Source organism: Melopsittacus undulatus, chromosome Z (genome assembly GCF_012275295.1).
Source record: "Melopsittacus undulatus isolate bMelUnd1 chromosome Z, bMelUnd1.mat.Z, whole genome shotgun sequence".
NCBI lineage: Eukaryota > Metazoa > Chordata > Aves > Psittaciformes > Psittaculidae > Melopsittacus > Melopsittacus undulatus.
In genome coordinates this window covers 66,525,083-66,651,632 of record NC_047557.1, presented here as the reverse complement: position 1 = coordinate 66,651,632, position 126,550 = coordinate 66,525,083, and the positions used below count along the sequence as shown (strand labels likewise).

General features: G+C 39.2%; 1 protein-coding gene across 1 annotated transcript; it reads left to right on the top strand.

Moving 5' to 3' along the window:
• The first annotated feature begins 6,158 nt into the window (after positions 1 to 6,158).
• On the top strand, positions 6,159 to 63,277 carry KCNN2 (potassium calcium-activated channel subfamily N member 2). Its single transcript, XM_005144930.4, has 9 exons — positions 6,159 to 6,180; positions 6,417 to 7,546; positions 7,753 to 7,848; positions 27,654 to 28,072; positions 48,702 to 48,843; positions 53,421 to 53,531; positions 55,940 to 56,067; positions 60,700 to 60,769; positions 62,637 to 63,277. The coding sequence occupies exons 1-9, from the start codon at positions 6,159 to 6,161 to the stop codon at positions 62,922 to 62,924; spliced, it is 2,406 nt and encodes an 801-aa protein (XP_005144987.3). The 3' UTR covers positions 62,925 to 63,277.
• The last annotated feature ends 63,273 nt before the right edge of the window (positions 63,278 to 126,550 follow it).

The following is a 126,550-nucleotide window of genomic DNA, read 5'->3' as shown; positions in this document are numbered from 1 at the left end:
TCCAGAGGATAGGCTTCTGTGAGACATAAAAATCTAGTTATATTCAGACCAGGTTGAACACAGATGCATTTTTAATATTATGAAAATTAGTCTGAGAAAGAGATCCTAAGACATACCTTATAATAGTTACAACAGAGATTTCATAATTAAAGCTGGAAAATCTTTTCCATTTCAAATTTTATTTTGATCTTCCAAACAGATAAAGAATCTAAAATGCTGACCAGGAAGATACCATACCGTCCATATATTTCCCACTTATGCTTCAGACCACCGCAATGTAGAAAATGTTTTGAATGTGTGAAGTTGCAGACAGAATAAAAAAAAAAAAGTCCTCTGAGAAGCAGTCTGATTATCCTAACTTTTAAAAGCAGTCTACAGTGCTATATATATTTTGAAATGTCAGTTTGCTAATACAAGGGTTACTAATCTGATATATTGGGTTGCAGGGATGGCTTTTAGACAGATGGAAAGAAGTAAGTTTAATTCTATAGAAATATGTTCTGAATGGGATGATTTTATGGGCTGTGTGAAAGTCTTAAGCCCTTTCTCCTTAAAATTGGTTTTGGTAATTAAAACTGCCTAGCCCTTTCCTCAAAAACATAGTTCATTTTTTTGTTGAGTAGTATGAAAATATAAGGGATAAAGGAGAGAATTCAGAAAAAAATATACTTTAGAGAACGAAAAATTTATAAAACTTCCCAGAACTTTTTAAAATATCATTTAAAATAGTTGCTCATTGAGCTTATGAGGCCAGGGCCAGCTTCATGCACAGATAGCTTGAATAACTTGCTATTCTTCCACCACCTGACCCAGAGGTGCTGTCAGGTACTATGTACTGTCTCCTTTACAACAGGGAAGGGCAAGAAGGAGGGGTTATGTGGAGTGAAGAAAAGAAGGTGCTGCAGAAAGACCTACCTAGGAAGGAATGAGTGAGATGTGCTTCCCTTAGCAACTGCCCCATTCCTCTACCCCAAATTAATTTCTTGACCTAGCCATCTCATATATTAGAAAAACAACCACACAAAGATGATTAAGTGTATATTGAGTAGAAAATGGGACTGCAGGTAATGTAAAACTGGACATTGGCTTTCGTCTTTTCCCTGCTTCCATTTGTTCTGCAAGTGTACAAATTTTTCAAACTTAGAGATACAATTTCTGCAAACAGGACCATGACATACATTGATGTTTTGTGTGTATCCAAAAGGTTTCAGGTATGGCTATGACAGTAGCAAACAAACAGACTTCCATGACATGGGATTTGAATGTGCTGTGGAAATTATAGAGTCTTTCATGGTATCAGGACTGCAGAAACAAATAAAAAGCCTCAAGAAACAAAACTAAAAAGGCAACCTTACATTTTATACATGTTCTGAACTGGGAAGGCTACTGTCTGGAACAACCCACAGTGCATTTAAGCTTTCTTTGAAAGCAATCATACACACGACATATTTCCACCTGATAAAAGCAAAGTTCACCTTTCATGTTTTATAGACTAATAAGGGACCATGTTATTCAGTAACCAAGAATGCATTTTTTAAATTCAACACTGCCAGTGCAAATCTATAGTAACTATATTCTCATGGTAAAATGGAAGAACAGATGGAAAAAAAAGACTTATTTTTCAAATATAGGATCATAGAATAGTTAGGGTTGGAAAGGACCTTAAGATCATCTAGTTCCAATCCCCCTGCCATGGGCAGGGACACCTCACACTAAACCGTATCACCCTAGGCTTCATCCAACCTGGTCTTAAACACTGGCAGGGATGGATGGACAAATGAAATGTAATTATTTAGAATCAGTTGCTACCTGAATCAGAAATTACACATTTTATGGAGAAGAACAGCACTGCTAACATCTTCAGCTTTTGTACTACCAACTGTGAAAGGTATGATCTTATATTTAGATGTAAACAATGGCTCACTGGACTCAATAGATCAAAATTCTTCAAATAGTGGATTCTACAAAATTAAAAATGAGCCCTCACTCCTGATAACTCCGCCACACACTCCAAGTCACTCTTTGCTTTCACAAAGGCTGAAACCAAAATACTGCATGTCATTTCAGTAATTGCACTGAGTTAATGTTCTGTTACAAAACTGCACCAGTTTGTGAGAATAATAAAAAGTAGTCAGATTAAACACAATATAGTAGTCACCTGCTAAGCACCTGTACTGGCTGGGCAAAATAGCATTAACGTGATGCAATTAGCTAGCTAACAAATTCTTTGTAGGTGGCAGTATCCTTTGAAAATGAGAAAAAAGTAGTGGTCAGAAAGGAATCATTAGGTTTGTGTGATCTCCAAGTACTATAAAATATCCAGAAAGGATGGAAAAGTGAATTAAAGGGAGAAATACTTTCCCCAGCTGTTTTGTGAACCAAACCCAACACTTTTAACATGTTTAATAGTTTAAAAAGTCTTGCTAGCAAAGTTGAAAAACTCCATCCCTTGAGGAAAGTCCCTTGAATAGAGGAAATGTGTGCAGCAATCCTAGATACCTCTTAAGCTTCACTCTTATTAATTAAGACATCACCACTTTTGAAAACTTCGGTTACTATTTTAGAGCTGTCAATCCAGTGTCCTTATATTTTATATCTTACGTCTCCCAGATAATAGACAAAGGTTTTGAACTGGAATGAATCTTCATTGCTGGAGAAGCAGAAGTAAGTGAATATTACTGAACAATACAAAAGCAAAAGCAGAAAGCATAAAACATACCTCCTTCTAATATGGAGTTATACTATTTGCATAGAGTCATTATTTGGTATTACTTCTCCTTCCCTCACTACTGTGGCACATTATAAAAACTCTTTGAAGTGCAGGTACAGCAGGTGTGGGATTCCAGTTAGCGCATAAAACTATGTGACAACAGAAGTTGCTGGGGTGAACATCAGAGAAATCTGGTGGTTAAAAGCCCTGCCAGATGCTATGCAAAAGGTAAATTTACACAGGTGGCTCATATGGGTAGTTTCCATGCTATTGTCCTGGCAGCTGTACTGCTGTAATTTTTATTGTGGCATGGGTACCCTTGAATGATCTTGCTTTCATACCCGTGAATGATCACTACTGCTGCCAATGTCACCTCCACCTTTATTAATATGACCTTGCTTTCAGTGAGTGACATCCTTCTATATATAAACTGAGCTCTGTACTTGCTTGCCTTTTTAATTTTTTTTTTTTTTTTAACTGGACAAGGCTGTTTGCTTTAGGGCCTTCTAGAAACTTCTAGGCCTTGTGTAGAATATACTTTGAGTTCAAACTACCTTCACAGAATGGAATTTCCTAAGTTTTTCTCCTCCTCCCCTTTGCTTCCTTTTTGTTTCCTTCTTTCTACATTTTTTGACATTTTTATGAGTGCAGAATTCTCAGTGATTTTAACCAGAGTCTGGGTCTGGAAATAAGTTAACAGCTCAAGCAGCTTTCTAATACCTTTTATTGCAGCCAGATTTTAACTGGAGTAGGACAATAAATTAACAGCCAAAGTAGCTTTCTAATACCTGTAAGTTTTGTATCTTCACTGCATGTCATTCAGTGAGCTTTTCAAATGACGTCTCATTAGCTGTAACTTCAAATATTTTGTAATGTTTTTTTCCTTTCAGAAATCTAATTTATCCTGTATCTGTTGAGCTTCCTGTCCTGCTGTTGGCATAGTTTTGCTCAACAGTATTTATCTTCTTCTTTCACCTTGTGGGTTTAGAAAACAAATCTGCTTTCCAAACATCTCCAATAATCATCACTACCAAAGTAGTTCTACAGTAATTCTCTCTGTTACCTTATACAAAAGTGCACATGCACATTATGTGTATGTACACACACACATACACATGTAAAATCAGTCTCTTGGACAAACCAGCAGCAGCAAGAGCAATTCCATCCAGTATATAAAGAAAATGTAGGAAAACACCAAAGCCCCCAATCCCAAACAGATAATGCTTGTTTCAGAGGGGTTCATTGTTACCAGTTTTGTAGGATTTAACAATTCTGAGCTAACAGTGCTAATGTGTGATTAAAGAAGGAATATAACAATTCAATTTTAATGAAGAATATACGTTATTTCTGAAAACAAATACACTACTTTTTAAAAGTAAACTTCGAAATTATTTTACAAGGGAAGATGTTAAACCACATTTTTCTATTCTGGTTCATTAATCAGTTTCATAGAGAGGGAAATTTATCTCCTTAGCTGTGAAAATGCAAACTCTCAGTCATTCATATTTTAGTCCTTGAAACTATGGGGAGATATTCCAGGTTGCACAACAGAACTGAAAGAAAACCCTAGCTGATCAATTTTATAACATGCTGTGTGATTAGTATGACCTCTTGTGTTAAACACAGGAATATTATTTTTTTTTACTTGCATTATGCAAGAATGTCTGAAAGCTGGAAACAGCTCTCCTCTTGCCATTTCTACAAATCAACAGGTTAGCAGCAGTAGAGGGGCTTGTAAGTTTTATATGAGTTAGAAAAATAAACACCATCATTTCCCCATATAGAATAGAGCTTCCATATATTTTGGTCTACTGACATTTATTTTTTTTTTCAAAATTAAGATTAAACTGCAGGACAAAGCCTCAGTGACTTCTAAATCAAATATGAAGATTTACAATTTTCTTAATAAGCCTTTCATGGTAAACTAGGTCCTGAGGGTTTCTGTTAAGGAGAACACTTACAAGGTTTAAAGCAAACATTAAGGACATGGCATGAACAGAAAAATGATGATGAAACCTTTTCTTATCTAAATCTTTAACTAGTCCACAAAACATCTATTTTAACAGCACACTTGTGCAGGACTTTTATTTACAGAGTGATAAAAACCCCGGTTCCTTAAGATTCTCATTTTCGAAGAGACATTTGATTTGTATGTGTTTGAAAACACAGGCAAGAGAGAAACAGTGAGATGTAATTATAGCAACTAGTTTTTTTTTTCAAACAAACAATGGAATATCTGAAGCTGTGTCAAGCAGCCTGTTCATTATTAAAAATGTCTTTTTTCTTTGTCTTTGATGCTCAGAGGAACTGAGTGCAATGAAGAGCATCCAAATACACTTCAATGTAATTTAAAACCACAGACAAGTACTTGGAAAGTGCTTATCATTCACTCAAGAATGTGTGTGTGGATTTTCATTCACAACTTGGCTGTATTGGTCACTCTCTAAATAATCTATATTATCTATATAATCTATCAACCATGACACTTACTATATTATTGAGGGTTGTGTGTGTGCTGTATGTGCTTTATTTAAAGGTACACTTTGTAATAAATCTGTGGAATTTTATAGCAGAGTATATTTTAAAACTCTTAATACCTCACCCGTATTTCTAATCTGCAAGCCATTCAAGGGTGTAGAATTTCAGAGGAAATTGGATGCTGTGTTAGACATAGAAATTTTAAGGGCATAAGCTGTTATACTAGAAGGGCTTGGTGAGTTTTGTCAGTGAGAAGCTGAAGATGTAAAGAAACCTTTCACATTATCAATTTTCCCAGTTGATTTTTCAAGCTGCTTGAACAGTGCTGGAGAACTGGGAAAAAAGCCCCCAACAAACCCAAAACAAAGCCAACAAAACCGAACCGAAACCCTCCAACAAAACAAAACCTCTTATAATATCACCTAGGGGACAGGAATGGCACACCTTTAACAAGGTAAGTCACTTACCTCGTTCACGATTGCTCCCGTAAAGAACCTTTCTTTAAGTAAAGGCAGACACTGCCTGGTGGCAGACATTATTCTGCCACAGGGAGCTGCGGAAATGAATTATTTGGTGACAGCTGGGAGTGGAAGAGACAGAACGGCAGCTGGCGACCAGCGCAAGGACTGCACTGTTGAGGGGGAGGGACACGCAGCCACTCAGGGACACCGATCGTGTTCCACGGTGAAGCTCCAGCCGGAGCGGGGCTCCCGGGTGTCCCGGGTGGCGGCCGGCAGGCAGGGGCAGCCCCTGGCCCTCCCGCTCCCGGTGACAGGCGGAGACGTGCCGGGGCAGGCTCTCCTCTACTGGTCCCCACGGCAGCCGGCGGGGACACTGCCTCTCCAGGTTTGCTCCGGCAGCTCGCGGCAGGCGGCGGAGCGGAGCGAGCGAGACTCTGTGTTTTGCAGGGCGGCGGCGGCGGCGGAAACAGGCGGGAAGCGCTGCTGGACAGCTCCGGAGCGCGGCGCCCATGTTCCGACGACGGTGCAGATGTGAGGAGCGGGTAGCTGGGGAGCGCCGCCGCGAAGGCCCCTTCCCGGTGGGGGGACCCCCGGGAGCCCCAGGGCTTCCGCGGCGGGCGGGGAGGGGCGGGAGCGAGGGCCAAAGGCAGCCCTTACCTGCTGGCGCGGAGCGCGCAAGGAGGGGGGCTCCCCGAGAGGTGGGGGGAGGCGGGGGGACCCTGCGGAGCCCCCGCCGCCTTACGCCGCGGCCGATCCACCCCCATCAGGTGACGTGATGCCCATTGTTTTGGGTCCCCCGACCAATGGAACGCAGCGGCTGGATCCTACGGGTGCCGGGATGGGCCCCTCGTGGCGGCAGCAGGACTCTCCCCTGCCGACCATAACGCATTGCGCAGTGTGCACCACCGCCCGGTCCTCCTGCGGCTTTAACGGCACCGGTATGGACGCGCCGCGCCAGTTTCCGGCGGGCTTCGGCCCAGAGCAGCAGCAGCGCCCGTCGCACTGTCAGCAGCAGCACGGCCAGGACAAGCAGAGCCTTCAGCAGCAGCAGCAGCAGCAGCAGCAGCAGAGCCCATGCCTCCAGTGCAACAACTGCGCCCACTACGGGGCTGCTGCGGCAGCCGCGGGGGATAACCTACCTCTGCTGCTCCGCACCATCTCGCCCCACTCGGGCACGTTCCGGACTCATTCCTCACCGCTGTCTTCAACTGCCTCCTCCCGGCAGGGCAGCCAGCTGAACGTCAGCGAGTTCACCCCCTCCAGCTATGCCGGCGCGTCCAGGCAGCACCACCAGTACGTCCAATACCACCAGTGCCCCAGCTTGCAGCAGCAGCAGGCAGCGAGCCCCAGCAGCAGTATCAGCAGCGGCAGCACCCACCACTACCATCACCACCATCATCTCCACCACCACCACCAGCGCCGGGAGAGCAACCCATTCACCGAAATAGCCATGAGCAGCTGCAGGTACAACGGCGGCGTCATGCGGCCGCTCAGCAACCTGAGCTCGTCCCGGAGGAACCTCCAGGAGCTGGATTCTGAGTCGCAGCCGCTTCAGCAGCCTCTCGCCAGCCCCGCTGCCGCCGCCACCGCGGGCACCCCCACTGCTCCGGAGATCGTGGTCTCCAAACCCGAGCACAACAACTCCAACAACCTTGCTCTCTACGGCCCCTCCGGCCCTGGGCCTGGGCCTGGCCCCGGCCCCGGCCCGGGCAGCGCCAACAGCGGCGGGGGCAAATCCAGCAAGAAGAAGAACCAGAACATCGGGTACAAGCTGGGGCACCGCCGGGCGCTCTTCGAGAAGCGCAAGCGCCTCAGCGACTACGCGCTCATTTTCGGCATGTTCGGCATCGTCGTCATGGTCATTGAGACTGAGCTCTCCTGGGGCGCCTACACCAAGGTACCGGCAGCCGCTCCGACGGCGCAGCGGAGAGGCGACCCCGGCCCCTTACAGAGCCTAGCGTGGCTGCTTGTTCCCCTCCCCAACCCCGTGCCGAGGCGCTCTACCTCCGGCACTGAGGGGGTGCCCCGGGCCCCGGCATCGGGGTGGCGTCGGGCGGGAGCGGCCCCTTGTCGCTGAGGGATGGTGGTGTCTTTCTATTGCAGGAGTCGCTGTATTCCCTTGCTCTGAAATGCCTTATTAGCCTCTCCACGATTATCCTGCTCGGGCTCATCATCGTGTACCATGCAAGGGAAATACAGGTAATGTTTCCTTCTGTGGGTCAGTGACCGTTGCTGGAATAGCCTGGGGGGTAGGGGTGAGGTGGTTCCTCGGCGGGCATAGTGGTGGTAAGTACTTGGCACTTCTGACTATTCAGAAAGCAAAGTTATCTCTGCGTGCCAGCCCCAGGGAGAAACACGCTGGGCATGTATATGCTAGGAAGCTCCGCTTGCTAGGGACTCTTGACAGTGGTTATGCTATAGGATTGCTTAGCTCTGAGGTTATAACACTGTTGGTGACATGCCTGCTGTCTTCTGTAGGAGATGTACAGCAGCAGTCTTTTATTTCCTAATGGCTAAATTTCATGCTATGCATTTTCTCTTGATGGCAATGTTGTTTTCACTGTGCAAGATATGTAATCTTAACTGGATTGTCTCAGACACAAGTGTACTCTAGGAGAATGTTTAAGAGGAAAGAGAAGAGATAAAAAGTCACAGAATCATAGAATTGTTTAGGTTGAAGAAGACCTCTAAGAGTCCAACTGTTAACCTAGTGTTGCCAAGTGCACTACTAAACCTTAAATGCCACATCTACATGTCTTCTCATACCTCCAGGGCTGTGTTTTATATAGTGCTGCACAGCTGCTAAGATTGTGCTGAGAGAAAACTGCCAAGAAAGGTAGAGCTAAAGGTAGAAAGAATATAATGATCGAAGATGAATGAGTCTCACAAATACTGCCACAGGATCTCTTTAAGGGTCTTAGCTCTGACTTTAGTTGTTTTTTTTTTAACCAAGAAATAAATATTTGTCATTTCAGCTAAACTGAAACGTATAACAAATTTCAAAGTTTTGAGGGGAAAAATACCTTACTTGTAGATACATCAGTGCTTTTGCTTTTTCAGCTTCTTTAACTGAAAAATATCTTGAGCTGCAAGTGAAAGTGACAGCTTTCAAGGGCATAGAAGACTTTTCCTTTCCATGGGTACCAATCAGTTAAAAAAAGGATAAAATAGGAATTGCATAGTACCCTGCTTCTGTACAAATGAATGGTGTAGTTTCAATGTGAAATGGTACCATAGCCACCTACTTAGGGTAATGTTAGAGAAGTATTATGTTACTGAAGACTCTTTGCAAAATTGGATCCTGTTGTGCAGTCCTTGTACATGCAAAAGTTCTGTTCCTCGCTCAGAACCCAGTTTCTCTGCAGTAAGAAATATAAATATATTGAATGCTGTTTAATGGTATTGTACTCAATAAACGAGTGTTCTGGTGAAAAAGCATCTCTATAAACTCCTGGATAACTTATGAAGAGTTTTTTTTATCTGTGTAAAAATAAGCAAGTGGTGCTGCTGCAATGTGGGACCTGCCTTCTCTCGTGTATCTTCCCATAAGTGGTGCTTGAGGCATGAAGAGTGAAGCTGGGAAAAAGCCTCTCTGTAAACATTTGAATTACTCTAGTAATTTTCCAGAAACTTTAAATGGTAATTTTTACGCATAATAACCAAATAGTTGTAGGTCCCTGTATGCATTAGCTTATAATGGTTACTCTAAGATTTGTTTGTTGGTTTTGTTTGGTTTTTTTTTTCAGGTAAAGACTTACAAATTTTTAATTCTTTTAGGAGTGTTACAAATTAGAAAAAAAAGAAAATCTTTAAAAAGTTGTAATTCCGTTTTGGTTGTTCTTTTTAATTGATTGCTTTAAAGAACTTTCTCATGTATGTGACTACATGGAGGGAATTATGCAACCATGTGACTTAATCAAGGTTAATGTAGTTTTCAGTGCTGCCTGACAGCACTGCCTGTAAAACAGCAATACTCTATGTTTTAGTCTGAGAGACATTGAAAATTGCAGTAGTCACGGGAGGGCTAGGAGTGAGCTGCAGTTTTAAGGAGCTTTATCATTCATGTTGAAAAGGGAGTTCTCTTTTTCAAGGACCTTGCTAGATGGAGAGGGCATAGTACCATCCTTAGCTACTGGATATCTGATAGGTTTTTAATTTAGGTGTAGTCTGGTTTGTTCAGATACTTTACTTTTAAAAATAAGATGAAAAATGTGCAGAGCAAAAATTACATCTATCTGAGGTAGTAAATTCATGTTACACTTGACATCTGAAAACAAGAAGTACCTTAAAAATACTTTGGTTTAGGAATATACAGTGTCTTCCCCAGGCACAAGAAAATATTGTGTAACCGTGGTAGTGTAATGGTTTTGAGATAAACTTTAAAGCTGACAGTTTTCTGAAGGCACACATGCCTCTAATTCAAGCAAGTATCCTGCTGTGTGTAGCAGAATGAATCACTTCTGTAGAATCATGCCCACAGTTGTTTGGTTGTGTCCTGTGTTTGCTCCAGTTATTTGTCAACCCTGTTAAAGTTTGAACGTTCCTTTCTAATTCTTGTCTGAAGCATACTTAAACAGTGGGTGTAAATAAGCAGGAATTCACAGAGGGAAGAAAAATGCTTTATAGAATAGAAGAAGGTCAATATTATCTGCTTGCAGTGTTGTATCTTTCATACTGTAGTAGAAGCAAACCAACCTAAACATAAGTAAATTTTTATAACAAAGCATGAGACAAAACATGTTGAGAAATAAAAAGTTGACAGTTTAGTAATTATCAGCAATTGCAGGCTTAATATTTAGAAACTTCTGGTGACCTAGAATGTCGGCAAATGGAAATCCTCTTTCCCATTCTTTTCAGTAGTCTGTGACCTTGTTTTATTGGTAGGAAATCCAAACAGTCATGCTGCAAGCAAGTCAGTGGGGCATTGCCTGGCAGCACAGCAGGTGGCTCTAGTCATTCCATTAAGTGGAAATTAAATTCCAGATGACCTTGACTGTATGTTTTTCTCTGAAAACAGTCCACCAATCAGTTAAAACAGGGTTTGACAGTCCCAGATTTAAAGGAGTTGGGACAGAAGGCCATAAAGCCAGTAGGCATTCTTCCCAAGAGCCGAGAGCAATAATACATCATGGTGAGAGGAGTGAGTTTTCATTCTCAGCCTCTTTCCCTGGTTGAGCTGTGGTTGATAGGCGGTGACAGAGCTGGAGCACATTCACTTTCTCTGGGGCAGGTGTGGTTTCTGCCGTCATATTTTCAGCACCGCAGACAGCGCCGTGCGCGGCGAGCAGGGGCGGATTGGCGGGATCCGGACTGAATTGGACCGGACTGGATTTCACTGGACTGGACTGGATTGGACCGGCCCGGCACAGGCTAGCCGCCCTGCCACACCCGCACCCTCTGGCCGTGCTTTCAGTCTCGCTTGCAAAGCCTGTTAGCCACGTGGATTTATGTTTTGAGTTCCCTAGAACTTGCCGAGAGCTTTGCATCTGGTAGACCAGGGTCCCCAGAAGGGTGTAGCTGCAGTATTTAGACAAGGACAGTTGTATGGATGCAGTGATACTGGAAACGTTGAAGTATTTCTATCAAATAGGGTTTCAGTGATCACACTGTATTAGTTATTCTGTTTAATATTCTGCATAATGTGGATCTGCTTGAGTGAGTCCAGAGGAGGACCATGAAGATAATCAAAGGGCTGGAGCACCTCTCCTATGAAGGCAGGTTGAGAGAGTTGGGCTCATTCAGCCTGGAGAAAAGAAGGCTCTAGGGAGACCTTAGAGCAGCTTCCAGAGCTAAAAGGGGCTGACAACAAGTCTGGAGAGGAAGTTTTTGCAAGAGCATGTAGTGACAGGACAAGGGGGCTTTAAACTGAGGGGGAATTAATGTTAAATATAAGGAAGAAGCTTTTCACAATGGTGGTGAAGCACTGACGCAGGTTGCTCAGAGAAGCTGTGACCCCCCCATCCCCCATCTGTTGAAGGCCAGAGCTTTGAGCAACCTGGTCTAGTGTGAGGTGTCCCATGCCCATGGCAGGGGGTTGGAACTACGTGATCTTTAAGATCCATCCTTCCCTATGATTCTATAAGAATAAAGCGTGAACTGTAATTAATGTTAGTAGATGTGAGTTAGTGTTAAGACTAATAAAAGTCAGGTGAAACCAACTGGGCTTAAATGATAATTTATAGCTTACATTATCATTTTCATAAAAGAAGATAAAGATTACAAGCAAATTTTCTTCATATCCCTTCCTCTTGAAAAAACTTCTAATGAACAACAGTAATGATATTGAAGCTGTGAATAGCACAACCCCAAATCTGTGTTCTCTTTTTGGTCCATTATTATCATGCCTCTAATGCTGTTAAAGTCATCATGCTTGGGAGATAATGAAGTACATATGGCTCTGCCTCTGGTCTTGTGTGGTTATTGATTCATTTCTTTAGAGTAAGTGCCCTGTGTTTGGAAGATCAATGGGAAAAATATGATTCATCATTATCCCAGCCCAGAACAGGTATTTCTCTGTTACTCCAGTTGAGAGTTTGAAGAGATGAAGGATAAAAAGCTAAGAGGATGGTGTGATCCAATTATCATAATAATTTTTGATGTATAAATGATCCACTTCATGCATAAACAGTTTGTTACTTAATATTATATTACATAATTAAAACAGCAGTGTGGAATATGGTTAAAATGGTAGTGCCTAGAGGATTTGTTGTCCATTCCACATGTGTTTAGTGGAATTTGCTGTTAGATCAATAAATATAGTGGTATTTAAGAAAGTTTTGGGTGGCAGTTCACATGGTAAAGCTGCGGTTCCTAATTTTATTGAAAAATAGACCTCTCTGTCTCTCTCTAGCACTGCTGGAGCTAGAAATGCTTTTTAAGTACAAATTGTACTGGCACTTTTGTATGTTACTCAGAGCAAAAAGTTAAAGTTGAAATTCTTTGAGACTGCCAGTAGGATGTCTTTAATGTCTTTTGTTGGGCATTCCACTTCAGTCTGGTAGTTCTTGAGAGATGTGATTACTGGAGAAATATACCTGTTGGAGCACTTTTCTTTTGATGCTGGGCCTTTCCTGAATACCAGTAATTTAAATCCTGAGTAATGCTAACCTGTGCTCTCTGGGACAAAATCTGAACCTCTTTTTCTTCTCCCTGATAAGATGCTCGTGCTCATGGAGAAACATGAAAGCAGTTGGTATTTGGTAGAAGTTAGTAGTATTTTTTCTTCTGTATGTCAGTTGAGATTTCTAACGATTTCTAAAATGTTTGCTAGTTCATACTAGAACTAGCATGTGGAAAGTCTTGCAAACTCTAGAGTTAAGGTTAAGCTGTTGTTTTCACAGCAGAGCCTATCAGGACTCCAAGGAGAAAGTACCTTCAGTTCCTAGGTAGTTCTGAAGTGGTGGGAAAATAATGTGCTGCTGATGGATGTAGAGTGACACACTTTGAGTCTTCATTAACTTTATGGAAAGTGATCACAGTTGAGAGCAAGAATCATGAATCTTCTTTTCCCTGTTCCTGAAAACTTGAAGAAATGGAACAGGCAGTATCAAGAAACAGAAAAGAATGATAATAAATACATATCTTGATCTGCAAATAAATTCTATAAAGCATGGTAGCAATAAACACCATTTATGTGAGTTTCATTATCTTATTGGCATACGTGCAAAGTTCTGCAGTAAAAATTATGCACTCATGAGCAAATAGGAAGTTAAACTGCTTTACTATTTCTTGACTTATGAAGTAATGGCTATCCTGCAGGCCAGATTATTTGCTTTGCTTTCACTGGTGTGGTACATGTGCATCTCATTAGCATTAGCATCTTATTAGCTGTCTTGTTGGCAGTCTTAACTTGGCAGTCTTGTTGCTGAGTCTTAACTTGACTTGAAACATCAGGGATTGCACACACAGGCTGTAAAACTGCTGCAGAAACAAATTAGTTAGATTAAGAGCACAGAGAATGAGTATGCTGAATAACAGGTGAAAATCATTTAATAAACTTTGAATGGTTATTTTATTCTGATCTGAAGCCTGTTGAGGTTTAATGATTTCTTTCCTGTTTATTTTAATAGGCCTTGGATCAAGTAACAACAACTCACTGTGTAGCAGTTTTGATTCAGGGCACAATAGCAATGTACAGACTCAAAAATTCCCTTCTACTAATCAAGTTTAATACACATTCCATATTTGTATTGAACAGCAGGAAATCAGGGATTCGAGGATACCATATATGCCAAATTAATACCACTTTAGAGTATTTTTGGTTACTTAGGTTTAGTTCCATTCAATAAATTTTTGAAAAATTGCATCTGCAGAACCTGTGGATATAGGAAGAGATACAGGTGCCCAGTGTCCCTGAAATGCAGCACTGTCATGCATATGGTACATAAGGCAGGCTAGAAAAAACTTTAATGTTGGTCAGCATCCAAAAGGAACTGAAGCCTTTTGCACTGAAGTTACATGTAAAAGATGCCTCTATTTCCAAGAAGCTCCATTAGAATGTAGGAGGAGGTTGAACCTGATGCTCAGAACACTGAGTGATTGGCCTGGCTGTTCCTAGGACTATGTATCATTGTTATGGCCATTTTATTAATGAGGCTGTTAGAAGTTTATCAAGATACAGTAGTGCATAATGAACTGTGAGAAGGTATGTTGTTGCCCATGTTGGAGGAGAACATTTGTATCAGAGTTCAGATGCTGGATTTGTATTAATTGTGCAGCTTATCTGAAATCAACAGGGATACTGTGGTCTATAATCTTAGAGGTATTCCACATTCACATCTTAATGTGAAAGTATTGTATGTTAGATCCTTCAACTCTGGGGACTTCACAAAATTCTGCCAGGTACTGCAGCTCTGGTTTGCCTGAGTTTAAGTGAGTATGTGCCAAGTGTAGCTGAAGGCTCTTGTATTTCTGTCTGTTTTGAGCAGAGATCAGAACAGGAATGACTGCTGCTTAGGACTTGGGAGAATTAAAAAGTGGTGAGGAAGCTTCTAAGTGATTTCTGTCAGCCATTTTCACCTGTGATTTTGATGGTGAAAGTTGTTGTAAATCCCCTTACTAGAGGATAAGTTACCTCTCTGAGCCTGTGAAACTCCTCTTAAGATGTAAATTATGCCTAAGAGAAGAAGCTGTAACTGATCTTGTAATTAGCTTTTGGGTAAGATGGATATATTGGTCACTGTACAAAGTTTCTTCTATTAACTGGAAATAAACTGTAAAGTATGCAGAAAAGCAAGTAGTTTTGTGAGTAAGCTTCCACTGCTCTGTTCTGTGGAAAAGAGGAAAGTTACATATCAGGACAACACACACACACAAGTAATTTTATACTTTTTTTCATGTCTTTTTATTTTTTTTTTTCCCAGTAACATAAAATAAGTTACATTGAATGGAAAACCTCCCATTCAAAAATGTGATATGTGAAATACCTGTCTATCACAGTGTATTTTTAATGAAGTTGTATAACTTCTATTATGTAAAGTAATGGAACTCTGTTCCATTATTTTAATGAAAGCTACATTAAGTAGTTTCCTCTTACAGCTGTCAGAAGAACAGAAGAGATTATAATGAGAACATGTTTTACAGCTTAGAAAGAATTCTTGTGTAAAGGGAGTGATAAAACATGAACCTTTTAATACTTGAAAATGGTGTATCTGAACCCAGACCTTTGCAATCAAAAATGTTCAATTTTTATTATACATAAATACTGTGTATAATACTGTTTTAATACAGTTGCTGGGAATCATACATCTGTAAATTACTGATTCATTCATTTGTTCCCTCTTGAACAGTCCCTGCAATTTTGCTCCTTCATCTGTGTGAAAGCTGTCCTTAATTAACATAGTTTTATATTGACATTTTAAAATTGTCATTTTAAAAACCAAAGGATGTGAATGTTAGATACTCCATGAAGGAGTGAAGAGGCATGATTTCTGAAGAGGGATGTGTGCATGTTCTAAGGTTTTTCCGTATCTCATTCATTTTGGTGGGGACTGATGGACCTTTCAGAATTAAGTTACGTTTGAGGGAATACTAGACCTTTTTATGGCAGATGGAAATACCACTGTGAATTCCATAGAAAGTAAAAAGGAAGGGCACACCTCAAAGGAGGTGATCCTGCCCCTCTACTCTGCTCTTGTGAGACCTCACTTGGAGTATTGTGTGCAGTTCTGGTGTCCTGAACATAAAAAGGACATGGAACTGTTAGAACAAGTCCAGAGGAGGGCCACGAGGGTGATCAGGGGACTGGAGCACCTCCCGTATGAAGACAGGCTGAGAAAGTTGGGGCTGTGCACCCTGGAGAAGAGGAGGCTGCGTGGAGACCTCATAGCAGCCTTCCAGTATCTGAAGGGGGCCTACAGGGATGCTGTTGAGGGACTCTTCATTAGGGACTGTAGTGATAGGACAAGGGGTAACAGGTTGAAACTTAAACAGCAGAGGTTTAAATTGGATTTAAGGAAGAAATTCTTTACTGTTAGGGTGGTGAGGTACTGGAATGGGTTGCCCAAGGAGGTTGTGAATGCTCCATCCCTGGCAGTGTTCAAGGCCAGGTTGGATGAAGCCTTGGGTGATATGGTTTAGTGTGAGGTGTCCCTGCCCATGGCAGGGGGCTTGGAACTAGATGATCTTAAGGTCCTTTCCAACCCTAACTATTCTATCATTCTATGAAATATATTTTAAAATTGCGACTCTTTGTCTTTTTAAGAGTAATTTGATCTGTGTTTTTTGTTTTTTGGTTGTTTGGGTTTTTTTTTGGTACAGAAACATTTTTATTTCAAAATTTTTTAATGTATTTCTTATATAAAGAAACATAAAGTATTTATTAAAAGAAAAACATGCTCTGTCAAAGTGGCACCTTCTGAACTTTTTGCATATTAATACTGTAGAGCTATCCTGGTAAGTAGGGGAGCTCTGTGTCTGTGGGATAGACAAGCAGAATTGTATATTGAGTTCTAGTTGAAGATCTATCACAAAGCTAGTGAAGACTGTAGGAGCCATGAGGGTTATATGTAGAGAGTTACAAGGCTGTACATGTGTAATTCTTAAATACAGTTTGTCTTTCAAAACCACTTCTGTTGGTAAGGATGTGTCTGTAGGAAGCGACCAAACTTCAGTATTCAGAAGAAGGTACCAGAGGCAAAGAGGAGGAGTTTTTGCTTGTAAAAGAGCATATTTGAAATAAAAAATAATTGAGAGATAAATATATATGGTTTTATATCCATAGATTTTCTTGTCATCTGTGGGTAGAGAGCTTCCTGAGCTTTCTTACTGGTAGTCTGCAATAAATACTGTTGATGTGTAGCAGTGTGTCTTCCATAAATAGATACATATCAGTTCAGTGGTTTGATGAGTAGGTTAACATAGCCTGCAAAGAAGGAAATGCATGTATAACAAGCGTTTCTATTGTAATTTTTATTGTCAAAGGGAATTACCTGGACAAATCCTCACCTTTTTTTTCTGTCACTTAAGTGATGCTTTTACTAAAAGAGCTGCTGAGACTGGGAGGTAAAGTGCCATGGAAGTAATCTGGGAAAGACTTTGTAGCTACATTTGAAGCTAAGGTTTGCATATCTTGTAGTGTTATGCTGAGATCTGTCCTTTGTCATGTAAATAAGACACTTGTCATCCTGTTATGCCTATAATTTTAAACAGTTGTCTGCCTGCTTTAGCAAGTATGCCAAACACTGCAGTGTAAAATGAGTGCAGTGCTCCACAGTATGTCCCGATCAGATACTGTTGGGAATCTTTATGAAACATTTTATTCTTATTACAGTTGTTTATTCAAGCTGTCATACCACTGCAACATCTGTAGCATCACTACAGGTGTATGCAGACACACCTGCCTTGCCCCTGAGCTCTGACAGTAGTGTCTTCCCTCAGAATAATGCATTATGTATGAAGCAATGCTTCATCTTCAGTCTCTTAACAAAGCAAAGATTCATCCCAGGTGGTGAATGGACATTTGTTGTTTTGGGACAATCTTTGTGCTTTTAAGAATAAGACCTGTTGCAGCCAGGGAATGAGGCATCTCTTTAATTAAAAATAAAAATTGCATAGTAGCTTTGATTCAGTCTATACCATTGCATCCATAAAATTTGCATGCACAGAACTCTGATTTCAGCCTCAGAAGGGGGAGAAAGATTGAATGTTCAGGAGTGGATAGACAGCAAAAATAAATTATTTTTTACCTGAAACAGATAATAAATGCAACTAAGCAAAAATGGTTGCTGAGCATTCACTAATAGCACGTGGGTTTAATGAAGTTTTTGTCAAAAGTATTCTCACTTAATTTCTCATTTTTTCATCAGTCATGCACATTTGAGGTGTGTTTCGGCTTTAGAGGAGAATCTGTATTTGTGAATATCTTAATTAGTGGGATCTTTAGAGCCTTTCAATTTAGAGCATCATCCTTGTATGCTAAGGATGCAATCCTTAACATCTTTGTAACTATTAAAATACCTTTTCAAGAATATTTGGAAATTTTTAAACAGACATGAATAAGCTAAGGATGCTCTCTTCCTGGTTGTGCTGGGATAGCGTTAGTTTTCTTCATATCAGCTGGTACAGTGCAGTGTTTTGGTTCTAGTCTGAAAATAATGCTGGTAATGCATGGATGTTTTAGTTGTTACTAAATAGCACTTACCCTGACCAAGGACTTTTCAGTTTGTCATGCTCTGCCAGTAAGGAGGGGCATGGGAAGCCAAGAGGAAGCACGGTCAGGACACCTGACCCAAACTCACCAAAGGGTTATTCCATACCACAGCATGTCATGCCCAGTATATGAACTGTGGGGAGTTACCTGGAAGGGACTGTTTGCTGCTCAGGTCAGGCTGGGTATCAGTCGGTGTGTGGTGAGCAACTGTATTGTACATCACTGCTGGTTTGTTTTGGATTATTTTCCCTTTCCCCTTTTTAGTTTTATATTCTTTCCCCTTTTTATTTCCCTTATAATTATTATCAGTAGCATTAGTACTTTATTTTAGTTATTAAACTGTTCTTACCTCAACCCATGGCTTTTACATTCTTTCCATTTTGCTCAAGATAGGGGGGAAAGGAGGGATGTGAGCAAGTGACTGCGTGGTACTTAGTTGCTGGCTGGTTTTAAACCAAGACTGTGCTTTACCCATTTTTCCTTTGCCCATGGAAGGGCTCTCTGTGATAGCTGTAAAATTCAGTTTTGGCTGTGCAGGTACTACATCTGGAGTGTAGTGGGTTCATTTAATTGTAGATTCTTTCACAGGATACTGCCCAAGAGTTATTCTTGGGCTCTGCGTAAGGAATGGACTGATATATTCTTGTATTCTTGAGAAATTCTTGTCTGTCCACATTCCAGTATAGCAGAAAAGGTATCCTATGACAGCTTTTCATCTTAATGGTGTCATGGGTAAAGTGACTTCACATTAAGTCCACCTCCTTCTCATTCAGGTTTGGGCTTCATGGTAAAAGCCAATATTTTGCATTCTGTCATGATGTGTGCATTGTTACAGTTTAGAATAACTGGATCAGTGCTGTAGGATAGACCTGTGCTGGGCCTGATGTATTCCTAGTTCAGCTTCCATATGGTTTTAAGACAGTTTAATGGCAAAATATATAAAAAAACCCATAAAATAAATAGAATTGATGGATTATGCATGGCCAGTCTGCTTTCCACATGTGGTTGTCAGATAGGAAAATGTTTGGTTCTCCATCTTTATGTACAGACATATAAGAATAGATTCCAACCCTAACTATTCTATGATTCTATGATTCTATATTTGTCTACATCCCAGCATGAAAACAGGATGCAGCAGAGCATTTTAAGTGTGGCTGTAAGCTGGCAGACCATTCTTTTCCCCTGCCATTTGGCACTTGGAAAGAAAATACAAAAGGTCAACAAGTGTTTTATATCCAGCCTGTGATCAGAGATGTCAACTCATTCAAAGTTAATAGTTCTTGCATTTCATCTGTAACTTTTGCATGTATATTGTGGCTGGTATCATCCTGTGTTAACTGCTACACATCAGACTTTTTGCTGCTGTCATGTTGAGCATAATGTTTGTGAATATAAAGCTCTCTAAAACATTTTGAATAGAAATTTTATGTTTAAACTGTGGACAATAAGGGAATTGGCAGCACTTAGCTGCAAACTTGTTTCATGTATTTAGTCTGCAAACTTTTAGAAAAAGAAGTAGCTTTAAGGATAGAGCTTTAAGGACCTGAGAGTGCTGCTGTAAACTAGACAAATTTGATGAAGCTGTAACTTTCATGTAAGTAGTGAGACAGCAACAAGAACAGTGCATGGTAGGAGGTGTTTTATAGAATAATAGAATGGTTAGGACTGGGAGGAACCTTCGAGATCATACAGTTCCAAATCCTCTGCCATGGGTGGGCAAGCCTCACATTAGAACATGTTGCCCAAGGCTCTGTTCAATCTGGCCTTGAACACTGCCAGGGATGAGACAGCCACAGCTTCCTTGGGCAACCTGTTTCAGTATCTCACCACCCTCACAGTAAATAATTTCTTCTTTATATCCGACCTGTATCCCCCCTGTTTGAACCCATTATCCCTTGTCCTGTTGCTGCAGTGCCTCACAAAGAGTCCCTCTTTGGCATCCTTGTATGCCCCTCCAGATAGTGGAAGGCTGCTATGAGGTCATCACATAGCCTTCTCTTCTCCATGCTGAGCAGACAGTTTTCTCAGCCTGTTTGACAGGATGTACTTGGATTTGATTTTCTCTGAGGAGTTTGTTTTATTTTGTTTTTGTTTTGATTTTCTTCTGAGGAAGTAGCTGCAGTTGTAATTAGTAGTGATCAAGTAAAACAGTATTTTACCAGTAAAGAAATACAGGTATATAAATGCCTGTAAAGAAGCTCATGCCTGTGTTTATTTAAGCTGATACTGAAAATTGTCCTTCTTGAAGCAGTTTAAAGACTATCTGCTATGTGGTTTAGTCAGAAGCCCACTGTAGGCCTTCAGGGGCAACAGATGATAACTGAATAGTTCCTTTATTACTGCTCCCTCCCAGTTTTACTTACCAAGGTGAATTACAGAGACAGTTCTTGCAGGAATGTCTCTATACACGTAGGGTTAGTGTGTTGACTATGTTTCTTAGGATTTTAATTACGCAAGTACCTGTAACTCCACTCTGTTTCTGCTGCTGCCTAATTCTTAGTTTCCCTTACTTAAGTGGTTTTGGTTTAGGACAATGCTTAAATACTTAGATATTGCGTGCCTGTATTTAGTATTATTTTCAGCATATCCTAAATGAAGTTCCCACTTTAACTGTGTTTCTGTGAAAGTAAGAAAACCACAGGGACTGTACAGTTCCAGTGGTGCTGATGTGCGTTCACTCATTGTCAGTTAAATAAAAAATTATCCAGTTTAGAAACAAACACACAAACTTCCCAGAATTCCTGAAGTATTTATGTCATAAATAAACACTAAAGGAGGAGCTGAGAAGACAGATTCTTGTGTATATGATGTATTGCTACCAGTCAGCCCTTAAAAAAGATTTCTAAGTTTAGAGTCGCTGGTGAACTCCTTGGCAGGATGAACGAGTTAGCTCATTTGATCTAGCATCAGATTTGTTGTTTCTTCCCTCAACTTCTGTTTCCCCTATTCACTTGCAAAAACATTGCAAATGTCACCAGAAAATGCCACCTTTTTTTTAATTGGTTCCAGTTTTCCTAGAAGTAATGAAGTTGATCATCCTGAAGAGGGTGTGGCCTCTGTCAAGCTGGGAACAGTGACAGATGGCAGATGTTTTGGGAGATGGCATTTCTTCATGCAGTGATCTGTAGAAAAGATTGTTTTTAGTACTGAATGAAGTAAAAAAAAAAACCCTAACTGAAGAATTGTAAAATAATTTAAAATTAAACCATAAAAATATTGGAATGTGGACAGTTCTCCCCAGGTAGTTTTTTTCTGCAAGAAGGTTGTACAGTCACAGTTACTTTATTTCGGAGGTACTCGAGATGGGGAAAAATATAACGCAGACCATTAAGTTTCTTTGAAAATGCATTCTGAAAATTAGTTCTGTAAAATAGCATAGTTAGTTTGTGGTAAGTTGTTTTGTGTTCCTCATATATGAAGTTTTGAAATTGCTGCGTCAATGCAAAACTAAATTAATCCCTAACTTTGAAATCATTGTTTGCATCCCTGTATTACCAAGATCATTGTAATACTTGTAGGAGACTTGAAAGACCAGAAGTTTTTTAAGAGATTTTTTAGTTGCTGTATTAAGATTATTTTATTAGCATGAAAATTTGTTCAGTGGGGTAATTTTTTTATAGTTAGGGAAGTGTATAGGGAACCTGAGCATTTCATTGTATCTTTCTGTTTTAGATACAATAAAGTTGGCATAACTCATGGCCTCCTGCACTCTCTTAGCAGGGAGAGTGAGCCAGAGCAGCAAGAGCAGAAGGTTGTGTAGTGGCTGATGGAAGCTGAGATCTGAAAATGCTGTGGTTAGGTTAGGTTGGGTTAGTGCTGGAATGTTTCCTTAGGGCTGGCTACATCCAAATAACCTTGCTTAGTTCTTAGTTTCTTGGGGAAAAATACTATGGTTGGAAACTATCTTTTTAATTACTTCTCTGCCAGTTTGTGAAGCTGCTGTTCTGGATTGCTCTGGTCACCCAGTAAATACATTTGTTACATAGTAATGTAAATATTCTGTTTATTTTCTATAAAGACCTTGTGGATCAATTTCTAATGACCTATTAGAAAGTTTGTTTTTAACTCTGGATGTGGGAAACATTCTGGAAAATGTGAGATCACAAAGTGCTCATGTAATTTTGAGAAAAACATTAGCTTGCCTCCTCTGCTTTGCAGGCAGAAGGTGTTGGATGTCTTAATGACTTCTTGTATGATTAATGTCTGTTGTGTTGTAATTAGGATGAGGAGTACAGCAGCCCTCAGGAAATTCAGCAGGCTCTCCAAGGTTAAGGACAGGCCTTTAGATAACCTGTAGACCATTTGGTTACATGTCTTTTGATGATGGAAAAGGTTTTTTTCATCCCCTGGTTAGGTGGAACTGTGTTAAAGGCTTGAGATGTCTATCTCCTATCTCCAGATGGTTTTTAAGACTTTGTACTTGATGGGGTGCTGAGGGACAGTAACTTGGCTGCTTGGAGTATTAAGGCAAAAGCAGTATCTTCATCCTCTCTGAGTACCATAATGTTGTGGGATTTTTTGTTGTATAGATATTTGGGGGAATAGAAACTGTAGGAAAATGTCTGGTCAAAAATTTTGGCAAACCAAAAACCCCAGAGACTATATTTTGTTACTCTTGAATCATATCCCTGTCAGTTTTAGTAAGGTTTAAGTGACTCAGATATTTAACCATATTAAATTTGGATTTTAAAATCATACAATTGCAGAGATTTGTTAAGTCCCTTCCAGTACAGCGGAAGCTATTTTATCACTGTTTATTGCTTCCTGATTACTCCTGTGTTAACATATCCAAACAGTATTACAGCAAGGTAGTAATACAATTTTCAGATTGACTCTTTTACCTGGATTGTAAAGGCATTTATAGAAAATGGTTATTTTCCTTGTTCTTTGCATTCACCAACATCTTTCGATAATCTGATATAAATTTGTTTTGATATATTTATGAAAATAACTGCTCTCCTTTTGTTTTAAGTAGCTTTGAGGAGTCTCTGGTCTCAGCTGTCATTGTGTGTAGTCTGTCTACTTTGAATGTGTATCTCTTTTTCTCATCTGATGTTACATCAATTTAACAAAATATACATTTTGTATATATACAAAATATATATATATACATATATATATGTAAATATACACATTCCTACGAAAAAATCTATGATATTTTTATTTTCATGTTTTTTTTTTCTGTGTGGTACTACAAATATCAAGTTTGTTTGAAGTTAAAGATTCATTAATGTCTTAAATTTATATACAACATGTTGAAAATACATGACAATTTCAAGTGAGAACAATTTTTCTTATGTTTTTCTTATGGAGTGTAGACTTAATAAAGGTAAATCAGAGTTCTCCATTTGAAGAGCCTTGCAGAACACTGATGAAGTACTTGCATTAGATTTCAGTGCTGAATAATTATAAGACATTTGAAAGCTATGAACAGGCATAACATCTTTGACCTTGACTGGACTTTGGCCTTCTTTGTGGGGTGCAAGACTCAGTTTCATAGGAACAGTTTGCTCACTCTTTTGTTACATTCTATTTTTATTGCTACCATAATTCTCCATTCAAACAGGGAGTTGTATCTTGAAATTAATGAATGGTTATAACAGGATTGACTGAAAGCAACTAGAAGGGTGTATGCACGCTGTTTAAATTGTGCTGTTCAGCTGTTCCTTCTCCTTTATTTACCTTCCTCAGTTTCTGAATGTACTTAGTTTCTGAATGTACGTAGCCAAGCATGTAAAAATGCACAAATACATCTGCATCTTCCAAATAAAAAGTGAAACTTGCATTTAGTGGGTTGCATAATTACAAGGATATAAAATGTACATGAAAACCTGTACTAATTTCTCTGTTATCTTAGTATGTCCCAATTGAATTATTACTTACAGTCTGTTTCAGAGGCTCATGTTTGTTCCAGAGTGTTTGAAATCCAGCACAGTTTTATTTTAGAGGCACAGTATTGTAAGGAATTCTTCCTTATGAATATTATTTTGAAATGTGAATGTTTTTATGAAATAGGAATGTTTGTACTGGGTCTGTAGTCCATGGTGGCTTTTGGTGTTTTGTACCTTCCACGTTTTCGCCCCTTAATCGTTACATGTCAGCTGAAGATTGTATCACCTTAAAATATTATTTTCCTTAGAAGAAACCGGCACAACTGAGGCCAGGGGAAGTTGATAGGGATCTTCTGTATCTGCAAACATAACCTGTTCTAGTGAGCACTACTAAGAAACTTCTTTTTTGTAGCATGTTAGGATTTCCTCTGCTGGCAGGTGACTATGTTATCAATTATCTATTCCATAATGACATCTCAAAGTTTTTTAAAAACTCCATGATTAAATAGAATTATCTCCTATGAAAATTCTAAGATCAAATTTTAATTTCTAACTTGGTGTTCTTCCATTCTCATCTTTAAATTGAATTGTTTTTCTTTAATTGCCTTTCTGCATATAGAATTCCTTCTGAAATGTGTGAAGATGATAGGTAAAGAGGGAGGACAAAAGACCACTGCTTTTTTCAGCAGATTTTGAAATTTTCTTTTTAAATTAAATTTTCATACACTGCCAGTTTGATGTGTATTTGAGATATATCTGAGAATTAAAGCATTATCTCTGTTTTTAATTTATTCTTTTCTTTGGAAATCCACACAGCATTTGAGAGATATTATTTGATACATTATATATAGTATTTGAGAGGTTTAATGTAATTTGATATTATCTCTTTCTCAGTCAAGCTGGCTACTATTCATGTGTGTTCTGGGTGTTCTAAATATGTGGGCCTCTTCATAATCTAATGTAGAACTTCTGTGATAGGACTGATAGCAGTTACAGGCTAATCACAAGAATCAAATACACTTGAGCCTTTCTGTATGCTAAAAATTTGACCCTTCGTACCAAATAGTATATTTACTAAATGCAAACCAGCACTCCTTTGGTAATACATGCCTACATACATACCTAATGTGGCTTTCCAGTATCAGTTCACGTATCTAGTATCTGAAGTTTGTAGAATGACAAAAGGTGAAAGAAAGTGTATGTGCTCATGTTACATACGTTGAATTCACTGAGTATTTCTTTAGCTTAATTCAGCACTCTGTTTTGTCTTTAACAGTATGGTACTGCAGGAAGGTAAATATGGTGGCTTCACCTTGGCCAGCTACCAGACCTTCACCCGGCTGCTCTCTCACTTTTCCTCCTAAATAAGACAAGGAGAGAATATAAGATGAAAATATTAATGAGTTAATACAAGGATAGGCATATCCATTACCAATTACCAGCACTGGCAGGCTTAGCTGGGGAAAAATAATTTATTGATAGTTAAAAGCAGAGTAGGATGGCAAGAAACAAAAAACTTGCCCTGTTACCGTTTCCCATGCTCAACATCTCTCCTTTATTCCCAGCTCCTCTATTTTCTCCCTCATGAATGGCACAATGGATATGGGGAATAGGAGTCTGTCCATGACAGTTCCTCTCTGCTGCTCCTTCCTCCTCACACTTTTCCCTAGCTCTAGTGTGGGTCATCTCCTTGGTCTGTAGCCCTTCAGGATAAACCTGCTCCAGCATGGGTCCTCCTCAGGCATTAATTCTTGGAAGGAGAATCTGCTCCAGCATGGGCTCTCTGTAGGTTAGTCACTTCAAGAAATATCCACCTTGCTCTGGTGTGGGGTACTCCATGGTCTACAGTGTAGGTATCTGCTCCAGCATGGTCCTCTCCATGGGCTGCAGGAAAATCTCTGTACTGGTACCTTAACTACCTCCTCCCCCTTCTTCTCTGACCTTATCATTTCCTCACACATTTTTTCCCTAAGTTCTCACTGCCTAGATAGTATTTTGCACTTTCTTAAATATGTTTTTGCAGAAGCACCACCAGCTTCACTGATAAGTTCAGCTATTTCCTGGAGTGGAACAGCTCTGTCCTCTTCTCGCAGACACTACCCCTGCAGCCTCTCCAGTACAAAAACCTTGTTACTGACACCCTATACAGTAAGATGGAGGGGAAGAATGTACAGGGATGAAAAACAGGTCCACAAATACAGAAATCAGTTTTGTTTCTTACCATGGTTAACTTCCTTTTTTCTTTTAGTATCAGCTCAGCTACAGTAAACTTTATTTGTGTTTATCACTTCTAGACAAATAACTGGAGCAGTTTTCTGAAAGACACACTGAATACATTGGAAGGACAATGTAGAGGGTGGTTTTGATCTGTAAAAAGCATATACAGAGAGATCAGGCTTATATTTTTAAACTCCTGAAAGATGGAAAAGGGCAAAGGGCAGTGCAGATGAATGGGTTTTTTGGCTGTGTATATGTTCAAAATACTTTTGTTACATTAAGAAGCACATTGTGTACTATTCCTTCTCACCCATTAGTTTTGAATAATCTAATTTTAAACATCCTGCCAGAGTATTTTTATTTCCTCTTGCCTTTTTACTGAACAGGCTTGTTGAGATTCGAACTATAGTTGAAGTGATAAGAAACTGTTCTCCTGTTACTGAAATTGTATCCTCTTTTTCTTTATGGGTCATGTTCCTTGTTGTTTAGTATTTGCAACTTGTTGCATACCACTACACTCTACTAGTGACAAATACTGTTTGATTAAGTATTTATTTAGTAAATCATAAGGAACATAATTTACTGAACAGTGTGAAATGTTTCAGTACTTTTGTTCCTGCACGGCAAATTGAAGGCCTTTGTGAAAGAACCAACATGTGCATTAAATTTTCAAATACAGCCAGAATAGACATCCTCTGGATGTTTACTGGCCTTTGTTTTTCAATTTTTCACCATGAGATATATTTTTTAGGCTTTGTGCAGTTTCTCATGTAGTTTTGCATCCTACATTGATCTGTATTGGTGCCTGAAGCTTGAAAAAAGCTGGCATTATGCTACACAAGCTGATACATGGGAGTGCACAAGGGCAGGCTTAATGTTGCATTGTAGAAAGTATTTTCAGTTGTAATTTCAATATCCATTCTATAAACACTTTCACACTTCCTTAAATTTTTCTCAATTTTATGAACATAGAGTAAACAATTGATTTTGAAGGGACAAAGCTTAATTGATCAAGAGTTTTGTTTTCTCAAAAATGACAAAGAAAATATGAAGAATTCTTTGTAAATAATATATGAAAATTCAGTTTCATGTATAGTTTTTAAAATAGTGCATGAAAAATTCTGTTTGTCTTAACCAACATTATATTTCCCTTCATCATGACGTAGTAATGTTGTTTTCTGAAATGGCATTTTTATTTTAATTTTAGTGGTCATTGGCAGCTCTGAAAATTACGGTATTTTAAAATAGTATTATAACAAGTTTTTTTAATGACATACTAAAGTTAACCTTATATTTTATTATTTCAGTTGTTCATGGTGGACAATGGAGCAGATGACTGGAGAATAGCCATGACTTATGAGCGTATTTTCTTTATCTGCTTGGAAATACTGGTGTGTGCTATACATCCCATACCTGGGAACTATACATTTACATGGACAGCCCGGCTCGCCTTTTCTTACGCTCCATCCACAACAACAGCTGATGTGGATATTATTTTGTCTATACCAATGTTCTTAAGACTATATCTTATTGCCAGAGTTATGCTTTTGCACAGCAAACTTTTCACTGATGCCTCATCTAGAAGCATTGGAGCATTAAATAAGATAAACTTCAATACCCGTTTTGTTATGAAGACTCTCATGACAATATGTCCAGGAACTGTACTTTTGGTTTTTAGTATCTCATTATGGATAATTGCTGCATGGACTGTCCGAGCTTGTGAAAGGTAAGGTTGCTTTGTTTGTTTAGTTCTTTCTGTCTATCTTTCTATTTTCTCTCTTGTTTTTACTCTTCTGTTTTGGAGTCAGGGGACCTAAATACTTAATGAAATAGAGCTTCTAGATCCTTGATATTATGAATGTTGATTCTGTCACATATTGTCAGGAATGCTTTGCCTGTTGATCTGAAGGACTTCAGAAGTGACGTTTGTGCCATGCTATTTACTGTAGCATTGCAATTTGATATCAGTGTTTTAGTATAACTTTAGGCATGTTTGCTAAAACACAGTGGATGGATAGCATAAAATACCTTTAAAAGTAGTTGTTGATATTCTGCATTGATACTAGCTTTAATATATTTTGTTTGTAAGTTAAATTTTTTGAGGATGAGGTAGATAAAATAGCCATGTAAAACTCTAATGGAATATGAGGATTTTTTTGGTTGTTAGTTTTTGTTTGTTTGTTTGTTTTTCCTTATTTGAATTTGTCAAAAAAAAAGGAATGCAAAATACTCTTGGGGAGCTGGCAAGATCAAAAAAAAGGGAACATGCAGAACAATTACAGTAATACAATCTTTTTCTTCCACTAAAAATCAGAACAGGTGCATTTGAGAGGCAGATTTTCATTAATTTCAGGTAGTTTTCCTCTCGTTTCTCCTACAGACTTCAGTGTAGGTGAAGAATAAATTCCAATCAGTGCTAACAGCTTGAAATTTAATTTCTCAAACATAGCTTTAACAAAAAAGAAATGAGCTTGTGATTGGATGGGATTGCTTAGGAATATGAGATAGGACAATTAGAATTATTCTTTATGAAAGATTTAGTGCCTGGGACAACTGTTAGATCTGGAGTGAATTTCTCCTTGCTTCAGGTGGAACATCTTCAACTTATTGGAGGGTGTCCTGAGAAAAGGAAGGGAGATTTGGAAGCACCTTATTTCATAATGAGGAAGGTAACATGAAAGAGCATCATTATCCATGCCCCTATTTAAAATCTTATAGAGATAGCTTATGGTTTGAGGCAGGTGAATTGACCATTTGAATAAAGACTTCACTGTTTTATGGTCACCTGTCTGACCACTTGATGAGCATTGAGCTGAGGCAGAACGTGTCTTTCTCAGTGCCTTAATGGCTGTACTGTTAGCTCTCAGAGTACTAATTATAGCAAGCGGGTTGGTGAGCAAGGTATTTTCCAGGACTGCAGTTTAAGGTCATCCATAAGGGCAGAATGTAGTTCAGATAATGATGGTGGACAGCCAGATGAGTATAAATGTGTTGGAAGGGCTTCAGAGTAATCTGGCTGAGGGAGTTTGGGAGTAAAAGGTGGGAAAGTACAAGCTGTTGCTGTGCACACAATTCCAGAAACTGTTCTTGTTTTACTGCTCAGGTTTCTATGTTCGTTTTGAGAGGAGGATTAATTTACATAGGTTTTAATACCTGCCTTTTCATTGCTGGTATCAGTCTATTGCTGTCTGTCAAATGTGGGCTTCATAATGAAAATCAAAGTTTTTATTGGATCTAACTCCATAGGTGTTTGTGTTTATAACATTTTCAAGGCACACTATCTAGAGCACTTATGAATATGTTACTTCCATGTATGAATTATGAGCCCTGTAAGCAGATTACTTTTTGCAATTTCCTATACTGATCCTGTTACTGAGATAGCTCTGTGCAAGGTTGTCAGTTGTTTGTAGCTGTTAAAATAAAATACTTGGTTTATAAAAAATAGAAAAAGTAGAGCATTATGTCATTGAAAAGTGATAAATTTGCATTGCTCTTCTGGAGAAGACCTGTCCCTGCTGTGAGAAGCATGCTGCATTTCTAGGTTATGTAGAAGGTGGTCTCTCTTGCTCATCTTTCATTTTTTTCTGTGCAAAGGAAGAAAGTACCTTACCTTCTAAATGCACAACGTGGCATTAATGAGCCCATGTGTCAGGGAAACGTGAGCTGCATGTGCCCGTGTACATCCAGAACAACTCATGTCATGTACTTGGAGTTACTGTGGATTTACAGCAGCAGAACTGGGAACAGAAATGGGTTTTCTGCTTCCTCAGCGCATTTTTAGCATCATTTTTGGTTCTGTTTGTACCACTCTCTAACTTCTGACAATGAAGTCAGTTTAGACTGAGCAGTTTGTTTAGGTGTCCTTTTTTCTGCCCATCAGCTTGTGATATGCATTCTTTCCTTGCTTTAACAAAACCAAAACCAACCAACCAAAGAAACAAAACATACACGCACAAATCCATCTGTTTGTGAAGGTGAAGTCCTTTTCTGCTCTCTGCTCATTCTTGTTTTTTACATATAAGTAAACATCTGTCCTAATTCTTGGAAATACTATTCCCTCACAAAACTTCCAGTAAGCAGGTCACACGTAAAAACTGCTAGACAAATGTTAAGTATTTATTTGGTACAAGAAAGTGGAAGCATCTGCTTGTAATTCAGTTGTAATTCATGCAGGAGAAAAAAAAAAAAAAAGAAAAAGTTTCTTAGTTAATCTGGTTTCCTTGCAGTATGTGTTTAAATTCTTTGCTTGGCTTGAGTACCTTATCTTAGACTGTACACTGCACGTATAATCCCAAGGCCACACTTCACTACATTGGAAATTGCCTTTAGCAGTTTCTGCAGTGCCAGTGTGTGTATTTTTACTGATCGTTAAAAAAAACAACAAACAAAACGAAGACAAAACAAAAAACAAACCCACCAAAACCAACCAACCAGACCAAGTTTGAGTATTTAGTTTAAAGCCATTTTTAGCCCCCAAATACTGAACAATGTTGTATCTTTTTTTTTTTTTAGCCAGGATGTCTGCTTACTGTCAACAGATCAAATATTGTTTATGTATTGATAATGCTGGCTGTTTATCACAGTTTTTTACCTTCTCTTGGCTCACTGGATGTAAAAAGTACTACTGGCAGTCATGTTTCTCCAGCGGGGGCAGACGTTAACTGTTAAATATTCAGTACAGGAGTGATCAAAGATGACCCATCATCATCTTGACTTGAAGCTGTGCTATGAATGAATTTTTCTCTGCCTTCTAGCCTTAATTCCTGGTTTTGCAGACTGAGTATAGATTAACAGTAAATGGTAGGCTATTCTTTTATAACACTTATCTCTCAAAGCAACTCATAACTAAAAACTGATGTAACTGGTTGTATTTTCATTGGAAATGCTACTGACAGACAACAGATGTGTTGTTTTGTCAAACAGTGAAGGCAATAAGGCAGTCTGTCACAGAAATACATCAGGGAATGTCTGATATACATAAACCAAATCCAAAAAAAAAAACAAAAAAAGAACAATTGATCCAAATAAGAAATTGGTTTCCTAAGTGTATCTGGAAACACTAATATAAATGATGTTTTTTTCAGCTGCTTGAAAACAGTTTATGTGCATTTAATAGAGGAAGCAGGGGCACCTATTCTAATGTGTGTAAAGTTTGATTTCTATTCTTCTAAATTCATAATTTCCTTCTCTTTGGAACAATGTTGTTTGTGTATTCTCAGCAAAAGAATTTTGGGAATACAAGTAAGAACATATTCTTCAGTTTGTTTGGATTTATAGAATTTGCCTTATAGATACGGAAAGTAGTAATAACTGGTGCAATAATGGGTATAGGTCATCCCCTCACAAAAATTTATCAAGCCAAGAGAGACTGTTTTCTAGTCCAAAAATAGTAGACCCAGCTTGGGGGAAGGGAGTGCAAAAGACAAAGTTGAAAACAACCACAAAAACTGTCCTTGCTTACTTAAAAAAATATCTTCTTTTTTCAGGGTCGTCTAACTAGAGCAGGAAAAGTTTTGTTTAGGTTCAATTCCCTTTTATTTACAGGGGATTTATACATACAACAGTTGTATGAGAACACAGTGAAGTGGAAAAGCTCATGTGTGGTTCCAATGTCTCGTAAGAATGGTGAGCAAAGTGAAGACTGTTTCTCTAAATTCAAAAGGCTGAAGAGAATAAGAATACCTACAAAGGAGGACTTACCTTCATTCAGAGACAAAATGTCTTTTTTTTTTTTTTTCATTTTCTTTCCTATTAATCTTGAACCTGTAAAACTTAATTAAGGGAGCAACCTTTCTCCTGTTCAGCAAAAATGGCTGTACACACTCCAAATTCTTTCAGATCAGAGAGCAATTTAAGGATTTTTTTTTTAATTATTATTTTGTTACTGGATACAAAGACATATCCTATGGTCTTTGCATTTTTAAATGCAGTATTTAATTTTTTCCTCCCCATTTTAACCAACACCTTAAACTATTCAGAATATTTTGCTACTAGAGGAATCAAAGCTATTTGCCATAATTTCTTAAAAACAGTCCTTAGAAAATATCATACTGAAGCAGAAATCAATTTCTTATCACTTTAAAATAAATTTTTTTGCTCCAGTAGCTTAACACACTTGAAAAATGCACCTTGAAATGGGGATTTAGGCTATACTATTGCTTTTCTTTTGCTTCTTGATCTGGGTATCAGACCACAGTGAGGAGTTTGGGTTATGGCTGTCGCGTCAGTGCTAATGAATGGATGATATACTTGCTGAACTCTGACCTTAGACATTAGAGAATTTCCTTTATTCAGAATTTATAATTCAGTCCTAAAAATTCAAGTCTTCAAGGTCAATTACAGGGGATAGTGTGAGGGGAATTGCACAGTTTAAAGATGTGGTTATGTGGAGGAAAAAAGCACAAGGTTCTTTTTAAATATTTTACATATTCTTTATTTTCCTTTTCTGTGCTCCTTCCCCTTGCTGTCACAATACATGTAGGGTTTGGTTTTGGTTTTAGTTTTGCCTTGGGTAGTTTTTTGCCTTAAGGGGTTCAAAATCAGCTATAGTTTTCGCTACAGTTATTCTTTAGAGGGTACATGATTTGTAGCAAATTGGTTGTACCTGATTTGTAGCAAATTGGTTGTAAGTATTGTAGAGACATCATAGTAGTGGCCAGCTTATGCTTACAACTTAATGATGTAACTGTGCTCTTACAACTTCTGCTTAGTGTTGTAACTGTGCAATGTCCCAATATAGTTACCACATACATGGGTTGCCCAGATTGCCAGACAAATCTTTACTGTTGGTAATTCCTGTAGCTTTACATGTTTGCAACTTACTTTAGTTTTTACTGCGTAATTTGGTATTGTTTTGTTTATGCACAGTTGAAAAAGCCTTACAGTAAAACTACTTATTCAAAAGATCCCCAAGAGTGTTTCCTTAAGTACAGCTTGGGTATGTACAAAAACTGATAATCCCTATGGAAACATACAAAATTTAAACCCTCCGCAAAGTTTACCAGCAATTACAGAGAGCCCTAATTTTCTTCCATGCTGCAGTCCAGTGCCCAGTGAGTGGAAAGGTCCTATCACCAGCCCTTGTGGAATATTATTAAGATACCATGCCAGTATTGGGTTTAGAAATGGCAGCTTCCTTCTCTTAGTGGGAATATAAGAGGGCACATCTCTGCCTGCATGCCTCGTTCTATATTGCTGACTGTAAGAAATCAATGCTACAAGAAATAGGCACTCTCAAACTGGAGTGATGTGCGTGGCAGAGTTTAGGAAGACTTACCTTGATGTGACACCCTGGTGTCAGGCTGCGAGATGGTCTACTGCTGTACACAGGGGTCCCTGATGAGTCAGACCAAATGCTGCATCTGTTCACTTGCCTTCTGTTCCAAGGAACTCAACCTTAGAATTTATTTTTAAGAGGTTTTATAGATTAAAAAAGATGTTTAGGTAAAGAAAAAGTGACACAATGGTACAGGGAAGGACATTCGGCTTTCTAAATTCGTGCAAGTGATAAGGCTGTTCTCCATTTTGGCCCAAAACATAGAAAGTCTCATACCCTGATACTAGTATTTCTGTAAAGTTTCAGTGATATTTCTGGACTGAAACCAGACACCTTTTTCATTTTTGTTTGTACTGATTGTTGTGGTTTAACCCCATCTGCCAGCTCAGCCCCACACAGCCTTTTGCTTGTTTTCCCCTGGTAGGGTGGGGAAAGAGAGTCAGAAGAGTAAAAGTGAGAAAACTCAGGGTTTGAGGTAAAAACAGTTTAACAGGTAAAGAAAAAGCTGCACACACACAAGCAAAGACAGCCAAGGAATCCATTTACCACGTCCCATGGACAGGCAGATGTTCAACCATCTCCAGGCAGGCAGGCCTCCATCATCTGTAGTGATTACTTGGGAAGGCAAAAACCATTCACTCTGAACATCTCCCTGTCCTTTTTAAACCAGCTTAACATGCTGCTGATGACACCATATGGCGTGGGATATCTCTTGTGTCAGTTGGGGTCAGCTGTCCTTGCTGTGTCACCCCGTTCCTTGTGCTCCCCCAGCCTGCTTGCTGGTGTGGTGGGGTGAGGAGCAGAAAAGGCTTTGGTTCTGTGTAAACACTCCTGAGCAACAACAAAAACATCCCTATGTTATAAATACTGTTTTCAGCACAAAGCTAGAACACAGCCCCATACTAGCCAATACGAAGAAAATAAGCTGTAGTCCAGCCAAAACCAGCACACTGATATATTTTAAATGTTTTAATAAAAATACATTACACTCTAACATTTGTAATATTCTTTAGACATTTTTATTTGGGAAACAATTAGAAGGAATGCATTATGATTTTTTTTTTTTTTTTACAAAACCCTTGTTCTCCTTTTTCATCCCTCGTTAGCGGTGGGGGCATGTATGTGTTCCCGAGTTGTCAGTGTTCTCAGACACAGTGCTCCCTAACAGGGAATTCGGAATTAGGGCCATGATATGTGACATTCTTTCTTAATCTTTATAATGTTCAAGTGTTGGTGTGTGTTATCACCTACACTCATACTTCCAAAACCAGTGATGATATACTAGTTCAGAGCTTGTAGGCTGATCAATCAAGAACATTCCTGAATTAGAAAATAGAATATGAATCTACCTTCTTCTTTTTTTTTTTTCTCTAAAATAGACTGATAGGCAATATTTCTTTTTAAAACCTTGTTCTATGTTAAATGAAATCCATTGGTAAAATTCCTATAAGCTTCCACAAGTGTGGTTCATTGAGTTTTATAGAAAACTGAAGCTATCAGTGCAGTGTGAATTGGACAAGTATCTGAGATGATTTAAACTGCAGGACTCTGGGTCAGGGGTTGTCTTCTGTTCTGTGTTTGCACACTGCTTAGCAAAGTGGTATCCAAGAATAACACACATACGACATCGCAATAATAATAAATGTAATAATTTCTAGTGAGGAGGGGGCTATCACTTGGGAAAACTGCTGATGTTAGATGAAGACAAATGCCTTTAGTTTTGATACAGTGGTTTAAGACAAACTGTTCTGTTTTGATCAATACCAATCATGCTGACAGCTTGTGCTGAGAACACTGCCCAGGCAGGACTAACACCCTGCTAAGTGGCTTGTTTTCCCTACAGATACTTCGCTGCCCAAATTGGAGAACGGTGGGTGAGAGGCTCTGAAGCCTCTCTTGTGGAGGGGAAGCTGTGTACATGCCAGTCTGAAATGGGACCTTAAAACCCACTAGATAGTAAGGTCAGTTAATTATACTCCTATTAGGTGTGTGCAAACACTGTGCACAGCACCATGCTGTGAACATACATCAGGTTGAGTTGGAATGACCTGGCACTAAATTAAGGTCTCTGTACACTTGCTTGCTAAGCTTGGCAGCCAAAGAGACTCGTCATTACAAAGGTGCAATGAGAGTAAAAATTACTCCAAATCTCCCTGGTAGCAGCTGCCTCAATTGGGTAAGAGCAGAAACAGTAAGAGATGGTGTGCTTGCCATGGGGCTTACCGTCTGTTTTGGAACCTGATGCAAAATCTGTAAAAGCCACTGGAATTGCATTGACTTCAAAATCTTTGATGACAGAGCTTGAATGATTGCATCCTGACTCTGTAGTCAGGCAAATCATGCCAACTTGTTGAGATAAGCCTCTGGTAAAATCAGAAGTATCAGTTGTAAGGAATTACATGCATGTCTGAAAACAGGTTTTGCAATGCTAGGAAGTAGGGATGCATGGCAGAAAAAAAAATCTGCAACCATTGTTACTGTCATCAGCATGCATGAAAATTGATGTTTTCATCACCTTGGAATATCTATCTATGTCAGTATGCATTTGTATGAGAAACAGGGAGAAGGATGTCTAGCAATAACTATGAATAAAACACCTATTTTAGGGGGTTTATATTGTCTTGTTTTCAAAAGACTTTTTTATTCCATTAATTCATCAAATATTCACAAATAACTTTGACTTGTAGAAGACTACTTCCAGGATGAAAATAGCGGTTAAAAACAGTGTTTGCTGTCTTTGAAACAATAAAATATATTGTAACGCAGAAACAACAAATGACAGAATGATTAAAAGTGTAACTACAGGACAGATTTTTGTTCATATTAATGTTAATGTATTCTTCTGTCATAATCATGATCCCCTAGAAGTGTAAATAAATTATTCACTTATTATAAACTAAATAGAATTCATATTGTGGGTATGCCAGTATTGCAGGATCATGTCCTAGTCTTAGGAGTGCAATCATGTTAATCATTGCTTATTTTGTTATAATGATATAATAAGGCAGGCTGTGATCATCTTAAACAGTGTTCTTAATAATCATAAACTTGAATAGATACACATGTAGTTACATAGTATTTGTTGTGTCTGTTGGACAGGCTACGTTAAAAATATTTTGACTTGTAGGCAACTTTGGAGTACAAAGCAGAAAGGTTTTAAAAACATAGGAGTTGAGAGTTGTGTGGGCTTAACAAATGAACATGTTCTTTCAAAGATCAGGAATTTGTCTAAAATGATTAAGAAACTAAAACCTAGTATCTCTGTAATCCAGGGGTTTTCACTTACTACAGCTATGCTTTTGTTTCCTTGCCTGTAATTCTGTGACTCCTCTTTTGGGGTAGGTTGTTGGGCATCTTCAGCAGATGCAAAGAGACTTTGCAAGCAGGGTTTGCAGAACTTGAAAGCATGCAAGTAAGTTATCACTTACTAACAGACCTGAAATCTAGATGAGGTTAGTGATGTACGAGATTTAATGTCAGGACACTCATCACCCCAGTTAGACAGTAGGTGGTGAAGGTCTGGTGTCCACAGCAACCAGGGACAGTCTTTTGTTCTTCTGCATTGCCACCTCCTGCTGCAGTGCTGGCATTGACAGATAGGTGATCCTCCCTGGCCCCAGCCAGACCAACCAGCCTGACTGGCCTTCTGTTGTTTTTCTTTTTTTTTTCCCCATTAGGATTTCATACCTTTCCAAGATAGGGTGTTGTTCCTTCTAGTTATGGTAAAATTTAGTAATTAAGCCCCAAGGCATTGCTACCTTGTGCATACCCATTTTGGAGCATGTTCTTCATTTTCAGAAGATTAAATATTTGCACCTTGATGCTTAAGCAGAGTAGCTGATCTTCCATTTTATTTTGTCCTTGTATCTTTGGTTGGCTGTTTCTTTCATGGTATCAATAGCAGACCAACAACGATACAAAGGACACAGTTTCAAGGTAATATGCTTCTGGTCAACTGACCAAACAGTTAGGTAGAGATGTGACTAAAAATCTTTTAAAAAAATGAGGCTCAGCTGTCAAAACCTATACAGGTTGAAGCCTCAACCAGGTGATCTCATGCTATCATAGGCTAAGTCAGTTGAGCCATGAAAGTCTATGTTCAGGAAGGGGTGCTGCTTGAGTAACTGGTGCTAAATGATCTCAGAGTTAACAATTCTGTGATACGGAAGTGTAATTTTTTTATAAGACTTAAACCAGTGCCTAATTATTATCTTTAAAGTCTATGGTCTTTTTCACAAATGTGAAAGGTAATAATAAAAAAAAAACACTAGCAGAAGTACCTTGTCTTTGTTTGCAAAAAGGACTATGAGCCAGTAACAGTTTTGTGCCCTTAATTTGCTGCATGCCAGCTGACACATGCTGTCTGAAAACTTTTAAATTAAATAAAATAACCAGGAGTCAAAAGACATTGTTAGCTTAGCAGCTGTGTAAATGTTAAAAGTACTTGATGTAAAAGAAAGAAAAAAATACTTTAATTCCATTGCAGCTTGATGCTGATTGAAGGGAGAGCAGGATATTGGTTGAATATGTTTTGGCTTGTTTTCTACTGGTGCTATTTCTCTATCCATAGTATAGTATGGATATAGAACATGAAATCTAAAGGGCAGGAGCTCTTCCCTCAGTCCAGCTCTGGACTGAGAAGGATGGTATGGAAATATGGTATGAGAAGGCATGAAAGGTATTTTGGTTAATAATCAGTCAGTCGGACAAGTCAGTGGCTTTATTTTGAATTCAGTGTTTGGCTATATTTGGCAGTTTATTGTGCTCTGGCATGCAATCCTTGTCGCTAAACTGGAGACATAAATTTGATGGATAGGTCACACATCCATCAAAAGGGTGGAATAACGAATTGGCTGGATGGCCAGCTGCACTCAGAGAGTTATAGTCAATGGCTCAATGTCCAACTGGAGATGGGTGACGAGTGGTGTCCCTCGGGTCAGTGTTAGATCTGATCCTATTCAACATCTTTGTTGGTGACATGGCCAGTGAGATTTTTGCACTTTCAGCAAGTTTGCCAATGACACTAATCTGTGTGGTTCAGTTGATAACGCTGGAGGGAAGGAATGCCATCAGAGGGACCTTGACACGTTTGAGAGGTGTCCCATGCCTCATGAATTCACCAAAGCGAATGCAAGGTCCTACACCTGAGTTAGGCAATCCCAGGTGCAGCTACAGGTTGGTCAAAGAAGGGATTCAGGAAGCAGCCCTGCGGAGAAGGACTTGCGGATGATGGCTGATGAGAAACTGAACATGACCTGGCTGCAGTGTGCGCTCACAGCCCAGAAACCAACTGTATCCTTGGCTGTATCAAAAAGAGTGTGACCAGCAGGTCAAAGGAGATGGTCTTGCACCTCTGCTCTGCTTTTGTGAGATCCCACTGGAATGCTGTGTGCAGTTCTGTTGTCCTCAACAGGGACATGGAACTGTTAGAACAAGTCCAGAGAAGGGCCACGAGGATGATGAGGGGACTGGAGCCCTCCCGTATGAAGACAGGCTGAGAAAGTTGTGGCTGTTCAGCCTGGAGAAGAGAAGGCTGCGTGGAGACCTCATAGCAGCCTTCCAGTATCTGAAGGGGGCCTACAAGGACGCTGTAGAGGGAATCTTCATTAGGGACTGTAGCAAGAGGACAAGGGGGAACGGGTTCAGACTTAAACAGGGGAAGTTTATGTTAGATATAAGGAAGAAGTTCTTTACTGTGAGGGTGATGATGCACTGGATCAGGTTGCTCAGAGAAGAAGCGGTAAATACTCCACCCATGGAGGAGTTCAAGCCAGGTTCGATGGAGTCTTAGGTGACATGGTCTAGTGTGAGGCATCCCTTACCATGGGAGGGGATTGGAACTAGATGATCTTAAGAGGTCAGATCGTTCTCTGATTCTGTTGTGCATCTGAGGGGTACCTTAAACGTGGGTTTATAAAACACTGTACACCAACTGCTGGGTTTGCAGTGGGTTAGTGGTAGGAGAATGTGGAGTTTACTCTGATGTGGGTTCTGTTTCAGGCTTGCTTTTGATAGTTACAGAGGAGTGATGTTAATCTTTATCCCTCCTCTTTCAGCCACTGCATAGGTTTTCCTGAATAAACTAGATTCCTCAGTTGTGTAGACACTTGGTGTAATTGGATTCACCTGAAAGTTATCCAGAATGTTCTCCTTTCTGACCTTAGTGTCAGTCCAGGGGCTGAACTGCATTATTTCTGGGCATGCAACAGCATATGTGAGAAACGACCTTGCAAAAATGATATGCATTAACTAATAGTCTTCTAATAAAAATGATTTATCACTTCACTGAGTTTCAGAAAGAAGATACTTTATGTTCTAATTCCTTGCATTAAAGGTGATCTCTTGTGTTACTCTACATTTCAAGGAATGCAGCAGATGTGACCTGCAAAGCTTCCCACAACCTGAAATCACAGAGGTACAACATTGCCTGAAATTAAGTAGCGAGATTTCAGACCAAGTATTCATGCCCAAATATCTTTTCCTTTTGACTTTGTTTTTAATCATCCTATTTTTAGAAAATCATCATGCACCTTCTGACTAATGAGTTTCTAAAATTGTAATCGTGGCTTTTTAAACTTTGGTGTTAAATTGCAGCCTTTCACAGTAGATTCTTTCCAAGGTATTCAAAAGCAAATTATATGTTACATTTAGTTAATATACCAAAGATGCTTGTCAGCTTTCAGTCATACTTGCAGCATTCATTTTCTTCCTTTTCCAAGCATGCCAGTATTTAACAAAAGTTGTGCTTGATAATTCTTGATAATACTGCTTTTAGAGTGATATTTGCACCAACAGTTGAACATCCTTGTTAGCAGATCACATAGGTTGCCTTCCTCTTTCTCTGTGTGCTGGGAGGCAGAAGACCTGCTGACACAATCAGTATGCCACAGCAGAATGCTGTTGTCCTTCAGTGATTGTATTTCTGATATCAAGGAGTATGATTTCTCTTGAATTTTTTTTTTTTGAAAATGAGATCTAGCACAAATAGTTGGCCAAGAATCAGATGCCATGACCTCTGGTCTCTGCTGGAGATGCAACAATCTGCACTAGGAACTACACATTTGATCAGTTCATTTTTACTTTCCTTCAAAGGGAAACAAAAAATCAGACTAAAATAATGTTAGCATGGTCTTAATAGGGTCAACCCTAATGCTTTGCTGTTATTCAGGTAACCACAGTAGTTTTGCTTGTAGTATAGAACATTGAAATGAAGGTTTTAGTATACCAACAAAAGTATGTGAAATGTATACAAACAATTTATAAATTTATAAAAGTATTAAAAAGTGGAATTTTTAAGAGGAAAAAAGCATTATTTAATGATATAGAGGATGTTCTGTTTATTAAAGCATGACATAGAGAATCTGTCCTACAGTTCTGTTGTGACCTTGAACAAATTCACTTAATTTCAGTGTCTGTTCCATGCAGGGAATTGTGTTTACTGTTATTGTTTGCTGTGGTGTCCTTATACTGAAGAACAAAATATTTTGAATTTTCCTATTAAATTATGTTCAATTCCTATGAAATTATAATGCTTTTATATTGTTTAAAATTATTGTACTGGTAGAGATACCTCGCTATACCCATTCGGAGGCGCAAATGGAGGAGTGTGAAAATATAGGAAAAGCTGTTAATTCTGTATGCTTGCATTTTGCTTTCTCATGCTTTGGGGGAAGATATTCAGAAAACAGACTATCTCCTGCAGAAGGCTGTGTAGCTCCACTGCAGCTCTACGCCTACTTCTCTTAGTCACAAGTCCTGAACCTAGAGGAGAAATTGAAGCTGGGTGGCATGGGAAAGCAAGACTGTTGATCTCATGTATTTTCAAGGGATTTTAAATCCATATAAATGGAAGTCTCTGTCCTCTTTGCCTTTGGGATCTCATAATTAAATTTCTTGAACTCAAAAGTTGCAATCTAGAGAAACCTGATTTTTTTTTCTTTTAAAGATGGAAGATAATTTTACTTTTAGTCACATCTTTTCTTGAGTTCTGTGAAAGGTAGCACTCGGGTGTAGTTGAACTCTTGTAATTCAGTCTGTGTTAAATATAGCTTGTTTATAAGTTTTCATAATGTTTTGTAGCTGCAGAAATAACACTTAGGAATAAAGTAGTCTGAACTCTACAAGAATAACACACATCTACAGTTCACTGTTTACTCCTGTTTTTCCTCTCCCAAACTGAACATCTCCTGCTGAGTATCTCTGACTTGTTTATTCTTTAATGTCATGGGCTTTTGCTGACAATGTCTTTGACCTGTAACCTGGTGGTCATTACTCATAGGGTTAATGTTAGGTTTAGGGTTAGGGTTAGGAGTTAAGGTTAGGGTTAGTGTTAGGGTTTAGTGTTAGAGGTTAGAGCTGGGGGGAAGTCTCTTTTTGTTACCTTTTGTGATGCTTTCAAATATAATCTCAGTTACTTTTTATGAAGCATGGCAGCTGAAACAGTTAAGATAACCAGAAAAGTTGTAGCTCTGCAGTCACATCTGATGTCTGATACGTCCGCAAGGAGTTCTGAGACACCCAACGCGATGGAGCAGGGTGATTTCAAAGTCCCCCTCCTACAGCCTGGCAGAGGGACTCCTGAGGCTGTTGGCATTGACCAGGAACGTTGGCACAGGGAGGCAGGAGCTCCAAAGACACCGTGGGCGAGGGCCGCTCCTCTGCTTGGCAAGCGGAAGCAGGGCTGGGCAGTGTGCACCCTCCAGGACACCCGTGCCTACAGTGCCCTGTCTTCTCCAAGGCTTCCAGCCTTGCTCAGCAGCCAGCTAGACAGGCTGCACTTGGGGGCAATCCCTAAGGGACATATCCCTGGCCCCACATTGCTGCTCATTCTCAGTGGCATTTGCTCTCTCCCCTCCAGCATGCGCTCTGTGTCGCCGCACAGAGGCAGACACGGACATCTACGGGCCAAAACGGAATTTTTCCATGGATCTCTGCCCATTTTGCATCTCAGATGTCACATCTACAAATGACTGTGATTTTTAATGTTTGTTCAGTTGGATTCAATCTCTATTGTATATGTATAGTCTTGCAGAAGGCCAATTCTGCTGAGCAAATGAAAGGAGGACGATTAATAGCTCCTTAAGGGCAGCATTCTTCTCACTAGAGCTAGACCTGCTTCTGTACACTTTCCCGTGTTTCTCCCATTAGTTAGCTCATCTCATTTCTAGGGCCAATAGAGCACTGCAAATTTCAAGTTTTTCAAGTAGATTTCAAGTTTGTTTAACATTTCATCTTCCATCTCATACTCTTTGTTGCAAATTAATACTAATCATGTTGATAGCCTTTATGAACCATTTCACAGCCCAAGAAAGAGCTGGAATTAAATCTAGTTTGCATATCAGGCCAGCAGTCGCAAATTCATATGGTCTGGTCCTGCGCATCCTTAGTTAAACATGATTATGTGTTTACCTGCCTCAATCTTGACCAAAGAGTTAAGTATGAAAGTCAAAGCTTTTGGAGTTGGGGATACAAAACACAGCACTGCACCAGCTACTAAGGAGAAAAATTGACTGCTACTGCTAAACCCAGGACAATGCGTCACACGTCTACAGTATGATTTGCATAGAAATTACTAATAGGACAATCAATAGGCGTTAGTTAATTTCTGTTTCTTTAAAGGATTTTCCAACGTGTTCAATAGTTAGGCCTAAAACAGAGGAAAGAAAATCATTAACTGCATCTGTTATTTTTAACATACTATGGTGAAGGTCTGTTAAGCATTTTCTTTTTGGGAGCATTTAGCTGGGCAATATTTCTGTCTTCTAATCTGGCACTGCAAAGGTCGATGTGTGCAAATGAGGATGATAATGCCTTTACCATTATTACCAGAGTTAAGCGCTATGTACAGCTGTATTACATTTCTGATGGAACTATGATATTCTGTTGAGTTTACCTTGGAGAGACTTGTGGCAGAAGTTCGTCTCTTAGTTGATCATGTATGTACCCACTCAAGTGTAAGGCGTACAGCACGAGAGACACAGAAATTTGTCCTCTATGTTTATAACCTTTCTCAGTCAATTTACGGAGTGAATGAACATTTCTAGATTAACCACAAAAATTCATCCTGAAGGATTTTCCTATCCTTCTGACTGGATTGATGAAAAGAATAAAATTTAAAAATGGATATACTTTCTTTTTAAGTATTGACAGCCTCATACTGAACTTTCATACATAAACACAGAAGTCGAAAATATTTAGGTGACAAGTGCTTTCCTTGTTTCATTTGCCATACAGCAATATATAGTTATGATTTTGTACTTCATGTTTCATAATATTAAAGGTACTGACTGTCCCCAGTACATTACAAATAAACTGATAGTGAAATCTGGCACAACTTTCAGATGACTCTCAGAAGGACACAAAGTTTGGTTTTGAAATTATAAATATTCAATAAAATCTGTCCAGTTTCAAGTAGTGCGACTTAACAGAAACTAAACTCAATATGGCTTTTCCTTTTCATAAAGAAAACTAAAAGTATGTTTTAGCTTGAATTAAGTTAAGCATATGGTTCCAGCAGTGTTCATGATAGACGGTGTGAGTCTCGTGCAAAATCTGAAGCAGTCAATGGAAATTTTTTGCACCGACCACATGCTTCTGCTCTGATCCAGAGTTTGTTTAGAAAAAAAATCAGGTTTTATGGCCATGAGTTTTAACTTCATTCCGTTTTATGGAAGGCAATACACCAGCTTACAAAAAAACAAGATATTAAAAAATAGTAATTCGCATTTGAATAAATTAAATTAGTTCCATGAAAGAATACCTTCAGAGTACTCAATTTGTCAGAAAGCAGTCTCTTGAGATTCAGCATCATCTTTGCTGTATAATTTCCCCACCTTTTTTATCCCCGCTTTTTCAACATACAAAAGAAAGGCTAACATTTACCTAGTTTTGCCATTTTATGTCAGAAAAAAAGATGGGATTAATTTTAAGTCCATTATGAGTAATTCTATTTCTAATTTCTAAAACTTCTATTTGTGAAGACTTTTTTTCAGCGAACTACGTGTAGCTTGAAACTGATACTGAGAACTCTTATCTTTGCTACTGTTCGTCTTAGTAGAGTGCTGTATCACAAATTTAAAGTTTTCCCAATTCCCGATTTCCTAATACTTGTAGAATTGATTCAACAGATTCTCTTTAAGTTTCTTACACAATTATTGAATGCAGGTTTAAAAAAAAAAAAAGGTCAGATAACTGTTTCGAGGAGTTTCAGCAACTTTGATATCTTCAGATTATGTTTATAGATGAATGGCTTCTCTTGGAAAGATGGAAAATCTTTCTATCTACCATGACTGCAGACAAGTATACTGATTTAGCAGAGCATCATCTCTTCACAGCACCAGGAAAGCAAGACAAGTCCTGTACCAGTGGAGGTCAAATGAAAGTTTGGTGCCCTTTGAAAAAACAGCAGTTTGTCCTTAAACCTTCTCTGCTGGCAGGCTAGTCATTGCCCAGGCATTGAGAAGTAGATGCCTGACAGCAGCTAGGAGTCTAAATAATTTTATGCCTACAAACTTACATTTAGCTGCAGTTCATATTAGAGAATGTAAGTATAAAGTTTCTTAAAACATGCCATCTCACATTTTTATGTGTGTGTGTTGATTTCTCTTTCCTCTGCCCTCTTGTTTTCTTTTAGATTATTTTTCCATCCACCTTAGCTAACAGAATAACACAAGCTGCTTATGTAAAGATACTAAACATTTCTCTATTGGATTTATTAGTTTTCCATAAATAGTCCACAAATATACTTAATAGAAAAATCATGGACATTTTGACCCCTGAAGAAGCAATTCAGACAGATTACTCGCATCCATTACTTTTGGTTGGGTTCTGAACTGCTGATGTGAGTCTGTATGAAATCCAGACACGGGCCACAGTGTGTTGCACTTTCCTAGTGCTTTTTTTATGGCAAGAACATTTGTGCTGCTGTTCATAAATATTTGGGGGATGTCAACAGGCACGTCAAAAAAAAAAAGACAAGGAGTGGCATACACTTTTCAAGCTTCCTTTCTGATCCTTAACTTGTCAAGGCAGCCAAAATTTCTTCCTTTGTCTTTATTAGGAGTCATCTCTGCCATTCCTTCCATATTCCTTTTTTCAAACAAGAGGAAGTGAGAAGGAATAAAAAGACCTGTCTATTATCATCACCTGTCTATTATTTTTATCTGTGTTAACAGATGAAAAGCTGCCAGTACCTACCATCTAACTAAGACTAAAAAGGCACATCGTAACAGAATGGCCTGATACTGTGGGAGAGCTCTAATAGCTGCTTAGATCTATTAGTGTCTCAACAGTCTTGGCAAATTTCTGATTTAATGGGCTGAGCCTGTTTCCAGCTGTTATTAGTCTAAAAGTTTTAAGGTTTGACAGAACTAAAATCAGCCTGGATTACCACTGAAGTGCAGACTAGGAATTTCTGGATGATTATGGTAAAAGCATTTTCTTCACTGCAAAAAGGTTTTTTAGTTCTTTCCTTGAACTGTTCAAGAAAGCCAAAACAAAGATGGCAGTTACCAGAGGATGTCCATGGAGAAAGATAAACTGAAATCAAACTACTAAGTGTGAATTAATGTGAATATGGTCAAGTTTCATGTTATACTGAATTTTGTCCTAGTCATCTCTTTTTAAGATGAATATGTCTTAGGTGTCAGGATGTCAATGTGTGATAACTGTGTGCAGCTAAAAACATGATTTACCAAGTAAATAAGATGTCATCAAATATGAACATATTTCTGAAGGAAAGTGGTACTGAGAATCATGATACTGATAGAGAAGAAAAGGACTGCTGTTTGATAAAGAAGCTGGAATACTGCTCTGACAACCCAAGCCACTGCAGTATTGTCAGCTGAGGAATATATTTATGTCTTCCTGAGATGAATGGTAAAACTCCCACTCAGTTTGGCTTGGGAAGGAATCAAGCCATGCTATTTCTGCACAAATGTAATAGTTCAGCTATTTTTGGTTTTAATTGGAGTAGTTGCAGGATTTACGTATGCTGGTTAGAGAGCAGTGGATAATGGCATTTCACAAGGATGAGTATTGCCTAGTGAGTAGTAAGTTCCACCTGTACCACTCCCTGCCTGCTAGCACATTTCTTAGAAGAAGTCATAGATCATACTTATGCTTGTGTGACTTCAACCAAGGAGTTTTCTACCTTGGGGGAATAAACAGCTTTTCTAAATAATCCTACATTCTGCTGCTGTGTGAAGCTGGATGTAATCCAGAAATTCAACCTGTTTATAGCTGCCATTTTAATGCAGTGAAATACTAGCTTTTATCTACAGATGGCTGTTTCTAGTGTTTGTTTTCTAGTGTTTCTAGTGCATGTGTTAATTGACTAAGAGTAGTGGCTTTAAATATTTAAATAAATGTTTTGTAGTGATTTGAAATAAAAAACCACAAATAGCTATAAAAATAAAAACCTTTCTCAAACTGAAGTTTAATAACAAATTGCTTATTTTTTGGAATCTGGTTGGTAGTGGCTGTATTTTATTTTGTGTGGAACTTGCTGCAGAAATTGCTTCTTTTTCTTTACTTACCGAGCTTTTGTGTTTCTGAACTGTTCATAGAATGTTATTTTCCAGTCAGAGTTCAGCGCTCTCAGATACAGAGTGAATGGATAGTTTAGGAGAACTGCAGTTGAATTCTGAAGTGTGTCACGTTCCATCTGTCTTTCACCGTCTGACTGAATGAGATGTTGTGGATGCAGGGTAGCCTCATTCAGGCTTGAATCCCAAGTGATGGTGGTGCCTAATGACGTAGTAGAGTGCTTGAAAGTGTGTGCTGGCACAACTGTAATCTTACAAAAATCAGAAGGGTGTAGGCATGCACCAGAATTACCAATAACAGAGATTCAAAAATAATGAATGAGGTTGCAAAAAAAACCAAGGCAAAACCAATCCACGTCCCTATAAATCTGGCATAGAAATGATGGGATTATCGGGACAGTGACACCCCTCCTCCCCATCCCTCTTTTATATTGTCTCGATTTTACTCACAGATTTTTAATTTAAGAAATCACTCCTTCAACACGGATTTAGGGACTGGCTAAGATAATACCATTAGGGATCCAACAGCACAGATAGCTAATCTGAGGCTTCACAGCAGTTGCAGGGATTATTGCCACCTTGAGGCTCCAGTGGCTAACACAGATAGTCTCTGTTGCAGAGCTATTCTGGGGAGCAAAATTCCACCTGCTTTAGGCATAATAATAAGGCCTAATACCTAATAAGGCATTCTTCCCTGCACAGAATGAGTCTTGAGAACAGGTTTAAGACTAAAATGTGTCCGTATGGCTTCCCTGTTAATTAAGTATATAAATTATGTGAAGATTAGATTATTTGTCTGAAGTTCTTTTCTTTGAAGGAGAAAATTAATATATTCCACTAGAATATTAAAAATAAGACAACAAATGGCACATCAGGAAATTAGACCTAATAGCTGTCACTACAAAAAGAAGGTTTTGCTGTACAAAGATCTGTATAAAGAGTCTGCTGGTAAGGATCTTTTGTTGATGAAAAATACAATGCCATACTTTTCTATTTATCTTGGACACATAGAAGGAGAGGGCAGATCTTAGGTTGTCTAAGTAAGCATCTACAGGATAGTTCCTGATCAGATTTCTGGTTATAGACTTGCATTTGAGCCAAAGAGATGGAGATATGCTCTGCTGTCTGCTTGCTCACACATCCTTTTTGACTTTCATATTTGCCTCAGACTGCAGCAAGTGTAGTAGACCAGTGTCTTACGCTGCTGCAGAGGATTAGCAGGATTTACACCCCTGATGAAGAGATTTTATTAAATTATGAGGTTTCTGCTATTCTAATAACAACAACATTTTAATAATAATAAATATACTAAATTATAAACCATCTGAGTAGCTCTCCTACTGGTGCTGTGGTACCTTCTGTTTCTTTATTGCTGATATAATTTTATTTCATTTTTATTTATTTCCTTATAGCTGCTCTCAAAAAGGTAATAACAGGAATGGTTGTATGACCAGTTAATATGATTTCTTTCTGCCAGAAAAAAAAGTTTAATAAAAGTTTTCACAATAACAAAACCGTTTTCTTTTTCTTTTCAGATACCATGATCAACAGGATGTTACTAGCAACTTTCTTGGAGCAATGTGGTTGATTTCAATAACTTTCTTATCCATTGGATATGGTGACATGGTACCTAATACATACTGTGGGAAAGGAGTCTGTTTACTCACTGGAATAATGGTGAGTGTTTCTGAATTTATTCACTAGATATGAGATTAAGTTTGCTGCAATTAATTGCAAAATTTATGGTAGTCATAAAGAAATATTTATTTGCTGGCTTGTAGACTATATATACTTGCACCATTGCCATGGTCTTTCATTCCTGGTAAGAATAGAGAGTTTTCTTTAGGTAAAGTATGTCTGGAAAGTGGACCTTTTCACTCCCTCAGTGGATCCCAGAGGAAGTGAGCAAGAAATAAGGGAAATGCCTTCTTTCAGTTACAGGCGAGTATAGCCACATTTTTGTGTCAATTGCAGCACTAAAGACCACACTTCATTTCCAGTCCAGTACACCAAAACTGCCAGGGGATTTTCAGCTGAGACACTGACATGGAGTGTTGTTTTCTTTCACATCAATAGCACTCTCCAGGCATATATATGACCTCCAGGCAGCTGCAGAAATTCATTGCTGCCTTGTAAAGTTATTTTGGTACCTTAGCAAAGAAGGAACCAAGGGGAAATGCCAGAGGCATTTACTTAGAGTACTGTGTTTCTCTACTGACCAAATACTGTTTTCAGTGTAGCTTATCAAACAGTGCTAACTATTCTTTACCTTAGATAACCCTTCAGATGAAAAGTTGCAAGCACCTCTTTTTTGGTTATCACTAAAACTTGGCTTTTACCAGAAAGTTAGATGTAAATACTAGACTTTATAGGAGTCTGAAGCTGCAGTTTTGCAATCACTGTGTATTGCACCAGTGTGAACCCTCAGTCCTGGCACTTGTGAACAGTACAAAAGTCATAGTCTTGATTTAAACTCCATAGACTCACCCTCATTACATGCTTTGGGCAACATCTGCTTTTTCCCTCAAGCTGTCATGGCTTTGTCTATTTGGGTTTACCATAATGTAAAATTCTATGTGGTAGTTTTTAAATTAGTCAGCTTTGGTCTGGTGGTTCTGATGATAGCAGCAGAAAGCTCAGACAGGGCTGCATCAGTGAAGAGGACAAGGGACTGTGATTAGACTGCTGAAGGCATCTCAGCTGGTATATTATGCAGTAAGTACATTGATACGTTACATCAGCAAACCGCATCAGGATCTGAAGGAGAAAAAAAAAAGGCAAAATCAGGTCTCCTGCTACGATGTGTACTGTGTAATTGGTTAATACAGACCTACCTTCATTATTTATTGTTATTTACGTTCATATAGTGCTTCAGACTCTTAACATCTGATTCTGTTGATGCCAGTACTGTGTAAAGGTAGTACCAACATGTAGTCCAAGTTCCTGAACAGTTTACCATCCCCATATAGCAAAGAGAGTGGGGAACAAGGAGGTATTATGCAGGATCAAAACAAACGCTCTTGGCATACCAGCCTCTTAAGTATCTTCACTTGTTTTGCTAGGCTTTGCTGTCCTAAAAAGAAGGGAAGGAATTTGAAAGAAAACTATACACTAGCTTTGTACATGTTTCCAGGAAGCTTTTCCTAAGTCAAGAGACAATGCAAAAGATTTTTTTTCAAGGGGTTTACTGGGGTCATGAGAAGGAAGAGCCAGGAGTTACAAAATATTGCAACTGAGGGCAAATGTTCTATATGTGATGCCCTAGAGAAAGGAATAATGGAATCAACTATGGTTGTAGCAGACGCATTATAGATTAGAAGTTTAAATGTTGCAATAAAATTCTAGCTGTGGTGCAAACTCCACTGGAGACAATAGTAGCCATGGAGACATTATGAATATATGAAAGTACAAATGGCACAAAACTATTTTAGATCACCTTTTTGGCTGAGATGGCATAGTAGTTATCCAGTTACTCATTCTTAAACGGACTGTTCAGTGAGGTGGAAGTTGGTGGCTTTCAGATATATGTATCTAGCTGAAACTGCGATAGATTGATGAGGGAATGTTATGAGTATTCTTCCATTCTCTTTTCACTCAAATTTTGACACACTGGAAGTCCTAAGTGCCCTTAAACTCAGTGTGCTTACCAAATCAAAGTACACTACAATCTCTTTAATGCAAGAGGTGGACAGAAGGCTGACTAAAGATAGCAGATTCCAAGTAGAAATAATTACTGCCTTGTTACTTGAAAATATATATCTGCCTTTTTAATTTTTTTTATATTATGTATAATTCCCCTGAAAGTTAAGCAAGAGCTTGAAGCAGTGGTTTAGTATACTCATAACAGGAAAAATAGAATTATGCTGGAAATTATTAAGTACAGTAATCAAATATAAGACTTTTTTGAATTTTGTTCTCAAAATAGCCCTCCTTGCGGTTGAAATTAATGCCATAGTTCTTTTGCTGAGCCTAAGTAATTTTAATTAAAAATAGATGCTTCATTATAGTATTGATAAAAGAAAAAAACTGGAGCACATGAGCATAAATTAATTTAATTCATGCCACTGATTTTCATCTGAATCAGGATATTCCAAAACATGGGAAGTTTTATGCTTGTGGTTCTGCCATTTTAAGTAACTATATTGCTTCTACTTCATTTCTGCAGTTTGGAATAATAATAAAAGATCTTCAGCACTTCCCTTCTGTCATTTTTCACAGAAAGGAGACTAAAGGAGAGCTGTGTATTTCTGTGAAGGTAGGGCATACAGTAGAGCATCTCCTGACTTCTCAGAGGGCTTGATGGATTTCTGAAGTGCTCAGCCTTAAATCGTATTGTCCATCTTCTGCCTTTTTAACTCTTAATGATCTGGAGAAGCCAAGGAACTTACAGATCCATTTTGACTCACCTCATGGGGGGAGCAAAACTTAAAGTAGATGTCCACGAACAGAACAGAAACTGGAAAGCTTGGTACTGAGGACTGAATGGAAGAAGGAAATGCAGCAAAATAACAAGTGACTCATTCAAAGGAATGTTGAGAGCTCCTTGGGGATAGAAGCTTTGCTAGGTGAGAATTAATTGCAGAGAATTAGGTGTTTGTGAGGGAGCAGATGGATTTATTGGAACAATATACCAGGGAATGAAGAAATAATTGCTCAGAGTCTTTTAAAAAATTTATTGTGTGCCTCAGTAAGTAAGCAAAGAAAGCAGATTTTTTTTTCTCTTGAGGACACTATGTGAATAAGGGTTTCCAATGAGTTAATTTATTTTGCAGTCTCTATGTGTTTATTACCTGAATTTTATTGTGAAAGCTGGTTTCAGATATTTCATCTGGATTTTCTGGAGAGAGTAAGGCACTCATAGAGGTGGAAAATGGAGAAATAGAATCATAGAATCATAGAAGAGTTAGGATTGGAAAGGACCTCAAGATCATCTAGTCCCAGCCCCCCTGCCATGGGCAGGGACACCTCACACTAAACCATATCACCCAAGGCTTCATCCCCATATCACCCAAGGCTTCATCCAACCTGGTCTTGAACACCACCAGGGATGGAGCATTCACAGCCTCCCTGGGCAACCCATTCCAGTACCTCACCACCCTAACAGTAAAGAATTTCTTCCTTATATCCATTCTAAACCACTGCTGTTTAAGTTTCAACCCGTTACCCCTTGTCCTATCACTACAGTCCCTAATGAATAGAGAAAGAATGGAAGAAAGCTCTGAGAATGAAAATGTGGTAAGCTTCGGTGTACAACAAGAGATTGCTTTATACTGGACAGTAACTGATACAGGTGCAATAATAACTAGATTGGGGTGAAACTGCAAGTTAAACACAGCCCGGCATATTTCGTCTTCTTTTCGTACTTTTTAAAAAATAACTTGTAAAGAGTTGTTAAAAACAAAACAGAAAATAAAACTAAGGCAGCAGAATTTATTCATAGTGTAAAGTAAATAACACCTTTAGATGTCTATAATGTTGCTTCTCATTACCTTCTTCATTTTGGCATCCTTTGCTTTCCTCCCTGAAAAAAAAAAAACAACCACATTTAAATTTGTGATGGTGATAAAAGTGCTGTCATTTCAAAGGGACAGGTACGTAATGGCTTTGGCTCTTCTTGCATACATATACACAACACAAATTAGAAAATTAATTGACACTTTCCCCATCCAAGTTTCGAAGAAATGGTCTTGTGTATGTGTGCTATTTTATATTGTAATAAGCAGCAATGCTGTAAGAAAAGATCATTGAAGGACTCGGAGAACAACAAGGAAATATACTGAGTAAATACTAAATTTATGATTATTTTTACACCCTCAGAAAATGCTAAAAAGCTTTTTTTTTGTATGCTCAATACTAATCTAATTTTATTGCTTCTTTTACAATTGCTGTAACCTTTAGACAATTGTTAAAAACAGGGAGTTTATTTACTAACTGGTCTGGAGTTCAAAAGTGTTTTTATCTCCTGCTTTGTTTATGGACTACAAATGGGATGTGTTCAGATTTCCAGCCCCTGCAGGAAGAAAAACTGAACTTTTAAATGATGCTGCTCACGACTATTTTGATGCCTTGACAGACCAGCTGGTAATTACAGACTTTACCTATTACTCTGAACTGAAATAGCTTTAGCATGTTCACTGTATTTACCAGGGATGAACCACCTGGTGCCATACTTCTACAGCAAAAAAAGAAACTGAAACTAAAAACTGTGCAAAATGAAATAGTAACATCATGGGGGTTTGTTTTATTATTTTCAGGGTGCTGGGTGTACTGCACTGGTGGTAGCTGTGGTGGCAAGAAAGTTAGAACTTACCAAAGCAGAAAAACATGTGCATAATTTCATGATGGACACCCAACTAACTAAAAGAGTAAGTCACAATTTATATTCACAACTGAAAAGGATATGTGTGTTAATTTATTTCTGCATTTGTTTTAAATAGTCTCCTGCTCCATTATACTGAAATTTTTCAAGGGTGTGATTTTGCAAGGAGAAGGAATTGAATGCCTAAAGATTTTTTCAAAATTGAGGGAAACTGTGAGATACTGAAAATTTGAATGTGCTCCATAGAATATATTCTCTTGCAGCTGCAATATAATTGATATAACCAACAGCTAAATGCTGTAAAACTAAAGACTTATGTTAAGCTAAAAAAACTTCATGCCACATACGAGAAAAATATGCAATTTTTTTCTAGCAAAAAAAAGTGAAATGACTGATACAGGAATTACAAGCTATGAAGGGTGTTCTTAAGAAAAAGACATATTCATAGACTGTGAGTGAGACAGTCTTTCCAATTGCCTTTTGCACTCAACACAGGGTTCACTTAGCAGCACATAATTATTGAAGTGCCTTGAACAACACTTGTGGTTATTATTATTACAAGGGAATATTTTTAAATATACTCTAGAAATTATTAAATTCATAAAAAATATTGTAAATTTTTTCTTTTGAAATGTAACTTCACGTATTTGAATATAAATGAAATACAGTAACATTTGGGAAATGAAAGAATGTGGCAAATAGGCAATAAAAGTCCTATATTGAAATAAAACAGGTCACTGTTGAGGTTACAAAAAAATTAGTGGGATCTACACAGTCCTCTCAACTTATTTGATCTTCATTGTTGAGAAGAGCCAATGTGGAAAGGAGGGTCCTTACAACAGAACTGAGCAGAACGTCTCTCTGCTGATGGGTGAAGAGAGGTGTTGATGCCTGAGCAGGAAACTGTCTCTGTTCCAGCTGGGAAGGAGGTTGGCTGCCTAGCACAGGACCGTGCATCAGTGCAGTGCTATGCTGCTGCAGGTCCTCTGCTGCAGAGGGCTGTGTCATGTCTCCACATGCTGTTTTCAGGTTATGCTGGCAGGCTGCTCTGGTTGTGTTGGTTCCCTCATTTCTGTGCCTATCAGCACTGACAGCTTGTACCTCCTCTAAGCAGTCACGTCAGGAAAAGTCTATGGATGAGTGGGATGACAGTTCTTATGTAGGTACAAAGGTGTTTGACTTTAGTCCTCTATCTGAGCGTGTTGGTTTGCACTCATGTTACAGTTAGTTAAGGCCTTGTTGATACTAAACCACAAACAACCTGCTCATTCCTAACATGGGCACTTTTCTAGGGTAATCTGACAGCTGAGTTCAAACTGTCTTTCAGGGAAAAAAAGGGTTTTGTAAAGATTGACCAGATTTTGAGTCTGGTGTTCATTTGTGCCTTTTAAGATTTATTTTATTCAGCTATTCTTCACATGAATCTAAATATCGGTCTAATACTGTATCCAAGTGGTGCTTGGGTGGCTTCAAACTCCTGAAACTCAGAGAACATGAATAACAAACCTAGGGAACAAATCTGAGATGCACATCAGGTCACAAATTGATTGTGCTTTTACCAAAGGAAGACAAAGGTTCTCCAACACTTCTCCAGGGACAAGGTGGGAATCTTGCTCAGGAGAGCTTCTGCATGTCATTCTTGTGATGGCTTTCATTCAACATTGACTTAGCTCTGATGCTGCAGTGACTGGCATGATATAAAGTTGAAGGGAGAGAAAATACAGACTAATAATAATGACAGTTTTCCTTTGCAAGTAACTAGCTGTTCTGTCTTTAATCAACATTGCATTGAAGTTCTGTGGTGTTCTTAAGCATTCTGGAAAATTTTGGAGGGCCTGAAGAACTGTAGGTACTCTTTTACATTTAACATCCTATGGAAAGCTTCATTAAAAAAAATATCAAAGGACTTATGAAACAGAACACTGGCCATATTAATTCACAAGATCTTTTAAATCTCCTGGGAAAACAGTAAAAAAGAAACAAGAACAAAAATATCTATAAAAAAATGGAAAAAAGTGTGTTCAAACTGCTCTGGATATTTTAAAAGACTGTTAAATTTCTAAGAGATTGAAGAGGTACTAACCATAAATAAGAAAGTGAGAAATTTTATGATGCTATTAAGCACATTTTAATTTCTTTACCATATAGATAAAGCATTAGTATTTCCTTACTGTAATTTGTATTGCCAAAACCAGCAAACAGTGCTCCATCTTTAAGAGGGACAAATTATTCCTCAATGTAAAGAGAGCTGGTCCCAAGTTTGTAAGTAACTTGGAAATTGCTCAGCAGTCCCCTTGGTCCAGTTATGCTTTCTGCAGGTGTTGCACTTCCTGTGTATCCACTTCCCACAGTTAGGCAGGGGCTTAAGTGCTTTAGAAGCAGTTTATTCCAGAAAAGAGGAAACATGACACAATGCTACTTTTGACAGCCTGGTGTTTTTCTTTTATCAAACAGGTGAAAAATGCAGCAGCCAATGTACTCAGGGAAACATGGTTAATTTATAAAAACACAAAGCTGGTTAAAAAGATAGACCATGCAAAAGTAAGGAAACATCAACGCAAATTCTTGCAAGCTATTCATCAGTAAGTACTATTTTGCTTTGGCTTTTCTCTCCAGGTTTCTCTTAGTTTCTCTTTTCCTCATAGTCACTCTCAGTCTCCGTGTCCCATCCTGCTCCCTTCTGCCCTCCTTTTTCTCCCCGCCTTTATACTTGAAATTGCTCTTGAGGTTGTTTTTTCACTCAAGTAAACAATTACAAGGTTTTGCTATGTTACCTGTTTACAGGTAATTTTTAGAGTATGCTGGTTGTATGCTGGTTGTGTATGTGCACAGTAAAGAGAACTTGTTTGTGTTGTTTTAGAAGTTTCCTATGCTTCTTGAATTATCTAAGACTTTGCCTTTTGCTGCTGAGATGATCCTTTGCTGTTGCACATTTGCTTACAGGTAGTAAGATACAAGCTACAACAGACAGAAGAAAATGAAAAAAGTTTCATTAGTAGTAGATGTTTTAATAATTAATAATCAGAATGATGTGACAGAAGAGAGCCTAAGAGTAGGTATGTTGTTTTTAATGAAAAGAATATTCATCAAGTATTGTTGGATATACCCAACAGTTGCTTCTCTCCATCATATATTCTCAGTGCCTAAAATCAAATGTTGGTATGTCAGCTCTGACCCCTGACATGGGGAAAATGGGAGTACATGCCAACAGTCATTATGTTAACACCTTTGAGCACCTCTGGCAAGATCCAGATGAGTTCTTCCCCTCTATTGAAATCTTCCAGGGTTGAAAACCTGAGAATTGTAACCAGTTGGATGATTAAGCTGAATTACGGTATTGAGATTTTATAAGTATTCATCTAAAATAAGTAATACGTATCTGACATGAAGCACATCAAAACCAGCTGAATTGTACAATGATTTAGTTACTTTTCCTTGGACTACCTGGGAGAAAAAAAAAAGGGACTTTTGTCCCCAGGAACCATAGATACTTTTTGAGGAATGGTCAAGACCCATGCCTCAATTTGTCTACTCTATTCAATGTCCCCATCCAGCCTGAGGCAGCCATTTGTACAACCTATGCAAACAGTTCCCATGAGACATAGGGGAGATGTAGATAAATTCAGTAAGTTTAATTTCAAGCTGACATTTTGATAACTTTTCAGTGTGGGTCTGTGTCTGAGCCATCCTGTGAGGAGATACAAGGAAAGCATCCATCATGAAAAGAACACCTTTATGTCATTTTGCAGGAAAAACAGGAAGGAAAGGCCAGATTACCATATTTCCTGTTAATAAATTTAGGCTAACAGTATCTCCATTTCATAGCAAAGTTTTAAAATAATAGGTTGCTAAGCTCAAGATGTGAAGTATCCTATAAACCTTGATTAGTGTATTATATTTCGCAAACTTACAGGATTAAATGTTACTATGCTATTGCAGAAATACTTGAAGGAATAAAAAGATGACAAAAGTCAAGGCATTTTTGTGTGGATATAAAAAAGTATATTTTCCCAGTTTGGTTATCCTTCTTAGTTTAAAGGGTTGGGAGGCAGAGAAGAGCAGCAGGGGTTCTGGAATAGAGGATGGCATGCCCTGTGCATCCTTTGCTGGACTTTAATCCTTGATTGCAAAGGTTTTTCTTTATATTTTAACTTAGCTATTTATTTTGTGTGTGTGTGTGTATGTCTGTGTGTATGCATGTTCAGAGAAGAGTATGCATATTCAGAGAAGAATCTAAAAAGCACAGCAGGCTCTATCTGCAACATTGTATATCGTTCAAGCCCAGAAGAGCTTCACAGGATGTAAAGTGTTGTTCTGCATCTGCCTTAAAAATTCATTAATCAGGTGGGGTGAAGAAGGTGACAGCAGCAATTTTTTTTTAGCTGTGCCAGCCAAACTTTGAACAGCTGTTTTAATAATAAATTTCCCTTTATCCTTTAGTTCTATGCATCCCATTCTAAAAATTTTGTATTTAAACAAAAAACGAACAAAACCCAAATAACAAAATGAAACCAACCAACAAACAAAAAAAACACCCCAACCAACCAACCAAAAACAAAACCAGGATAATTTTCTAAAAATGCCGAAGAAAGTGCCATGGATTTTTGCTCTAGCACTTTTGGACTTTTCTCAAGTAGCTCATGATGTGTATGTCTCTTTTCCATCTTTCTGGATTCTTTGTTTTTTACTTGTCACCCTTCTTCACCTTCTCAACCATTTCTCTGGAGATAGAACTAAAAGGAATGAAGTTTCAGGGCCAGCTTTATACAAGAAACCAGAGCAGATCCTGGTAGCAGTATCAAACGTTCACAGCTCTAAAATTGCCCTAGAGCAATTTGCCAGCTAGTCTGGATCTTTTTTTGCTTCTCATATACTCTAAATGAGACGATGGTGAAATCATCACTCTAAATGAGAGTATCAAAAAGCACTCTGTGTATTATATGAATAGAAAAATCTACAGATGATAGTTAATGGGAAGGTTTGAAGCTGTTGCAGGTTGTAGGTTTCTTCATCATGAATGGAAGTGAGTTAGAGTCCACCTCAGGCAGTTGCTGATTGAAAGAAGTAGCAACTCCTTAGGACTCCCACCTGATGAATTGAGCTCACTGTGCTCATTTGGTTGTTTTAGTATATTTTACAGTTTGTTTTCTTTTGTTTTGTCTTTTTATTTCTACAAAATGAAAATAGAGCTCGGAAGTAAGTTGTATAAGCTGTTCCTTTCTAAATTTGCAGAGTTAACCACTGTCTGCATGCAAAAAATAGAGTCTTTATTTGTGAACTTCAGTGGTCTGATTGCTGCCATGGAAACGTGATCCAGAATCATATCTTTTGCTGTGATAAGTGAAGTTTCATATTAAGATGTTTAATATTTTTTCTTAATGAATTTAGGAACAAAATTCTGCCAGTTTTCTTTAAATCCAGCTGCTGAAGCTAAAGACTTGCCAAAGATACATTTTTTACAGTCTGTGGTAGGTAATTGGGCTGGTTATCATGAGGAATTACCATGTTTGTGTCAGCGTGTACTTGCATTGCTACAATAACAATGGATTTCTTGGTATTTTAAAATACTAATGGGCAAACAGATGAGTCAGTGAATGCTGAGAAACGCAGAAAACACTATTCTGTGAATTATTTGAGAGATGCTCACCAAAACAGTAGGGTTATCATTCTCCAGTCAAATCATTCATGCTTACCTTTGAGTAATTCTTCAGCTGTGAGACTGTAATGATATAACTGCATTCCTTGGAGACTCCTCCATATTTTTTACTTTATGATAGCTCCAGCTTATAGCCTCTGAATGTACCATTCCCACAATCTGCATTTATTTTGTGCTCTGAAGGATACCTCCATGGGAAGCAGTAAAAAGCTTCTGGAATGTCAATTTTATGTGAACAATTGATTTCTAGCTTAACAGTGTTATTTCCGTGTGTTTAAAAAGATATTTCTCTCTTCACAACGAATTTTCTCATGCAGGTTAGCTTAGATAAGAAAGAAAATGCCCTATAACTAAAGATGTGAAAAGAAACTTCCTGATTCTGGGATATCTCCAAGAAGGCTTTCTTTAAACTAGCTTTCAAAGTGACACCATCCCTGAGAAATAGGCAGATTATGCATTAGCAAACCACCTGCCACAAAATGCTGCCAAAATTATTTTCACTTGACAGCTAAGCAAATGCTTAGGTTGCTTGGCCCTTGAGGTACTAGTAGACTAATATCTTAACACACATTGTTTAAATATTTTTATGTTGTTTTTGAGAACTGCTGTTTCCTGCTTAGAACAGCCACCAGAAAACACATTGCAAGTCCAAGTGTTTCTGTGCTGGGAAATGGTGAGCAATAAATTTGTATGTAAGGAAGAAATTTCTTACTTGTGAAAATCACATCTACAAACCACTCCTCTGGAAATTAATCTGAAAAACATGAGCTTTGTTTTAGAGAACAGAAAAGAAAGGTCATGTATATGTCTTTCAAAGAATGTGCATGAATAATTATAATGCACAGAGGTAGGCAAAAAAAAGATAAAAATACATATTTTCTGCTTTTTTCATAATTTTTCAATGTTGTAGTTTAAATAATGTATTGAAAATGAATGTAGCGTGTAAGTTTAAAATGTAGTCATATTTAGATTCACAAATAGTGTGAGAAAATCCAATGTATTGGCAAGTATGTTGGTTATTTAGCTGCTGGTCAGATAGAAGTTCTGTTTAAAGTAATGAGAAACTCACTTATCACTGTATTTCCATTAGGTTCAAACACCTGCTAACCCAATCCATTTCCGACAGAACAGGGGTAATACCTGTATCTAGTCATGTAGGCATGGGAAGATTCTTGTTTGCTACAACATAAATGACAAAAACCAGTTTTCTATGTTTCTTCCTATATCTACTTGTCATGATACTGAGGCTTCAAGGAATGTTATGGCTTTCTTTCACATAGCCTGGATAAACTGTTATTTCACGTTTTGAATTCAACTTTGACTATGGCAAATGGTATTCTCAAGAACATCACATTTTCTTGCTCTTTCCTTATTTGCGGTGTTGAAGAAGCATGCTTCCCATTGTAGCAGGCACATGACCAATTCTGACTTTTCACAAAGTATGCAAGGCATTGTCCATGCAGTTATTTGCTCCTGTAAGTTTTGTGCATGCCCTTTAGAAATACTAATATGACCACTTGCACAAAAAAAAAATCTGACTTAAAATTCCTCCTTTTAGGTTAAGAAGTGTAAAAATGGAACAAAGAAAACTGAATGATCAAGCCAACACTTTGGTGGACCTCGCAAAGGTTAGTGGGCAATTTCTGTTGTTTCAGTGTTCATCCTTTCAAACTGGAGAGTCTGTAAGTGAAAATGTTATACATAATACATGCAAATGTTGTTAACAAATTTGCTTTTTGTAGAAAATGAAAATATGTGTGTATTTTGTGGTAATACCGGCTGAATGAAACTTCTTGTTTATGGCTCTGACCAAATTTTGAATGCACCTTTTTATATATATATATATTTTTTTTTTTTTTTAATTATTTTTTTTCTACATTTGAAAAGGATTTCAGTGTTGAGAAACTGATCTTGAGGGTTCCTGAAGTGACTGCAGTGGTCATGGTGAATGCTGAACTGTGAGTGAGCTGTAGTAGTGTAGTGCTGTGTAGTAGAGAGATTTCCCACCCAGTGATAGTGACTGTACTGTGAGAGACCATAGTACACAGGCTTTTACGCAGACTGGAATTAGACATTCTGGTTTTGTATTCTGCTTGTATTATGCAGTAGTGTCTTTAGACAAGTAAATTTAGGTCTGCATTTGTGTAAGTTTTTGTAATGAATAATAACTGCCAAAAAAAAGAGACTATTTGGTTGCAAACTGTGTCTACTGGTATTTCCCATTTATATAGTATAGTAACTACAGAGTTAGAGAGCTGAGGTGATAGTATTCCAGGTTTCACATTAGACCTCAGTATTTAACAGTTACTTTGATTGCAATTTGAGGCTACATTAGAGGTGTTAATGGTCCTTTCCTAAGGGCTTCTTGTACACCTCTTCATGTACCTTTCAACCCATCCTCAATTTAAAATGCATCAAAACAAAGATTAAATTATTCAGCGTTCATTCCCTTTTTGCTTTGGAGAACCACCTGACAACTTCAGTTACAAAAGTACGTTTCAGTCTAGTGCTTCTGGGAGCTGATAAGGACTTTTCAGATACTATTTAACATAGACTGTTTTGCTTTCAAGGGTTGTGCTAGTATCTTGAAATAAGGGGCAGAGAAATGGGTTATCAACACTCATCTGATGCTGAAGTGCTTTATACTTCAGGCTGAGTCATTCAACTAATTTTCATTCCCTTAGGGTGATTTATAAACTTCAACCAGTTTTTCTACTGAATTGCGTCCAGGTTTTGACTCTAGTTTAATCTGAAGTCTCAGTCTATCAGGAAGAAATTCAATAATTATTTTTAATGAGTTTCAAGTCTTTATGAAATAACAGATTTCATCAGAACAGATCACATTTTAACTGACCGCTATAACTTTTTAAATTACACCCTATATACTTGCTAAAACCAAACACTGTTTTGTAAATGGTGGATGTATTGGTGAATGTGGAAGCAGGGAAGCATGAAGTTGAAGTTTGCCTTCTTACACTACATTTCAAAAACAATCCACCCAACTCCTATTACTACTGTCAGTTCAGGAGTACCCGTTCAGTTTAAGGAGAAATCAAATAAACATTTGTGTACTGCTTAGAAGAATGAGGTTGTTGAAAATCAGAGGAAATACAGAAGAGACAAGGATGGATCACAACTTTGGAGCCTTCAGTCTCCTGGTGGCTTGCACAACTGACTGTTAACAAAGAATTTGTTTGCAAACAAATGCATGGTGCATTTCTAAGCACCTGACCTTCCAAAAAAGGCCTGGTCTTTTGCCTGATTCATTTATACCATAACAACTAAAGTGTTACTCAAAGCACATTGCATTCCTGTTCAATAAATTTAGTAGAAAGTTTATCGTGACTCACAACACTGGACATTGTTATAATATTTGTATCCTTTTTTTCTGTCTGTGAAGTGCAGAAGTATTTACAAACCCTTTTAGATTCATGTTGCTTGTTGAAGTATTTGAAAGGCTTCTCTAAACCTTTGGTTATGTCTTTCTACTTTCAGACTCAAAACATCATGTATGACATGATTTCTGACTTAAATGAAAGAAGTGAAGATTTTGAGAAGAGAATTGTTACACTGGAAACTAAACTGGAAACTTTAATTGGTAACATTCAAGCTCTCCCTGGACTGATTAGCCAGACCATCAGCCAGCAACAGAGGGATTTCCTCGAGGCTCAGATACAAAATTACGATAAGCATGTTGCCTACAGTGCTGAACGATCACGATCTTTGTCAAGAAGAAGGAGATCATCCTCTACAGCACCACCAACTTCATCAGAGAGTAGCTAGAAGATAATAAGTTAACCACAAAATAAAGACTTTTTGCCATCATATGGTCAATATTTTAGCTTTTATTGTAAAGCCCTATGGTTCTAACCAGTGTTATCTGGGTTCTGATGTCAGAATCCTGGAAACCTGAATATGCTTTAGGCCAAAATGAGTTTAAAACTCTTCTTTTTTCCCCCCTCCTCCTCTCAGATGCACAGTGAATGCACCTATTACTGCTATATTAGATTGTTCCTTCTGTAATTTCGCTAACTTTTTAATCATGCACTTCAAACAAGTTTTACTACTATAGTATATAATATAATAAAAAGGTTAATTTCTGCACATAGTTGCTTCGTTACTTGGACTTAACAATTAAAAAAAAGCTCACAATCAAAAGGCCTAATTATCAGCTTTCAAGAAGCAAAACTGAAGCCTGATAAGTATTTCTCAGTATGAAAACTAACTCTCTAAACTTTGCTTCCAGTGGAGGGGGAAAAAAATCAATATTATTCTGACAATGTCCTGTATACATATAGTCATTTTAAAAGGTCACTGATAGCTTCAATTTCTGAAGTAAAAATATAGTTTATCCTAAAAAATAAGTTATGAAGTATGCTATGGGTTTTTTAAATCATCATAGGGCTTTTGTTTAACATGCATTTGTACACACACAGATAATATATATACATTTATATACTTATGTATATAAAATTATTTATGCAATGCCCATGAGAAAGATCTTTTAAACTGGCTATTTCTAAAGGTAGTGGCATGCCAAAATGACAGATGAAGTCCTTTTCATTTATTCAGTTTTATAATTGTGCCAGGTAAGTATGCCCGGACAGAAGTATCACTTTCAAAATAGAAGGCTCACATTCATGCTGTTTGCCTCTTGAAAGTGTTAGATTGCGTCTTTCTCCACTCCATTTTTTGTGTATAATATTTCTGGAATGAATGACTGACACAATGAGTTACAGTATACACAGCTGTGTGATAGCAGCACAGTGTTTTGTATACATTACATTTGGATAGTCCCCATGGTTTCTGCTATGCAGTCAAGCTTAGCAAGACATGTCTAGCAATATTTCCAATAGCTGTTATAAAAATAACTGCTGTAGATTGGTTTTAAACAGTGGGATTTAAACAGTGGATTTAAACTTGTGGGATTTTATTTCCATGCACAAATAATAAGGTCTCCTGTTTTCTTAAGAAAAAGAAAAAAGGCATAGTGGACACATTTGTGAAAAGGTTCTGGCTGACATTTCACCTAGTTTATATTCTGGAGTAGCAAAACTAGGCAAGCTTAAATTTTCAGCATATGCAACTTGCATTCACAATTCCTAATTATAAACAGGAAATTACTTGACTTTATGACATATTTTACAGTACTTACTACTTATGAAATATACTAGTCCCATCCTCCCCCAGTTTACAGACAAGAGTGATAAGGACTTTTCAGATACTATTTGATATAGACTATTTTGCTTTCAAGGGTAATTCTAGCATGTTTGCTATACTAAGTAAAACAAGTAGGCATGGCTGACTCCCTCCAAGGAATACTACGTCTGCATAGAAGTAACTAACATGGATGTTGAATGAATGTTGATTGCTCCATGAGATATTGTGAGTTCTGGTCTGTAGCAACAGGCAGGGAAGACAGCAATGCAGAAAGTCAGGGCTGAGCCATGCTGGAGAAAAGAGAAGAGCTGTTCTCCACAGTACCCAAAATTCTCCAAACATACAATCTGAAAAACAGCAGACACTTTACGCCTATTTAAAATAAAGGATCTGCCTTTCTTGTATTAAAAGTTGTAACAGATAAATATAATCTATATCCAGAGGCATTGCTTGCTTATGAAGAGTTACCCCAACACTTTTTATATCCTTGAGAAAGATGATGACTTTGCAGTACTTTTTCCACTAGGTAAGCAGGACAGTTGCATGCCTTTGGAGTGCCTTGTTTACAGTGTGTGGTATGTTGTGAGAGGAAATAATAAGCCATATGCAGAGTGTTTGAAGTTCTGCTTTTGTTTTTATGAAGTTAATTTCCAAAGAAAAAGATGGATATTATATAGTACTAATACTGTGCTAGCCCAGTCCTAAACTACATGAGATTTTGAGTGGTCATGAGGCCACCTGCCCTACACTGCTGGCAGGATTAGAAGTAATGATTAATAATATTAGAATTTTATAGCCACATTTCAGAGTTCTTTTTCTGAAGTCTTTTCTGGGGGTTTTGTTCATTCTTCCATTGTTTGTTTTTAATTTAGAATATTTTCCCCTGTCATTGAATATGAAATGCACTTGCTGTAGCTTCAATACATTCCCTTTTGTCCTGTCAGCTTGAACAAGCTCTTTCATTGTTTACATCTTTTCTGTATTCATAAGACCTATTTTTAAACTATGTTTTTAAATAACTGTAGCTCTACATTGAAAATTCTTGCCGATCTGTCACAGTTAATGTTGAAGATGTGAAGGAGAAATGGTTGTCTTTGACTTCTTGATTTCTTTTACATGGTAGAATGGGAGCCTGAACCCACAAAATCCTTCAGCAGCTTTATGCAAGCAGGGCTGTGAGATGAGATACAGGAGAGCACAAAGCATATGGGTGTGATTTGCTTACTCCTGATACAAAAATCAGTTTAATCTTTCCTTGAGTTTTGTAATACTACAAATTCCATTACTGATTTTTTTATTTTCAAAGCTTGAGCTTTGTTCAGCATATGAGCTCACCAAAAGGAAAAAGTAGCATTATAACAGATCTCTGAAACTGCTTGTGTAGTTGAATGTAGATTTTTCTTTGAAAGATTGTTTAAAAATATCAAGGAATCTTTCTTAAAGTGTGTGCCATGTTTACCATGTTACAGTTGAAAAGCTTCATGTGCCTCTTGCTTTAGTTTTGCTTACAGGAAAATTCAGCTTTTGATTGCTATTGAGCTGCATTCCAGACATCAATTCCATTTGAGGCTTGTTGCTAATCCCTGCATTTTTAATGACACTTAGCTAAGATATCTTGCGTGAAAGGACTGAAGTCTAAGATTGCCAACAGGCTTATTCACCATGCTTAAAACTAAGTACATTGATTCAAACAGTAGTTTTTAGTTACGTTTAAGTTCCTGCAGGATTGGAATAAACAGATATTATACTTGCAAATGCTCTGCAGTTCTGCTTCCCCATAAAGATGGATCTGATACAGAAAGCTTCAATATCTAAAAGCTAAGCATCCTGTTTAGAAGCTCTAAATGCCTTCTGGAAGTCCATACCTTTCATTGTGAGCTTTTTAAAATCGTGACTCTCCCAGACTTGATCATCAGTAGAGGTCAAAGTTAGGTAGCAGGCATACTACCTCGCAGTTTGTAAGACTCTTTCCATGTCAGATCATATGTGAACATTCAAATTATATGCCACACACTAAAAGCATATCTAAGCATAAAATAATAAATGGTTTAAATATGAATGTCTAATATTCAGAATAAAATCTATTACCATGTCAGTACTACAAATGGAAATGGTCTGAAAGCTCTTTTCCCCTAACTAAAAGTTATTATCAATTTTTAGTAAGTTTCATCTATGGGAGGAGGATTTTCTAATTTGTCCGTTCTCACCATCTGCCAATTTTTTTTTTGCTCGTATTGTTTCTTTTTCTAGACTAAAGTCCTTAAAGTCCTTTTGCCCTTTTAGCCCTCCCCTCATGAAACAATATCAATTGGTAAAAAGAAGCCAGATAAAGAGGGGAAAGGGGGAAAGAACTAGCAGTGCTGTATCTCACTTTCAGAAACCTACCCCACATCAGCCTGTCTAAATGCTCAGGTAGAAATGATCACAGATTTTCTCTAACAGCACTCCTAGCTCTCTAGATAGAAGCCAGCTGTAGCACAGGAAGAGCACTGCCATAGCAGTACGGTCCTGAGGTGAAGCTTACACACATTCAGACCCAACCGTTTCTGTTTCTGGAACTTTATTAACACATAGTGAAATTCACCTGCATCTGTCAATCAGGGTTTATTGATCTCATCCTATACCTGTTATCAAAAGTGCAGAGAAGACTGAGCTGTAAAATCTGGTAGTCTTTTTTCTCCAAACCTTGTAATGAGTACCTGTGAGGATTTTGCCATCTCCATGACTGAGAGCATAAAGAAAAAGATATGCTTAGGAGGTACTTTGCAGTCAACCTCATACAGGCATGGCTCTGACCCAGCTGAGTGCCTTACCATCTGCATATCATCTCTGGTCCACAAATTTCATTCACTGTATTAGCACAGCACTGAGCAAATAGCCACCTCTAAAGAACAGCATGATGTGCAAGATTATTGCAATATACAGGAGAGTTGTGTTAATTGATGCAACTCTTGCTTAAGATTCATGGCTTAGCATAGTACCAAGCCCATTGCAGACACTTGAGTCGCTGCCATATTGCTTGCATACAGGTAGTATGGTATACGGATGGAGCAGATGCAGCATAGTCTGGACTATGGTGTGTAGATGTGCTCTGACAAAGCTAAAATGGGGGCAGTTGTCAGAATTAGCACAAATGTATATTAGACTATAGTGATAGAGTTGAAACTCCATTAGGCCAATAATTTTAGGCTTTTATATAAAGAAGATTCTCCTGCAGAGGACTTCAAAGTCTTTCTGCATGATGCATAACACAGCTGCAATGTGAGAAAAACTGTAAGCCACAAACATAAACCAAGGCAAGTAACCACATCAGGTGTCAAAGTGAAGTATAAAATGCTTTATGCTGACTTCCCTTACATTCAGATTCACTTAAATCAATTATATCTTCAAATATTTAGGAGAATCTAGACTTTTCAGTTATACATGAAGCAAGCCAAAAGCTTTTAGTTAGATTAAAAGGTTTTACTTTAAAATTATGCCTATTCTGATCTCTGTTTCCTTCTAAACCTGCACTTCCAGTAAGTCTAAAGAGAAGTTGCATGTTCTACTACATGGCTACAACAAAGCAAGTCTTTAAGTGGACGAACATTTCTAGTCCAGATAAATGATGAAAACATCATGTAGCACCAGGAACAGTAAGTTAAAACATTAAAGTAGGTGAAGCTACAGGCTTCAGAGCCTCAAGAGGTTAAAGGAGGTTTAAGTGAAGCCTCACTCCAGATCTGAAAGTCATGGGTATCAGTGAGAAGTAAAAGACTCTACAATTATATTTTCTGACAATGAATAGTAGGGACACACCGTGTTTAATACTATCACCTTATATGGAGAAGTTGTCAAGCAGTTACAGAAATATGAGGGCTGCTCATCACATAGAAATAAAGTAGGATTTTTTTAACAAAGAAAGAACTCCATATTTTGTAATAGAAATTAGGAGAAACCTGGAAGAGTTTCTGCTAGATTAGTGTTCCAACAGACCTGCACCTACCCTCCAGAAAAATTGCAAGAAATGAGATTTCAAGTAGTCTCAAGAAAAAAAAAATCAATGAAACGAACAAAAAATACATTGGGAGCAGTTTTGCAGATTCACTATTTCCCTTAAAAAAAAAAAAAGCAAACAAGCAAACAAAAACTACAAATAAAACAACAAAAAACAAACAAAAATACAAGTATATGATGTACTGAGTGGCACAAATCTATGCAAAATGACATGTGGCAATACTCTTCAAAGTGGCTGAGCCCAGATACCTGCTGGAGAAGTTAGAGATGTCCAGTGATTAGCAGATGAACCTGCAATGTGTAGAACAAGAAATCTGCCTTAAGAATCACTGCAAACCAAAACCTGCCTGCAGTTTCAAATAGTTATGGCACACTGTGTAGTATTGCAGTAATGACAAGAGTTCTGAGATTTTATTTTTGCAAACATCACTTACCACACACACGTGTTTTGATTAGAAGGTCTTTTAACAGTGCATGCCACCATCACTCCCTCCATTGCTGCAATCCACCTGCAGCCCTCGGTCTCTGTGTTTTCCTCCAGCGACTGCTGGTCAATGGAAACCATGTCTGCCTCTGTTAGTGCCCGTGGTACAAAGCCACCAATACTGATCAGAAGGTGAAGGTGTCCATGGAGCACTTGAGTGAGCACTGGTCCAGGGCATGTAACTGGAGTGAGCAGATAGCCATACACAACATGAAGGTGGTCATGGCTCTTCAGCAGAGCATCTGCATGTAACCACTCTTCTTCTCTGTCACTGTATCACTATGTTCTTCTCAAATGGTCCTACGGACTGAAAAATGTGGTTCCAACCCATCTCCTTAGAGCAGCCTTCCCTACAAGAAACCTAGAGAGGAACTTTTTATAAGTACAGATAGTGACAGGACAAAGGGGGATGGCTTTAAACTGAAAGAGGGGAGATCTAGATTAGACATTAGGAAGAAATTCACTGTGAGAATGGACAGATACCAGCACAGGTTGCTCAGAGAAGCTGTGGCTGCCCCATTCCTTGCAGTATTCAAGGCCAGGCTGGATAGGCTCTGAGTGATCTTGTCTATTAGAAGGTGTCCCTGCCCATGGCAGGAAGCTGAAACTAAATGACCTTTAAAGTCCCTTCCAGCCAAAACTGTTCTGTAATTCTATAATCTCAAGTGTGATAAGACCTCTCTCATTTTGTCAGGCTGTGCCACTGCTACAAGGAAAGCACAAAGGTTGCTGCTGCACTGTCAGCAGAGGACAACACTGTGCCACTCAGAAGGACCCTTTTGGACAAGTGCCTCTTTTGAGATCCACCAGCCCAAGTTCTCCAGATTCAAGGGGAATAAAACTTAGTAAGGTGTTTTGGCTCAGCAATGTGGTTTAGGAGCTAAGCTTCTAAGTGGTTAAACATTACAGTCAACTTAAAAAAAAATGGGGGGGTCGGGGGGTGAGGGTTGTGGAAATTGATGTAAGGAGAGGCATGAATTAGCCTTTCTAGATATCTGTGTTGGCTGGAGTTAGGTCTCACCTGTGCTGTGTGACAGTGAGAAATGCAGACTGACTCCTGAGCATTTGAGTTCAGAAGACAGCCCCAGTACTGTAAGCAAGCCACCTAGCTTCATTAGCTTCCTTCAAAACACAGTTTGGCTAATGATGGTAAAGAAGTGCATTACATTACCTGTGGTTTCATCACAGTGTGAAATCCCCTTCTGCTGCTGGGCTCAGCGTCCACACTTGGAGATCTGCAGTTACTTTAGGTAGCTCTCCATGGCTGCTCCCACGGATGTGCCAAAAATGTCTGCCCATTGAATGTGGCACAGGCTGTGCCCTGTTGTCCATTAACCTGGTCAGCAGGTGCTCTAACACCTTTTACTGTCTGCCCAGCAAACTATTCCCTGTCAGGTATGGAGAGAAGCAGCTTTTCCATTATTTCCCAAGGTACTTTGGAAGATAATGCAAGAATAGCTGGAAGGGTTTCTGTTCTTGCAGACTTTTTAGTTGCAGTCTACACACAGAGGAAGCTAATCAAGTATCGAATGTGCAGTGGTAGGAAATTAGGCCATACTTAATTTCTGTTATCAAGTGCATGAAATGAAACATAAAAATTGTATGTAAGAAATAGACTGGTTTTAGAGCTCTCAGAGTTATATTCACTGCCTTCCTCTACTGTTTTCACCAGCCAATAAAATGTATTCAGTGATTCAGCTATATTTATTTTCAATTTGAAGCAATTGCTGTAATACAGCAGTATGAAATTAATGCATTTCCATAATTACAGATTTTCTTTGCTGCTGAAGGGAAGCAGAAGAGAGATGGACAAGTAGCAGCTAGGCTTTCCAAATAAGTCTTGCCACAAATTTTGGAGAGCTAGAATTAGGACAGAGAGTGGGCTACTGGCATAGCCTGTGGACTCTGCCATAGTCAATGGATAGATTGCCATGGTCAATCTGAATTGTCCATTGGAAGCCATGTCCACATCTGCCATGGGCCATCTCTGCAGTGTAGGTATGGTCTGGTGTCTGGTGGTAGCATGAGGACACCTGTCCTACACTTCACCCATGTGAACATCTACTTCCCCTTTGAAGTAGATGGGCAGAACAGCTTTCTGCTCAAAGATCTCTGGAGAATGCATACAGTATTCAAAAGGACTGGACAAAAAAAAAAACAAAACAAAAAAACCCAACAAAAACCAAAATGCAGATAGCTAGACTGCCACAATAGAAAATACTTGCTTTTAACTGTATAACATTTGCCTTCTTTTTCATCTGCATTGGAAAGATAAAAAAAAAAGGAAATAAATATGAACAACAGTACTGGTTTTATTCAGAAAGAATAGCTTGTTTCTATGATATTTATACAATAAGCTTTTTGTAAATGACAAGCAGATTGGCAAAGTCTCTCTATTCTTTTTAAAGCTCTCTTCACAGTCACTTCGCCTCCCCCCTCCCCCCTTTCGATCTTTACTTAGTGAATGCAAAAAAGACATTGTCAGATGCAGAGGCCTTTTGTAACCTTCTAAGTTGGTGGAGAGAATGCCTCTTACATGTGTATGAAATGGCCAGCTACTAGCTGGTGGCATTTGAATACATAATTCAGGAGATGAAGTTACACCTGCCATGACTCATGCTATTTGCCCTGCAAGGAGCTACAGAATAGCACACCTTTTATTACTCCACAAATTGTTTTACAGTGATTTGAGCAGTTGTGGCTCAGCTCAGCTGAGTGCATAATAAATAGGCAGAGCACCAAGGCAGCTTGTACTTAGGTACAGGGCTACTGCACAAAGGAGCCCATTAAAGGATGTGGTGATTTTGGTCTTTTGAATGAGCACTGTCTATCTCGTTGCTCTGTTTAATTCACTTGAACAGAACCACAACCTTTGCTGAAGCTGCCTGTGTGTTACTGCTCTAAGTAATTTCCAAGGTGACGCTCAGAAAATCTTGATGGCAAATAAATTCATTTCTGTAGCAAGTATTTCTGCTAGATTACTCTTCCATAGAAGGGAAGTCACTGTGAACAATAAAGTTATATATCCAAAGTAATTATAGGAAATACCACTCTTTTCCCTAAGGCTTGATTTCTAACCCCAAGGGATGAATGTACATTATCTACACCTGGAGTGGTGTGGAGGTACTTTTTTAGGAAAAATGTTTGAATTAACCCAGAACCAAGGTAACAAGAACACTAGTAGAAAAAAAAAAAAACATCATGGCTTTCATTTCTGCATGATGATTTAGTTCAGCTGTCTAGTTTTGTGTATGTGCTCAGATGACTCAAATCTAAAGGTACTTAGAGCAAGAACTGGCACGCAGATTTATTCTCCTGCTCTTTTCCAGGTGCAATCTGTAATGACTACCTGCTACATCAGCTTCATTCTCCCTGTGACAGGGTGCATCACCCTTGAATGCAGAAAGGCTCAGATCCCCATAGAAAGTACATATTTCCCTACAGCCTCTTCCTTGTTTTACTAGCTGGGAGGAAGTCCTGGCAACTTAGTGTTTTGCTCCTTCCTCTTTGGATCAGAGAAAGTCTGAACTTCTGCAGCAGCCAACAGTGTGAAAGTGTAATATTAAAAAAAAAAAATGGAACTGCTTCCTTCAGGATTTGAAAGCAAATCAGACAGAGAGTAACTCAATCATGCAAGTTCCAGAAACACTTTGAGAATTAGCGCTGTTGTTAAATGCCTCTTGTGTAGTTAGTCCTGGGCTTTTTCTATCCTGTCACCTTGGTTTTGCAGGAAAAAAAAAGGAAAAATGAAAAGGCCTGTAACATTTGTAAAGAGAAAGCAAATTGCTTTTAAAGTTCTATAACAGAAAGAATGAACAAATATTGGTGTGGGTTTTCTGTCCCCAGAAACAATGGAATGATTCTGTGCCTTAGAGACTAAGTCTGTAGGAAGCCGGCAGTGAAACAGAAATGATGGAGAGCAGCAGAGCAACTGATGTCATCTGTTTGGACTTGTGCAAAGTGTTTGACACTGTCCTGCGTGACATCCTTGTCTCTAAACTGGAAAGACATAAATCTGATGGATGGACCACCCAGTGGATGAAGAATTGGCTGGATGGCAACATGCAGAGAGTTGCAGCAATTGGTTCAGTGTCCAGTTGGAGATTGCTGACAAGCGTCGTCCCTCAGGGGATATTTTTCAACATTTTTGTCAATGACATGAACAGTAGGATTGAATGCACCCTTAGCAAGTTTGCTGATGACACCAAGCTGTGTGATGCAGTTGACATGCTGAAAGGAATGAAAGCCATCCAGAGGGACTTCGACATTCTTGAGAGGTGACCCAGTGACAGCCTCATGAAGTTCAAGAAACCATGTGCAAGGTCCTATATGTGGGTTAGGGCAATCCCAGGCACAGCTACAGGCTGGGCAGAGAAGAGATTCAGAGCAGCCCTGTGGAGGACTTGGGGGTGTTGATTGATGAGAAACTAAACATGAGCTGGCTTCAGTGTGCGTTCACAGCCCAGAAATCAACCATATCCTGGGCTGCATTGAAAGGAGCATGACCAGCAGGTCAAAGGAGGTGATCCTGGCCTTTTACTTTGGAGTAGAGGGGCAGTTCTGGTGTCCTCAACATGCAAAGGACATGGAGCTGTAGGAGCTAGTCCAAAAGAAAGCCATGAGGAGGATAAAGGTGCTTTAGCACCTCTTCTAGGAAGACAGGCTGAGAAAGCTGGGGCTGTTCAGCCTGGAGAAGAGAAGGCTTTGTGGAGACCTCGTAGCAGCCTTCCAGTATCTGAAGGGGGCTTAGAAGGATGCCGGAGAGGGACTGTTATCCTTCACCCTTCATTCATATTTGCATTATTTCAATATTCCTTGAATTACTGGCAAGGGATAAGCATTGTGGTTTGAAGAAAAAAGCTGATGCTGAGTTATAAAATTTGTTTTAAAATATGGATACTTGCTTCAAACCTTGTGCAAAAAAAATGGATCCTGCTTCACTGTTGATGATCAGTTCTCTTCTGGACTTTGAGAAAGTCATGTAATGTTGGGAGAGAATGCTGGCACATCAAATAGCTGGCACCTTATGTAGGTGTGATTAATTGAGGGTCTTGTCAAATTATAAGCAAAAAGAATGCAGCTGTTCTCTGACACTCATGGAGAGAAAATAAATAAAAATTAATGGAGAATGCTACACCCAAAGCCAATTTTTACATACATACACACACGCATATAAATCAGCCAAGGAACAGTTTTAATTTAAGATTTAACTTTCTGAAGCACCTATCATTGTTGTAAGATTAGCACACTTCCATTACTATATGAATTCTGGGCTAGCATTAACCATTTCTTACGTCCTATGCAAATTGTACATATTTACACATTAGACCTTCATGACTTGTTATGGAAAGAAGATATTTGGATGCATATTTGTTCCCCAGGAGAACAGAAAGGAATACTACTACTATTGCAGCTTCTATCTAATCATTGAATAGACTGCTGTCTATCTAAAATCAAGAAAGCTAAATAAAAAGCTAAGTTTGCAGACAACCTGTTTGCAAGAATTAAGATAAAAAAAAAGAGATATTTCTAAAATTAATTTACCTGCTTATTTCATCTTTAGGTTATTGCAAGAAAGACAGTGCAGAACTCTAGACCAGAGGTCTCATCTAAAAAAATCCAAAACCACAAACTACTACCACCACCACCACCAACAAAAAGACACTCAAAGACAACCCTTCTTCAAGCACAACACTCAGCACTCTTTATGTGATTTGTAAAGACGCACAGTTAAGCAGTTCTGTGAGTGGAGAGACTACAAAACTGTCTGTCCAACAGAACCTAGCCAAGGATCCAGGTCTTGTGGCATGGATGCTGCCGTACCACAGCCCTGCCACAAGCAGTATAGTAATAGATCCTCTCTTCCCCCAGCTAGAAGTTTTGTAAAAAAATATGGTTTTACTCTTCTTTGTTTTGTTTTCTTTATTGTTAAATATTTCTGAAATTAGCCTACTCTTTCAAGAGGAAAAAAGGCACTAATTGATTGCATAAGCCTGTATGATACACTGCTTTATTAAGCAATGTTGTAGGTCAAAGCACTTTATATACTCACAGAGGTAGTAATCTCTACCAAAACTAGCTAGCTAGCTCACTACTGCACAGCTATTGCTAACACATAACTAGCAGGGAATCACTTCCTCAGTCACAAGACCTGGTAATCCTAAAACTGCAGAGAATCCTCAAATGGATGTCCAGCTCACAAGGCTTCTTTCCTGTGCAGGTATTTGTTAATTACAGCTCCTTGGGCACCTATGCTAATGATGTGCATGCCACCTTTCAGAGGCAGCTAGTGTGTGGAAGTGTTGAAGTAACAGAATTTTTGCCTGTAGATTCCTAACATATGCTTCATGCATAAACTGCAAAACTAGTCAGAAAGCATCAGCAGTTCATTCAGAGCTGGAGCCCACAGCATCTGGGACACCTCAGACTCCCTCTAGCATATCACAGCTTTTTAAGCAAGAGCAATCTATCTGCGTAAATATTAAAGCACACCATCATTTGCTTATGTACACAGAAAGGAGTCTGCCTTCTGCTCTCAGCCCATATTTGCCAGTGATATTTTCATTTCTCCTCAACATAACGTGACCTTAGCTGTCAATTCTGGTTTTCAGTGTTTGTAGGTTCACTGTTACAGTACAACACCTCAATCCACCCTCTCTTTAAGGCACGAATCATAGGATTAAAGAGTTATGCAAATATTACTTTGGTGCAGCAATTACCAAGTTTGTCTCTTAGGACACTTTTACCTCGAGAGTTTTTATTAAAGGGCTCAGTTCATAAATCTGGGTATCTGTTGAGCTCCTATCTGCCACGTACAGAAAAAAATAATTGACAGGAGGATGCTATGTGAAAAATAATGTAGAGAAAACAGATGACAACAAATAAACCATCTACTTGGTGCAGTACAAAGTACACCTTGATTTTCCTAAACACAGTAAATAACCTTTGAATTTTTAATGCTGTTAGGCCTTACTGATTTTACTTTGTAAATGTGGTTGCACATAAATGGATTTGGACAGCTTGGTTTTTATCAGTGTTTCTGGCCTGAACTGCATCTTCACATGGCCATTCTCCTGAAATGTGGGAATTCAGTGGCTACCATGCCAAGAAGCTGGTGTTGGATTTACCTGTCGAACACGGCTTCCATACAGGTGAGCTCCCTTGCACTGATGTAAGCTATCCTCTCCTCCTGAGCAAGAAAGAAAGCTTCTAAAAAAAAGAGCTCATGAGTGCGTAATAAATCTTGATCTTTTACCTCTGCTCATCCTAGCCAAAACCCAGAAGTTTTCTTTCGGTTACAGCATCGAGCATCATGGTTCTCAAAAGCCACAGAACCAGAACCTTGGCTTGTGTGGGTAGTTAGTGGAAAATTTCTAGAGATAAGTTTGATAACTATCATTAAACCATTGACTATGGCCATTTCGCTCTACTGTGAATATGGAAGCATTAAAGAAAATGGAATAAAAAAGCATGACTGGTGCCTTAGAAAAGATAGTACTGGAAAGTTTGCACTGGTTTCAGCTGGGATAGTTAACTTTCAATACTGTATTAGGGCTTTAGTCTGAGAACAATGCTCATAACATAGGTGTTGCTCAGTAGCACTTACCCTGATCAAGGACTTTTCAGTCTCTCATGCTCTGCCAGCGCAGAGAGGCATAAGAAGCTGGGACTCAGACCAAGAGGTGTTCCATACCACAGCATGTTATGCCCAGTATATAAACTGGAGGAAGTTACCCAGAAGGCCCAGATCCCTGCTCAGGTCCGGCTGGGTATCCATCAGTGGGTGCTGAGCACTGTAACTGTGCATCATTTGTGCCTTTTTTTTTTCTCTTTCGCCTTTTTAGTTTAGTATACTGTCCCCTTGTTATTTCCTTTGTCATTATGACTATTTTTATTAATAGTACTATGTTTTATTTTGTTATTGAACTAAAATATAAAAGCCATGGGATGTACATTCTTTCAGTTCTCCTCCCCATCCCTCCCTGGGAAGGGGGAAGAGGAGATGAGCGAGCAGCTGCGTGGAGCTGAGTTACCTACCAGCTGGGCTTAAATCACAGCACAGCTGCAAAGATGTTGTTTAAATAAAAATCTGTCTTTTTGTATCCAAACTAATGAACATTCTGGAATTATTTTGCTTTTTCAGCTCAAAAGTTCTTCTGTAAATTTGTGAATAGTCTGTGAAAATCTTCTGATGACTGAGAACATCAAATGTCAACAAGACTTACTTTTCTGAAACAGCTGAAAGGTAACCAGTAGTTGAAAAGACAAAGAAAACACCTAAAATTTGTTATTTAACTTCACAGACCTCTAGGCCTACAGCACATGTTCATTTCTTCCAAGAGACTGAAATTCCAGAGCAGTTTAACTAAAGCAAATTAATTAAGAAAAAAGCAAACACTAATGCCAGTTCACCAACAGAACTCTTCAGAGCACAAGGCTGTCTTCCAGCAGCTGGCTAAATACCACATACATTAGCCTTCTAGACCAGAAAGCTGAGTCTGCCGGGAGTTTCATGCACTTCTCTAAACTTAGTATTAATAGTGAAACCATTTGGGGAAATGAAAAGTTAAATTAGGTTGCTATAAATACTGTCAATCCCAGTGTCATACGAGGGAAGTTCAATTAGCTCAGGTTACTTTCAAAAATCATATCTTTTTTTGGGGAGGTTTTTTTTCTGGTTTTTTTTTTTTTTTGGTTTTTTGTTTTTTTTCTATTAGTTGCTCTGTCTTACCTCAGAAACCAGGAGTCCTTTCCTGCAAAATGCAACAGCTGTTTGTAAAGGCTTGTTTAAATCACCATGAAACTTGAACTGTACAGAGGGAAGAGTGTGAAATAAAATAGCCTGTAAAAGAGCAGCTGTGCCCAAGGAGTTCAGCTTCAGTTCTTTCAAACTCTGAGCTCTTTGCAGAGAACTTTTTCCAGCCTCAGGAAAGAATTCTCTTGATACCAGTGTGAGAGGGATTTTTATAACCCCCCTGGATTAGAAAACTTATGTATCTGTTTTGACTTCTTGCTCGTACTAACCCCTCCAAACTTTCCAGAACTGACAGTGGTCCTCTCACCTGTAAGCAACTGAAGCAGCCAGCTTGCTGCCTACCAGGGATGCAGCACTTGACTTTGTATATTTACAAATAAAAATTAAAGCTTCTAGGATTACTTACATGTAAGTTGAAGCACCTTATATTTCATCTCCACTGCAACAGAGGACAGAGTGTAGGAGTGTCTTTGTCTTTTTTGTACTGAGGAGCCCAGAACTGAACACAGTACTCCAGATGTGTCTTCACCAGGGTTGAGCAGATTGAAGATTTGTTGCTGAGTAAAACCAGACCCAGTATTGATCCCTGGGGAACACCACTGACTACAGGCCTCCAAGTGGGTTCTACTCTTCTGATCACAACCCTCTGCCATTCAGCCAGTTTTTGATCCATCTCACTGTCCATTCATCTAACCCACATTTCATAAGGTTACCTACAAGAATGTTATGAAAGACAGTGTCAAAAGCGTTGCTGATGTCAAGGTAGATAACATCCACTGCTCTCCCCTTTATTGACCCATCTTGCCATGTCATCATAAAAGGCTATTAGATTGGTCAAGCAAGATTTACTCTTAGTGCTGACTACCCCTAATGAACTTCTTTTCTTCTACATGCTTGGTGATGACCTCCAGAATGATTTTTCCATCACCTTTCCAGAGATGGAAGCAAGGTTGACTGGCCAGTAATTTCATGGGGCCCCCTTCCTGCCCTTTTTGTAGATGGGAGTGACAACGGTTTTCCTCCAAACATCAGGCACCTCTCCCGTTCTCTATGATTTTTCCCAAGATGATGGAGAGTGGCATAGCAATAACATCTACCAGCTCCCTCAGTATCCTTTGGTACGTCCTATCTGAAGGAAACAAGCACTTAGAAATGGCTTTTCTATTCCATTCCTCACCCTATGCTTAAAAAATAAATAAAATAGGAAAAATCAGAGCCAGATTTTTTTTTTTGCTCCAGTGTTGCATGCAGAATATGGCTGCAGAGAGCATACTACTTCTTGGGGTTTGTGTTTGTTTTTCTTCTTTTTTCAGAAGTTACTCCGGTTTCCCTGGATTATGCAGAGTCTCAGAACCACAGAGAGTCTGCTTTCCTGGTCAGACTGCCTGTGGGTTGTATGCCAAAATAAGTCAGGCACTTGGAAGCTCAGAGTTGGGAACGGATTTATGCCTGCAAGTTAGGAGGAAATCTTTTCTTTAGCAAAACCATTTCTTGAAGTTACAGCCTTAAAGGTGAGATCTGCCACCATTAAACTTCTTCCCCAGCAAAAAATCAGACAAAAAAAACCCCAAAACAACCAATCAGAAGCACTTTTGCCCACAGCTATATAGCTTCTACTTGTTGTTTGAGATGCTCGCTACCCTTCTCTGTAATCATACTGTACTACCAGAAATTTTCATCAGAGCCTACTATTGCTGTATGAGAATAGAATTCTCAACAAAATGGAATGGGAAAAGGGAAGAACAATCAACTGATGTGGTCACAAAATTTAGTACTAAGAACAGAAGTCTGGTTTTATTTTCAGGAGATAAATATACTTGCAACAGTAGGCACTACTTGTCTTCACTATCTCTCTAGTTCCAATACATACTAAACACGTTTTTCCTGCCCTTAACATTTATTGTTGAAGAAAGGAACATCTGGTTACAATAGTTGTGTGTTGAAACAAATAAAGATATTGCAGTCCCAAAGGTACCAGGAATCTGGGTTGCATCAACAGCACCCCACATTAATTTCTGATTTGGTTAGGCTACTAGGCTACTAGGTAGCCACATAAGGCTGGCTTAATTTCTGTTTGCATTTACCTTGAATTACTTTGCTGTGCAACAAATCTGTCTCTGTACTTCAATACATCACACCAGTAAAAGACAAAAGTAGCATGTGTACACTGAATTTGACACGAGAGCAAACTACTGATGGGAAGTTAGCTCAGAAGCATGAAGGACCTAAGTCTGTGCATGTAACATGGAACTCCTTTCAGTTCTCTGCTTTTTGCAGAGATGCAGAGGCTGATGTTTCAAAGATGTAATTCTTCCTTAACAATTGGCAATAGCAACCCCATGCTGAGTTTCATCAACTCAACTGGGAAAAAAACAAGGTCTTGGTTCCTTACAATATCAGTTCTTGGTATGCACTGCCTAGTACAGATTCAGCCTTTGCAGAGGTTAGCACTGAATTTTTTTTCCCACTTCAGTACCTAGTCTGTGCTGAAAAACTGTTTAGAATTTCTTATAGCCCTCCCAGATGTTAAAACTGAGGTGCCTTGATCTTGAAACTTTTATCTTTTTTGTAATCCTGCATACCTCCACAATTAGTGTTTAAAATCTACACGCCAATATAGAAGGACTCAGCATTTCAGGAGTTTTCTTGCTCCATGCCTTTAGAGGTATAAATGTTAATAGTTCTTTCTTGGGCCTAGGCTTCTGCTAGTTTTTGAGCACAGCTTTCCACCCACTCTGAATGGTGCCTTTGTTGTTGCATTCTGCACTGCTTGTAGCATGTATGAGTAGCCAAAATATAAAGTATTTCTTACACTGGAATGCAATCATCATGGTACTGACCACACATGGTATGTTAGGTTCATGGTTTCCAATATGAAATAATTCTGCAACATCCTTTTAGATTAAAGGTTTGCAAAAGGTTTGAAGTCTTACACTTAATTAGGAGAAGCTTTTTAAAAATAAAAATAATAATTAAAAAAAAAAACCCAACCAAAACCAGACAACTGAAAAAGAAAAATATGAATGAAAAGAACACATGCTTGAAAAAATAAGTTCATACTAATGAAATAGAGGCAGTTAACATCAGGCCTGAATAAGAAGACCTACCTGTGATTCTGGTGGCACCAAATTGATGGTTAACAAAGTAGTTAATGCTGCCTTGCTAGGAAGATGGTTCCTTCGTCACTCAGGCTCCCTGTGCTGGACCAGAAAGATGCTGCAGTTGTGTAGTACATGGCCCTGCTGTGCTATAAGTCAACCTGCATAAAACACATTCTCACAGATTTTGTTTAAGTAGGCTTCAGGTTAGTTTTATTTTGCCTGAAAAAAAATGAAATAAAGAAATATTCTGTCACATCTATTTTCTTTACCACATTCTTTTTCACATTCTACAGAAGTGCAATCATTGATTCATGTCAGGTTTTTATCACTAACTAACCTGGTACTGTGCTGATCCAGTTTTATGACTGTGGAAGCATCAGCTTAAAACACCAAAGATGTTTATAAGACAACAAACTTACTTACACTTCTGAATAAATTCTGTTCCATATGTAGCATGTTAAAAGTTACTGGGAGATGAACAATTCCATCACCTTCATTAAGTATCTTTCTACAGATTTTTGGTTTTGTAACTGTGCCAGTTCTTTTGTCTTGGGTCTTCTGCAATAATTTTAGAAAACACTGTGCTATTTATACTTGGAGAAAATTGACAACAGCTCCATGTCCTGACATTTTAAAAGCCAGTATCTGTCAGGTACCCAGCACACCAATGGACTCAGATGTTTTCTCCGTAAGCCAAGGGAGTTTAGTTGCCTTACATTCAAGCTCAGCACTATCAAGGTGAAGCCTTGGATGAGACTGCTGGAAAACAGCTGTGTGGCAAGAAAAACCTTCTTCATCATTGGTGCTGGTGTAGCTGCCTCAGATCCCTTGGCCACCCCAGTCACTGTTCCAGCCCTGCATTGCTCTCTTTATTGGGGTGCAGTGTTTCTGCAGTGTGTCTGTACCCTGGCAGGCATAGTCCTGCTGGCCTCCCCACCACCCTCAGCTCCCACCTCCTGCAGAATGTTAGCTCCCTGATAACACTCTAGACTTGTCAATTTCCTTTTCTACCCCAGAGTTAACCAGTGCTTCTGCTTTTATATCAGCTATTTTCAGCTTTTAAATTGTGTAATATTATTGCCCTTTTTAATCTACGTTCCAGGAGTCTTAGGGGAGGTTGTCTCTTTTTGTTAGAACTTCTCACTAAACTTTGTCAAGGTATTTTTTTTTAGTTAGGGACATAGAGTAACAAATAATACTTGCATGAAAACTTTTCCTCTTCTAATTGGACACTGTCAGTCAGCTAGAGACAGGTAAAAAAGGCATGCTTCACAGTTAATTTCCTTCATTATGGACACTGGATTCCTGGATATCTCTTGTGCCACACTGAATGATTTATGACAGTGTTTAACCTCACTGGTGACAATTTGCCTTTGGATGTTATGACTTTCATCATATCTCATAAATTCAGATATCATGAAGGCAAATACTAGTGCAAGAATCTGAGATTTCCAATGTTACGGTCTGGCAATGAGCACCATTTTTAAACCCCATTGCCTATTTTAGCATGGGATTTAGTTCTCTTTAGTTTTAAGTGTTTATTTAGTGCTTATAGTAATTTTTTTTTCACTCAGTTTAAATATTTTTTATTGTTTTCCAATGTTTCATCATCATCTGTTGGAGGGTTACTACTCATTCCATGGCAACCAAGTCACTACCATTGATCTTGTCTTCTGGGATACTCAGTAGCCTCAAGACTTGTCAGCACTTGAAGAAAAAAATAAGAGTAGCAGAAAGTGATAATGACCAGATTTTCAAAAAAAAAATCAACATAGAATTCATTACAGCTCTATGACTTTTATTCAGCTTTACCTCACAGTGAACTCAATTACATACATTGCTCTCCTGAACACTTATATGGGCCAGCGATTATTTTTTGTTTATTCGATAAATTGCTAAAACTATTGTGCATTATTTTGTGAGAAATTGCTTTGATACAGTAGCATTTCAATTCTGCAATGGACAGGGAGTGATGACAATTACCTTTCCTATCACACCCTTCGGGAAGGAGGGAGGCTAAAGAGAAATGATGTAGATCATGTAGGAACTTGCTCCTCAGAGCAAGACATTTTTTTCTATTTCTTTTGTTTGGCTTTTACTATAATATTTTAATCCAAATGGGAGATGTTCTTTTAAGCTCACTGTAAAGACATAAATTAAGAAACATTAGAACTGAAATTTAGAATCCATCCCTTATGGGCTACAATTGCATAGTTCATCCTCATGGCTCAATAGTCATACAGGCATTGCAGGAAGATTACATTTGCCAATTACAATAAAGCAAACAGGGGGGTTGGAACTAGATGATCTTAAGGTCCTTTCCAACCCTAACTATTCTATGATGGCAAAATCTGGGAGCAGATTTTCCTGGAAGGCATGCTAGGGCACATGAAGAACAACAAGGTGCTTGGTGACAGCCAGCATGGCTTCACTAAGGTGAAATCCTGCCTGACCAATTTGGTGGCCTTCTATGACGGGGCTACAGAGATGATGGACAGGGGTGGAGCAGTTGACATCATCTACCTGGACTTGTGCAAAGCGTTCGACACTGTCCCACACGACATCCTTGTCTCTAAATTGGAGAGACATCAATTTCATAGGTGGAGCACTCGGTGGATAAAGAACTGGCTGGATGGCCACATGCAAAGAGTTGTGGTCAACAGTTCAATGTCCGTCTGGAGACCAGTAATGAGTGGTGTGCCTCAGGGATTGGTGTTGGGACCGGACTTGTTTAACATCTTTGTCACTGACATAGACAGTGGGATTGAGTGCACCCTCTGCAAGTTTGCCAATGACACCAAGATGTGTGGTTCTGTTGATACGCTGCAGGGAAGGAATGCCATCCAGAGGGACCTTGACACGCTTCTGAGGTGGGCTGATGCCAACCTCATGAAGTTTAACCATGCCAAGTGCAAGGTCCTACACCTGGGTCAGAGCAATCCCAGGCACAGCTACAGCTTGGGCAAAAAAAAAATTCAGTGCAGCCCTGCGGAGAAGGACTTGAGGGTGTTGGTTGATGAGAAAATGAACATGAGCCAGCAGTGTGCACCTGCAGCCCAGAAAGCCAACAGTATTCTGGACTGCATGAAAAGAAGTGTGACCAGCAGGTTGAAGGAGGTAATCCTGCCCCTCTACTCTGCTCTCATGGAGACCTCACCTGGAATATTGTGTGCAGTTCTGGTGTCCTCAACATAAAAAGGACATGGAACTGTTAGAACAAGTCCAGAGGAGGGCCACGAGGATGATCAGGGAACTGGAGCACCCTCAGACAGGCTGAGAAAGTTGGGGCTGTTCAGCCTGGAGAAGAGAAGGCTGCGTGGAGACCTCATAGCAGCCTTCCAGTATCTGAAGGGGGCTTATAAGGATGCTGGGAAGGGACTCTTCATTATGGACTGTAGTGATAGGACAAGGGTTAATGGGTTGAAACTTAAGCAGCAGAGGTTTAGATTGGATCTAAGGAAGAAATTCTTTACTGTTAGGGTGGTGAGGTACTGGAATGGGTTGCCCAGGGAGGTAGTGAATGCTCCATCCCTGGCAGTGTCCAAGGCCAGGTTGGATGAAGCCTTGGGTGATATGGTTTAGTGTCAGGTGTCTCTGCCCATGGCAGGGGGGTTGGAACTAGATGATCTTAAGGTCCTTTCCAACCCTAACTATTCTATGATTCTATGTTAGCACCCAAGGTAAAAGTATAATCCTTTTTCCATTTACATCTTGAGAGGTGCAAGGAAAGTACAAAAGGTACAAGATGGTCCCATAAACAAAGTCACTTATTACAAAGGTGTACTGGTGTCTTTTCAACACCTACTTTTGTAAGCTTCAGGGTTTTCAACTCTCATTAAGATCTTCCCTTGTGAAAGCTGTCCCTCTATCCATGCATTAAGGTCTTACAAACTGCTCCTGCATATTTGCGTATTTCTTCTGGGCCTTGGCCATCTTTTTGCTGTCTACCTACTTTAATTTATACTTGACTCTTCCCATCCTATTCATGCCAGCACTCTGTGTCATGGATTCGAAAAATCTCAGGAAACAGTTGTCTTAGAATTCAAGGTGCTCACCTAGATTCTAGCAGGATTGGGGTCTATTACAGCTTTTGTAGACCTTTGCCTCAGGTGTAAATATTTCAACTATTTTTGGGTGAGGTGGTTTGAAATTTCATTTTAGGGCTCATAGATAGGGCAAACTGGTGACCTGCCGTGGTGCATAGTTCTCGTAGTAAGAGTAGATTTCCTTTGCTCTGGAAATGAAGAATTTGTCTTTGCTCTTATATTCCCTTTCCTTTAAGTGTATCTCCCACACCCAAAACTATCACAAGGTCCCCCATAGAGCTCTGTAACATTTAACCTATCACTTAAATTGAAATCCTGATCTTACTCCTAATTGCATAGTTCTGCTATAAAGAACTTGTGTGGTTTTGTTCCTGCCTGGAACTCCAAAGCTGAATTTCTAAAAACTCTCTCATTTCTTCAGTGGTGTGTAGCACAATGCAATAGAGAAACAGATCACCAATGCAACAAAAAAACTCAAATTGTTGGTATTACTGTAGTATACTGTTTCTTTCCTTACTAACCAATGCTGTGGCTGCATCATAGAAGGCTACAAATTCATCAGCCATGTCGGCTGTCACTGATCACAGCCTTATTGTCCACGTGCATGGTTTTGAGGAGAATCTGCTCCGTGATACTGATGGGCATTGGGGTGAGATTGACCAGCCTGTAGTTCCCTGGCTCTTCCCTTTTTCATTTTGAAAAAGTGGTGGTTATATTTCCCTTTTCCCAGTAGGAAGGAACTTCACCAGACTGCCATGACTTTTCAAATATGATGGATAATGGCTCGGGAGCTACCTGCACCAGTTCCCTCAGGATCCACAGATGCATCTCATGGTCTCACAGGCTTGTGTACCCTCAGGTTCCTTACATGACCTTGAACCTGATCGCCTACAGCAGGTAGATAGGCTCATTCTTCCAGTCCTTGCTTTTGCCTTCAGCAACTTGGGCAGCATGACTGGAGCTCTTGTTGGTGAATACTAAGATGAAAACTGTTCTATTTCTCTGCATTCCTCCCAGGCTGGAATGTTTCAGGAGGAAAACATCCCTGTTTCCACCCTCTGTAAGCCTCCCTTTTTGTTGGAGTTTGTTCAGAAACTACTTGTTCATCCATTTAGGCCTCCTGGCATTCTTGCCTGGCTTCCTCTTTGTAAGGATGCACTGCTCCTGAGCCTGAAGAGGTGATCCTGGAATATTAACAGGCTTTCTTGGGCCCATCTTCCCTCCAGGGATTCTTTCTTATATTAAAATAGAGCAAATGGCAGCAAATTAGAAAGAAAAAGATACTGCCCATACACCAACAAAATCACTAACATAAAAGCACAGGTTTTACAAGAACTTTAGAGAAAAGTTGATCCAATAAAAAAACAAGGAAGAACTACCAGTCTGGTGGGAAAAAAGTCAGCCATACTGCTAAAAAAGGACATTCTTCTACCACTTTCATTCCATTTTCCTCTAAGGATTTATATTGTAACAAAACTGAGAAGCAGGTTTAGTGATGCACTATCATTTCCAGGGCAGCTGCTATGGTGAAAAGCACAGAACTGGGCACACAGGCAGGGAGGTGGAAAGGAGGAAAGATACAAGGTTTGTCTCTGTTGTTCCACAAGTTAAATCACATGTACAGTCCTGAGCCATCTATTCCTATGCTCTCTCCTCCTCCATATCCTCTGTTATTTGCACATACTGCTCCTTCTCTGCAGAAGATGCTGCTATCTGCATATTCTTCAGCATTTCGATTTTCTTCCCACTTCTCACATTGCAGGTAGAGTCCTATGTATAAAACATTAATCTTTGGCTAATACATTGTGTCTTCTCTTTCCTTCTTATGCTCCCCTTGTTTGCTAGAAATGCTCAAGCTGTCCACAGAATAGTTTGTTTTTTGCTGTCCCTTCATGACAGATAAGTGCAACATAAGCACAGCTAACAGACCAGTGGCAGGAGCCAGGCAGAGCTGAGATCTGGGTTGGACTGGGGTGGAGCGAGAAGAGCATCCAGCTGCATGGAGTAAGGAACCTGTGGAAATGCACATACAAGACTCAAGGGAAGATGAGGACATGCTGAGAAGCTCCAAAATTCAGGATGGAGCAGGGTCTTGTGCAGCTCCAAGACTCCAGCAGCTCCTAAAGGATGGTCCTAACCACAGCCCTAATCACTCAATACTGTGGCTCTTTCTCAGGGCCCACCTTGCTGCTTCTCTTAATTTTGACAAGTTGATTAGACTATAGCTGACTTCTGGCATTAGGAGTTCTATGTCAAAATTAGCAAGCTTCCAGATATCTTTGGAGGGGAAAAAACTTTCCTTTTTTATTAGTCTCTGTACAATGAAGCATTGGACCACAGCAATGACAAGAGATTTAATGCGTATCACAAATCATACATCAATAAAACAGGGATGTGAGACCCTATGCTTGAGGATTTGAAATTAAGTTTTACAGGACACTACTTATGCACCATGAGAAAAACCCCTTTTCACTGCCAGGGTGATGAATTAAACTACCCCTGAAGTCTTTGTTCTGAGCTTGCTAGGATTTTTTGACCTATTTTCAAGGACCTGTTTCTCGGTGTGCTTCAACAAGCAATACAACAAACTGGGAAAAAATTACTATGTTTAGGAAACCTACTACTATATAACCAGTTATCTTGTTGCTTTTGTCAAGAGGGAATTCAAAGAAATCCTTAATTTAGGAGAAAGTTATTAGAGGAAATCTGAAGGTCAATATTATTTATAAATATTAATTTAGAAAAATATAAAAATTAAGGTTTATGACAAAATAGGCAGAAGACCAGTGTAAAAGACTGAACTGAAATCAGATTCCACCATCCATGGTCTCAAAGATTGGTATGAGAAGCTGAGACTGAGATTCCACTGATCATCCAATCCTAACTATTCTATGATTCTATGATTCTATGATTGATTCAGAGATGGATGGGAGGAGTTAAGACCCCAGTGTCCATTGTCTGAGAGATGGGTGTGAGAATCTGAAATGGGACTCCTTGGTCCATTGCCAGAGAGATGGAAGGAAGGAGCTAAGACTCTTTCTTCCATTATCTTGAGGACTGTTTTGAGGAATTGCTGCCCATTGTCCCAAGAATTGATGCAGGCATGTGCAGTTGAAGATCTGGCTGCAAGACCAGCTAAACTGGTCCACCAGAAAAATGACATTAAGAACAGAGGTACTTCGCCCAGCTCATCATAAAAGGGGGAAAAGTAATTGCCAAGAGACATCACCAAGAGCACACCTTCAAGAGGACAACTCCAGAAGGATACCTCCATGAGGACACACACATTTGATGACTACTGTGGACTCCTGAGGAGTTGGTATCTCTGCTCCAATACCGACTGTGGACCTTGAAGGACTCCCACTGCCTCTGGTGATGACTATGAATCCCCTGGGACACCACTGGATCCATGGTGGTGATAAAGTCTCTCTGCACCCCAAGTTCTTGCTTCATTTCTTTTGTCTGATCTGTCCTATCACAATCCCATTTTTTATAATAATTTACTTTTTATAATAATTGTCTTTTTGTAATGAACCAGCTGATCAATTACAGTACTTGACCTTGATTGCATCTTAATATCACTCTTGGGATCACGAGTAAATCAGGTCTGACATTGGGGTTTTCTCCAGTTGGACCTTGACAATTAGTATTGAAACAACATCCTGAAGCAAGTAAGTGAATTTTAAAGAAGCTTTATGATGGGAAGGGCATAAATAGTTTATGAAACATTAAGCCTCAGTTAAAGCTGAGAATCATACCCTCAACAGTTTTAAAGAAAAGCCTGGGAGGGAGACAGTTATCCTAGGAGTAAGCTCATACCAGCTTTAGCAAGACCAAAATTTCACCCTCCTGGATAGCAGCAAGACTTGCACAGCAAGAGTGTCAATGAAACAAACAGTCTACATGAATTTTCTACAGCAAACTAGCTGTCATTGAGAATCTCTCAACATTATGTTCCAGAGGTATTTTCCAAGGGTAAATGATCTATGTCACTTCCTTACTGGAAACTTCTGTGACAGTTAGGGGCATTTTAGCAATCTGTTACTAATGTTTATCTTTGTACTTAATAGAAGTTTCCAGCATAGCATCTTCATTTTCTCTTCCTTTAAGACTTCCTTTTTTGTTGGGAAAAAAAATCCAAAATCTTACCTTTACTACATTTAAGAAGAATTTCCAGTACGGAGCCATTATTACTGGTATACTACTTATTATGTAAAGGAAAGTATGAACTCCACATCCTGCTAGTCATGCTCTGACACCTGTGGTGAGCTTCCTTATCTCCTAAACTCAAAGCAACGGTAAAATAAAAGGCATCTGTTTTTCTGCTGCTTTGTTTTCAGGAATTATAACTGTAAATCATGTTCCCATCTGTCACAATTTTGCTGCTTAAGATAAACCCAGTAATTGAATATATCAAGAAAATAATATTATAAGGTTATTTTATAATCAAAATAAATTTTTTTTCACCCATCTGAGAAGAAGAAAAGAATATGCTTGAATGCCTCAGAAGAAGAATATCTGACTCAGATATTAACAACCTGAAAGCTGTGGAGATTAATCATGTTTAACCAGGTAGCTATAGTATTGAGTATATTTGTTAACCGCATTTTAGGTTAAGAATTATTTTAAATAGATATAACCCAGTGTCGTGGTTTAAACCAAGTCCCCCAACTCCCGGAGAGTTAGGAAGGAAAATCCAAAGAATGTAGCCCCCACGGATTGAGACAAGAACGGTTTAATAGCTAAGGCATAACACAAAATCACTACTGCCATTACCACTACAAATAATAATGATACAGCCAATAACAAGCGAAAAGAATACAACACCCCACCAGCCACCGACCCATAACTCACTCCACCCTGCCCGGCCGAGCACCGCGTGCTCCCTCCTCCATTTTCCTCCAGAGCTCCATCCCTCCAGCTCTCCCTTTCCTGGTATGCATCCTGGGCATCACGTGCTGTGGTATGGAATACCTCATTGGCTAGCCTGGGTCAGGTGTCCTGTCTCTCCTTCCTCCCGGCCTCCCCTCCTCCCCAGCAGAGCACGTGCTCAGAAAAGGCCTTTAACAAAAACACCCTCAAAACATGCTCGCTATCAAGCAACTGTTCCCAGCCCAGAAGTCAAAACACAGCACTGCACCAGCTACAAGAAGGAGAAAAAAATGACTGCTACTGCTCAAACCATGACACCCAGGTAAGCTTCTGTATATCAAATTTGTATCCTTTCAATGAAAAGGCAAAAAAGTCTCCTTTTTTGCACTGCATCATAATGGGGCCCCAGAAATAAAATAACAGAAGTGTTATAAGGTCAGTTCTTCATCCAGATGACCTTGCTGTGAAACACCTGTACTGAACAATTTTATACCTCTAGTTGTAGAAATATGCAATGCAGTTATAGTGATGAAATAAAGGACACTAATTATAACTGGTAGCCATTCACCCAAGCAAAAGTGTGCTTGTACTTTATTAGGATTCTAGATATTCATGCATTACAAGGAATTACTGTCACAGACTTATCCTTGCTTTTGTCTCTGATTTTGCCTCATAGATATGGAAGAAAGGATGGGATGAGGAATAAAGCAAAATCTGGTCTCTGCAATTAATTAGGATATCCTTAGCATTGTTTTCACTCATACAGACTGGTGTCTTGCTGAAACTGGTATCAAACTGTACACAAAGAGAAAGTTAAATATCTCCTTGCTTCTCTTGCAAGGAAGGGATTCCCCTTGCCTGTAACTGCTACACTCATAGCAAAACATGTTATTTGTATGTCTAATATCCTAGATCATCAGGTGGCACAAGAGAATGTCAGGTTCTTGTTATCTATTGAGCAATGTTAGTCTGCACTGTCAGAGGACTTGACCTCTTTGCTTCCTGCAACACAGCCTTTTTCTTAGGAGAGTGTTGTGGAAGGGGATTCTGGTGCCTGGCTACTTTGGATCTCAAGCACATTAATGATTGTAAAGAACAGATTCAACACTGAATGGAACCACTTTCTGGGACCCAGAAATCATGCCTGGAATCACTCGTGTTGTTCTTGTTCTGGATGACTGCTGCATTTCCACTGCTGTTTTAGGGCACTGTACTTTTCTATAAGTACTCAGATATTTTAATTGTCACTGTACAAGGTTCTAAGAAGGTACATAGGGAGATAGATTATGTATATGTTTTACCTTATAATTTCACTCTTTGATAATGTCCAACCCTGATTGCAGTGCAACTGCTATAAAAATTTCTCAGTAAATCTGGCTTTTGCAACAGGTATAATTAGATGCTATCATAACTACAGGATTTTCTGGATGTGAATAGTGAAAAAAAAATCTATAGTTAGAGATCAAATAGGAATAATATATCGTGTTATGCAGAAATAATTTATCTACATTTATCTACAGGATATAGCTATCTCTATTTAATAAGTGCATCATAAAGAATAGAACATTTAATGTGCTCAATATGTGTGTTCCTTATTACTTCAAAGGAAACTGTGTTGAGTCACTGTTGAATCAAAACCTAACTCTTAACTGTAACAATACAGATGTATTCAAGCAGTTCACATCTAGGATAACCACTTACAGATTTCAACCATTACAGGTCTATAAAAGATAGTATATGAAAATAGTGAGTTTTTATTTATGAGTAAGTTATAGGTATTATCAAAGACCTGGGTAAGAGATTTGGTTTCACATAGAACTCCTAATGTTTTATAATCAAAGGTTAGAACTTTGGTAATTTCTCATACCCAGTTTTTTGCTTCAGCAGTCAAACATCACTGAGTAGGCTTTTGTGCGCTGCAGTTGAACACTCAGGATAATAACATAAAGATATACAAAATCTCTGCTATGCATACTGTAGGCTGAGTAACACTCACTAATGTCAAACTTTGTCAAAGAAATGTAAAAAACATTTCATTGGAAAATTCCTACTTTGCGTTACACACCCATCCACTTTGAAAGTCATTAATATTGCTATGTTTGTTAAATAATTTTAATTTGCACTGCAGCATTATGTAGGAACTCACTTATGGATTAGCCTCACTGTGTTTGCCACTGCAAGCCACAAATACAGAAAATATCTTTCCCCCAGAGAATTTTAAAAATAAGCATTTTTTCACTATTCTGATGGGCAGAGTTCCCTATTATTCCCCAGATCTACTAATCTGAGAATTGCTTAGATTGCAAAAAACAGACATGAAATTAGAACAGTATAGAGGAATGTAATTACAAGCTAGTAGCTCAGCTGAAATGAAGAAAACAATATAAGACATACAAGGGATAGCTCATGACAGCTCATTACCTAGTGGCCAGAACATGCTCCCAAGCAAAATGGTAAAATTTCAAAACTAAACAAAACATGATACTGAATAACATACTGTGCAGAGTCAGATATGGCATAGGTTCAGAGGCAAAAGGATAGATATTGTAGGTAATTTTCATCCCTGGAGTTTTTTGATGCTTTCTTTTTTAACTGCAATATATTTAAATTCATCAGCAAATATAGGCAGTGAATATTAGACAGTAAATACAAAGGTTTATAATTACACACAGATTGTGACACTTCTGCAGACTCTTTCCAAAACAAAGGTTTCAAGACTGTTGTGAAATTCTAAATGCTTAAATATGACTTACCCTACAACTAAAGGATGGCATATAGAAGAAAAGGATTTAAGCTGTTGTCGTGGTTTAAAACCAAACTGCACAGCTCGTGCACTCACTCCTTGCTCCCCCATCTCCCAGAGAGTTAGGAAGGAGAATCCAAAGAATGTAGCCCCCACGGATTGAGATAAGCACAGTTTAATAGCTAAGGTATAACACAAATCATTACTGCCACTGCTACTACAAACAATAATGATAAAGCCAATAACAAGGAAAGAGAATACAACACCTCACCAGCCACCGACCCATAACTCACCCCACCCTGCCCGACCGAGCACCGAACGATACCTCCTCCATGCCCCAGAGCTCCAGCCCTTCCGGCTCTCTCCCAGTTGCATCCTGGGTATGACGTGCTACGGTATGGAATACCTCATTGGCTAGCCTGGGTCAGGTGTCCTGTCTCTCCTTCCTCCCGGCCTCCCTCCTCCCTGACAGAGCATGAGGCTCAGAAAGTCCTTGGACAAACCAAACTTTTGAGCAGTAACTCAAAACATACTTGCTATCAGCAACTGTTCCCATCCCAAAAGTCAAAACACAGCAGTGCACCAGCTACCAAGAAGGAGAAAAATGACTGCTACTGCTCAAACCAGGACAGCTGTGTGTAATGATGTCTTACAAGTAATATGTACAGAAAGATACAGATTTCAGAGGCATAGCTTGAAGCTCTGAGACTGTAATCAAATGTCAGGGCATGATTGTTTCTTTCAGGAACTAGCAAAGAAGAAAACCGAACCAAACCAAAACCCCTTTTATAGACAAGTAAGTTAAACATAATTCTCTAAGACATCTCATGCCTTAATACCTTCATGTACACTTATTATGCATTATCTCTATACACAAGACTTATTTCATGCTTTTCACAATTGCTAAAATCTGCCCTTAAGAAACTAGAGGCAGACTAATTTCATATCATTTACAATGTGAAAATACGATGAACAAATAAATCCAGCAAAGTTGAGTTTTGTGTAAGGACTGTGTAGCAAAGAACCCAAGAAGATCATGAAACTTCTTAATTAATTAAAAAATGCTCTTCAAGCTGCATTTTTAAATTTAACTACATATTTATATGGTGAAGTGGTACATTGCTACAGACATTGACAAGCCAAATAGCAATTCTATTAACATTAATAAGAACAATTAATTTGGAAATACCCTAACAGAGAACAAATTAGCTCACTAAGATGCATTTGCTGTTGTAACTGAATGCAATATTTATTAGTGTTAGCAGCTGAAATACTTATTATACAAGAAATTGAACTATAGATGAGCACACCTTCCACTAGACCACGTTCCTCTAGGCCCTGTTCAACCTGGCCTTGAACACTGCCAGGGATGGAGCAGCCACAGCTTCTCTTTGCCAGTGCATCACCACCCTTACAGTAAAAGATTTCTTCCTAGTATCTATTTTAAATCACCCCTGTCAGTTTGATGACATCCTGCTTTGTCATGTCACTATATGTCCTTGTAAAATGATCCTTCAATGAAGGATCTTCTCTTAGTAATACAGTTAAGGGACCAAAATAAACTCTGTGCCTTATGAGATAAAATCCATAACCAGTGCATCTTTCTTTCCCTGTCATTGGAAAAAGGAATTTATCAAAATGGTTTTCATTTACTCTTCAGTATTCACTGTAGCAAAATGCTATGCATTTGGAAATTTTGACATGAGACAGATCCAGCATGACACGCATTTTGTCAGTAGGCCAGACATCTTACAAAGCTGAGCAAGGGTAGAGGGACATTTGTTGGCAGAAGTCTGTGGTAGAGGAAATAAAAAGCGAAATTGTGTAGGTTTTGGGTTTTTTTTGGTAACACTTTGACCAACAAGAAGCTCAAGTAAAATGAAAAAAGAGAAAGCATAATCATTTCACAGCCTGTAGTTGCCAACAGGAGGAAGAATAGGATCAAAATTTAATTTATTTGTGTCATTTTTTGGGTGCACTTATCTACTAAGAACTATGGTTTATATTGCTATTTCATTATTAACTTGTTGGTTGGTGTTTTAAAAAATGTGTTAATCAAATCTGCAGTGTTCAGTTTACTTTAAAATTATTATTTAATGCAGAATAAAATTGTTCACTCTCTATATGCTTGCTTGTCCTGGGTTCTGCTGTAGCAGTCATTTTTCTCCATCCTAGTAGCTGAGTGCAGTACTGTGGTTTTGACTTTAGCCTGAGAACAGTGCTGATAACACACTGATCAGACACCCTTTCTGGAAAGGCAGCTTGTCATCTAATTGATTCATGAGTGTTTTCCCTTTTATGTTAACATATATTACTTAATTACTTTTGCACATAGTATGTGCAGCTTAATTTTCTTAATTTCCCATAATTGGAACACTTTGGGGTCTATATGAGGTAGAAAAAAAAATCTTTTATTTCCTTTTCCTGATGATTTACCCTCTGATTCCTTTTTCAGTGAGGAAGACTTTACATAAAAAGCTGGCAAAATTTCAGGTTAATATGGTGAAGACACTTAAAACTTTTATGAACATGACATCAATAATAATATTCTATGATGAGGGCTGACACCTGATCTCACAGGATGCTATGTACTTGACAAATTTCATCAGGGTTCCTATCGGACTTGTAACATTTCCAGCCTTCCCAGCAGAAGACAGCACACCCCAGAGCAGAAGATAAACCGAGGAGCAAGATCTCAGCTTTGGAGTTGGGGTGGGTACAGGCAGATGGACCATTTCTTAGACTGACTCATATAGGTTGTGAAATGTTAGCCTGTGTGTCCATTTGCACGCATTTCACACTGGTGAAGTTTCACAGGGGTCTTCAGTAGGCAGGGTCTTGTGACAAAATGTGCCCACATGAGGAGACTAGTACTGACCCATTTTAAGAACATGGAAACAGTAAAAAGAAACAGATGTTTCTGGAGCTCATCTCTCTGGTTTCCAGCCCAAACATACTCCAGAGGAAGCAAGTGGCAGTAAATGAATTATGCAGCTAGCTGAGCAGGATGACACATTTTTGTAACACTATTCTATGGTCACTACATACAAATTTAAAGAGCTGCTGTAATAAACAATGGTTTGAAACTAAACAATTGTTCATTTAGTCACTAAAAATTAGTAAATATTAATAACCAATGTTTTTACAGTGGTTGTAGCAGGGTTGTTGTATAACTGTGGTTATAATCTGGATAACTTTCTAAGTTAAAAAAATAAATGAAAGACAGAATTTTATTCAGCTCAAGAAGTGTACATAAATATCACACAACTGGAATAAGCACATACATATTTAAAATATTACAATCTTCCATGAACCAGTCACACACCATAGTTCATCCATTTTTACCTCTAAATGTCACACAGTTAAGGATGTCTTCAGATCTCCTGGGATTTGGGGGAGCAAGGGGCCAGTAAAACATTAAAAAAAAGAAAACAAAGCACCCCATGCCAAAAATTGCACTTCTGAGCAAAGGTAGTGTATGGCTTGTATAAATTATTCTGACTGAAGTCCTTGTGAAAGCTGCTTGTTTCTGCAGCTGTAGAATCCTCTGCTAGCTAGGAGGGTAAAGCCTAATTGATTTCCTTCTTTTGGCAATAATGAGGAGACCTTTCCCAGTCTAGATTACAAGCACATTTAAATAAGTTAATTAAATCCCTTGGAACTTTTTACAGAAATGCAAGTAGGAAGCATTAGTAGGAGGTCCTACACTAAGTAGCATACAGAATTTATTACACAGAAGGAAAGAAGACCAGAAATATAGTCTGGGCAATTAATTAGCCTTGGCAGTTGTAGACTTGTCTTTGTTTCAGTAAATATCTAGATCTCTAGAGCTATTGTTATGCTTACAGATTTGAGTCACATCAGTTTAAAATACATATTGCACCCAGAGAATCACTTAGAAGGTGTTTTATTTTAAACACATGAACTCTGTCATTGTAGTTTGGAATTACTGGAATCTTACTGTCAAACAGATGCTAGAGTCTCGTGCTGAATTGAAGTTTTCTTACTGCTTTTCAGTAGATCAAACAGCCCAGTATTTAAAAAAAAACCCTTCAACAAAACCCAACTGCATGGTTAAGTTAGCAATGGGAGTTTCAGATGCCAGCAGCTTGGCTTTTCTTAGTTTTAGCAAACAGAGTATCATGGAATTTTCACTGCTTGCAATGAACCTCTTAATAACTTAATATAACACAGATGGAGTATAACAGTTCTTAACTTGGCAGTTTACCCAGAGGCAACAAATCTTTGAAACTGATTATAAAGAGAGAAAGACATAAGCATATTCATTTTTTCAGATCAGCTTAGTGATGCAATTTAAAAAGAAAATTGTGATAGTCAAATACAGACATAGAATCACAGAATCATTTAGGTTGGAAAAAACACTTAAGATCATCAGGTCCAGCTGTACACCTAACATCATTGCCAAGTCCACCACTAAACTGTGTCCCTCAATGTTACATCTAAATGTCTTTTAAACAAGTCCAGGGATGGTGACTCAGCCACTTCCCTGGGCAGCCGTAACTGTTTTAACCTCTTCAAAACATTAAACAGAAAACAGAACTCTAAAGCTGAGGAAAACATCTCGAAATAAAGAGGGGCAATTTGTAAAGAAATACAGCTTTCTCTGCAACATCAATCGTAAAGAGATCTAATGAGCCCAGGAAGCTAAAACAACTGATCTGAATCACAATTACTTTGCAGCTAACAACCTCAGCAAAGTGAAACTGTTTTCTTCAGACGTGAAGCTGCAAGTCTTCCACGACAACATACTGTACAGCAAAGTTCAACATTCCAACATTTCATAGGTCTATCTGCTACATGTTTAGCTTTGTGTGACAGCCAACAGGTATCTGATAGCAGTGATACATATCACAGTTTTATTATGTGTAGTCTCAGAATCTGAAATTACTGTAAAGGCTTTCGGTACAGACAGCCTCAAGATAGAAATGAGATGGAAGCAGTAATAAAAGCACTGCCTGAAAAATAATAATATCCTTATTTCGTACTCATATGCTAATCTACTATTTCAGAAATCTTCCCTGCTGTTTATTGTACCTGTTCATATGCATGTCCCTACACTTATTTCTTGTTTCCTGAAGGAGGAACTTCAGAAAGGGCTTCTACTGTCTAAGCAGGGATTTCCTATTTGCTAGCAAGAAGCAGAACAGAGTGAAGTAATAACTAGCACCAGAGGAGCAACAATTGAGAATAAATCTGCTGGGTTTATGAGCATACATACTCTTTAAATATTCCACTGTAGTGTCCAGCACAAGCTGCTACTGATGATTCACAAATCCAATTCATGCAGTGAAGATATCTATCATGGTGTGTATGGCAGAAACATCAAACCACTTTGGAAGATACCCACTTAGCTTCAAATGAGAACGTCTATTCTGATGGTCTCTGCAGCTGTATAAATTTTAAGAATTTCTTGAAAGAGGAGGTCCTGCTGACGAAGCTGCAGATCTGATGACTAGGAAAATAAAGACTGTTAAAAGGAAACTAGGGAACTGAGAAAATCAATTCTGAAAATGGCAGATTATTAAACTCCCAAATGTAAATGTGGATTGCCATTAACAGCATGCTTTAAATTGTACTCAGAGGCATACGTATTTCAAATATTCGGATGTTCGTAAGTAATGTAACATCTTAACAGATAAATAACCATGAGTAATTGCTGGATTGTACAGTGACATATGGGAAACAAAAGTGATGTAGTAAAGCAGTACAAATCTGCTGACTTTGTCAGCACATTCAGCTACAAGGGGCAGTGGAAAGAAAGTTAATAGTAAAAGAACTTTTACCAAATGATTGGTGATCAAACCTGGCTGTTTTCCAACTGCTCTGCAGTAGCACAGATTTAATTGTACATAATTGTGTACAATGCTGAGTCTGATGGGACTTTAAACGCTGGGTCAGACCCTGTCTGAGGACTACATACATATGCAAGACTCAAGAAATATTTCTCCCTCTCTTCTTTCAAAAGGAGTAAGAATTATTATTTTCACATTGCCATTGTCAAAAAGTCTTCTGTGTTCTGAAGGGAAATAGTTAATGTGTAAGAAAAAACATTCTCACCAAGTAACTTCATAATGAACCAAGCCATATTTCTTGTGGAAGTCACCAGATGTGAAGAGCCCAGCCAGTTAGTTTGTATGCAAATCATTTTAGAAAAATATTAACAGTAATGTCTGTCTAAAGACAATAGAAAATAGAAGAACTAGACAGCAGTGATTACTTTTTCTGTTTTAAAAGCTGTTGATTTTTACTGTTATTTTCATTGCTTCCCTGTCCTCCTTTCAGACTTGTTTTCCACTTGTTATAACTAGCTGTTAAGAAATAGGTCTAGTAGGAATCAAGTTATTATTATGATATAATAATAATTCAAGTTATTAGACCTATTCTTAAACAGTAACAGAAACTTCCACTCCACCTGCACTCAGGCTGGCCAGGTTGAAGCCAGCTCTTGTGCAGAAACCATGTATCTATATTATGACTGAATATATGCTAACATGATGGTGACCATGACACACACATAGCAAGCCAATTGAACTTCCCACCTTCCAAACCATACTGGGCAATGCCCATCTATCACTGGGCTGTCAGCAGTTAAAAATCTCTCACATGTGCCCAAAGGCTTTCCTCTATGTTTCTGTTTGCTCTGTGGGTTCTCACCAGCCACTTCTGACGTATGGATAATTCTAATTTTCCTGGGTTCAGCTCTCAGATGGGCAGCTCTCAGCTCTTCTTATCCCTTCCATGTCCAGACTGGCCAAACTTCCCACTTCAGCTCAAGTCTGTGCCTGTCTAAGAGTGAGTAGAGACCAGTTGTGCCTTGCCTTTGCTGATGTACACTGATGTACACTGATACCGACAGGGCAAGTACTGCTTTGCACCTCTAACAGCTCTTATGAGTGGAACCCAGTACTAGAGTCGCTTCATACAGCAGGCTGGGACAGCACTCCAGAAAGGTAAAAAGACCACATGCTAGGAGTGTCCCACAGATAAGCAGGTGCAGACTTCTCACTAGCTGGTATCCACTTGGCTTTCCGTTCACCACAGTAGCTTGGATGCCTCAATCCATTTCAGATCTGCTTCCTATATACTTCCTAGAAAGACAGAGGACTTGTAAAGGAATGAGCAGCTCACACCATTTTTCACTTTCTAATAAAAGAAGCATAGTAAAAGGACGAGTTTGCATAATATATTTAATCTACTTACCTGGGTTCAGTATTATTTCAGGATAAAATTAATTCAAAATGTCTAGAAGAACATTTTATCAATTTGAACAAAGTCCCTACAGAAGAAGTTGTCTGACCTCATGCAAAGACCATTTATCTTCTAATCATCTGCCTCCTTGCCTCTAGCCCCTAGTATGTCAGAACTCTTGTGCTCAGAAAAATGCTCACACCAGCCAAGATGATTGGCATGCAAACTGTATTTCTGTTGTTCCTTGGTGAAGGAACTAGATCACACTCTCTTGTTACAGACATCCAGCTGCTACCTCTGCTGACCTCAGCTGTTGTCATGATCTGCCTAATAAAATTTTTACGTGAGAAAGCTTTGCAGTTTGGACAGAGATTAAACATGCAATGTGTCCAAATTAAATTTTCGGATCATAACTCTTTAGCCCTAGGCCATGGCATAATAAATGTACTGGACAAAATTAAATTTCTAAATGCACTCTTCACAATTAGTTTTTAATATCATAAATATTTATTCTTTTATTCCTTATGCCAGTTCTAAGAAGCCACAGCTAAAAGTGTGTTTCAGCATTATGCATCAGCATGGTACTTCAAGCATTAATTACATACAACAGAAAACTCTGTTTAAGCAGTATCAGGATAAGTTTCACAAGGAGAAAATACAATAGGAGTGGCGAGCAAATCATCTGTTGTATGAGAACCCCCTTTATAACACAACATAATGGGGTTCATATAATGTAAGTGTTTATTTCTGAAGTGAAATAATATCAAGAAACCATTTTTATAGGAGTCACAGGGCAAGCTGCAAGCAGTTTTGTAACTAAAGTAGGTGCTCATAGCAGCTTTTCATGATGATAAAGTGATGACAAAAATCCAGCCAGGAAAAAAAACCACTCTATAGATTGTCATTAAGAAGAATAAATGATGATTTAAGGAAGATTGAATCTGGCAGCACAACACAGTAGAATTGGTCCAAAAAAGGACTGGTAAGAATAAACACAAATATCCAATGAAAAATACATGTTATTTATGAAAAGTTTTATTTTGTTATGAAATAAAAACCAGAGCTAAAATGAAGCATATCCATTTCCTCCATACTACTTTCAGTATGGAAGTGTAATGATGTGCATGAGTCTTGGAAGAACTTGTTTGCAAAGGAAGTCTAGGATAACGCAGAAAGTTAGTTCATATGACTGGAATTAAAACTCCAGTTGCAGCAACTGTGTAACAATTTATTTTAATAAAGGTTTGTACTGGTCTAAAAATACGGTTTCTTCTTGGCTCCTTAACAAAACCTGCCTCCTTCCTCTCTAGCCTTCCACAAAACTTGAAATGAAAGGAAACACAATGAAGTGAGAGAAAGTAAGAAAAGCTCATACAGACACCTGTTTGAATCTCCTGTTGCCTTTCATTCATAATTCAGGGGCATTGCTTGTGATGCCAAAAGGATGGATAATTTCCAGTATTTTCTTATTCTACTCAAACAAACCTATAAACACATATTAAAAGGCATTCCAGTTTGCCTACTTAGGCAGCAAGGACTGATATATTTGTTTTTGAGGTGTCCCAGATATCACACAAACTTCTAACGTAGGGGTGGGGTTTTTTGGCTTATACCAATAGCACTATCATCTGGAAAAAGCAAATCAATAGCTTGTAGCTTGTCATGGTTTAACCCAACTGGTAACTCAGCAACACACAGCATCTTGCTCCCCCACCACCCTGGGCTGGATGGGGAGGAGAATTGAAAGAATGGAAACCTCACAGGTTGAGATAAGAGCAGTATGATAACTAAAATATAGTAAAATACAATGATAGAAAGAATACCAACAATAATTATAATAATAGGAAATAACAATAACAGAAAAAAAAAGAAGAAATGAAAGCTCAGAAAACATAAGTTATGCACAGTTCAGCACCCACTGACCAATACCCAGCCTGACCTGAGCAGTGATCTGTTCCTTCTGAGTGACTCCCTTCAGTTTATATGCTGGGCATGACGTGCTGTAGTATGTAATACCCCTTTGGCTAGTTTGGATCAGATATCCCATCTCTGCTTCTTGTGCCCCTCCTCACCTACAGAGCATGAGAGTCTGAAAAGTCTTTAATCAGTGTGCCACTGAGCAACAGCTAAAACTTTGGTGCGTTATCATCACTGTTCTCAGACTATAGCCAAAACACAGCACTGCATCAGCACCAGGAAGAAAAATAGCTGCTACAGCTCAAACCAGGAGGTACCAGTTGTCACCCATGGTTTAGCTCTCATATGCTCTTCATAAATTACCTTTCAAGGCAGTTAAAAGAATAAATAAAAATTATAAAAAAAGTCAATAATTCCTGCAAGAGAGAAACCCCAAAGTGTTCCAGACTGTTAGTGACATCCCACTCTGCAGAGAAGTAGAAAATGCAGAGAATTCTCATGTGTTCATAAAATCATGGGATAAGAAATTATGGTAAATTTATCATATAAATTATTTGGTAAAAACCAGCATTGTTGAATTTCAGGATCTCCTCCAAATATTTTATAGGTAATACATGAGATACAATTACATGACTATATTGCTTATTCTGATCTATTTACTGTCTAAGTGAAGCAATTAACTCCACCTTTAAACTCAATAACAACAAAGAAATGAGTTATTGACCTTGTTCCCTATCAGGTTATATAAAATGCTTCTTTTTGATTCATAGAAAATGATAATTCTGTAGATTTTAATATGGACCTTCACTTTTTTTGCCAAGTTCACAGAAGAAAAGAAATTATTGATAATAATTTCTTCTGTTCCAATAAATGTACATGATGAGCTGATGTCTTTCAGCTGGCTTTCATAGGAACAAATCTTTCTTAGTGAGACTTCTAAGTCCAGCAATCAGATTCATGCATAAAACAAAACCAAAGGAAACTCCAAGGGAACATTACAATAATTGATTGTGGCCATTGTGAAACAGGCCAAATCTTCACAAGAAGCAGTAAAGGTAGTAGTATCATTCTTTGTCTTTGTAGACACTGCCTGACATTACATTAAATCTACTGATACAATACTTCAAAAGCAGTTCAGAAGCCACAGCTGACATTTCCCTTCCATGTCAGAAGAATTGAAAAAATATAAACCCCATGGGTGAGATAAGAAGTTTAAAAACTAAAATAAAGTAAATATAGTGATAATAAAAAGAATAATAGCAACAATAATAAGAAACAACAAAAACAAAAAAAGAAATTAAAGCTCAGGAAACACAAATGGTGCACAACACAATTGTGCACTGACTGCTGCCCAGCCTGACCTGAGCAGCAATTGGTCCCTTCTGGGCAACCCAGAAGAGGTATATACAATGGTACCCCAGTGTATATACTGGGCATGACATGCTGTAGTATGGAATAACCCTTTGACTAGTTTGGGTCAGGTGTCCTGGCTCTTCTTCCTCCCGGCTTCTTGTGCCTTTCATCACTTACAAAGCATGAGAGACTGAAAAGTCTTTAATCAGAGTAAATGCTACTGAGCAGTAACTAAAACATCCGCATGTCATCAGCATTGTCCTCAGACTAAAGTCAAAACACAGCAATGCACCAGATACTATGAAGAAAATTAACTCTATCCTAGCTGAAACCAGGACAAACTTTTCAGTGTTATCTGTCCTAAAGCAGCAGTCATGCTGATTTGTTTCATTTTCTTGAATGCTTCTCATTCACAAAAGAGAGTGAAATGGCATACTTAGTGGTTTAATGATAGTCACCAAACCCTTGATATTTTTTAGAGTATCACTGCACCAGCTACTAGAATGAAAAATTACTGTTACAGCTGAAACCAAAACACTGGTTTACATTTGGGATGTAAGACAGAGAAACATAAATCAAGATATTTTCATCATTTTCCTGGAGCCAGCTGGATGGCACTTTGTGTCTCAGCTGCTCAGAGGGTGATATAATGGCAGACCTGGCTGACAAGTAGTTGAAGATGTTCCAGTAATTTACCAATCCTGAAACCTCCACCCTGCCTAACATGGTGATGAAAGTTCTATTAAAACACACATTAATTTACTCCATGCCTTTGCCATGCCACCTTCCTTTCAACAGAGAATAGTGAAGAAGTAAACAATAAGAAAGAGAGGAAAAAATAAGCATTTTCTTCATCTTGGTTTGTTTTCTTAGAATAACTTAGAAAATACCAGGATTCAGAAGTCAACACATTTCCCTGCCCTGCCACTTACCCTCCCTACAAAGAACCATAGACACCAGCACAACTGGGGTGTTCTCTGCAGTGACTGGAGTGTAATCATGAAGAAACAGCTCATGTATGAGGCAGGGTAATTCAGGGTTTGCTTTTTGTATTCCCAACATGGGTTTTGTAAGAGATTTTTTTGTTCATTTCTTCAATTAAGAGAAAAATAAATCATTATTTGTAACCGCAAGTAATTTTGACACATCTGCATATGCTTAACATTTTCAGATGTTGTATATGGCAGAGAGCTGGTGACAGGTACAGGAGTGCTAGCTTTGTGGACTGAAGAAAGACCTTCATATTCCACAAAGAAGTAACACTGTTTAATACACTGCTTCAATACTTAGGCTGCTGTTAGACACAGGGAGTAGCTATTAAGAGTTTTCACACATGGAAGAAAGTGCTTTAGATTAATAGGATTTTCAGTGTTGCTACAGTTGGTACAAAATAACTGTGGAGTGTATTTATTTCCCTTTTTCTTTTGTAGAAAGGAAAGAGAGAAGAACATTTATGAAAATGCATGGTCCTGCTGAGTTGTTCCTGAAAGCATTAGGAGGAAGAGGGCTATTGGCATGCGTTGATTTTCCTAACAGAGAACGAAGACAAAATTTATTCCACAGTTTTCAAAATACTTTGCATAAAGATGAGTACCTCTTTAGTTACAGAAGATATGCAATGTGTAAACTTTTGTAGATTTGCCTGCTACTAAACCCACTCCAATTAAAAATCCTCACTCTTAAGAATTATTTTTTTTTTTTAGTAACTTTGAATTCAACTTTTTAACATTTCACTGCTTAGTCCAATTCATTTATTTGTTCTGTTCACAAGCAGGAGCTACTAAATCCAGGTTTTTTTTCGGGGGGGTTGTTTTTGTTTTTCAGATCAGAGTCTTTAAAATGTATGTACGTGCTTTTAGTTTGAAGGCAGTCTCAGGCTGGAAAAGTTTTTGTTGGTGGTCTGTTGCTTTTCTGCATCCCTTCATTTTCTAGAATAGTACAATTAATTTTTCTAAGCGAGTGCATTGGCCTAGGCACACTTATTAACTTTCTGTTGAATTATCTAGTGAAATTAACAGATACAGTTAAAGAATCAATGCCTCAAAAGTCATGGTAGGTAAAACTATTAAATGTTGAGATCTCATGAGTCTGGAAGATGATGTGAAAAATCTTAATAGAAAATGGTTTGAGGCTTCTGGGGTTTCAAATATAATTAGATGGTTTATGTTTCAGCTGGACCTTGACAGCAAATTAAACTTTGTTACTGATTATTTTTATACAGAATATTTCACATTAAAATCTTCTTGACATTTGACAATTTGATAATAACTCCTTTCACGGAATAGTGTTGATACTGTTCTTGGAACGGTACACACAGTTGTAACAAAGACTGATATTATTATGGATTTTTTAAATCAGGGTGAAATACAGCTAAAAATCTGCTTTCAGTTGTTGGTCAAATACATATCAAGAAACAATTCTTCTATGTGATGAAAATCGGTATCATTCAAACTAAAGCAAAGGAGTTGATACCAGTTCATCTATGGTCCATGGTATATTTTATCAAACTCTTTAAAACATGAGAAGAAATAGACTCAGACAACTGACTCTTCAAATAATTCTTCAAGTTTATTTAGAATAAACTGCTTTAATTGTTACTCAACTCTATTACCTATCAATATCTCTAATGTCTATATAGATCTGAGAAAGGTCCACTTGTAAAAGCCATTAAGGTATATTACACCTACACAGGTAGTATTTAATTACAGGGATGCCTTATTGAGCAATAGCCTTGGGCATTCCACAAAAGATCTCCCATCATATTTAAAAACTCTAACCAAAGTTAAAATGTAATATAACTGTTAGAGATGTGTCAACACTTATTTCAGTGTTTTAGTGCATTTTTTAATTGTTTTAGGTTTTGTTGGGTTTTGTTGATTTTTTTTTTGTATACGATATTTTTAAAACCTCCCTCGTAATAGGTGTTGATACTGAATTCTTTATCCATTTTACTGGATCACAAGTATGCATACAAAATAAAGCAGGTAGACTGGCTCTGCTAAACTTCCAAGAAAGGCTAAAATGTATCAGAAGTGGTATTTGTTAAAGCCTTATGCGAAATAAGATTTGAATGCATGCATGAATCTGGAACCAAGTTGCTTCTTTTGTTTTGATTCTTCCTTTTTGTTTTTTCATTTTTCATTTCTGCATCACCTTACATCCACTGCAATGAACACACCTGCTTATCATTCACCATAGCAACAAAAATAACTACGGTGCATAGTCAGAAATATATGTCTGCATTAGAAGAAAGTTTTTTGTATTTAAATCCACTTGTGCAGGAATTAAAACAGGTGCAGTTATCCAGCTACAAATCATTAAAGAGCAGGGGGAAAAGGGTTTTGGGGCAGGGGTTAGCAGGGCTTATTGACAGGGCTTTAAACTAGATATGAAGGGGGAGGGGATTTAACTGAGCCTGTTAGGGACAAGCCCAAGAGAAACATGCTGGGGCTTGAAGGATGGCAGACTAGGGAGGACTATCAATCTATTGTTTCATTTGTGGGAAAGGATAGTTTAGACCCTGTCCCACAGGGGGAAAAGGCTACTAGGACAAGAGTTAGCAGAGCTAACTCACAGAGCTTCAGGTTAGATTCAAAGTGCGAGGGGGTGGTAGCTGAACTAGTGAGACATTGTTCTACTATTAATGAAGACCAAAAGGCCTCCCACCTCCCAAGGGTGCCATCAGCATGCTCTGCTCGCTCCCTGAAATGCCTGTACACCAATGCATGCAGCATGGGGAATAAACAGGAGGAGTTAGAAGTCTGTGTGGTCTAAAGGTTATGACCTAGTGGCAATTACAGAGACATGGTGGGACAGCTCACATGACTGGAATGTGCTCATGGATGGCTATGTGCTTTTTAGGAAAGATAGGTCAGCAAAGCAAGGTGGTGGAGTTGCTCTTTATGTGACAGAGCGACTAGAATGTATTGAGTTCTGTCCAGGGGCAGATGAGGAGAAAGTGGAATGTCTGTGGGTACGAATTAAGGGACAGGCTGGTACAGGTGATAGAGTTCTGGGAGTCTATTATAGACCTCCTGATCAGGATGAAGGAGTTGATGAGGCTTTCTACAGGCAACTGAAAGTAGCCTCGCGACTACATGCCTTAGTCCTCATGCGGGATTTTAACTACCCTGATATTTGATGGAAGACACACACACCCAATCATTCACTGTCTAGGAGGTTCCTCCAGTACACTGATGATAACTTCTTAATGCAAATGGTGGACAAACCAACTAGGAGAGGAGCGCTGCTAGATTTAGTACTCACCAACAAGGAGGGTTTTGTTGAAGTGGTGATGGTCAATGACAGCCTTGGCTGCAGTGACCATGAGATGGTGGAGTTTAGGATCCTGTGTGGGAGGAATAGAATACCTAGCAAGGCCACAGTTCTGGATTTCTGAAGGGCCAACTTTGGCCTGTTCAATCAACTGCTAAGGGAAGTCCCATGGGAAAGGGTACTAGGCGGTAAAGGGGCTCATGATAGTTGGTCAGTATTCAAGGACCACTTCTTCCAAGCTCAGGATCAGAGCATCCCAATGAGTAGGAAATCAAGTAAGGGATCTAGGAGACCAGCGTGGTTAAACAAGGAGCTTCTGGGCAAACACAAGTGGAAAAGGAGAATCTATGGATTATGGAAAGAGGGGCTGGCCACTTGGGAGGAATATAGGACAGTTGTTAGAGGTTGTAGGGAGGCAATTAGGACAGCTAAGGCCTCCTTGGAACTTAATCTTGCAAGTCGGATTAAGGACAATAGAAAGGGCTTCTTCAAATACATAGCCAACAAAACTAACACAAGAGGCAATATAGGCCTGCTGTTAAACGAGGTGGGTGCCCTGGAGACAGAGGATTCAAAGAAGGCAGAAGTGCTGAATGTTTTCTTTGCCTCTGTCTTTACACCTGCAGACTCTCCCCAGGGGCCCCAGATTCCTATAGCCCCAGAAGGAGTCAGGACAAAGGAGTTTGCTTTGGTAGATGAGGATTGGGTTAGGGATCAGCTATGCAATCTGGACATCTATAAATCAATGGGTCCAGGTGGAATGCACCCACGGGTGCTGAGAGAGCTGGCGGAGGTCATTGCTGGGCCAGTCTCCATAATCTTTGGTAAGTCATGGGAAACGGGAGAGGTGCCTGAGGATTGGAAGATGGCAAATGTCACACCAGTCTATAAGAAGGGCAAGAAGGAGGACCCGGGTAATTATAGACCTGTCAGCCTTACCTCCATCCCTGGAAAGGTGATGGAACAACTTATTCTTGACTCCATCTCTAGGCATATCAAGGATGAGGGGGTTATTAAGAACAGCCAACATGTTTTTATGAAGGGGAAGTCATGTTTGACCAACCTTAGAGCCTTCTATTGAGGAAGTGACTAGGTGGAGGGATGATGGTAGAGCGGTAGATGTGGTTTTTCTTGATTTCAGTAAGGCATTTGATACTGTCTCCCACAGCATTCTCATAGATAAGCTAAGAAAGTGTGGGCTTGACGATCAGGTAGTGAGGTAGATCAAGAACTGGTTGAAAGGAAGAAGGCAGAGAGTTGTGGTCAATGGCACAGAATCTAGCTGGAGGTCTGTGACTAGTGGAGTCTCTCAGGGGTCAGTGCTGGGACCAGTGCTGTTTAATATTTTCATCAACGACCTGGATGAGGGAACAGAGTGTACCCTCAGCAAGTTCGCTGATGACACTAAATTGGGAGGAGTGGCTGACACACCAGAAGGCTGTGTTGCCATTCAGCGAGACCTGGACAGGCTGGAGAGTTGGGCAGGGAGAAACTTGATGAAATTCAACAAGAGCAAGTGTAGAGTCTTGCATCTGGGGAAGAACAACCCCATGTACCAGTACAGGTTGGGGGTTGACCTGCTGGAAAGGAGTGAAGGGGAAAGGGACCTGGGGGTCCTGGTGGATGGGAGGATGACCATGAGCCAGCAATGTACCCTTGTGGCCAAGAAGGCAAATGGCATCCTAGGATGCATTAGAAAGGGTGTGGTTAGTAGGGCAAGAGAGGTTCTCCTCCCCCTCTACTCTGCCTTGGTGAGGCCGCATCTGGAATATTGCTTCCAGTTCTGGGCCCCTCCGTTCAAGAAGGACAGGGAATTGCTTGAAAGAGTCCAGTGCAGAGCCACAAAGATGGTTAAGGGAGTGGAACACCTCTCTTATGAGGAGAGGCTGAGGGAGCTGGGTCTCTTTAGCTTGGAGAAGAGGAGACTGAGGGGTGACCTCATCAGTGTTTACAAATATGTAAAGGGTGGGTGTCAGGATGATGGAGCTAGGCTTTTTTCAGTGATATCCAGTGATAAGACAAGGGGCAATGGGTGTAAACTGGAGCATAGGAGGTTCCACGTTAACATCAGGAAGAACTTCTTTACTTGTAAGAGTGACAGAGCACTGGAACAGGTTGCCCAGGGAGGTTGTGGAGTCTCCTATGCTGGAGATATTCAAGGCCCGCCTGGACAAGTTCCTGTGTGATGTACTCTAGGTTACCCTGCTCTTGCAGGGGGGTTTGGACTAGATGATCTTTTGAGGTCCCTTCCAACCCTCGGGATTCTGTGATTCTGTGATTCCTAGTACTCCCCACTGCATGTACTATGGTCTCCACATTGCTGCTCTTCTTGAAAACTTTACTGGCATAATTCCTTTAATTAGGTGCTTTTTGTCTGCTGAACTATTCTGTTGATAACTAACCCTATTGTCCCCAATGTTCAAAAAAAGGGTTGTATGGCTGTTGTATGTCCTTCTATCATATCAAGATAAGCTGCTGAAATACCTTCACCAGCGTTGACCAGCTCTTTTCCATCCCTATTTTGAAGTGATCCAGAATAACATGGGCAGTCCTGGGAGTGTCAGTGACATACAGAAATCACCAAAAGTGAGTAATAGTCTATAATCAGAAGCTCAAGGAGATGGAAAAAACTCCAAGACCAGGAACTCCACAGCTGCAAGACTTGGAGTATTTATGTAGCTGACTTATGGAGGACATTTATCTTTAAAGAAAAACACTGTCTGTAGCAACCAGCAAAACAATTACTTGGGATCTTGCTAGTTCTTACTGGTTAATCACACCCTTAAAAATCTGCAGTAGCCTTTCTGAGTAGAAATCTGTATGTACAGCAGTTTGTGAGTCCTGATGCAGCTATACAGCATTCTTCTACCCCACACCTTACATTTTCCTCTAGATAGTGTATTTGAAGAATATTTGCCCCAGCTGAACTATGCAGCACGGCTTCTGCATGAAAGTGATGCTTGTATATCTGGTCAGTTTTCATTTCAGTTGTTGGCCATCCAGATTTTACAAGCCTGGATGGTGAAGGCTCTACCTTCACTGCCCATGCCGTACAAGTTGAAGAAGATACTGATCATTCAAATGCAAGTGAATTTTAATGCTCAAATACTGCCACTCAAATTACTCACTGAGAAGTAGCTGTTTCGAGCAAGACACCCATCAGCAGATTAAAGCCTTTGGCTTATTAACAAGTGCCTGGCTATTATCCTTCAGATTTTTTTTTTCTAGCCCTGTCAATCAGCAGATAAATAAGCAAATTAGTCAGTTAATGAAGAAGGTAATAGCAGTCCTGACAAAACTAAATGCCCATTTTAGAATCTTAATTTTTGAAAGCTATTATTTGGTTATATATAATAATTATATATATAGTAATATATATAGCTGTTATATAGTAATAATGCAGCAGTTCCCCACCCGCTACTCTGCTCAGCACCAACAAAGCCCCAGAAAAGTTCTCTGGGCTCCCAGTTGGTCTGGTAGGACAGTGTTGTCTGGGACAACAAAGTGGCATGAATGTAGAGTTAATAAACAGCAAAGGTTTCCAGACTTTTCAGGAAACACTATGGTTCCTGCTTTGTATTACACTCCTTCTCAGTAGTGCTTTGAAGAAATCTGTTGTGTATGCAATCTGTCTACCATCAGGGACACAGAAAAAAAAGGAGAGAGATCAGGGAGGTTATATGAGAGAAACTGCAAACAGTGAAGAAAAAATATCTTTTTATTTTGAGTGATGATGTGAAGAGTTAGACACAAATTTCTCCCACTTTTCTGGGTACCACAGGTCATCATCACCCATATACCTCTGGAAAACTGTCTCTACATACATGACACAATTTCATGTTTAGTGTACAATTTTGATGCCTGACCATTCAGCTACCTGGTGTGTGCAGCTTTCATACAGCTTCCTCAAATGATAACAACACTGAAAGACAGTTGTCACAATTCATTCTCCCTGCAAAACATTCTCTAAGCCTGCTGGACTTCCTTCATAGAGCAGGTTTCTATATTTTTGCTTTTCCCTCTTATTCCTTTTTTTTTTTTTTTTAAGAGAGAGAAAAGTTCTGCATTTGGAAGATGTTGTTAACAACTCATTAACCAGCAAAATGGCATTCCGTGGTTTTGGGACATCAGACCCAGCTTGTCTTATAGCAATGGTTGAAGTTGTCCCTCTCCATAGGGAGCACTGCCAAGCCCAGGTGGCCAAAACACCCTGGCTGGCTTTCCCAGGGTACAGAGAAAGACCTCCATGTAGTTTTGATTCCTTCTCTGGGTTTTAAAAAAAGTATAGCTCAAATATAATCATAGAATCATAGAATAGTTAGGGTTGGAAAGGACCTTAAGAACATTTAGTTCCAACTCCCCTGCCATGGGTAGGGACACCTCACATTAAACCATATCACCCAAGGCTTCATCCAACCTGGTCTTAAACACTGACAGGGATGGAGCATTCACAACCTCCCTGGGCAACCCATTCCAGTACCTCACCACCCTCACAGTAAAGAATTTCTTCCTTAGATCCAATCTAAACCTTCCCTATTTAAGTTTTAACCCCTTACCCCTTGCTCTATCACTACAGTCCCTAATGAATAGTCCCTCCCCAGCATCCCTGTAGGCCCCCTTCAGGTACTGGAAGGCTGCTATGAGGTCTCCACACAGCCTTCTCTTCTCCAGGCTGAACAGCCCCAACTTTCTCAGCCTGTTTTCATATGGGAAGTGCTCCAGTCCCCTGATCTCGTACTTGAATTCATCCATATTTCTTGCTACTGAGAAGGTGATTTATGAGCACTTTGATTTTATTAGCATATGCCCATGAGCCTGCTGCTCCACCTCCTTGACAGCAAGGGCTCACCAGCCTATCCGTAACCCAGTCCTCTACAAGCAGGAGGAAAACTTTCTTTCTCTGGCCTTCTTCTGTTTTTTTCCAGGTCTGGGACTCCTGAGAACCGTTCTTAACAGTAAAGACTGAGGCCAAGAAGGCATTCAGTAATTCCATCTTTGTCTTCTGTTACCAGGACACCCATCTGAATTCAGCAGCGGCTCCACATTTTCCTTCATCTTCGTTTAGCTGCTGATATCCTTGTAGACGCCCACGCTTCTTGTTGTACTTGATGTCCTTAGACAGGCTCAATTCCAAGTGAATTCCAAGTGCAATTGAGTGGACAAAGGCCTACCTTGTTGCATCCCTGCATACCCTGATGATGTCCCAATAGTCCTCTCTCTTGGCTTGCCACCTGAGCTCGGAACACCCTGTATAGCTCCATCTAGAGCTCAAACCCCGCACTTACCGTGGTCACCAACACTGCTGCCCCACTGGCCGAGTGAAAAAAGAAAAAAAAAAAAAGTTATGTATAATATTATTTTATATATAGTGTGTCTATATATAGCATATATACGTTATATATAGTATATGTATGCATCACCATAATTTCTTGCTCAACAGAATATTTTTGTATGCTTGTTAGTTCATCCTGATTGAACGCTAAGAAATGTGTCACAGTAACACGCACTACCCTGCCTGTAATTTCAAAGTTAAGGGTCATATGTGACAGTCAAGAGAATCCTCTTGTGTTTGCCCCAAAACAAGTCAAAAGATAGAAGGAACTGACCGCTCACTATCACTCAGGCAGATGGCAGGGATGCAGAGCGGGGATTCTGCTTCACCAATGTGGAGGAGGCTTTTATCTGCTGTCTGCCTTAAGGCCATGAAAATTAGCCACTCCGGCAACAAACTGGCTGGAGACAGCACGTGTCAGAGCAGATTAAATTTGCCCACTCATTGCCATGTAATTACCAATATCAATGAGAACTGATGTATTAATCAGTGCAATCCACTGCATCCTATGCAGTTTAGCCTCCAGTTCCTTTGAGATCCTGCCAAGTTGTCTTCCATTCTGGTCCTCAAAAGAACCTTTTGGCAGCATGGTAGGTCTTGAGAAGCTGCTAGAAAATGGTAAAATTATTCTACAAATACACACTGCGTCCTCATCAGTAGATCTAATCAAATCCAGAAACAGTCCACAAAGAGCAAATGCCATTATCCAGACAGAAATGAACCCAAACTGTGGGAGGCAGGAGTGCAGGGGTATTGGGCATAATCCTTCATTAGCACAGTCTAATAAGACATGCAACACATTGTGGCAGGTAGCTATGCAACTTAACACTTAAAACAAGTTTGCCCAGCTACTAACTTGAATACATGGTTTTGTACTAAGACAGGGAAAGAATGGGCCATTGAGAATATCACTATCAGCAAAATGTTCCTGACAATATAGAAGGGCAACAGAACCTCAGGGGGCCTGGAACATACGTTTTTGCAGCAAAATAAGAAAGGCTAAAAATGGAAATGAGAAAAAATGAAAAGACATGTGGAAGCCACTGCACTGAAGATTAACATAGATCATGAAGCTTGCTGGAGTGTAAAAGACATTTTGTGGTTGTGCAGTGCTGCTGACTACTGGCAGCAAAAAGAAAGTCTTGGTGCTTGAGGCAGTAGTTTACTGCCAGTATCCTTGTACCAACTCCTAGGGCTCTTTTTTATTTTTAAATATATATATTTATGCATCAACTGGCAAATATAGCAGCCATTCTGCAGCTGAATATAGCCACACTCACCAAAATAACCCCATTTTCATAATCACTGTACAACTTGGAGGGTAAGGAGAAAGTCCACGGCAGAATGACTGCTTCTGGACCTGCAGCTTCAACTTTGCATCTAAAGACATCAAAAAGGTCTAAAAAAAGCTTCAATTTTTATACTTCATGCATGTATTTCCAGAAGTTTAATAGTCCTAGCCTGATTTTGACCCAAATGAAAGCAAGTCACCTAACCAGCAATATAATTTTCTAAAATGTTTTTAAGGTGTTTTCTACATGTTGCCTTTAATTATGCTTGCTTAATCCCAGTGTTTCAGACCACAGATCAAATAGGCATGATCACCAGTTGTTTAACAAGAGGAACCTTTCACCCCAAAGGCGCAGCATGCGTTTTCTGCCTAATTCTCTCTCTTGCCTAGTTTACCACTGCTGCAGGTTTTACAAATGCTTCATTCAGTTAATGAAGAAAGAAAAGTGCTAAAAATGGCTTTTCACTGGTACTCTTTAAATGGTCAGAGTAGTGCTGAGGATTTTTCTTGATACCAGCTTTAATAAATAAATGGAGTAAAGTGCCCTCTTGTGTTTCTCTACCTAAAGATAAAAGAGGCTTAAGAAAATTTTCTTAAGAATATTCCTATATGGAATATTAATATAGAATACATAAAATTAAGAAAATATTTAATAGCATAAATAGTTAAAACATGAAAGAGCAGAGAGACATTCAGAAAATACTCTCATGACCCAGGCTTCCATGGTATCACTATCACAGTGCAGAAAAATATGTTGAAGTATTTCTAGATTTTGCTGATCACTTGTCCTGTATTGTACTGCCTCAGTACTACTACATTTATATCTAAGTTACAGCATAAATGAAGGAAGTATCAGCAGAACAGAGTTACAAAAGTAAAAACATTTATAAAGCAGTCCAAAATGTGACATTTTTGCTGTAGTTCATTTCTTGAAGAAGTATCTTTGAAGATAGCAATAAAGCAAGATTTTATGTAAAAACAAAACAAAACCAAATAAACAAAAAAAACAAACCAAAAAAACCACCCAAACCACAAAAACTTTAAGAAGCAGCAAACTCTTAGTATTAAATTGGTGTCAGCTGAATGGAATTACTCATGTGAGAAGAGATAGCTCCTGTGGGTCAAGACAGAGTGCTCAGGCTCTGAAGTGTCTCTGTGGTTGGCTATGCTTTTGCAGTAAGATATTGTAGCATGTTATATGCTAATATTAATGTTCACATCCTGCTTTAGAATCCCTTGCTTGAGTAAACAATGTGAACAAATTTATCGTTCATTTATGAAGGAGGAAAATGTTTAAGACACAAATTTACTTTGGAAAATTCATAGTTCATACGTAATAGTTTGTGAACACTCAAACCATCAAAAGCTGTGTCTGTCCAAAGCCCATGCAGTAAATTCATAGAACCATAGAATAGTTAGGGTTGGAAAGGACCTTAATTAAGATCATCTAGTTCCACCTCCCTGCCATGCACAGGGAGGCATCACACTAGACCATGTTGCCCAAGGCTCTGCCCAACCTGGTCTTGTACTTTTCCAGGGACGGAGAATTCACAGGGGTGGAGCATCACAAGCATTGCGCAGGTTGTTCCAGTGACTCAGCACCCTATTCAGATGACTGCAACAGGAATGGGCCCTCTCACAGCACCTGCTCTTGTCTGGCAGAGACAGCAGACAGTGTGCTAGCTACTGGGGCTGTTTAGCTCGTAGCACCACCTCCCCATTCAGTTACTTTTGCTTTGCTCTGTGCCTGCATTTTTGACAGGCAGCTCCCTACAGATCTCTGTTTTAATATTTAACAGCTGAACTGGAGCAGTTGTTTGGAAAAAGAAATGGAATTTGTAGTATCTGGGAAATTTTTGCCTAGAGATGAAAGGAACTTTTTCACAGAAGTCTTTTTCATCCCCTTCTATTTATAGAGATTTAAATGTTCATATTCAGGTTGCAGTTCTGGTCTGCTGAGATGGATGTAGCAGTTGACACCTTTCACTACAACTGTTTTACTTCTCGGGGGGGGGTCTGAAAGCTTGCTTTCAGATTACGGTTTTTCTTTAGACTTCTATTTTTCACAGCTGTAAAGACTTAGTCTTGAAATGAAAGATAGAGTTTTGTTCCAAGGGATCTATTTGATGATGATAAAATTATGAGGTAAATGGGCCTCTAACTATAAATATTAATCTTGTTGACCCATGGCAAGCAATGATGTGGTGTGGGCTTGTTTTGAATCTACCAAAATTCAGAGTTTGATATGTGTGCAGAACAGGAGCATTGCTGTTTTATTTCCCATGGTTCTGCTATTATCTATCACAGCCTAAGGCAGATGCCTACTTACCTGAGCTGTTCCCCACAGACACACACTTACTCAGGAGCTGTTTGACTTCTTCCAAATCGGGAAAATTTCTTTGGCCATTATATCTCCCAGTGGGCTCTGAGCTCTCCCAGCAATATACATGGGTGTTTCTCAAAATCTACAGTTCCATTCCCCTCTCACACTCTGCTATGATGGGATGTGTTTTTGAAAGCTCAGATTTTTACAGCCTGGTCTTTTTCTCTTTCCTCCTCTAACACCACAATTATAAGCCAAATTCTGGCAAAATGATGCACGTTTATAACCTCCAGTTAGAAATTTAGGAATCTGTATCAACTATAGAACCTGACACAGGGTTCATCACTTATTGTCTCACCCTATAGTCTCAGACAAAAGCCGTCAATCACATCAGCTATTTGGGTTTACTAATATTCAAACTACAGCCATGATTAATAGCAGGAAATAGCTGCCTGTCATGGTTTGAGCATGTTTTGAGGGTGTTTTTTTGTTCAAGGTTTTTTCCAGCCAGGTGGAGGAGGGGAGGCCGGGAGGAAGGAGAGACAGGACACCTGACCCAGGCTAGCCAAAGAGGTATTCCATACCATAGCACGTGATGCCCAGGATGCATACTGGGAAAGGGAAGGCAGGGTGGGGAGCTGTGGAGGAAAATGGAGGAGGGAGCACATGGTGCTCAGCCGGGCAGGGTGGAGTGAGTTATGGGTCGGTGGCTGGTGGGGTGTTGTATTCTTTTCACTTGCTGTTTGCTGTATCATTATTATTTGTAGTAGTAAATGGCAGTAGGGGTTTTGTGTTATGCCTTAGCTATTAAACCGTTCTTATCTCAATCCGTGGGGGCTACATTCTTTGGATTCTCCTTCCTAACTCTCCGGGAGTTGGGGGACTTGGTTTAAACCACGACATTTTTGGCGCCCAACGTGGGGCCCGAGGGTTTGAGATAAGAACAGATCTGAGCGGATTTATGGTCTCTTGTCACAATGCTGATTTATTGGCTCTTAGAGGTTTTTCTCTGGATCTCGCGGTTTTGGGATTTTACCGGGTACTTGGTGTATGGATTGGATGTGTTTGTGTTTGTGTCGGAGGCTTGTAATACGGTGGGGCTCTGGCAGCAGGGGGGGATGGACGTGGCCGTGGACTTGGACTTGTACCAGGCCGTCCCGCTGCTCTTCGCTGTCCTTGTCCTTATCCTCGTCGTCGTCTGTGTGGAGCTGCGTGAAGCCAGGAAGGAGCGGCCCCGGGAGCTGCCGGCAGCTGAGGCTGCCAGGGAGAGCGGCACGGGGAGCCAAACGGCTGTGGCAGAGCAGCGGGAGCAGGCGGGGGAGGAGCGGAGCAGGGCGGTAGCTGAGCAGCAGGATAAGGCTGTGGGGGGGGTGAGTCCTGCGGCCATTCCCGACCCTCCGACGGCCGAGAGTGTCCCCCGGAAGTTGCCCGCCGACCCCCAGCAGGATGCAGGAGACTACGCAGCACTTCCCAGCAAGGCAGAGGAGGAACCGAGTCCTGCCGCCGTTCCGAACCCCGCAGCATCCGAGAATATTCCCCGGAAGTCACCCGCCCAGCCCCAGCAGGATACAGGAGACCAGGCAGCACTTCCCAGCAAGGCAGAGGAGGAAGATCTGGACTCGGGAGAAGAGAAGCTGATAGTGGGAGAGTTGGCAAGCACGGCAGCTACATCAGCCCCAGTGACAAGTGCAGCAGCATCATTTGAGAGTTCTGATGGTTTTGAATGGCTTTTGGGTGCCCTTGGGACCGGCCTGCTGATTGTGATGGTTTTCGGCATGGTGGCACACACACAGAGTGTGTTCCATCCACAACCATTTTGTCTGATCCCAAAAGTTAAGCAGAGTCAGGTCTGGGTCTTGTCTAAGTTTAGACAAGTACATAGGAGCACCAGTAGACTGTTCCCAAGGCTGGACAGTCATGAGTGGCAGGGCATGTGGGACAGTATGGCCAGGTATCTGATCCACTGGGCCCCTCCAGTGCTTTGGAAGCATTGGAGGTGGAAGGCAGCTGTATGGAGTCCCCAGCAGCAAGCTGTAGAACTGCTGAAGGGGACAGTGAATGATTTTGAGCCTGGTGGGCCCAGATACTTCAGGCCATCATTCCAGAGATGCAACATAGAGATGTCTCATGATCGAGGGGTGGACTTAAGAGTGATGGTGTATTGAAAATGTGGGATCTGGGCATGGCGTGAATGGTATGGAATAAGGGGTGGATAATGTCATGGTTTGAGCATGTTTTGAGGGTGTTTTTTGTTCAAGGTTTTTTCCAGCCAGGTGGAGGAGGGGAGTCCGGGAGGAAGGAGAGACAGGACACCTGACCCAGGCTAGCCAAAGAGGTATTCCATACCATAGCACGTGATGCCCAGGATGCATACTGGGAAAGGGAAGGCAGGGTGGGGAGCTGTGGAGGAAAATGGAGGAGGGAGCACATGGTGCTCAGCCGGGCAGGGTGGAGTGAGTTATGGGTCGGTGGCTGGTGGGGTGTTGTATTCTTTTCACTTGCTGTTTGCTGTATCATTATTATTTGTAGTAGTGAATGGCAGTAGGGGTTTTGTGTTATGCCTTAGCTATTAAACCGTTCTTATCTCAATCCGTGGGGGCTACATTCTTTGGATTCTCCTTCCTAACTCTCTGGGAGTTGGGGGACTTGGTTTAAACCACGACACTGCCTCTGCTATCATACTAGAATTATATTGTTTTTCAGTTATTACTGTTACAGACCTCTATATTTCAAAGTCTTGTCTGTCTTGTTTGTTACATTTTGTCTTCATTTGTTTCGTGAAATGTTCATTTCCCCTAGATTAAAAGCTATATGGAGCTCCAGAAAGCATAAAAGAGTAATTCCCATCAGACAGCTCACTGGCATAACCCAGTAACCTGCTATCTTTACTCAAAATTAGAACTAAGATGTCATTTCTCTTTTCTCCTTTATTCCCTCACTGAAGAGTCAATCCAAAGCCTCCTTGAGCTCAGCAGAGCTCTTTGCAGTGGCTTGTTATCTCTTGGCTGTCCATCATGAACTTGACTGAGATACAGATGTATCTGACTGTCTACCACAAGACCTTTTAATGACTTTGGAGGAAGAAAACATGCTTCTGAACTAAGCACTGAACTGACCATTCAAAAGACCAGAACCGCGAGCTGTGACAAATAGGCAAATATATTTTGCAAGAGAAGAAAGCACAGGAGATATCACACATGATCACTCTTTCTGGTGTCCTCCTCTTTCTAGGAATACAGCCACTAGAGTGAATGAGTAGATACTATAACTATTCACAGAAAATGCTCAGATACAAAGTATGATTTGAGTTATAAAATAATCATCATGAAGGGCACTCTCCTGAGTACAGTGAATGCAGACATGTCTTGCAAGATTGAATAATAATATGTATTATTAATATTATTATATTATTATGAAAAATAATACATATTATGATCTTTAAAGTATATAATGTTATCTTTATAGTAATCTATCAGCAAATTCTATGATAGTGCAATTATGCAGAATATTCTAAATCTAAGTATTCAAAATTTTCTTTTATTTAAAGAAACTACTAGATGTCTTGCGTATCTACTCAACATACATAAAAAAGTCTATAATTTATTAAAGACTTGGCTATCTGTTGTTTTGTCGGTGTAATATCAGATGACAGGAGGTAAAAATAAGTAAGGAATTAGAGATGCTAAACAGAGAGAAGAATAATAGTTTGTTGTTTGCTTTATTTCACAGAACACATTCTACTGTGGATGAAGTACAAGCAGAAATCTTGTAGGCCCCTGGTTTAGTTATCTATTTTTATTCAGGTAAGTTTTGAAGTACATTTGCAGTCAGCAAAACTTAAACACATATTCTTAATTTTCACTGCCTTAAAACCAGTAATGAATATTTCATCTCAGTGTCTCTGTGGGAATCTCACTTGAATACAGCACTTTTCTTGCCCTAGTTAGGTGTTGCAAGTTGCACTTCCAAAAGGATTATCCTTTCAGCTTGTTGAATTTTGTGTATGTCTGTACTCCTTTGGCTGTGTCAATAACGGTCTTTTAGAGCTGACAATAGCTTACTGTGTTTATGTATCTGTGTTTTTCTATACAAAACCAGTAGGTACAAAGTAGTGATTAAAACACGGCCTTTGTGTTTTAGGGCATAAGAAAGGGTACACTGTTTATTTCCCTTTTTTCATGTTTGGATTTGAACATTGAATTACAGAGGTATTGTCATTAATTAATTTAGTCAGCCACGTAAGTGAAAAGTTTACTGAAGTTAGAAGGAAGTAAAAAATTCTGTTTGTTCTTTAGAGATGACAAGTCTGCTTTGATAAAAATTTTCACTTTGATGCTCAATATAGATACCAGAGATAAGTGAATTTTGAGTGCTTGCCTTCCTTTGATTGGCATTCTTATAAGCACAATTAAACTGGTGTTAAAGACTAGTCCTAGGTAAGTTGATGCTAGTAAATAAATCCTTAATAGCTTAGGTCTAGCATACTATATATCTTAATATCAGATCGGATATTTCAGTCAAGAATCAGACCTGAGAAGACAAGTACTTCCATAATTAAGGGTATGTAATTACAGCTGCTCTGGGTTTGCTTGGTACATAAGTGTATTGAAGTTAAATCAGCAAAAGCTACAAAACCACACCAAGTACCTTGTGCCAGAAGCCAAAAATCCACATATATCCTGGAGAAAGACACCAGCCAACTGGCATAATCCTCTTGAATTACTGACCTCCTGAATTATTTTAGCCCCTGGTAGCATTGCTCAAGGCATGTATTTTCTCATTTTGACTTTCATGCTCTAGCATTTTGGCTTAAGAATACAGAGTTTGGCTTATGAGAATAAAGAGTTAAATAATACCCCAGATAAGCACTTTTGTACTATTAAAGAGAGCTAAAGACCTAAGCCACCAGAACCTACATCAGTAATTGTATCTACAATAGGTGACGGAAGAATGTGGCAATTATTTTCTAAGAAAAAAAGCTCATGCCTATGCTGCAAACACAGTGGGAATTGTAAACCAAAAGGCCTCTCAGCTAGCTAAGGTTCTCATAGAAGCTATCTGTGGCAAAGCTGTGAGGTTGTGGGGTCAGCTGCATGCCAAGGGTCAGGCAGCTGCAAATAAAGGCTACCAAACTAGGGACAACACCCAAAGTCTCCTCAAAATCCTAAAGCAAACTATGGCCAAGGCTGTGGAAGCAATACAACTGACTGGCATGTTCCCAGAAAAGTGAAGCCCAAGAACACCATTATACTTCTATCAACCAAACCTGTGATCTCAAGCAACTAAATTAATTACATTTGACAAGCTCTGACATTAATTCTCTTCAGTCTTTTAACTGTTCTATCTTTTGGTCACAAATCGATGCAAGATTGGCCTATAATTACTCTGGTCATTTCACTTACCTTTCTAAAAATATTGTCATGACTTTGATACTGTCCCTATTCTCTTGGAACATACACAGTTATAAGTTCACAAGAAACTTCAGGCACAGCCCAGAACTGTCTACTACGGACACATTTTTCTCTTGTCTTGGTCCCCTTGTTGGAGTCAAAAGGATGGAAGAGACTGGAGGAACTTTCATGTCCAACCTGTGCATTTCCTCAGCTGGGGGTGCTACTCTGCTCCAACTTGACAGCTGGAGATGGTATCTCATGAATCCCTACTGCTCTCATAAGCCCATCTTGGCCATTCTGACCTCAAAATGTTGATGTATATTAGGGTGTAGAATGTTCTATGCTGAGAAATCTATAAAGGGCTCTTCTGCAAAATTTGTCACTTGCCCATTTGCAGGAGAGCCTCTATGTTGAGAAAGCAGTATAATTCAATATACCCAGGAGAGAGAAGAGAATTTGCCCCTTAAGACAATCCCCTGCAGACTGGGAGAATGCAAGACCTTTGAGTAAAATAAGCAGGTCCCTCTCAAATATGATTTGTCCTGAGTCTGGATTATACACTGCTTACTTCATATCTCTCTTCTGTCGATCAGTTCTGTAGCCCCATCATAGAAGCCCACCAAATTGGTCAGGCAAGATTTCACCTTAGTGAAGCCATGCTGGCTGTCACCAAGCACCTTGTTGTTTTTCATGTGCCCTAGTATGCCTTCCAGGAGAATGTGCTCCAAGATTTTGCCAGGCACAGAGGTGAGACTGGCTGGTCTGTAATTCCCTGGGTCATCCATTTTCCCCTTCTTGAAAATGGGGGTTATATTTCCCTTTTTCCAGTCGTCAGGAACTTCACCTGTCTGCCATGATTTTTCAAATGTGATGGACAGTGTCTTAGCAGCTTCATTTGCCAGCTCCTTCAGGACCCACAGATGGACTTCATCAGGTCCCATGGACTTGTGTACGTTCAGGTTCTTAAGATGGTCTCAAACCAGATCCTCTCCTACAGTGGGCCCAAGGTCTTCATTCTCACAGTCCCTGCTTCTGCCTTCCAAGACTTGGGTGGTGTGGTCAGAGCCTTTGCCAGTGAAGACTAAGGCACAGAAGTCATTCAGAGCCACAGCCTTTTCCAAATCCATGGTAGCCAGTTCTCCCGATAGCTTCTGGAGATGGCCCACGTTGTCCCTGGTCTGTCATTTATTTGCAATGTACCTATAGAATCCCTTCCTGTTATCTTTCACATCCTTAGCCAAGTTTAATTCTAGATGGGTCTTAGATTTCCTAACATAGTCCCTAGCTCTCCAGACAACATCCTTGTATTCTTCCCAGGCTGCCTGTCCTTGCTTCCACCTTTTATAAGCCTCTTTTTCTTTCATGTTTCCTCAGCAGCTCCTTATCCATGCAAGGAGGTCTCCTGACCCTCCTGCTGCACTTCCTTCTAGTTGGGATGCAACACTCCTGAGCTTGTAGCAGGTGATCCTTGAATATTAACCAACAATCTTGCCCCCCCCCGCTCTCTAGGGCTATATCCTGTGGAACCTTACTAAGCAGGCTCCTGAAGAGGCCAGAGTCTGCTCTCTTGAAGTCCAGGGCAATGAGCTTGCTGACACATTACAAGGCTGTTTGTTCTTTCACCCCTTCCCATACATCTTCCTTCTGACTGAACTTAGAAAAAGTCATAAATTTAGGACTACTTCATTTTCCTTTCTGGACTCTGGGTTTTGACTTCCTGTCATTCCAAACACCATCCCATGCTTTCAAAAGAGCCCTCTTGTTTATGAATAACTCAACAACCACATCCATCAAAACCCTTCTTTCTCCACAGTTGATGGTGATGATGATGATGATATTAGTATTATAAACCTGGTGTATCTTAAAAGAGGATTGGGGAGGGAGGGATAAACTGGGAGAGTAATAAGTCTTTATATAATCTTAGTACTTATAACAAAATGCATGTCAGACTGGTGAAAGGCTCAAAAGGCCCAATAATAAGATTAATGTTACTGAAAGTAAGAGACACCGATATCCTCAGATAAGCACAACTGCTATGTTTCCTTAGGCAGTGATTCCTAATGTAAAACTTACCTGCAATTTTCAGGACAGTACAGCAATGGAGCAAGTTCCTGACATCTTCAGAAGGAGTTTTCACAAGCCAGAGGTACTTTGTTATGTCACATGAAAGCAAAAATGCACTAAGTCATGTAGCATTTACAGTGGATACATGCTTAGAAATAAATGAATCCCAGCACCAAGATCACAATGCCCTGGCATGATTTGGCCCATTGCACCTCCTAAAGCCAGAAGGAGAACAGTGATGAGCATCAGACATTTTGAAGTCAGAGACAAAGCTCTCTGCTGAGGCCTTAAGGTCCAGACTTAGTATTTATTTTGACAGTATGTGGTAACTGAAAATATAATGTATTTTTCACGATAAATCACCGCTGCCTGCTTAGCACTCTCCTCCATGCTCCAGAATCTTATTCAATGGCATCTATTGCAGAAGGCAGCTGGTTCAATGGGTTTATTAGTATTTAGTTATCAATCTCTACCTAAAGACATGAACAGTATAGACTATTCTGACCTAAACATCTTTTTAAATATTATATAAATACTAGATGAACATCTTTTTAAACATTATGAAACTTTTTGACTAGGGAAGTTCTCTTCTGAAGTGACCTCTAATGTGCTTTGTAACTTCTTTGTAGCTACAAGGCCACTATGTCCTTTATCAAGATTGAAGCAAAAGCAGTGGAAGACAGTGGCCAGTTGTGCAGCAGAGCTGTGTACTGGAAGGGCACAGATTTTTTTTTTTTTTCTGGCTTGAAAAAGATCTATTTTTATCTTTTAGCCCCCTGTTAGAGCAATCATTACAATAAAGGGAGAGCTGAAAGGTAAGACAGTAGTGACTGGCTCTGTATGCTTTTATGATGGCTGGGATCCTGTCTGTGCAAGGCCTTGTCCTTCTGGTATTAATATTCATTCCTACGTTTTCAGTCAGAAAGGAAGTGTATGGACTCCCTAGAGAATGAATTTCACATATCTAAGCTGTGCCAGGAAGCAAGCTAGGGGGCAAAATGAAGTTGCTCACGATGCATTTTCAGACACATTTCCTTGTCTTGGCCAGCTGAATTGCTGAAATATTTGAGGAAAATGAAATTTGCTGATAATGGATTGCCATAGTCCCTGAATTAGGAAATAGGATACATTAGCATAGAATTTCACTTTAAGCAGGACTGGGAGTAAGAGCAAAACTTAATTTTTTTTTCTGTACTTGAAAAGGAGCTCCATAGTACTGCCAAATCAGCCTCTGAACTGAAGAATATGTCATGTAGAACCACACAGTCATTAACAAAACTCTGCCAAATTCACTGTTGATCAAAGTGGATGTAGCTATTTCTGTCTTAGGTGATTACTTCTCATTTAATCAACAAAGTGTTCTTCTCAGTGTCATGGAGAAATACCCAGCTCACAAACCACCATCCCCTCCAGCACCCCTTGCATGTGTCTCAATTTAATCATGCAATTATAGTGATCAAAATTAAATTAATTAAAAATCTGGTATCTTTCCTCAAATAGGAAAACTGTCACAGATCAGCACATTGAAGGGCTCTGCCTCCTCTCATAGGAGTGCTGGTCCAAACCCTTTGATAACACCCCTTGGCTAATCTCCTCTGGCTGGCAAGCCTAGCAGTGGGGTAGGTAAGCCCTGAGCTCACCAGGACTCATGGACTAGGTCAAAAGGAACCAACTGCACCCCCTCTACCCCCCCCCCCCCTCCACTAGCAGTTTAAAAAACGTGGTGAATTGGCAACTTCATCATTAGCTGAATTTGTGTTGGACCATATGACTGCAGGTACTGAGTTTTAGGCATATTCTGAACTTCAGAAAGTTTTGTAGATCAGACTTGAGCCTGGGGGAGTCTTGAGTGTAGCTGCACAAGGACCCAACTACACAGTGCATTGTAGCAGGATAGATACTACAAGGGACAGTTTACATCTTCTGTCAGGAAGAAGGTTACAACCTTCACTGTCAGGAGAAACTTACTGTGGAATGGTACCACAGGACCCTCCAAGGCAGGAAAACTAAGGCACAAACACGAGCATGGAAGTACAAGAAAATTTTCTGCCATTCTTCATGGAGAAGTCATTAGTCAGGGTCAGGATGACTAACAGGGAAGCTTATGTACTCATTATCCAAGCTGAATGTAAAGCACAGTGAGAAAGCACTTCATGATCCAGTGTTTTTTTACAAGAACGAAAAGTCCTTGTATGACACCGAATACTTAAAAGGCAGCTCAGCAAAGCGTCACAATCCCACACATCTTGTTCTATGAAAAAAATACCTTGCTAAAAAGTCTTTATCAGACACTTTGCTGAGAAATGTGTCTTATCAGCAAAGAAAGAAGTGGCTGAGAAACAGTAACTAAGACGTGCAGCAGCAACTCATTTCTGAGCGTGGGTATACAGGTGCTTGGTACACACAGGTACCAAAGGGAGTACAGTCAAGTACATGGGACTACAGCTATGTAGTTGTGTAGTCTGAAATAGTCTTTAGTATTTGAGCTGTGAATATACTCATTAAGAAACTGATTGGGAACAGTTGTGTATTTGTCCTTCAAAAGACAATGTCTTTGTGAAATCTTCCTTTGTGGAAGTAGTACAATACTGATGGAGGCTGGGAAAGTTCCCTGCAATCCAAAACAAAGAGCAGCATGGCATGACACAAAAATTTTATTAAAATAATTTAACTAGTCTTATTCCTCTTACCAGTCACCTTCACAGAGCAGCAACTGTGATAGCATCAAGTCCTGAAGCAGAGAAATAGATAATGTTGATCAAGTCTCCTTTGTCTGTCAGTCTGGAACTAGAGAGAATTTTCCAGTGTTAACTGAATGATAGCAAATAATCCCAACTGTTAAAGGAAACAATTTATAAACTAGTATCTTTGTAAACATCCAGGAAGAAGCAGAACTTGTAGAACTCTTTTCAAGTGATACACACTTGTTCTCACACAAAAGCATGTACCTCATTAAGCACCTGCATTTATGTACAATCTTTGCAAATGCGTGAGCAAAGTTGAAACCTGGCAAATATTTAGCTGTTTTCTGCTGTTATTGGCTGTAAGGCTCCAGTCATGATTCATGCATGTGGGAGCTTGGCTGTCAGAGCTGT

What these genes read in the sequence shown, in the direction of transcription:
- KCNN2 (XM_005144930.4), top strand. Translation starts at nt 6,159, where the DNA reads ATGTTCCGACGACGGTGCAGAT. An exon ending in GTTCCGACGACGGTGCAGAT is followed by an intron (nt 6,181 to 6,416) that starts GTGAGGAGCGGG and finishes CACCCCCATCAG; the next exon opens with GTGACGTGATGCCCATTGTT. An exon ending in ACCATGCAAGGGAAATACAG is followed by an intron (nt 7,849 to 27,653) that starts GTAATGTTTCCT and finishes TTATTATTTCAG; the next exon opens with TTGTTCATGGTGGACAATGG.